Source organism: Pongo abelii, chromosome 9 (genome assembly GCF_028885655.2).
Source record: "Pongo abelii isolate AG06213 chromosome 9, NHGRI_mPonAbe1-v2.0_pri, whole genome shotgun sequence".
Classification (NCBI taxonomy): Eukaryota; Metazoa; Chordata; class Mammalia; order Primates; family Hominidae; genus Pongo; species Pongo abelii.
Window position 1 is genome coordinate 3,318,131 of NC_071994.2, and position 137,093 is coordinate 3,455,223.

General features: G+C 45.6%; 3 protein-coding genes, 1 long non-coding RNA gene and 5 pseudogenes across 9 annotated transcripts; 6 read left to right on the forward strand and 3 right to left on the reverse strand.

Moving 5' to 3' along the window:
* Positions 1-5,039: 5,039 nt before the first annotated feature.
* ZNF195 (zinc finger protein 195) lies at positions 5,040-30,862 on the reverse strand. 6 transcript variants are annotated; one of them, XM_024255789.3, is made up of 6 exons: positions 30,682-30,847; positions 21,803-21,882; positions 18,839-18,965; positions 18,242-18,337; positions 9,072-9,218; positions 5,040-7,732 (listed from the first exon to the last, which is right to left on the reverse strand). In XM_024255789.3, the coding sequence occupies exons 2-6, from the start codon at positions 21,815-21,817 to the stop codon at positions 6,285-6,287; spliced, it is 1,833 nt and encodes a 610-aa protein (XP_024111557.2). In that variant the 5' UTR covers positions 21,818-21,882; positions 30,682-30,847; the 3' UTR covers positions 5,040-6,284. The 6 variants fall into 6 exon arrangements, with proteins under 6 accessions (XP_024111557.2, XP_024111558.2, XP_024111560.2 ...); XM_024255790.3 differs by lacking the exon at positions 21,803-21,882 and having other exon boundaries at positions 30,682-30,862; XM_024255792.3 differs by lacking the exon at positions 9,072-9,218.
* Positions 30,863-40,393: 9,531 nt separating this feature from the next.
* Positions 40,394-45,556, forward strand: LOC129048563 (uncharacterized). The gene is made up of 3 exons (XR_008510989.2): positions 40,394-40,481; positions 40,653-40,836; positions 41,591-45,556. It is a non-coding gene; the product is annotated as an uncharacterized LOC129048563 (long non-coding RNA).
* A 1,225-nt stretch (positions 45,557-46,781) lies between these two features.
* On the reverse strand, positions 46,782-47,884 carry LOC100433542 (CLK4-associating serine/arginine rich protein-like). Its single transcript, XM_054524477.1, has 3 exons — positions 47,784-47,884; positions 47,383-47,719; positions 46,782-47,298 (listed from the first exon to the last, which is right to left on the reverse strand). Exons 1-3 carry the CDS (start codon positions 47,882-47,884, stop codon positions 46,828-46,830), a joined length of 909 nt encoding a protein of 302 aa, XP_054380452.1. The 3' UTR covers positions 46,782-46,827.
* An 825-nt stretch (positions 47,885-48,709) lies between these two features.
* On the forward strand, positions 48,710-57,042 carry LOC112135554 (uncharacterized; annotated as a pseudogene).
* A 960-nt stretch (positions 57,043-58,002) lies between these two features.
* On the reverse strand, positions 58,003-65,643 carry LOC112135555 (uncharacterized transmembrane protein DDB_G0289901-like; annotated as a pseudogene).
* Positions 65,644-66,427: 784 nt separating this feature from the next.
* LOC112135556 (uncharacterized transmembrane protein DDB_G0289901-like) lies at positions 66,428-67,367 on the forward strand (annotated as a pseudogene).
* A 1,693-nt stretch (positions 67,368-69,060) lies between these two features.
* Positions 69,061-84,284, forward strand: LOC100940192 (CLK4-associating serine/arginine rich protein-like). The gene is made up of 3 exons (XM_054524480.1): positions 69,061-69,177; positions 83,565-83,659; positions 83,744-84,284. The coding sequence occupies exons 1-3, from the start codon at positions 69,061-69,063 to the stop codon at positions 84,282-84,284; spliced, it is 753 nt and encodes a 250-aa protein (XP_054380455.1).
* A 19,369-nt stretch (positions 84,285-103,653) lies between these two features.
* LOC100434566 (uncharacterized) lies at positions 103,654-107,483 on the forward strand (annotated as a pseudogene).
* Positions 107,484-109,696: 2,213 nt separating this feature from the next.
* Positions 109,697-116,709, forward strand: LOC112135558 (uncharacterized; annotated as a pseudogene).
* The last annotated feature ends 20,384 nt before the right edge of the window (positions 116,710-137,093 follow it).

The window sequence follows — 137,093 nt, forward strand, 5'->3', positions numbered from 1 at the left end:
CCAAGGGGGCCAAGAGGGCCAGGCAGAGGAGGTGATTTTTCTTTTCTTTTTTGTGAGTTGCGGGGGACGGGCTTGGTCTTTTAGTTTTTTGACTGCATCCTGAACCAGGCCTGACTGATTGAAATAGAAGCAGCATTCCTCATCTAGGAAGATCCAGAGACTTCCTTTTTCTGCAGTAAGTAAATCAAGGCCTTTGCGGTTTTGTAGGGTAACTGCTGTTAGGGAGTCTAGTTGGTTTTGGAGGTGGGTAATAGTCTACAATATATATATATTTTTTTCCAGGAAAGCCTGTAAGTCTGTAGAGGGTGCCTGGAAATACAATAATGAGGTTCCTCTTAACTGGTGTGTAGGAATAGGTGGAGAGCAGAGGGTCCCTTGGGAGGAAGTGACAGAGCATATATGACAGTTTGAGTTATGTTTTTTAATAAGGTAAGTAGGTCGGGGGAAGAGAAATACAGGCAAAGGAGAAGGTACAGGGGGTGCATACCAACATGGAAAGATTGGTGAAGGGATGTTAGAATTTCTTTTTTTTGGTTTGTTTTTGGTGGAGGATGAGTTTTTTGATTATCTAGTTCCTTTGGAAGGAGGTTCCTTGTTGTAGCAGTGAGGCTTTTTTTTAGTGGGGGAATTCTGGTGTTGGATTGCAGGGGCAATGAGGAGGAGAGAGCCGGGGTAGAAGAAAGGGAGACCTTTTTTGCTGCCTTATCAGCTTTTGTTTCTTTTTGAGATTTTATTTGATCCTGTTTGATGTCCTGCTTTGGTTGGAAGGTGTGCAGCCTGAAGTAGCTGGTAAATAAGGGGGGCTGTTAGTGATGAGGGTTCCTTTGGCAGTAAGGAATCCTCTTTTGCCAGATGGCAGCGTGGGAATGAAGGATGTGATAGGCATATTTGGAGTTTGTATAAATGTTGACTTGTTTGCCTTTGGAAAGGGTTAAGGCTCTGGTGAGAGCTGTAAGTTCTGCTTTTTTGGAGGAGGTTCCTGAAGGTAGGGGCCTGGCTTTAATTACTTGGTCAAGAGAAACAACTGCATATCCAGCAATTCTGGGGGAGCCAGTGGGCCTGGAAGAGGAGCCATCAACAGCTGGTCATTGGGGTTGGTGAGAGGCTTGGAGGAAATGTTTGGGAAGTGTGGCTGCAGGTGGTCTAGGATGTCAGTGCAAGAATGAGTAGGAAGGAAAGAGGGTATGAGGAGTAAGGATGCTGGGTTGAGGGGAGCACTTTCGGCAAGGCAGAATTTGGCATTTTTGATAAAGAGGGCGTGGAGTAATTGAATCTGGGAAGGAGGAGGAGAGCTTAATGCTTGGGAGGAGAGATCTCGTAGATTATGAGGACTGTAGATGGTGGTATTTGGGCTGAATGTTAGCTTCTTGCTTTCTAGAGCTAAAACAGCTGCTGCTGCTAGTACTCTAAGACAGGTTGGCCACCCTTTGACTGTGTTGTTGAGTTGTTTAGAGAGGCAGGCTACAGGAGCAAAGGAAGGAAGATTTTATTTTTGTTGTCTTAAGATACCAAGGGCTATTCCTTGGTTTTTGGCAGTAGAGAGAGTGAAAGGTTGGGAGATATTAGGTAAGGACAGAGCTGGTGCAGTGATAAGAGTGGTTTGGAGTTTGCAGAAGTTGGGGAGTATGTTATGTGAGGAGTTCAGGAGTTTATTGAGGGGGCCTTTGGCTGCTTTATAAAGGGGGTGAGCTAGGAGGGCAAAGTTGGGAATCCATATTTTTAAAAAGCCTGCTAGCCCTAGGAAGGAAAGGATTTAGTTTTCTGAGGAAGGTGGAGATAGGCTGTCTATTAAGGCTGCCCGTGACGGGGTAATGGCTCGAGACCCCGGGGAAGGTTGAACTCCTAAGTAGGTCCCGGTAGGGGTGGAAAGCTGTTCTTTGGAGGGGGAGACCCTATAGCCTTTATTAGTAAGGAAATTGAGAAGGGTGGCAGTGTGAGTTTGGGAGTTTTTAGGGAGGGGCTACAGAGAAGGAGGTCATCTACATATTGAAGAAGGCGGCTGGGGGAAAGATCCAAGGAGGCAAGGTCTTGGGTTAGGGCTTGCCCGAAGAAAAGAAGGCTATCCTGGAAGCCCTGAAGGAGGACAGTCCACGTGAGTTGCTGTGACTGGAGGGTGTCGGGGTCAGTCTGGGTGAAAGCAAAGAGGTTTTGGGAATCAGGGTGTAGAGGAATGGTGAAGAAGGCATCTTTCAGGTCAATTGTGGTGTAGTGGGTGGTGTTGGAAGGGATGAGATAGAGAAGTATACAGGGGTTAGGGACTACAGGATGAATAGGGAGGACAGCCTGATTGATAACTCGGAGGTCCTGAACAAGTTGGTATGAGCTGTCAGATTTTTTAATAGGGAGGATGGGGTTGTTATATAGAGAGTGTGTTGGTCTAAGAAGACTGCGTGAGCAGAGCTTGTTTATGATGGGTTGTAAGCCCTTTGGTGTGTTAGGGAAATGGGGTATTAGGGAATGTTGGGAAATTTAGAGGGGTCTTTTAACTGGATTTTGATGGGGTCCTGGTGAGCAGCTATGGAAGGGGTGATGGTGTCCCACACTACTGGGTTAATGAGGGAGGCGGGTAGTGGATGCTGGGGAGTGGGGGTCAGGGGTCAGACTAGCAGAGAGGAGCAGGAGGGACTCTGGTTGAGGCGGACAGGAAAACGTGATAGAAACTTTGAATTTGGTTAAAATGTCTTGGCCTAGGATTGGGGTGGGGCAATGAGGCATGATAAGGAAGAAGTGTGAAAAAACAGTATTAAACAGGGAAAAAATAAATAATTCAGTAGCACGTGGACATGAGACCAGTCTGTCAACCCCCACAACAGAGACCTTGGAAGGGTAAGTGGGTCCTAAAAATTCACGTAAAATTCGAGTAGGTGGCTCTATTATCAATTAAGAAAGAGATTGGCTTACCTGCCATTAGCAGAGTTACCCTGGGCTCCGATGCAGTGATGGCAGATGGGGCCGGGGGCCCTGGGCTCTGTCAATCTTCAGTGGCCAGGACGAGGAGCTGTGGGAGTGAGTGACTCTTCACTCTTCGTTTTGCCAGGGCCTTGAGGAACCAGCCTGTTAGTCTGCTTGTTAAGAGGACAATCAGATTTCCAGTGACCAGTTTGTTGGCAGGCTGGGCAAGGAGTTTTTGGCACTCGCGGGTTAGGGCATACTCGGGCCCAATGGCCTTCTTTGCAGCACTTAAAACAGGGCCTGGGAGGGTCACTGCTATGGGGTCTTTTGTGCCCCCGGGCAGCCTGAGTAGGCTGACGAATAGCTGCTGCTAGGAGCTGGTATGTGGCACAATCTCCTTGAGCTTTATCTAATTTGTTTTGCTCATCTCTGTTGCTGAAGACCTTAAAGGCCAGGTTAAGGAGCTCTCGTTGAGGGGTTTGAGGGCCATCTTCTACCTTTTTGAGCTTGCGCCGTATGTCAGGAGCAGACTGAGAAGTGGGTATTAAGGACAATAGTTCCTTCCCAGGAGGTGGGGTTAACATGGGTGTATTTTTGGAGGGCCTCTGTAAGGCGGGAAAGAAATTTGGTGGGATTTTTGTTGGCCATTTGGGAGATTTTTTTGAGTTTTTCAAAGTTACAGCCTTATGGGCAGCTTTATTAAGACCTGAGATAAGGCAAGTGATCATGTGGTTACGAGATGCCTGGCTGGGGTCTGTGGGTTGGTACTCCCAGGAGGGTTTTTCCCAGGGAACTGCAGCAGCCCCTATGGGCTTAGTACGGTCTTGCGGATGAAGATCATTGGCATGCCTGAGCTGCAAGCCACTCTTTTCTTTTTCTTTTTTTTTCTGGGAGGAGAGTATAAGAGAGGATAATAGAGAGATCATGCCAAGTGAGTTTGTAAGATTGGGTGAGGTATTTGAGCTTTTTGATATAAGTGTCAGGATTGGAGGAAAAGGACCTGAGACGTTTCTTAATTTGGGAAAGGTTAGAGAGGGAGAAGGGAATGTGGACGCGAACGACTCCTTCAGCCCCAGCCACCTCTCAGAGGGGAAGTAAGGGGGCTGAGTGTTGGGCATGCTGAGTCTGAGAGTGGGTATGAGGTGGAGATGGGGAGGAATCAGAATCAGAAGCTGGGTGGCTGGAGAGAGGAAGAGAACGAAGGCAGGAGCAGGATTGTATGGTGGAGGACTGTGATGATTTGGGGGAGGATTACGGTGCTGTTGGGGAAAAGTTGGCAGGATCAAAGGAGGAAGAATCGTTGGGAGGAGCGGTGATGGGGGTGGGGGGTCTGAGTATGGGTCAGGTTTGGAGCAGGCGAGGATTTGGAAAGTAGAGCAGGACTGACAGAGGGAGGGACGGCTATGGAGGGCAAATGAAAGCCGGAACATAAGGCATCTCTGACCACTTTCCATTGCGATGGCAGAAGTTGTCTAGGTACCTGAGAATGTTGAAATTTAAAGTGCCGTTTTCAGGCCATTGGGAGCCATTGTTTAGTTTATATTGTGGCCAGGCAGTGTTACAATAAAAGATGAGGTTTTTTTTTGGCTGAATTTTGGAATGGAGGCTAAGGGCGTTAAGGTTATGGAGGAGACACCCGAAGCGGGGATGTCTTTGAGGGAGGGGATTGGGAGGCTCCCATAGTGGAATGAGAAAGGGAGGGGTAGAGATGGGAGACTTGGCCAGAGACTAGAATGGTGGGAGAAGGTGTCCCTTGTCCCACAGTTCAAGTCGAGAAGTGTGATAATCCCTGGTTCAGGCATCTTTGATAGGGAGATATCGAGGGCCTCCTGGAGGCCAGGAGGAGGAAACCCTTGGCCCAGTGCTGGGTCTTTTGGGAAGGAAAGAGCAGACAAGGGTTCCAGACACAAGGCAAAAGTCTTCTTTACTCACCCCTGAGGTGGCCCTGGTGTTGGATGTGTTCGCCAGCAATGGAAAGTATGTATGAGATCCTTGGGTCTCCAGCAGGTTCTGGAAGGGGGAGTTCAGCCAGGGGAAGGAGGGAGCGAAAGAGAAAGGGAGAAAGGGAGGCCGAACTCTACCACCTTTCCGGGTTTTGGCACCAGAAATATAAGGTCAGCCGAGAGAAAGAATGAGGAGACCCAAAGTCAGGCAAGCAAGCTTTATTGAGCTGCTTGGCTGCTCCGCCACAGTTAGAGGAGGCAGCCCCACTTACAGACTATAGCAGGTTTTTATAGGGCCAGAACTAGGTTGGGGTGGGGGAGCTGAGTTGGGGGTGCAGGAGAACTGGGTCAGGGTGGGGGAGCTGAGTTGGGGGTGCAGGTGTCTTTTCTGCATCCTGGAGATGTTTTTTGCCAGCTTTGTTATGCGAGGTGAACAGACATGTTAACCGCATCCTGTAACTGGATAGTTACTGGAGGGGTCAGTGAATGGGGGGTTTGTTTTTTGCCCTGGGGTAGCTGTGCGGAGAGCGCAAGGGACTGTATTGTAAGGCCTGTGGAAGGGGAAGTGAACGGTCTGATCAGGGTGACCCTAACAGAAGAGTATTATTCTAAACACCTATCTCATAAATCACTTACAAGTATATAAAACAACCACAAAGAGCCTCTCTACCAAGATTTTACTCACGCATCTTACATTTCAGTGTCTTTCACCTTTCATGGACAAGTATATCAGTGATGCACAGCTAAGAGAAAAGAATTTCTCGTATCTGATGCAGCAACAATTAACCATGTATTTTCACATCAGCACTAGAAATGAAGACACAGCATCAACTGATTTGAGAACTAAATGACATCAATATTTGCTTTTCAAAAATTTAACATTTTTTCAATGCAAAAAAAGTATATTTTGAATGTAATTATAACTCTACAAAAACTCAGTCTCATCCTCCTTTTAAACTTAAATGTAAATGATCTATTTTAAGTCGAGATGTCTCTGTAGACTCAACACAGGGATTCAGTGTCATTTCTGAATGTGTCCATGCTCTATTCCTTTCTCCTTCAAATCCTCCAATGTTTACTTAAATTGGATTTTGCTTTTTTTCCCCATTTACTGTATTTGCAAAATATCTTTTAGTAAGAACTCTAGTGTTTTCTAAGCTATCATTTTTGAACAAATGTTATTTCACATTTATGACATTTGTTGGGTTTCTCTACAAATTTTCTGAAAGTTTAAGCAACTGATGCAAGTCTTCCATCTAGTATAAAATATAATTATAACTTTTTTTCAGAAGAAATACTCTTGTGTGCTCTGGAGACTTATATTTCATGAAAGGTCTTTCAACGGTAATTACATTTATAATAATTTTATTAAGTCTGAACTTTGATGTAAAGTAGGATGCGAGTGGATACTAATGGCTTTGCCTATTTTTATATTTGTTTATTTTTTTCTCAAGTATGAATGCTTTCATGTACAGTTAGGTGTGAGAACTGGGTGAAGGCTTTGCCACACTTTTCACACTTGTAGGGTTTCTCTCCAGTATGAATTCTCTTATGTACGATAAGGTTTGAGGACTGGGTAAAGTTCTTTCCACATTCTTCACATTTGTAGGGTTTCTCTCCAGTATGGGTTTTCTTATGTTTGGTAATGTCTGAGAACCACATAAAGACTCTGCCACATTCTTCACACTTGTAGGGTTTCTCTCCAGTATGAATTCTCTTATGTACAATAAGGTTGGAGGACTGGGTAAAGTTTTTTCCACATTCGTCACATTTGTAGGGTTTCTCTCCAGTATGGGTTTTCTTATGCTTAGTGAGGTCTGATAACTGCTTAAAGATGTTGCCACATTCTTCACACGTGTAGGGTTTTTCTTCAGAATGAGTTCTCTTATGGTTAGAAAGGCTTGAGCAAGTTCTGAAGACTTTCCCACATTCTTCACATTGGTAGGGTTTCTCTCCAGTGTGAATCCTCCTGTGTTCACTGAGGTGTGAGGACTGCGTATAGGCTTTCCCACATTCGTCACATTTGTATGGTTTCTCACCAGTGTGAATTCTCTTATGTTTAGTAAGGTCTGAGAACCACTTGAAGATGCTGTCACATTCCTCACATTTGAAAGGTTTCCCTCCAATCTCATTTCTCTGGTGTTTGGAAGGATTTGGGCCGTGGTTAAAACCTTTGTACCATGTTTCACATTTGGAGAGTTTCTCTCCAGCAAGAATCATCTGTTGATTAGAAAGTCTTGAGCAAGAGATAAAGACACTGCTGCACTCTTCATATTTGCAGGGTTTTTCCTCAGTACCATGCTCATGTTCAGTAAGGTGGGAGCACTGGTTAAATACTCTGCCAAATTCTTCACATCTGTAATGTTCCCCTCCAGTGTAAATTCTATTTTTAGTAAGGACTGAGCAAGTTTTAATGACGTTGTCACATTCTTGACACTTGTAAGGTTTCTCTCCAGTGTCAATGTTCTCATGTTCAGTAAAGTGTGAGCACTGGATAAAGGTTTTGCCACATTCTCCACATTTTTGGAATTTTTTTCCAGTGTGAATTTTCTGATGTTCAGTTAGGAATGAGAACATTTGAAAGGATTTGCCACATTCTTGACATTTGAAAGGTTTCTCTCCAATATTACTTATATTACGTTTATGTAAATTTGAAAAGTTATCAAAGATTTTAACATATTTATTACATTGAAAGATTTTGCTATGGGTAGTTGATGAACATTGGTTAAGTCCATTATAATCTTTTTGCAACTTACACTCATCTAAACTTTCCCAGTCTTTCCTTAAATATAAATTATCAAGGCCACAATTTCCATATCCTCTCAGTATTGTTTTTGGGAATGCATCTTGTATGCCCTGCTCTGGCAGAAGGTCTTGGGTAAAATGAGAAGACACCGCTGAAAAAAAAAAAAATAAAAGTTATCCGACTTACTAGACACAGATGAATACACTTTATGAATCTAATCTATAAAATAATACTGAGTACATTAGCAAAATGGCATAAAAATTACCACAGGCCCTAATTTTTGTATAAACATATAAATATAACAATACCTAGTGAGAAAATGCATCTGAACTCTAAAAACCACTTCAGAGTTTGCAGCACCCCAGGTGAGCACAATGCTAAGAGCCACATAAGAAAAAAAGTTTGTTACATTGACCCACTACAGCCCCTGCTCCTCCGCAGTATAGCATAATGCCTTTAAGAGTACACCCTCAACTTCTGGCTTCTCCTTCAAAAGAGAACGCAAATACTGGCACAAGTGTTTTTACTTTTGGCCTTTTGAAGCTTTGGCAAAGACTGGTTTCTGCCCCCCATGACACGGAGTGCTGAGAGAAATGGTGGTACTCTGAGTGACAGGTTGGGTCTGCTGAGACTGAAAGGAAATACCCGTGACAGCAGTAGGAAGGCTGCAGCAGCAGCACCAGGCAACAAGTGTATTGTGTGATTCCAGGGCACTACAAAGAAAGCTGAGAAACCCTCTTTAACTGAAAAATACACACATAATTCCACACAAGACACATCCCAGAACAGGCTTAAGAGGCCTCTAGAATCTGGGCCAATTTGCTACAAGAATCAAGTAAAAAAAATACAATGGCTAAAGTACATCTTTTCATTTCAGTAAATTGCTTATTTAGGAACTAAACTACTCAATCAAAAGGCATATGCTAAATAATTTAAAACCAAACCAAGATCAAACTATAGCTGACCTACAAGAGATTCACTTGAGATCTTAGACGACTCCAGGAGAAAGCCACATTATAAAGGTTGTGGCAGGAGGCTTTTTGTTAATGCCTGAATCTCAGTCAAAGATGACATGTACAAAGTATTAGGGTCACATGGCGCAATCAAAGAAATGAAAAAAGTTCAGAAATCAACCCTAAAATGATGGAGACCATAAATTGACTGAAAAAAAAAAATAACCATTTGAATAATGCTCAATAAGTAAAAATGGCAAAACAGCAAACTAAGTAAAATTAGGAAAATAAGGATACCAATAAAAAGACATAAAGTATGAAAAACAGACTGAGAAACTGAGGTATGAAAGGAAATAATTACTGAGAAATTCTCAAAAGAAAGAAAAAAATATAAAAAAATTAAGAAGCTCAACACATCAACTAGTATAAACAAAAAGGGACATAAGACACATTATAACCACAGTTTCCAAAGTCAAAGGAGAAAAGAATCCTGAAAGCAGCAAGTGAAAAGCAAGGTACATGCTCTTAGGAGATTACCAGTGAATTTGTCCACAGAAACATTGAGGCCAGGCTGGGCACGGTGGTTCACACCTGTAATCCCAGCACTTTGGGAGGCTGAGGCAGGCAGATCGCTTGAGCCCAGGAGTTCGAGACAAGCCTGAGTGGTATGGTGAAATCCCATCTCTACAAAAAATACAAAAAAATTAGCTGTGTATGCTGTTGCGCACTTGTAGTCCCAACTACTCAGAAGGCTGGGGTGGGAGAATCACCTGAGCCTGGGAAGTTGAGGCTGCAGTGAGCCATGATCACACCACTGCACTCCAGCCTGAGTGACAGAGTAAATCCCTGTCTCAAAAAAAGTACAGCCTGAAGCAAGAAGGGAATTGGATGAGATAGTCTAATTGCTGAACACAAAACTTCCAAGCAAGAATAATATAATCAGTGTCCTACAAAATGATAAAAAATAAAGACTTTCTAACATAACCAAGGGCTACATTACCACTACACATGTCAAACAAGAAATGGTAAAAGGAGTCCTTTCCATTGAAAATAATGCGATGCTAGAAAATAATATATAATCATATCAAAATAAATATGTGGAAAAGATATGCATATACAGAAAAATAAAATTCTGTGGTACTATAATGATGGTGTGGAAATCACTTTTAATTATTATCTAAAATTTGAAAGATGAAAGTAGAAAAATAATCATAAATATCTGTTAATGGATATACAACATTAAATGATTTAGTGATATCAGTAACAAAGTTGAGGGCAGATTTAATAAGAAAGAATTTCTGTATACAACTAAAGTTAAGTATTTACCAGTGTAAAATATCTTGTAACTTTAAGATGTTTTATATAATTTCCATGGTAACCACAGAGAAAATATCTATAAGACACACAAAAGAAAATTAAAAAAGAGTCAAACCTTATTATACAAAGTACAAGACACAAAAGAGAAAGAGAGAAAGAAAAAGCTACAAGAATCAAGTAAAAAAAATACAATGGCTAAAGTACATCTTTTCATTTCAGTAAATTGCTTATTTAGGAACTAAACTACTCAATCAAAAGGCATATGCTAAATAATTTAAAACCAAACCAAGATCAAACTATAGCTGACCTACAAGAGAGTCACTTGAGATCTAATGACAAAAATAGACTGAAAGTGGCAAGATGGAAATAGACATTTCATGCAAATGTTAATGAAATGAGAGCAGAAGAGGTTACAATTATATGATGCAAAATACATCTTAAGTCAAAAAATGTCATACTTCATAAAACATACTTTAAGTCAGAGCTCACAAAAAACAAGAACATAAAACACTAACAGAAGGGAGAACGAACTGGGAACCTATGACAAGCGTGGGTGCACATTCGTATATATATTTAGGTATTGAAGTAACTTCCTATTATATTGCTATTTTTTGCTTCAATTTTGCAAGTTCTTTATAAACAAATAATTACAGCATCAAAGCAAGAAACAGACAGCAATATAATATTGGCATACTTCTACAACCCACTTTCAGTAATGAATAATAAAGCAAGACTTAATAATTGTAGAGAGGACTTGAAAGCACTACAAAACAATTTCACCTCACAGATATAGAGAGAACACTCCACACAACACAGCAGGAGACACACTCTTCCCAAGAGCTCAGAAAACATTCTCTAGGATAGGCCACCTGTTAAACAAATAAATAAGTCTTAACAAATTTCAAAAAACTGAAGTCTTCTGCATTACTATATATGACCAAAATGAAATGAAACTGGAAATAACAAAGAAAAACAAAAAAAATCACAAATATATGGAAATTAAACAACACATTTGAGCATGCTCTTGTTCAAAGGTTGAAATACTTAATATTGCAAAGATGTTCATGCTGTCCAATGCAATCTACAAACTCCATGCAATCTCTTTCAGATTTTGAATCCTCTTTTTGCAGAAATAAAGGCAACAACCTAAAAATCCTAAGACATTTCAAGGGACTGTAAAGCACCCAACAATTTTCAAACAGAAGAACAATGTTGGAGGTATCACACTGTCTGATTTCAAAACACATTACAAGGTGACCGTAATTAAAACAGTTTGGTGCTGGTATAAAGGCAGACAAATAGACCAATAAAACAGAATGTAGCACAGATTTAAAAATAAAACACAGAAAAAACTAAAACAAATATAATAGCTAAAATATGGGATTTATTGAACACCATGATCTAAACTAACATATTCATGAAAGAAGTCTTACAAAAAATACATAGCAGAAAAGCAGTAGAGGCATTATTTGAAGAAGAAAAGTTGTTAACTTTCCAAATTTCAGTATGATAAAAATGTTACTAACCAAGAACACTTGATCTAGAATAATTTCACTTCAAAAGAACACGGGGAAAATAAAGACTTTCCAAAATAAATAAAAAGATGAGGGTGTTCACCACCACTAGTACAGTTCTACAAGAAATGCTAAAGGTTGGGTAGGCATGGTGGCTGATGCCCATAATGCCAGCTTTGGGTGGGCCAAGGCAGGAGGATTGCTTGAGGTCAGGAGTTAGGAATTAGCCTGGTCAACATAGCAAGACCCAATCTCTACAAAATACAGAAAAAATACTCAAAAGACTTCATTGCATTAAAAAAGACAATGATGCTAGACAGCATTATAAAACCACATGAAAATATAAAACTCTCTGTTAAAGGTATATAAGCAGATATATAATACTTTGCTATCATAATGATGGTGTAAAAAATTCAAAATTCTGCTATAATATCTGAAAAAATATCTGCATAAATCTTTGCTACCAGACACAAAATATATAATAATTTGTTACATTAACAGCACACTGGAGGGTGTTACAGTTTTTGTATTCAATGAAGTTGTGAGATTAAAATCTATATTTATAACTTTAAGGTGTTTTATGTACTCTCCATTTTTCAAGGTGATCACAAAGAAAATACCTATACAAGGTCTGCAAATCACAATGAGAAAAGAATGAAAGCATGTCCACACAAAATCAACAAAACCAATGATGAAGACAGTCAAAGAGGAAATGAGGGATAACATATCTACAAGAAACACAGAAAACTGTAACAATCAAGATGGTAATAGTAACTTCATTTCCTTCAGAAATTATTTTAAATATAAATTAATGTACTTATTGAACAGAAATAAAATAGGTGAATTGATTAAGAACAATATGCTAGCTACAAAAGACTCTAGCCTTAAATAGTAAAATAGGCTGAAAGTAAGAATAAAAAAAATTCCATGCAATTAGTAACCACAATCAGGTGGGGTGGTTATCCTTATATTAGACACAATACACTGTAGGTCAAAACTGTCACAGGAGATAAAGATTAATAGCATGTAATGACAAAATGTGTCCACTAACCAGGAACCTGTAACTGTTTATCCATCTATATTTATATCTAACATCAGGACTCCCAGATATATAAAGCAAATATGGAGAGAAGTGAAGCAAGACGTACACAGCAATACAATAATTATTGACTCTGAGACCCCATTTTCAATACAGAATAGAAAATTACACAGAAGATCAATAAGAAAGCTTGGGCAACATTACAGACCAAATCAACTTAACAGACATGTACAGAACTCTCCAGTCCAAAGAAGCAGAATATACAATATTCTCAAATACACATAGTGCATTCTGTTACAACAAATAACAACTCTTAAAGACGAAAGTCTCATGACATGTTTTCTAACCAAAATGTAATAAAACTAGAAATCAAAAGCAAAAGTAAAACTGGCAATGCCAAAAATGTATGGAAATTAAAACCCTTGAACATACACATTCTTGCTCAATGGTCAGATAATTTAGTTTTTTAAAGATGTCAATACTGCCCACACTAATGTACACGTTCAATGTAATCTCTATCAAATTCCCAAAGCTACTTTTTGATTTTTTAATCCTAAAATTAGTTTAAGAACAATAACTAGTCAAAATTCTTTAAAAAGAACAAAGAGCCATTACACTTTCTGATTTTAAAACATATAAAAAGCTATGAAAATAAAAACAATGTGGTACCGACACAAAGACAGATAACTAAATGATGAAACAAAGCAGAGAGCCCAGAAATAAACCCTTGTGGATAAAATCAAGTAATTTTCCACAAGGTATCCATGACCACACAATGGAGAAAAGAGTCCTTTCAACAAATGATGTTAAAAACTATATATCTACACGGAAAAATGAAGTGATATCTTTTCCTTGCACCATATACAAAAATATTTTAAATGAAAAACATAAAAATAGAATAGGCTGGGCGTAAACATAAAAATAGAATAGGCTGGGCGTGGTGGCTCATGCCTGTAATCCCAGCACTTTGGGAGGCCGAGGCAGGTGGATCATGAGGTCAGGAGATCGAGACCATCCTGGCCAACATGGTGAAACCCCGTCTCTACTAAAAAAAAATACAAAAAATGAGCTAGGCGTGGTGGCAGGCGCCTGTAGTCCCAGCTACTCAGGAGGTTGAGGCAGGAGAATGGCGTGAACCTGGGAGGCGGAGCTCGCAGTGAGCAGAGATTGCACCACTGCACTGCAGCCTGGGCGACAGAGCGAGACTCCATCTCAAAACAAAAAAAGAATAAAACTCTTAGAAGAAAATATAGGAGATCAAATGCATAAGCAACAAAAGAACAGAAAAACTGAACTACATCAAACTTCAAACTTTCTGCAAATCAAAGAAAACAATGAGTGAAGTGAAAATACCACCTAAGAAATGGGTAAAAATCACACATTTGATAGGACTTAATATTCAGAGTATATAAGGAACTTTTACAACTAAACAACAAAAACTAAATAATTTGATTTAAAAATAGATGAAGGACTAACTGAAATCTCTCCGAAAAAGATATGGAAACGCCCAACAAGGCTTGAATGAATGCTCAAATTACTAATCTGCAGAGAAATGCAAAACAAAATCACAATTAAGATATTTCCTCACACCTATTAGAATGGCCACTGTAAAAAAGAAATCCAGATCTGTCAAGGATGTGAAGACATTGAAAACCACATAACCTGCTGGTAGGAAAGAAAGGATGCAGCCACGATGAAAGATAGCATAGGCCGGGCACACTGGTTCACACCGGCTCACACCTGGAAACCCAGCACTTTGGGAGACCGAGGCGGGTGGATCACTTGAGCCCAGGAGTCCGAGACCAGCCTGGGCAACATGGCAAAACCCTGTCTCTATTAAAAATACAAAAGTTAGCTGGGTGTGGTGGTGTGCACCTGTAGTTCCAGGTCCTCAGGAGGCTGAAGTGGGAGGAAGGCTCGAGCCCAGGAGGCAGAGGTTGCAGTGAGCTGAGATGGCGCCACTGCACTATAGCCTGGGTGACAGAGTGAAACTCTGTTTAAAAAAAAAAAAAAATAGCATAAATGTTCTTCAAAAAATTAAAAATGGAATTATATGATCCAGCAATCCCATTTCTGGATCTATATCAAAAGTATACAAAGCAACTCAGGACTTAGAAGAGATATTTGCACACCCATGTTTATTGTACCACTATTCAGAAAAGTCAAATGGGGGAAGCCTCAAGTGATGAACACACAGAAAAAATGTGGTATATACATACAAGGAATATTATTCAACCATAAAAACAGTAATATGGAATTACAAAACACTAAGAGATGTTAGTCATAAAATCTGCTATGAAACACTGATGTACCATTAAAAAAGAATTTGCCTAGATAACTACAATATTCAACTGTGACCGTGTAGTCATGAAAAATAGGTATTTTGAATCACTGGCATGCAGTGGACAGCAGGAAAATTTCACAGAAAATGCACTACAATCATTAATAAAAGACTCTACTGAGAACATTTTAATGACTAAGAGATACTAAAGATAATTTTTATTATATGTTTACTATACTGATGCTATTCTTACGCAAAATTAAAATGCTGCTATCCAACTTTTAGAAGCAAGGAATAGCCTTATATTTCTAAATAAAGAGAAAAATATAAATTATGTAAACTATGGTGAGAGTCACTGATATATAAAATAAACACCTGGGAATAAATCACATTACTATTTATATACAGGTTGAAGAAATAGGATAATTTAATAAATATGGAGTGCTTGCCGGATGTGCTGGTTCACATGTGTAATCCTAACACTTTGGGAGGCCAAGGCAGGCAGATCACCTGAGGTCGGGAGTCCGAGGCCAGCCTGACCAACATGGACAAGCCCCATCTCTACTAAAAATACAAAAAATTAGCCAGGCATGGTGGTGCATGCCTGTGTGTAAATCCTAGCTACTCAGGAGGCTGAGGCAGAAGAATTGCTTGAACCTGGGAGGTGGAGGTTGCAGTGAGCCGAGATCGCGTCATTGCACTCCAGCCTGGGTAACGAGCAAAACTCTATCTCAAAATAAATAAACAAACAAACAGTGCTTACTAAATAATTTAGACATAACACGTTAATTGTAGCATATTGTTCTGCATATTAGAATTTGAAATTAGAGATAAATTTGAAATGGAACAAAAGAGAAAGTGAAAATGTACAGGACAGTAACATAGAAAAATGGTGAAATAGGTGGACCCTGGGTTATATATTCCCCGACAGCAACAAAAATGTGTCAGTCTTCTGTGTACAGAAATGCCTTTCCAAGAGAATCAGGCACCACAGCTCATGCCTATAATCCCAACTATTCAGGACCTCAGGGTGAGAGGCTCACTTCAGGCCAGAAGTTCAGAACCAGCCTGGGTGACACAGAGACCTCATCTCATAAAAATGCCTTTAAGAGAGCTTAGTAATCCAGGGAGGGGCTTGTAAAATTCTGCTAAAGACCAAGACTATAGATTCAATAAGCTTCTTATCAAATTCCAGTGGCCCTTTTCACAGTAATGAAAATAGAATTCTAAAATTTATATGGAATTACAATAGACTTGGCATAGCCAAAGCAACCTATAGGAAAAAGAACAAGGCAAGAGGCATAATATTTTCTGTTTTCAAGCGACATTTTAGGACTACAGTAGTAAGAACACGATGGTATGTGAACAGAGAGGAAAACTGCCACAGAGACCAATGGGACAGAACGGAGAGCCCAGAATTAAACTCATGCATATCCACTTAACTAATCTTTCACAAGTGCACAAAGAAGATACAATACAGACAGTATAGTCTCTTCAACACTTGGTCCTAGAGAAACAGAATACCAGCAACCAAAATAATGAAATAGCCCATTTTTCTTAGACCATACTCAAAAATTAACTTGAAATCAAGTCTTAAATGTAAAACATGTATCCTTAAAAACTCTGAGAGAAAACCTCTTTGAATTTGGTCTTGGCAATCATTTTTTAGATGCGACACCAAAAGTATAGCAACAAAAGTAAATATCAACAAGCTGGAGGACATTAAGCTAAAAAGCTTGTGACGCCAAAGACAATTTACAGTCAAACTTTTGGATACTAGGATGGCTAATATCAAAAATATGTAATATATTAGGGCTGTGCAGAAGTAATTGTGGTTTTTGCCTTCTAAATAGTAAGAAATACTCTTACTTTTGCGCCAATCTACTAACAATGTTGATAAGGATGTAAAGAAAAAACAATTCTGAACGCTCAGAGTTCTCAACTGGTAGAGTCATTATGAAAACCAGGGTGGGGGGGCGTTATTTAAAAGTTAAAAAAAGATAAGCCTACCCTGCAACGCAGCAATCCCACTTCTGTGTATATAATAACTGAAGGGAATAAAAGCTGTCAAGATATAAAGACAAGCTAAACGTTTGTGGATGCTGAATGGATAAAGAAAATGTGATATAAATAGACAATAGAATACTACTCAGCCATAAAAAAGGAATGAAATCCTGTCATTCAACAACATGGATGACCCTGAAGGACATGATGCTAAATAAACTCAGCCAGGCCCAAAAGACAGAGACTGCACGTTCCCCCCTCAGATGTGGAATCTGTCATGGCTGAACTCACAGGAGCAGAGGACAATGGCAGTTGCCAGGGGCTGGAGTTGGGGAAAATGAGCTGTTGTTCAAAAGGTACAAACTTTCAGTTGTAAGATGAGTAAGTTTGGGGAATCTAATGAGTAGCTTCATGAATACTATTAATAATCTTTTGTATGCTTAAAGTTTGCCAACAGTAGACATTAACTGTTCTCACTACAAGAAAAGGTAATTATGTGAAGTGATAGATTTGTTCCTTGATGTGATTGCACTAATTATTTCACAATGTATACGCATATCAAATTATTACATTGTACACAATATATACATAATTTTTATTTCTAAAATAATCTGTTACACATATGCCCATATAGACACACTGTATATATGTGTGTGTATATATATGAATGGATAAAGAAAATATGATTTAAATAGACAACAGAATATTACTCCAGCATAAAAAAGAATGAAATCCTATCATTTCAAAAGGATATGTTGATATATGATATATACACACATATATATGATATACACACACACATATATACATACGCACACACACACACATACATATGAATGACACAGTCCTGATAAGCCTCATACTAAAAAAGAAGAAATTATAAAATGATAATATTATAACTATTACGGTTGGGAGTTAGGGACTATAAAGTTTAAATGACCAACCTCTCAGCTCATACTAAAAAAAAAAAATAAAATTTTGAAGTAAAATAACATTAGATTATCTCATATTTGGGCAGATGCCTAGTGTTCAGAGAAAATTGCTGAGTATATATTTCTGTAGACTCCCATTTGAAACCTCTGTAGGATACGAAATCATAAAGCAGAAAGCATACAACATCTGTTTACGGGACTTCTGGGATTTCTGAACCAAACACCATCACCACGCCTCTCGCACACTTCAGACATGATGCAAAGGAAATCAAAAAACATTTAACAGAGTTCCTCAAAAATAGGCAGGTACAGGCATGTTCCCAAAAGCAGTGGCGGAGCAAGCCATGAGACCACACAGGCCCTTACTCCCCAGGAGGAGGACTCTGATTTTTACTGTAACCTTTATAAAGGAAGATCACTAAACAGGAAGCAGAGTCTATAGAAAATTTAAGAGAATGAGACAGAAGATGCTCCTAGGGGACAGCAAGAGAAAGACACCCAGGCTCTCAGAAACCATCTCCACTAGAGCAGAGCTTCCCAAACCACATTTTAAGGTTTGGCTTCCTTCTCGACCTCTGGACCTCTCACCTGGGTTACCTGCTTCGTTCACTCCCACCCACCTGGATGTCCGTCTACTGCCTCCTGTCTCTTCACATTCCAGGGCTCTTTTCTTTGCTCCAGGCAGGTGATCAGGCCTGGCTTAGAGACAGTGAGACCTGTTTTATTAGAAAAAAGTGACATTACTCTTGCTGAAATTCTCCAATTACCAACCTTGTAGTTTGCTCAGTAGAGTGAACATTATAGAAGATTCTAGAAAATTAATCCCAAAATTATGCTTCCTGACATCACGTTTAGAATATTCAGTAAGTATTTTAAATCTGTGGGTTCTTAGTTTCACCACCCAGTACTGCTGAAATAAAAAATTGGCGGTGGAAATTTGACTTTAAGTTGTGGGCAACAATATTTCATGCCACTGAATTTCCGGAATTGTCACTAGAGTGAAAGATACAGATCAGCTGAAAAAAAAGGAAGGTTTATGTCAAGATGAACCACATTTTGAAGATTTTTTTTTTTACATCAACAATTCCCCATGTTTTTCTTAAAAGCAGGGATCTGGAACTCATTTATGCAACGTAGAAACTCCCAAAAAACATTCTGCAAAGGAATGAAAGGAACTCTTTAGGGCATATGAGGAATTGTATTGAAGTTATCCTCACCAATGGAGAACAAGTTTCTGTAGTTCTCCAACATCACATCCCTGTACAAATTCTGCTGAGCAAGATCCAGGCATTTCCACTCCTCCAGGGAGAATTCTATGGCCACATCCCTGAACGTCAACAGTGTCTGAAGAAGAAACAACAACAATAACAAATAGTTACCAAGTGGCTTTGGGCAGAGTTCTTAACTTGATTCAAGGTGAAATGAGCGAGTGAAAAGAACTGGTTCTGACTTATACAAGTGACTGGAATTATACAATAAGGCAATTTTTAGCACAAGAATATTCTCTAACTCTGAGGAAAGAGAATTGCCTAAGATCCACATAAGCAGTGTACATACAATACTTTTCTGGATGATAAAGTATAAAATTAAGGGTATCAACAAAGGCATGTCCATTTTTGAGTGCTACATTTACATCACATGAATAAGGTATGTATATTTCTCAGGCGGAAAAGTCATAGTGAGTTAGAAGCTGCCTCTCCAATTTTCATGTGTCCAATAAACTAGAGCTCTTGTGCAGATTTTGCTTCAGGAAATCGGAGGTCAAGCCTGAGTTTTCGAATTTCTAACGTGCTCACCAGTGATGCCAGTCCTTTGGGCCCAAGGATGATATTTTGTCAAAAATCCTATAAGTGGCAGAGCCTGGGTTCATCCCAGTTTTTCTAAACCATAAACAGAGATGAGATTCTTCATCTTCTAAAGCAAGGCATATGCAAAAAGAATCTAAGAAGCAAAGACCTTTCAGATTAAATGTGATTATTTATGCACATTAATTAGTAAAGCTCCTCAAGGTACTTAAAGAGAAAAAAATAAACTCTACAATGGAAAATCTGTCAGAGAGCTCTTTAAACAACTGAATAAAACTAATATCAATGGTAATAGGACAGATTTTTATCATGTGCCAATGCACAGAGAAGGACATATTACTGGTGTGATATTGGCTAAAAGGTCAATTATAATCTGAATTGAATCATACTGAAACCTTAGTGTTATGCAAAGTTCAAAAGACAAACAAATATCTCCCAGGTTCTGACAAATATCTCCCAGGTATTGCGGGATCTGGCCAGCAGCCCACAATGCAATGGGGCTCTTTCTTTGTTCCCAGGCAGATCAGCAGGTCGAGAAATAATAGACACACACAAGATAGTGAAAGCTGGGTCCAGGGGGGTCATTGCCTTCTGGTCCTGTGATGCCGCCAATGCACTGGATATACCAGCATTTATTATTAAGTTTAGTGAGGGCGGGGGTAGGTTAGTGAGGGATTTAGTGTTGTTTGATTATGAGGTGAGATGGTCACATGGGAATGAAGTAATTCTTTAACATAACATCAGTATGTAGAAGTACAGTATACAGAGATAAGAATTTACAATATAGTGTGTGCATCAGCAATTTCTAACAGAGCCTTAAAACAGAAACACAGTCTATCCATAACCTATGATTAGCAAGATATTAATCAGCAGTAATAATTGCAGCAGAAGCTGGTTGCAAACAATCAATGGAAGCAGGACATGAAACTAGACAACTGGTTAGACCAGAAATTCTCAGAAGGGAGTATGTCTTAACCCTAAAGAGATCTAGAACAGCCATGGCAAGATAAGGGCGTTTATAGCCCTATCTTATCCATATGAACAGGCACCCCTCATGCGTCCGTTTATAGGCTCTCCACAAGGGTCACATTCCATTCCCAGAGCTATGAACATCTGCTTTTCTGGGATAGGAATCTTGGTGATGTGAAACCTCCCTGACTGCACATCCATTCATACGCTCTCTGCAAGGGGAGGCACATAATGTGCTGTTGGCTCATTCTGGCAGCCCAACCTGGCATTGTCTTTACACAATCCTGCATGCAATTTTGCATTTACAATAATTAGGAGCATTTCATCTTTTATTCCATAGCAATAGTTTCAGGGGGTCTCCCTACACCCAGGTTCTGACAAATATCTCTCAGGTTCTGACAAATATCTCCCAGGTTCTGACAAATACCTCCCAGGTTCTGACAAATAAATATCTCCCAGGTTCTGACAAATACCTACCAGGTTCTGACAAATATCTCCCAGGCTCTGACAAATACTTCCCAGTTTCTGATAAATATCTCCCAGGTTCTGTAATCTCTTTTCTTTTGTCTTGAGACAGAGTCTCACTCTGTAGCCCAGGCTGGAGTGCAGTGGCACGATCTCGGCTCACTGCCACCTCTGCCTCTCTGGTTCAGGCAATTCTCGTCCCTCAGCCTCCAGAGTAGCTGGAACTACCCACATGTGCCACCACGCTTGGCTAATTTTTGTATTTTTTTAGTAGAGATGGGGTTTCACCATGTTGGCCAGGGGGGTCTCGAACTCCTGGCCCCAAGTGATCTGCCCGCCTAGGCCTCCCAAAGTGTTGGGATTATAGGCGTGAGCCATCACGCCTGGCAGTAATCTCTAATAGTGTATTAAAAGAGTCTTCTTTAGCATTCTAAAAAGCAAGTGTCTTTTCATTTTTCTCTTTTCCAGAATGCTCTGAGTTATTCTGGGCAATAAATGTCATCTGGTTTAAATGTTTATTTTCTTAGTCCTGTTCTGCATGCAGCTTATGGAGCATCCAGATGAAACCTAAATAGTGCACGTTTCCCTTCTTCACTGATATCCAAAAACCGCACTCCATCCTCAAGAGGAATCCTGGGTATCCACACGTTCAGTGCCATGAAGTGAACATTTTTAATACTGCAGGTCATAAAGTCATGGTGAGAATTCTTCATGGCATATAAGAAGTCAAGATGAGGATAACAGAGAGACGGTTTTGGTATATAGAAAACAAATATTTTCAGAGACCCTTCATTATTATAAGAAAAAAAAAGTAGTTGAAACAAACTTAATATGCAGAAACACCACAAGTAGAGAAGTAAAGGTTTCCAAATTCTAAACACATGACATTTCAGGAGCAAAAGTGCAAAAGTGGACGCAACCCCTGACCTGAGATGCATTTACCTGAGCACCAGCCATTTCTTTCTCTTTCTCCTGCTTCTCTGGGATTTCCTCTTAGGAAAGATTCTCTGGACAAATCACACCTGCATCGTGAGAATATGCCTTTAAAGGTGCCAGCACAACCCCTTCACCTGCTACCACCACACCCATCAACAGAAAGACCTAGAAATACAGAAAAAGTCCACGCTTTTCTGTTCTTTGTAAAAGAGATTCAGGAAAAGTAAACTTCTACATAGAGATCAAAATGTGTTCTCTCTTCCTGCTCTCAGGTTCCCTCCCCTGCTAAACAACAGCAATTCTGCTTCGGCAATTGGAGTAAGCTGCACTGAGCTGGCCTCTGAAACCTAGGCAACGAAGGCCCTGTGACCTCCCTTTGGAACCAAGGCTGAGTTCAACTCGTACAAATGCATCTGAAACCCCCCATCACTGATTCTGGCCACATCTTAGAATTCCATGAGGCCTGTGATTTAAACAGCACTGGTGCTTCCACCCAAACCAATAGGCAGAATCTGTGAGGGCAAAGGTGAGGGCCTTTTTTTGAGTTGTCCATGTGATTTAATTAGAAGCCAGGCTGAGAACCATTTAGCTAAACCTTGCTTCTCGAGCTTCAATGTGCATGTGAATCTTTTGGTAATTTTGGCCTCACTCTGAGTCATGATATTCTGAAGATTTCAAAGGGGTTCATGGGTTGGATTTTTTAACAGTTCTGCCATTAATGGTGATGCTGCTCCCCCAAGACTTGTGATCATTAACACTCAGCTAAAGAAAGCAGCCCCAGCACAGTCCCTTACACCCAACCCTCTGACCACAACACATATGTTCTTCTTGTGCAAATGGAGACAGCCAATCTCCATTCCGAAAGATTTCATTATTTTCTGGCTCTTTAAAGTTTTCCAGGGCTGGAGAAGGAAGCAATGGCTGAGTCTGTCTGCATTTGGAAAACAATGTGTACACATGTATGATTGCAGTGTTTATTAAGCAGGCACTGTGTGCTCGGACATATGTGACAGCACTGTGCTGGGCACCTCACGTCATGTGAGTTAATCCTCATCACACCCTGGGTGATGGAACCAAGTGTCCTGCAACTCTCAAGATATAGATGGAGGGACCAGGCTTTGTAGTTCTTCTATTTTCCTATCATCAACTTTTTAAAAGTGTAGTGATAAAAGCTCCATATAGACCAATGGAAGGGATACAGGGAGGATGAAGTATAGTACAGAGGCACTTTCCATTGTTGTGTTTATCTTCACTTTCTTGTGGCTTGTGAAGCAACTATTAGACCCGCAGGACTGAGAAACAGGTTGCTGGATGCGACGTCTCTAAAAGCACTGGTGTTAGTAAAAAGAAAAAAAATAAGGTTCCAAAATAGAGAGTTCTTTGATCCCATTTATCCGCTTTCAGGTTTCCAAAAATTCTGTGTATCAGTTCCGGAGAGGCAGCAGGAGTCAAACTCTGATTTAACTCTGTAGTTAAACCCAAAACTCTGATTTAACTCTGTAGTTAAACCCGAAACTCTGATTTAACTCTGTAGTTAAACCCAAAACTCTGATTTAACTCTGTAGTGAACTCTCTCGGAGGAGAGTCCAGGGTGAGGCCAGACCTGGATGAGGCTCAGAGGAGGGGAGTCTGGGTATGTCTGGGCAGGGAGAGGGCCCTACACAGGATTCTGCTCTCTATGCTACTAGAGTATTTACAATTCTGTTTTTCCTAAAACTGCCCCCCCAGAAATTTAAATCCCAGGGTTGGTATAATTTTAATCTATGTTAGCCACTTCCCTGTCTATTTTATAATATAAAATAACAAGCAATTTAACCAAAACCTTTAGGGTTTTCTAGGACATATATGGTAGAAGCTAAATATTTATTTTTAGCCAGGCAAAAGCAACAGAAATAATACCACCACCACCTTTTCTGTCTGAATATCCCTTCAATGTGACATCAGAACTCACAACAACCACATCAGGAAAATGGCCCAAATGAAGCTGAAGTCCCTTTGACCACTCCCTTCTTCATGCTGACCCCAAGATGCTGAATTCAATGATTTATCCAGTTATTGGAAATGGAAAGTTTCTGGCTTGTAGGGACATGGCTGCCTTCTCTGTTTTCCTAATGGCTACAAAAGATGGAATCAATTAGTTTATCAGTTTGAATCTCCAGATCTCATTTTTGTTTTTTTACTCAAGTACCATAAAACTGGAGTAATTCCCATGTGGATACCAAGGAGGTTTCTTCTCTGAGGGGAGGAACAAACCCTGGATGACTCATTTCTCTCATTCTACGATAGAAGCACAGATACACCGTTTTGTCAGCCTGAGCTCCGTCTGCACAGTGCACTCCCAAATGTCCGAAAGACGCCAGGCGCTGGTTAGAGAGTTCCTGGTGACCCTGCACGGATGCCCTCTATGGCCACCCAGGCAGGAGAGACAGGCTGATTGTGAGTAGAAAATGGAAAAATTTGGGAGTGAATTTTCTTTGGCTATTAAATATAAATATGTCAGTATAAATAACTTTAATGTATTAGTCATGATGTATGTGGTATTTAAAAATTCTCTGTAATTTTAATTCAGTTAAAACACATATTTCAAAAGAATGAATAACATTGGTATTAAAATTACTGTTTAAGAGATTTTTCTAAAGTAAATACTGTGCCTTTATATTCACATTATTGTAGAAAATACTGTTCAATGTAAATGGATGCAAGTTGTCTACTAAAAACGACACAAAACTATGCTAGTTGTTCCTAAGCAAGAAATAGAAAGCAAGGTATAGCCGCAAACCCCACGGTCTAGCTGACACACTGAGCTGTCCTTGCTTTGGCAGTGTGCGTCCTTCAGCCTCTAGACCGGAAGCAATCACCCTGGATGACCGGCTTTCTGTCAAAGGCACTTGACATCCTTTACCCTCCATCCCTCTGTATCGCTGAGCTTAATCCTATGCTGTGTACTTTTAAAATGAGCTTCATTCTAAGCAAATCTGTCTACTTTAAAAGACTGAAAATGGAAAAAAATAAATATTTGCCAAATTAAAAACAAAAACTAAGCAATGGTTCTCAGGTCCTAAATGAAGACAATCCTGAATTAAAAAGAATGACAAAAGACTTATTTAGCTGTTTAAATGACTTACATGTATTTCAAAAAAGCAAAGAAAACATTTGCATGTTAAAGTGTCCTAAAGTAAATTCTTTCAGAAATGGGAGAAGAAAAAAATCTTTTTCCTTATTTTCAAGTCAGAGAATTAAGCCTCTTATTTCTAATTTGTATTTGTTCCTGCAAGAGCCAGGTCTAGGGCCATGGATCTGAAATTCTGAACATCTAAATTCCAGCAGGCAGTGGATTCAAGCACCGAAGAGGTGGCCTTGGGCATACCATGTGCACATAAAAGGGGTTTGTGGGCAAAAAAATTCAAGACAGAAAGGTGCTCTCAAGGATCCACAGGTGACAGAGTGCAAAGTTGGCGGCAAAACTGGGTGTGCTACAGACAGCGGCCCCGATGGGGCTGTGATCCGACTGACAGCGGCCCCGGTGGGGCTGTGATCCGACTGACAGCGGCCCCGGTGGGGCTGTGATCTGACTGATCCCTGTGTGCTGCAGGCGGAAGAGATTATAACTGGGTGATCCAGGGGCATGGGTTGGTGGCAGAAGCTGCTGCTGCAGATTCCATTTCTGGGGGTGAGGATACACCAGGAGTCCTGAAGGCACTTGTGTTGGTTTTGGGAGAGGAATTCTAAAACCAAAGGTGCTGTAGTGAATTCCTGAAGGGGACGCCTAGTCTTTGAAGGGACGCGGGCAAGTCAATGTTCCTAAGTGGGTGGGAATCACGTGCTGACAGCTGGGGAGGAGGGTGTCTGTTCTAAGAACTTTTCCCTCTAAGTTCTCAGTTTCCTCTCACCCTCAGGGACCTGGAATCACAGGACAATGTGCCATGTGACGGCCTGTGTGCAGAACACAGCCTTGCTTCCCCAGACATCCAGAGTCTCCCTCCAGCCCAGGCCCCTGTGATGTCTTTCTTTGGACTCCAAATGTGTGGTGTTTGCTAAACACCAAGCAATTCTTCAACACCAACTGGGTGTCTAACTTTTTTTTTTTTCTTTTCTTTTCTTTTTTGAGACAGAGTCTTATTCTGTCGCCCAGGCTGGAGTGCAGTGTTGCAATCTTGGCTTACTGCAACCTCCGCCTCCTAGGCTCAAGCGATTCTCATGTCTCAGCCTCCCGGGTAGCTGGGATTACAGATGTGAGTAGCTGGGATTACAGATATGTGCCACCACGCCCAGTGGTATATTTTCAGTAGAGACAGGGTTTCACCATGTTGGCCAGGCTGGTCTCCAACTCCTGGCCTCAAGTGATCCACCTGCCTCGGCCTCCCAAAGTGCTAGGATTATAGGTATGAGCCACTGTGCCCAGCCAAGTGTCTAATATTTTAATTCTGACACCACTTAGAGCCAGCCCAGACCCCACAAGTTCAGGGCTCAGTCCCACAACACTGCTCCACTACAGATGCCAGTCACAAGGCTTGGGCACCCATTTATACTTCTGATATTTATATTTCTGATATCTACTGCCTATGAACTGGGTACTGCCATAACCTCCTGTCAAGTTCAGTAATTTGATAAAACTACTCAAAGAACTCAGCAAAACACTGTACTTATATTTACTGGTTTCCTATAAAAGATACACATCAGCAACGGCCGAACTAAACGGAAGAGCCTCACAGAGCCAGGCAAAGGGTGTGGAAGGAGGAGTGCCTAAGGGATTCTGGTCAAAACCCCGAGCAGCAGAACTGCTCCCTCTTTGTGTTCTCCAGGAGCAGCTGAATGAAGAGAAACCCCTTTCTATTATGACTGGGATGATTCTCCCTTTGTTACCTACCACAGAGCCAGACACAGATTCTTGAAAATCCCCGTTTTTTCCTCACAAACAGCTGAACAATTCTGTGTTCAGTGGTCAGAACAAAATACTTCTCTATCGACATTTGCTAAACTCTCTCTCCTTGCCCCAAGTCCCTGAATTCTGAACTACCCTCAGTCTGAGCCAGCATACAACCCCTCTTCTTGCTCCTCCTAAGAACACACTGATTTCAGAGTAAAATATCCTGGGATCTAGAATCCGGTTTTCCCACCTTCTACCCTGTCTTCCCTCCTCCCTGTAAAAACACAAAAAAGCCCATGTCTGCCTAACTTTCGAGATCCTCAAAGGTATGATAGTTGCTACCTTCTCCCTGTTGCAATCCTCCTTTAGAGTTCAAGAACTTCCTACCTAAAGCTAAATTTATTTTATTTGACGAAGTCTACAAACAGCCCCAGGATAATAACGATTCCATACCCAGGAAGTCCTCCCCAAGTGCCTTCCATCCCAACTCTAATTGCATCTGCCTGTGGGTCCCCAGTGTTCCCGGGCTCTGTAGCTTCTCTCCGTAGAAAGGCTCCTTCCATGGTTGCTGTGAGCAGGCAGGGGCACCCGCAAAGGAGGCTCCTCCGGAAGCACTAGCTAGGCCGGGGGTGTCCGATCTTGGCTTCCCTGGGCCACACTGGAAGAACTGTCTTGGGCCACACATAAAATACACTAACACTAACGATAGCTGATGAACTGGAAAAAAAAAAATCACAAAAAAAATCATAATGTTTTAATAAAGTTTATGAATTTGTGTTGGACCACATTCAAAGCCCAAGACAGCATGTGGCCCAGGCCTGTGGGTTGGACAAGCTTGAGCCAGGCCTTTGATTGCTTTCTTTTGCAGGCTCAATATTGGCCTTAGCTTGGAATGACTGTTCTTGGGCTTCAACTTCCCAATCAGGGTTATCCACTTAGTTTTAAATAAGAAAATGCCCAGTGTTGGAAACATCCAACAAAATCACTCAAACAGTTTACAGAAGAAAAGGAAACTGTAAGGCACTTACACTTTTACCTCCACAGAAAAAGCAAAATTATTTATTGCTTTCAGACAATGAACTTGTCATTTAACTATTTCCATAACAAATCATATAGTAAACAATCATATGTGAACACTTTTAGAAGTGCTAAGTTCCATCTCCTACAACTTAGCATTAAGCTCAGACATCTAGAGAACAGGATATAAAACAGAGATATTCACGACAACAAATTCATCCTGCGAAAAGAGCTCATGTTCTGATGAATCTATGTAATTTACCAAGTAATCTACCATAGTTTTTTTTTGTAGAAAATGTAAACATTCTCCACAGCCATCCAAGAAGCATTTTATTTTTCCTGGTAGCATTCCCAAAGCTAAGCCCTGGGATTCTGTTGGAAATCATCTTCCACAAAAGAATAGACCTAAGTAACTTTCTACCCTTAATCACTCTGGAGAAGAAAAAGGTATGTATGACTAGATATTTAACTTTTTTCCTGAAATAGACCTATTTCATGTCCTTTGTAAGTATTTTCTTACCTTTCAAGCTCTACTGATAAAATGTAAATTTACAATTAAAAAACCAAAGTTGCAGTAAGTGAATAAATCATTTCAAGGAGACACAGAGAGTGGCAGTCCAACTGGAACACAGACACAGCTAATGACTTGTGTCAAGTCAGGCTATTCTATTCCTTGGGAGATTCTCCCACCTCCACCCTGTTCACTGAAGTGCTCACTGGCCACCCCACATGATACACTGCACTGTGCCCCACTGAGTGTCCCAGGTGAATTTTGCTTTACAGGTTTTTGCACCATCTCATGGGGGAGGGTTTTTCTTGCCCTTTGAAACACTCTGTCTCCCTTCACAAATCTGAAAGAGTCCAAAGAGCAGAAATGATTTCGGTCTTTTCCCTCTGACAGCGGCATCTGACTGGCTAATCAGCCATGTGTCTCCAAGGATTGAAAGTTGGGTTGGGTGAAGACAATCTTAATGTCCTAACTGGTTACCTCTTTAGAGGAAGAGTAAACCAGGAGATTTTTCTCAGCCCAGGGCATCCAGCTGCTCCCTAGAGAGGCCACACTTCATACCTCAGGCTGTCCTCTGAGAAATAACCAGGGCCTGAAATTCACTAGATGCTCCAGCAGACATGGCCATGGTGGGCATCCTGTGTTATCCCTAGACAATACTGAAACTGAGGAAAAAGTCCAGACGGTGGCTGAGAGCAAATCACCCTGTCAAGTTTCCAAAGTGGAACCTCAAACCAAAGACATTCTGGTAAGGTGTCTGTGCCTAGGGAAAATAAAAAGGAGGAGAGGCACAAAGATTTTTTACAATAGCGTCAGGGGATGATTCTCTGCTTTCCTGTCGTGTGGAATGATTACAAACAGAAAACAAATCTCTTAAAAAGTGCCATCCAGGCTAGGCACGGTGGTTCATGACTGTAATCCCAGCACTTTGGGAGGCCGAGGCGGGCGGATCACATGAGGTCAGGAGTTCAAGACCAGCCTGGCCAACATGGCGAAACCCTGTCTCTACTAAAAATACAAAAATTAGCCGGGTGTGGTGGTGCAGGACTGTAATCCCAGCTACTCAGGAGGCTGAGGCAGGAGAATTGCTTGAACCCGGGAAGCAGAGGTTGCAGTGAGTGGAGAACACACCACTGCACTCCAGCCTGGGCGATAGAGCAAGACTCCATCTCAAAAAAAAAAAAAAAAAAAAAAAAAAAAAAAGAAAAGAAAAAAAAATGCCATCCAATGCATTGTGAAAAAATGATTCATTAAAATACTGTGTCTAAAATTACAGCCAAGGACGAATAGTTAATAGTGTTGTGAATCAGAAAGGGGAAGTTAGCATTTGGCAAAGTCTGGAAGGTACAGGAAATTTAGTATTTTACTGCAGGCTAGAGTTAGGCCTGAAGAACATGGTGGTGGTTTTGAGACCCTGCTTGAAATGCATTTGGAAAATGCAGGGGGAAAACCAGTTTTCTCTGGAGTGTTAAAATAATTAAATACGCCAGCGGAGTGGCTCACACCTGTAATCCCAGCCCTCTGGGAGGCCGAGGCGGGTGGATCACCTGAGGTCAAGGGTTCGGGACCAGCCTGACCAACATGGTGAAACCCTGTCTCTACTAAAAATACAAAAATTAGCCGGGCGTGGTGGCGCACTTCTGTAATCCCAGCTACTCCGGAGGCTGAGGCAGGAGAATCGCTTGAACCCGGAGGCGGAGGTTGCACTGAGCCGAGATCGCGCCACTGCACTCCAGCCTGGGTGACAGAGCGAGACTCCATCTCAAAAATAATACTAATAACTAAATAGCAGGCAATCCGACTGAGGTGGCTCTAGTGCCCTGGGTTCTTACGTTAAAAAAAAATCTAACTCAAATGCGTTTCTTGCAAATGACTATCTTGCAGAAACAAAATTCAGGCTTCGTCAACCACAAACCTCTACTTAACCTCTGATTACAGGACCAGAAAATTTAGCCTAGATAGCTCAAATCAGGAGATGACGTAACTGTACCGAACTAATTAATGAATGTGGTTTGCTTCCTCATGCACCTGATAAAAAGCCTTTCCTTCAAGGCCGGCTGTTGGGACCGCCAAACCCAAAAAACATGGTTGGGTCCTCTGCCATTCATGAGTCGCTGTTTGCTCAAATAAAACTCTTTCACATTTTTGCAAGGACTCCCTCGAGAAAAAGGAGGAACTGGGGCCCCCACGGGCTACAGATCATCCTCTTATGCACAAGCCACCCACGGAGTCGGGCTTCTCCCTTCCTGACTCGCGGAGAAGCGGGTCTGCGGGCGAAGAGCTGCCGGAGGGAGATGGCTCTGCGCTTGGGCCAAAGCCGCTCTGCAGGGATGCGCCGGGGCGCGCGGGGCCCGGCCGCCATGGTGCAGCTGGAGGGGCCTCGGGTCCGCGGAGCCCGGAACCCACCCGGGCAGCCCGGTTCCTCCCCAGCCGGTACCGCGGGTTCCAGTCCGCCCCTCCCTGTCTCTCAGGAGGCCTGGCCCCTACACTCACCATCTCCTGGCCTCCAGAGAGCCTGACGTTTCACTTCTGGATCTCCCGGTGCCTGCGGGTCACACGGCCAAAGGCTAGCAGGGGACACAGAGCCGCGGGGACAGGAAGTGGAGGTCTGTCCGGACAAAGGCCCCGCCAGATCCCGGAAGCCGTCCTCTCCTCTCCAGACTTGTGCCTGATTGGACAGTCCCCGCCCCTACTCCTCTGATTGGATAGGGCCTCACGCCCCGCCCCCTCAGGCCCTGAGTGACAGGAGCCGTAATCAGACAAAGGGCCGAATGAGAGAGCAAGGACAGGTGCTGGCCGCGGTCTTTTGGAGCAGGGCTTCCTGCCTGCGCTATCGGGCCCCACCTAGAGGATATTTACATTTCATCTTGTGACTGCGGTTATGTTCATTTATAAATAATAAATATATGTTACTCACCAATGGAAAGAAAATAAGGACAATCATTTTGAATGTTTATATTTTACGGCCTTCCAGGCTTTTGGTCCTTTGAACAGACAGCCTGAAATTTCAAAAAGGAGTCAAGCCTCTAAGAATTAAAATGTGAGCCATGTGTGAATCTTAAATTTTCTAGTAGTCACATTTTAAAATGTACTAAGAAACAGGTGAAGTTGATTGTAATAATTTAACCCAGTATGTAACCATTTTCCTATATGGTCAATATATAATTGGTAAGGAAGTATATATTTTGGGGTACTAAATCTTCGAAGCTCGCTGTGTATTTTACCTTTTCAGCACATTTCAGTTCAGACCAGCTGTATTCCTGATATTCAATAGCCACACATGATCAATAGCTGCCACACTAAAGTGCAGCTCTGAGGTCTAACCTCCCTTACGTCAGGAAGTGGAGGGTCTGAATGTCCCTTTTCAGCCAGAGGTGAGGGAACAGCCTCTTGCTACAAACATCTCTCCTCCGGTCGAAGGGTGGACAAGATGGTGATCCTAGAGAGCATAGAGGACAGCAAAAGAAAATATCCACGGGTAGAGGACTGCTGCCCATCAATAATGGGGCCCCAACAGGAGAGAACACATCTTCAGATCTGTCCACAGCCTTGACCTCCAACATTTAGATATGGAGGAAATAGACTAGAGGCAGACTTATCTTGCTATTTGGCCTTAGCCCTAATGATCAAGCTGTGATTGTCTGTTTCTTCCTGTGATTGGGGGGCTGTGTGAGTAAAAGCACCAATCACATATATACATGTGTACATGTATTCCTGTATGACAAAACATTATCTTACAAAAGATCCAACATTAAATAAGGGGGGAAAATTAGTACCTATAAAGTGCTTTCTTCTTGCAGGTAACTAGGAATCAATCTTTCATTGAATCCTGGCACCCTATCTTCCCTGGGTGCATGTATTAGTTAACTATTGCATAACAAATCACTGAAAACTTAATAGCTCATGATTGAGTTCATCAGCCATTTAGGCTGAACTCAACTGAGCTATTCTTGTCACAACTGGACTCCTTCATGTATGTATGGCCAGCTGCTGGTTGAGTAGGTGGCTCTGCTTCTGGGGATGAGATGGCTATCAACAGTGGCACCTTCCTTCTCCCCGCCATGGTATGTCACCCTCCAGCTGGCTAATCTCATAAAGATAGGAAGGTTCTGATAGCTTGATCTCATAAAGATAGCAAGGTTCTGAGAAAAACAGAAGCATTTAAGACCTTTTGAGCCTAGGCCCAAAACTAGCACAAAAGCTGTCATGTTCACAGTTGATACGGTCTGGCTGTGTCCCCAGCCAAATCTCAACTTGAATTGTATCTCCCAGAATTCCCATGCGTTGTGGGAGGGACCCGGGGAAGGGGGTAATTGAATCATGTGGGCGGGTCTTTCTCATGCTATTCTCATGTTATGAATAAGTCTCACGAGATCTGATGGGTTTATCAGGGGTTTCCACTTTTGCTTCCTCCTCATTTTTCTCTTGCCGCCACAATGGAAAAAGTGCTTTTTGCCTCCCGTCATGATTCTGAGGCCTCCCCAGCCATGTGGAACTGTAAGTCCAATTAAACCTCTTTTTGTTCGCATGTTCAGGAATGTCTTTATCAGCAGTGTGAAAACAAACTAATGCAACAGTTTTCTATAGCCAGAGCAAATAGTGCCAGCTTGATGCAAGGTTTGGGAAACACATTCCGCCTCTTGATGGGAGGAGCTGTAAGAGCACACAACAAAGAGCACAGGTACAGAGAGGAATGAAGAATTGCTGCTGTTTCTGCAATCAGTATTATTCTGCCCTTTCTTGCAGAAGAGGTTTATATTCCTGCTCCAAGTCGAGAACCTTGCCCAAAGCCCCACAGCTACTAAGCAGCTGCGCTGGTACTTAGAATCAACTCTGCCTGGCTCTGCAGCCCTTACTCCTGCATAGACCACACTGCTCATGCAGCTTCCCAAGGCCTGCGAGGTTCTGGAGAGTGACTCTTCTGCAACAGAGGCAGAATTCCTTTTAGATTTGGGCCCATATGGTGCTGTTTACCGTTGGGAATAATCAATCATCTCAAGAAATTGCAGAAGCTTCTTGGAAGGACATGGAATAATTTGGGGGAAATGGCTGATAGATGACTTCAGGAAATCAGAGCCCAGCAACAGAGGAGCAATTTTAAAACACAATGTATCCTATATGTCTGTAAATGCTTTCATTCCTTTTTGGTATTTGTAGGCTGTTTATAATTTTCAACACTGACTAAAAGTACTGTGACTGAAACAAGCTCTTACTCTGAAATCAAGTGACTTAAAGATACATCTGCTGAGAAGACTTTTTTTTTCTGCAGCAATTTATCCAAACAGCTAAGTACATCTTGGAGGTGTCCTTTGATTTTTAACAGAGAAGAGCTATTTTTCAAGCCCCTATGTGGCAAATCTCATCAGTATGCATGGAAAACAGCTACAGTGAATGCGTTCTTTACCCTGAATCAGGTGTTCTCACCCCTCCTGCATGTAAAATCACCTGGGGGGATGGCATTTAGAATTTCCCAAACCCAAGTTGCCACTGACCAGTTAAATGAGAATCCCTGGAGTGGGGCCTGGGCAACATTGTGACTTAAAGGACTCCGGGGGATTAGAGTGTGGCCCAGACCCCAAACCACTGCTGTATTTTTTTTTAACTTTTAAGTTCACGGACACAGTTGTAGGTTTGTTATATTGGTAAACTCACCTCATGGGGGTTTGTTGTACAGATTATTTCATACCCAGGTATTTGTTTTCTGCTATATCCCCAAGACCATGAATCATGTCTGGCAGATAATAAGCATTTCCTAATATTTGTTCAAAAAGGATTTGGCAGTCTTGGGGGGCAGAAGGAGGGGGTGGGGAAAATTTTTAAATAACAATTTTTTTAAAAGGCACAATGTTCTACAACGTCAAATTCTCTTGTATATTCAGGAAAATTGAGGGTTTTTCCTAAAACACGTTGACGTAATAGGAAATAAGATGCAAAATTTGCATGAATGTTTAAGACAAAATCTGAGGTTTCGAAGAGATGTTGTGCTGGGGAGGCTGCGTGCTACAAGCTCCCAAAGCTCTGGGAGGACAAAGCATTCATCCTCCCTCAGCAGAGGCCGTGAGGTGAGAAGCTCTGGGTTGCCCCCAAGCCTTGGACTTTTAATATAGAGTGTTCAGGTCCTTATAGTTTGGGCTCATGGCACAAGCAGGTCACAGGTCTCTGGCTCCCTCTGACCTCTACCCTCCTTACCAAGGGAAAATGTGACCCTCCAAAGCAAGGAACTTGAGGGTGTGGTTCATCCCAGCCCTGGCATCTGCCCAGAGCCTGAGGAGGAAGGAACAATGATCCTCCAGCTACCTCATAGGGCTGGCACAGGGGGTCACTGCCCTGTGGACTGCCCAGCTGTGTTGGGCAACCTGGACCCTATCTGTGGGGATATAAAGAGGAAATACAAAAGTCTCCATGAGGGCACTGAGAAGGTAGAGGCAGGAGAAACCTCCAGGCCTTCACTACCCAGCCTTGGACCCATGGTGGAAAGAGAACATAGTTGGTGATCTTGTGTGCTTACACTCCAGGTGGCACTGTGGCCTCGTTGTGGCTCTGAAAATGAAGATTTGGAAGGAGATCATCACAGCGAATGTTTAACAAGTCCCTACTATATGTCAAATAACTCACCCCTTGCAACAACTTAATAAGCTAGGGATTCATATTAGATATATTTTACAAAAAGGAAACAGAGACATAAAGAGGTGAATTAACTTGCCCAGATCGCACAGCCAATAAGTGGTGGAGGCAGAACAGAATCTACACAGCGTGGCTCTGGAGCCCACATTCATTGATTCAGCAAGTGTTTATTGAGCACCTGCCATGTACAAGGTCTGTGCAATTAAATAGGGCTATAATTAATAATATAAGCATTATAAACCACTAGCACTTTTTAGAGTTAACATTTTCTTTTTTTTTGTAGGTTTGAGGGACAGAACTGTATATACAATAATAGTGAAATTGATCCCACTGCTAATTATGACAGAAATGATCATCCATGTAAACAAGTTGGATGTTTTCTGGGTATTATCTCATGAAATCTTGACAGAAACTGAATGAGGAGGGGGCCAGGCACGGTGGCTCACGCCTGTAATCCCAGCACTTTGGGAGGCCGAGGCAGGTGGATCACTTGAGGTCAGAAGTTTGAAACCAGCCTGGCCAACATGGAGAAACCCTGTCTCTACTAAAACTACAAAAATTAGCCAGATGTGGTGGCAGGCACCTGTTATCCCAGCTACTCAGGAGGCTGAGGCAGGAGAATCACTTGAACCTGGGAGGCAGAGGTTGCAGTGAGCCAAGATCATACCATTGCACTTCAGCCTGGGCAACAGAGCAAGACTCCAACTCAAAAAAAAAAAAAAGAAAAAAAAAAAAAAAAAGGCCACGCGCGGTGGCTCACACCTGTAATCTCAGCACTTTGGGAGGCTGAGGCAGGTGGATCACGAGGTCAGGAGATCGAGACCATCCTGGCCAACATGGTGAAACCCCGTCTGTACTAAAAATACAAAAAAAATTAGCCGGGCGTGGTGGCGGGCGTCTGTAGTCCCAGCTACTCGGGAGGCTGAGGCAGGAGAATGGCGTGAACCCAGGAGGCGGAGCTTGCAGTGAGCCGAGATCACGCCACTGCACTCCAGCCTGGGCGAGAGAGCAAGACTCCGTCTCGAAAAAAAGAAAGAAACTGAATGAGGAGGGAAAGTTGATTGTTCCCATTTCACACAGAAGGAAATTGAGGTTAGGAGGGGTAAAGTAATTTTGCATGGCATGAAGTAGAAATTCGAAGTGTAGGGATTTGAACTTGGTCCTGCCCTTTTCTGAAGCCCCCATGCTCTTGACCACTGTGGACTCAAACCTCATCACCTTGTTTCTCCACTCATTCAACCAATAGATTGGTTTAAATTATCAAATAGGTTGCCACTCATCATGAGCCTCTGTTCCCATTCTACAGGTGGTGAAGCTGCTTGTGGTCCTGATCCTACAGTTCCTGTCCCATGACCAGGGCCAGATCACCAAGGAGCTGCAGTAGCTCGTAGTCAGTGGCAGCCCCATGCGAGCACCCGAGGAAGGTGAGTGAGTGCAGACAGATGGGGCCTGGTGCCCTGTAGCAGTTCCCGGGTCTCGGCTGCCCCACGTCTCATAGGGTGGCCATGCTGGGGGAAGCTTAAGTAGTCACAATACTGGCCTTTTCCTCCTTTTTCCTTCCATCAGAGGGGCTGAGGGATGGGGTGCAGTAGTTGACTTATTTGGATGAAAACCAGTATCTTGTTTCAGAAACCCAAAAGGAATCATTGCTGGCATGTTACCCTAAAGAAAAACAGCCAGACAAGTGCCCAGCGATACTTAGAAAGGTTATTTATAATCCTGCAAAACTTGAAAAGGAAATCCAAATCAGCAGCTTATCAACTATTTTTTTAACATGACTTATAATAAGAAATACATTCTATATTACATATATGTTCTTTATATATGAACAAAAGAATCAACAAAATAATATTTATTTTACAATGTGTAATAAAATCTTATTCTTCATTCGTTTTAAATGCTGTGTGCAATCTAGAAAAGTCCAATAGCAATAATTAAATTATTCATGAAATTGAACATTATCTTGTAATTTAAAATGATCTCAAAATGATCTCTTTGTTTTTGAGATAAAAACATTTTAACAATATACTATTAGAAAAACACTGGCTATGAAAGAAGATACACAGTTGTATCCTATCTGTTTGAAAATAGAGTTTGAAGGAATACATACGCAGAAAAATTAACGTTTCCTTCTTTGTAGTACTTTGCTGCATTGTCTGAATATTGACAGTCAATACACATTCTGAAGCTACATGGCTAACATTGATTGAGGACTCACTGTGTGTGCCAGGCCCTGGGCTCAATGTTCTACATGCATTTTTGTTTCATTTAATCCTCTCCACAACCCAAGATAATAGAGCCAACTCTCATTTTACAGAGATGAAACTGAGGCTCACAGACTGAAAGTTTAGTGCCTGAGGTTGCAGTTAGTAAGAGGCAGAGCTAGAACTGAAACCTACATGTGTTTGACACCCAGTTCATGTTCTGATAGTGGCTTGTCTGCTTCACAGAGCTTGGAGTAGATGGTGCGTGCCTGCTGGGATGGGCTAGATGCCACTGTAGGCAACAAACAGCCCCAGACAATGGAAAAGTACAACACCAAAGACTCCTTTCCTGCTCATGCTGCACATCCACCAAGGCTCTCCTGGGCCCTGTGCTCCACACCCCCTCATCCTGTCACCAGGATAAAGGAGCAGCCTCCATGTGGAATCTGTCAGCTGCTCTAAGAGATGGGGGAGAGGGTGGCCAGTCTCAATGGCTCCCAACTCTTCTGCCTCGAGGCAACACACTTCACTTCCACTCACATCTCCTGGGTCAAAGCAAATCCCGTGGCTACATCCACCTTCAAGGAGTCGGGGGAGAACATGAATTCCTTGCTGGGCTCCATTAAGGCCACCATGTGGTGTCAGCCTGTGCAGGAGACTGTGGGGGGACAGAGGAGGAGAGTGGGGACTTGGTAAGAAATGAAAGCAGGACTAAGTCACCATGATTTGCTTTATCCTCAACCAGGTGGAGTTTGTCCCAGAGCTGCACAAAATCATCACCAGCAAGATTAAACGTCATAAACTTCGGAAAAAGGAGTTTGGTCAGATGTAATCAGCAGTGAACTCAGAACTGACTGAGTGACACTGAACAAGTCAATCCCTGGCTCCCTCAGTTACCCCCTGTGATAGCGGTGAGGATGGGAGCATTGGAAGAGTTGATCTGGAAAGATATCAGGAGTGTGCAAATTCCAACATTGTAGTTCCTTTAAGTTAAATCCAGGCACTATCTTTCCTGCAAGTCCCCTGTTCCTTTTTGATTGCATAGGTGAGAGTACTCAGATTACGGCTGGAGGTCGTCAAATATTGGCTCCCACACAAACAGGGCCCCTGTGTCATGCATGTGTTCTGTGCATTTGCCTGTGCTAAACACTTTCCCAAAACATCCTGGGGCCTGATTCTTCCTCCTTGTTCCAACGGCCCTAGGTGACTCAAGTGCCCATTCAATGACCAGGACACAGAGGTGTCAGAGGGATGCTCCATGAGGCCCCAGGTGCCAGCCTCTGCCCTGCTGGAGCGTGAGGCAAGGGACAGGCTATCGTCTGTCGGGGGCATTGGTCAGCCAGAGTTGGTGACTCTACTTGCTCACCAGACCATCCCAAACCTGCCACCTCTGATGGATCCACTGCCTCTGTGCCTGCTTGTGCTGCTGAGGCTCCAGTGGCTGCCTCAGCATCCCAGCCTAGGCCCAATAACCCTGAACAGGGACCTGCCCCTGGGGACCCACACGTCCTACAGGACTTACTCAGCTGTCCCAGAAGTGCCCAGACCCTCATTCCTATCCACTACCTAGAAGCCCTACCCTCCTGGCCTGCCCTCAGCAGCAGTAAATCATGATTTACTGCTGTCGTCATCATCACTGTCTTTAGTGGCCAAGGACCTTCCAAGGTGCCAGCTCTGGAAGGAAAGATGCCTTTGGGAGGTGATGACACTCAGGTACACAGGTGCTTAACGGATCGCTTCCTCCTATCCTCAGACAGTCTTTGCATGCAGCCATTGGCATTCCCATTGTGTGGAAGGAGAGCAGCCCAGGGTCACACAGCAGGTCAGCAGCACAGCTGGTCTCAAATCCAAGGTGCCTGGCCCTGCCTCCACGAGGGACCTGCCTGCCAGGGAGGTTGACCCTGGCTTTGGGGAGCCTTTCCTGGGCTGCAGGAATCACCTCCCCTGTTTCAGGCCCCAAACTCTGCTCATGTCTCCTTCCGTTCCCTGTCTCTGTTTGGGCTATAACCAAGGTGACCCCAGGAACCCTTCATGGACATCATGGTCCTCTCTGCCATTCACTTGGAAGGTAATCTGACTTCAACCACCCCTTACTTGGTCTCTCCTTTTACAATGAAGACAACCCAAATCTGGAGCTCTGTGTGTAGGCGACAGCATACAAATAGAATTCAATTCCATTGTTTTGTGGTCCCTGTTTTGTTTTTCTTTTGCTTGTTTCTTAGGGTTTCTTCCTATTTATGGTAAAGGTATTGGCATTCCATTGGTAGCATCAATAGAATATTTCCTGTTTACAGTAACTCTGTATCATAATAAATGGTAAAGGGATTTAAAGTAGTGGTTTTAAGCTGCCAGAGGCCTGAGTGAGTTTGAGCACAGTCTGTGTGATCAGGCAGAAGAAGGCCTTTGGGAAGTTCAGCTGAGGACAGGCCCAGGAAAGGTGATGGCCAGTGGCGGTCGGTCCTGTTCACTGGGCCACCGGGTCCTGCCCACCTGCTTGGCACTCCCCACCCATCACTCCTGGTGCTGCCAAGCCCTCTGGGTATTATGGCCCATCCCCCAGGAGAGAAGTGATGAACCTTGTCTCTGGAAATGCACAGATTTCTTGGACATCCCTGGGAGGTCAACCATGAGAGTCAACTTGGTTTCCTTCCCCTCATAAGGGTTCAAAATTTAAAGTCCACTCTCACAGGCAGTAAGATGACATAGATAAGTGACATCATCAGCCCATTTCAGATGTTAAAATGTCTAGTTGAGTTACGGCTGATTTGAGACCACACAACCTTGTGCTACAAAATAGAATTCCCAGGCCAGAGGGAGACATTTTATTGCCATATTATGATCCTATCAATGAGTGCAAAGGCAGTCATGTTTCATTTGGGATTCTTTCTGAGGTTTATATCTTACTTGGAAGGGCACTTTGAATTTCCAAGCATATAAGAATTTTTGGTTAGCTTTTTATCATTCACTTTTGGCACAACTATATGATCAGAAACATGCTACGTGATTTGAGTCCTATGAAATATATTGAGATGTGCTTGATGCACAAAATAAGTAGGGTTAATTTTTGTAAGTGTACCATGCGTGCTTAAAATGAATGTCTCTCCAACAGTTGTTCCCGAGATACAAGGATGATGGACAGATGGCTAGGTGGATGTGATGGGGACGGTTTACTGTTGGGACCTTCAGTATCCTACTGGTGTTTTGTCACTTAGGATATGAATGGCTGAGAGGGGGCGCTGTGGAGCCTCCCACTCTGCTTGTGTACGAGCTTCTTCCGCCATCCTGCCGTCATCTGTTTTTTATGTTAAGCAGCCAGGACTGACCATGAGGAACTCTGGGAGCTCAGGAAGGAAGGAGAGGCCCAGAAGCAGGGACAGGGAGCTGGGTTGGGGAGGACCAGAAATCAGAAGGTCTGCAGACTTTCCAGAGAGGACCTGTCCTTGGGATGGCACGAGGGGGGCCAAGGTGGGGGAGGGGCGCTGGAAGAACATGGGCACCTCGTGGACTGTCCACTATGAGGCACAACCCACCGGGGCCCGGGATTGGTGGAGAGGGAGGACCAAGCCCCGGGGTTGCTGATGGAGCGCCCAGACAGGGGCAGGTTTGGTGGAAACCAGAGCCCTGGTCTCCCTCCAGCTGCTCCGGAGCCTCCCGCTGCCCTTCCCCGCACATCCTGCTGCTCCGCGGATGGACTTTCCCACTGCCCTGTAGCTGAACCTCCCACCAGCGCTTGAGGACTTAGTTTGAACCGCATCCTTTCCCAGACACCTTTCTCCTCCTCCTCCTCCTCCTCCTGCTGCTGCTGCTGCTGCTCCTCCAGGTGCCCAACAGCCCCTCTTCCCTCGCCTTCCCTCGCCTTCCCTCGCCTCCTCTCCCTTCCCTTCCCCAAGTGCGATCCCGCCACCGTCCCCATCCCCATCCCCTTCCCCCCCCAGCCCTAAACCACCCCAACCTCTGTCCTGGCCGCCTCGGGGCGCCCTGAGAGGACCAGGACATGCGGCTGCCGTGGCTGCTCTTTTGGCTCCTCGTGCTGGGGTTTCCCAGCCATCAGTCCAGCCACATGAGTACACTATGGACCCGCGGGTTTCCCTCCTTTCCGTTGGGCTGTCACGGGGCATGAAATGACACAGCTCACGCCCGTAATCCCAGCACTTTGGGGGACCAAGGTGGGCAGATCGCTTGAGTCCAGGAATTCGAGACCAGCCTGGGCATCATAGTGAAAACCCAGCTCTACAAAAAATTCAAGCAATTAGATATGGTGGTGAGTGCCTGTAGTCCCAGCTACTGGAGAGGCTGAGGTGGGACGATCGCTTGGGCTGACTATAATTGCAGTGTATTATGGGCTGCAGCAAAATGCAGTAAATGCAGCGAGATAATCCTAAAGAAAACACCTAAAGCCCCAACCCAACAACCAGTAGGCAACCTCCGGGAAGATTGTGACCCCACAGTACTCAGCCTATGGGTTCAGGGGGAGGGACTGGCGCACTGGGTTCTTTTCTTTTCTTTTCCTATCTTTTTTTTTTCTTTTGCTGTTATCCATCTCCCTTCAACATGTCTCAATCACTTTGTTTTAGGTGAGTTTCTGGGAAAACACATACCACTGAGTTTTGCATTCCACAGCTTCCGTCTTTACCAGAATCCAGTCTCCTTTTGAGGACTCCGAATTCTCTGTTTTCTTGTTAGACCATCTCCTCAAGGATTTCTGCAGGTGAGCACATTGGTGACATATTGCTGTGTGCTTGGGTGAGTACACTGGTGACATGTTGCTGTATTCTTGGGTGAGTACACTAGTGACATGATGCCGTATTCTTGGGTGAGTACACTGGTGACACGTTGCTGTATGCTTGGGTGAGTACACTGGTGACATGTTGCTGTATTCTTGGGTGAGTACACTGGTGATGTGTTGCTGTATTCTTGGGTGAGTACACTGGTGACATGTTGCTGTATGCTGGGGCACGTACACTGGCGACATGTCACTGTATTCTTGGGTGAGTACACTGGTGATGTGTTGCTGTATTCTTGGGTGAGTACACTGGTGACATGATGCTGTATTCTTGGGCGAGTACACTGGTGACACATGGCTGTATGCTTGGGTGAGTATGCTGGTGACATGATGCTGTATTCTTGGATGAGTACGCTGGTGACATGTTGCTCTATGCTTGGGTGACTACGCTGGTGACATGTTGCTGTATTCTTGGGTGAGTACGCTGGTGACACGTTGCTGTATGCTTGGGCACGTACACTGGTGACATGTTGCTGTATTCTTGGGTGAGTACGCTGGTGACATATTGCTGTATTCTTGGGTGAGTACGCTGGTGACATTTTGCTGTATGCTTGCGTGAATACACTGGTGACGTGTTGCTGTATTCTTGGGCGTGTACACTGGTGACATGTTGCTGTATCCTTGCGTGAATACACTGGTGACATGTTGCTGTATTCTTGGGCATGTACACTGGTGACATATTGCTGTGTTCTTAGACAAGTACATTGTTGACATGTTGCTGCATTCTTAGGCAAGTACATGGGTGATACATTCCTGTATTCTTGGACAAGTACACTGGTGACATGTTGCTGTATTCAGAGGTGAGTACACTGGTGATATATTGCTGTATTCTAGGGTGAGTACACTGTTGAAATGTTGCTGTATTCTTAGGTGAGTACACTGGTGACATATTGCTATATTCTTGTTCTTCATGTCTAGCAACTCATACATGTTTACCAGAATATTCCTAAAGGTTCATTTTCACCATTAATTCTACCCAAAACTCGGTTAGCCCTTTTAACAAGCAGATTCAGCTTTTCCTTGTTTCAGGAAATTTTCTTTTTTTGTGCTTAATCACGGCCTCTCCTCCATCTGCCTCTTTTCCTCCCCCTGAAACTCCTGTGTTATTTGCACCTGATGTCCTGGGTCTGTTTTCAAATCTTTTCTCTCATGTTTTCAATTTCTTTGTATTCCTGTCAATTCAAGATTTTTCTTCTTAATCTTCGAGGCCATTAATTTGAATCTTAATGATCACCTTCAATTCATTTGCAACCCTTTTTCAGTAGGCTTTATTTTTTGGAACAATTTCCGCTTCACAGCAAAATTAAGCAGAAAGTGCAAAGAGCTCCCATAACCACCTGACCCCACACATGCACAGCCTCCCCTACTATCAACATGCCACACCTACTATCAACATGCCACACCAGAGCGGTACGTTGCTTACAATCAATGAGCCCATGTGGACACATCATAATCACCCCAAGTCCATTGTCCACATTGGAGTTCACATTCCATGTTGTACATTTTTTGGATTTTGATAAGTATAATGGGAAGAGGACAGGCACTAATCCCCACTCTGTTCTGTGGCTCTTTGTGGTCCAAGTTTTTCTCCAGACCCATCACATTCCAATCTTCTCCCAGACCATGGTCTCCAATGCTGTTACCCAAGTTCTATCCCACCCAGAGTTTCAAGTGAAACCTAAAACCTTATCCACAACCTCACGACCTCTCTGCCCACTGTGCTGCAGAGCAAAGGCTGAAATGGGTTGGAGTGAAAGTCAGCAGGAGAGGTACTATTTACTCAAGCTACCATCTTCCAAGAACATCCTTCAAATTTTAATTCTGAAAGGACATGCAAAATTTATAAATGTTAGTCAACAGAATTCAACAGGGAATCAAAATACATATACACTATAACCAGCTGGATTCATTGCAGGCATGCAAGGATGGTTTAATAGAAGGAAAGCTAGTCCAATAGACAGAAGCAGAGACAACTACGTGGCCATTCTAGGGAGGCCCGGAGATGAATGAGTAACCCAAACACAGATGCTGCTGACTGAGCTGTTAAATTCACCATTTAATCAGGTAAAAGGCTGCCTTTATGAGAAGCAAGGTGCATCTCTGCAGAGATTAGCATATAATTTGCCAATCTGGAGGATACCTCATTGGGACTGGGATCAAAAGTAGGGACTGATGGAGAAACAGAAGAAAAGGAGGGAAATTTTCATGCAAAAGGGAGGAGTTCCAGACAATGGCAGCTGGGCCAGGGGCCTGAGGAAGAAGGCAGCCAATGGGAACCAATGCCCAAGAGCATGGCCAGGAGAATTGGGGAGCAGGGACATCTAGTAAGCAGACTTCAGTTTTCTTTTCAGCAATGTGCTCCTCTTATGCTCTTCTCAAGGTTTAATGTGCATCCCTTAAACAAAGTAGCCTTGTATTAGCAATGATTTGGTGATTACAGAGTGTCTTAGTCCATTATTGCTGTTATAACAGAATATCTGAACTGGGTAATTGATAAAGAGCAGAAAGTTACTCTCTCACAGCCCTGGAAGCTGGGAAGTTCAAGATCAAGGTGCTGTTGTCTTGTGTGGGCCTTCTTACTGTGTCCTCACATGTTGGGAGGCAGAAGAGCAAGAGAGCATGAATATGGTGTCCTCACATGGAAGAAAAGCAGAAGAGGGTGAATGCCTGCCCTCAAGTCCTTATAGTATACTCATCCATTACAAGCACTTCCCCTTAGGACCCACCTCACAACACTCTTGCATTGGGGATGATGTTTTCAACACATGAATGTTGGGGGACACATGCAGACCATGGCAGAGAGAAATCTCTCTTTCCCACCTGGAGTAAAACTGAGCAGGGAACCAAAGTGGGCAACTGGAAGAAGCAGCCTAAGAGGAGTGTACACTCTGAATGGGGAAGAGAGAAAATAACAGCAGAGAGATTTGTGGGATTTTCAGAAATGCTTGAGTAGAGGAAGAGATTCCCTGCAAACACCAGAATGAGATTATATTATTGTTATTTGGATGGTAAAGGAAAAAAAATATTGGCTGAACGTGGTGGTTTATGCCTGTAATCCCAACACTTTGGAAGACCAAGGCAGGAAGATCATTGCAGACAAGGAGTTTGAGACCAGCCAGGGCAACTTGGCAAGACCCCATCTCTACAAAAAATTTAAAAATTAGCTGGGTATGGTGACACACATCTATAGGCCCAGCTACTCAGGAGGCTGAGGTAGGAGAATTCTTTAAGCCCAGGAGTTAGAGGCTGCAGTGAGCTACGATCATGCCACTGCACCCCAGGCTGGGTGTCAGAGCAAGACCTTGTCTTAAAAAAAAAAAAAAGGATCTCATGCCTGTAATCCCAGCACTTTGGCAGGCCGAGGCAGACAGATCATGAGGTCAGGAGTTTGAGACCAGCCTGGCCAGCATGGTGAAACCCCGTCTCTACTAAAAATACAAAAAATTAGCCAGACATGGTGGCATGCACCTGTAATCCCAGCCACTCGGGAGGCTGAGTCAGGAGAATTGCTTGAACGGGGGAAGCAGAGGTTGCAGTGAGCTGAGATTACACCACTGCACTCCAGCCTGGGTGACAGAGCAAGACTCTGTCTCAAAAACAAAAACAACAACAAAAAAATGAATGGCTGTCCTGCTGGATTCAGACATGCATGGCATCTGTAACCTCTTCCTTTTGGCTGATTTCTCCCTTTTGGAAAGGGAATGTTTACCCAATGCCTCTACCATCATTGTATCTTTTTCTTTCTTTCTTTTTTTTTTTTTTTGAGATGGAGATTCGCTTTTCTCACCCGGGCTGGAAGGCAGTGGCACAATCTCACTTCACTGCAACCTCTGCCACCGGGGTTCAAGTGATTCTCCTGCCTCAGCCACTCGAGTAGCTGGGATTACAGGCATGCACAACCACACCTGGCTAATTTTGTATTTTTAGTAGAGACGGGGTTTCTCCATGTTGGCCAGGATGGACTCGAATACTGGACTCAGGGAATTCACATGCCTTGGCCTCCCAAAGTTCTGGGATCACAGGCGTGAGCCACTGCGCCCCACCCCTCACTGTATCTTGGAAGTAAATACCATGTTATGATTTTTACAGGTTCGTAAGTGGAAGGAACTTGGACTTGAAACTTTGGGCTTGATGTTGGAATGAGTCAAGAATTTGGGGGACTGTTGGGGAGACAGGATTGTATTTTACCATGTGAGTAGGACATGAGATTTGAGGGGTCGGGGGATAATGATATAGTTGAGATGTCCCCTCCAAATCTCTTGGCGAAATGTAATCCCCAGTGTTGAAGGAGGGGTCTGTGGGGAGGTGTTTGGGTCATGGGGGTGGATCCCTCATGACTGGCTTAGCACCATCCCCTTGGTGATGAGTGTGTTCACTCAGATCTGGTTGTTCACAAGTGTGTGGCCCCTCCTCACCCCTTGCTCCCACTCTCACCATGTGGTGTGCCAGCTCCTGCTTCACCTTCCACCATGAGGAAAAGCTCCCTGAGGGCCTGCCCAGAAGCCAAGCAGAGATGGGTGCCATGCTTGTGCAGCCTGCAGAACCATGAGCCAATCTAACCTCTTTCCTTTATAAATTATCCAGCCTCAAGTATTTCTTTACACAATACAAAGAACAGTCTAACACACCCGGAAAACTGAGACTGGCATGAGTAAAATATTACTTAATATAATATACATGAATATTTATATTAATATTATGCTTGCAGAAATCCACCAAATCCATCTCCAGGATACATGATAATAAAGAATTTGTTTTCTTCTTTACTTATGTTTCCTATAAAGACCATGGATGAATTTTGAAATCTAAAAACGTAAAATTAATATTATCTGGAGGGATAGACAGGAAAGATGAGAGCACGTGGGCAGAGGCTGTTGCCCATCGGTCACATGTGGTCAGCAAAGAGCAGGTGACCAGCACCCTTGAACTTTGTGAGAAGCACCAGACAGCCTGGAGCTGAGGTTTTAATTGTAGGGGCCAAAACAAACAGGGAAGAAGACAAATTTAGCAAACAAAGAAAGTAGATGCTCAACTGGGCCAGGAGGAAGTCACTAGCAAAGAGGAAAAAAATAGAGCTCTGGAAAAATAGTGTAAACAGTCACAAGGAAAGGACCCTCTGTCCTCCCTGACCTCTGGACAGGTATATAAAGAGCCCAGGCTCAGGGAGCTCCACACCTGTACCTCCCTGTCACCTGCTCCTCTACCTGCTCCACCCTCAATCCACCAGAACCATGGGCTGCTGTGGCTGCTCCGGAGGCTGTGACTCCGGCTGTGGGGGCTGTGGTTCCGGCTGTGGGGGCTGTGACTCCGGCTGTAGGGGCTGTGGTTCCGGCTGTGGGGGCTGTGGCTCCAGCTGTGGGGGCTGTGGCTCCGGCTGTGGGGGCTGTGACTCCGGCTGTGGAAGCTGTGGCTCTGGCTGTGGGGTTTGTGGCTCCAGCTGCTGTGTGCCCGTCTGCTGCTGCAAGCCCGTGTGCTGCTGTGTGCCATCCTGTTCCTGCATCAGCTGTGGCTCTTATGGGGGCTCCAAGCGGGGCTGTGGCTCTTGTGGGAGCTCGAAAGGGGGCTGTGGCTCTTGTGGGAGCTCCAAGGGGGGCTGTGGCTCTTGTGGGGGCTCCAAGGGGGGCTGTGGCTCTTGTGGGGGCTCCAAGGGGGGCTGTGGCTCCTGTGGGGGCTCCAAGGGGGGCTGTGGTTCTTGTGGCTGCTCCCAGTACAGTTGCTATAAGCCCTGCTGCTCCTTCTCAGGCTGTGGTTCATCCTGCTGCCAGTCCAGCTGCTGCAAGCCCTGCTGTTCCCAGTCCAGCTGCTGCAAACCCTGCTGTTGTTCGTCAGGCTGTGGGTCATCCTGCTCCCAGTCCAGCTGCTGCAAACCTTGCTGCTCCCAGTCCAGCTGCTGTGTCCCCAGATGCTGCCAGTCCAGCTGCTGCATCCCCATATGCTGCCAGTCCAGCTGCTGCAAACCGTGCTGCTCCCAGTCCAGCTGCTGCCAGTCCAGCTGCTGCCAGTCCAGCTGCTGTGTCCCCAGATGCTGCCAGTCCAGCTGCTGCAAGCCCTCCTGTTGCTCCCAGTCCAGCTGCTGAGTCCCCATGTGCTGCCATTGCAGAATCTGAGGCCTGACTGCAGACCCCATGTGGCTCCAGCAGATCCAGGATGCCTTGAAAGTGATTAGTGCCTAATATCTGAGCCACAGACTGCAGATCTGAGCCGAGGCCCAGCCCCAGGAGCTGCATGTCCCTCCCCTCCCATCACCTGGCCCAGCCCCGGGGCCTTCCCTGGACCTTGCCTGTGCTGGTCTCACTGCCAGCCCTACACTGGCCCTGCTGCCAGCTCTCAATAAACTGGTTTCTGACCCTGGCTCTGTCCCCACGATGCTTTCTGCACACACTCCAATGGGAAATCCCACGTGGGGTGCAAGTGATGGGGGTAGGAGTGGGTGAAATCTCCTATTCTGAAGGTAAATTTGACAATATTCACTAAAATTTCATAGGTGTCGCTGTTATTTTCCTTGCTTTGGTGACATTATTCAATACAGTTATGAAAGAGAATGAAAAAGAATGTACAACAACCCAAAAGATAAGGCCAAATTATCATTATTTCTGATGGTTCCATTGGACACCTAGAAAGAAAAACACAAAAAGTCAAATGAAAAATACTCCAAAAGTAAGTGAATTCAGTGAGAGGGCTGGGTACATAATTAATATGTAAAATCAGTAATCTCTTTCCACACACAACAAACACACAAAACCCCTTGAACACAAACTTTGTAAGAAAGTTTAAAAAATCTATATGAAGAAGCTGCACTTCTAATACTAAAAAGTAGAAACTGCCCAAAAGCCCATTAATAGTAGGAAAAAAAGTCAGTATGGTAAATTCACTGAGTAAAATACTACATGGCAATGAGAATCTCACAAACATGATATTGAATGAAAGAAGACAGACAAAGGTGCACCTGTTCAACTCCAACCAGAAGCACGAAGAAGACCACCTGATGGATGCCACAGGGTGGGGATGGGCTCCTTGGGAGGAGAGAATGGAAGGGGACTCAGAGAGAGCTCGGGAGTCTGGCGATGTCTGTTGCTAAATCTGGGTGCTGCTGATGTGTGGCTGAGTTTGCAAAACTTCATCAATCTGTCATTTTATGTGCATTTTCTCCATGAAATTCTACTTCAATAAAAGTTTTAACAAAAATGTCTTTGAACATCTATGTGGAGAGAACTTTAAAATGCTGACAGAAAAAAATGTTGGAAATAAATGAATAGAAAATATTTATTTGATAGGAATTTTAATATTACTATAATTAAGTCAATTCTTTCTAAATCAATTTATACATTTAATGGGATCCAAACAAAAATGTTGAGAAGATTTTACAAACTAGATATACTAATTAAAACATTCATACAGAGAAAACAGGCAGGATGGGTATGCACAGTGGCTCACCCCTGTAACCCCAGGGCTTTGGGAAGCTGAGGTGGGAGATTTGCTTGAAGCCAGGAGTTCAAGACCAGCGAAGGAAACATGGTGAGACCTCATCTCTACAAAAGAAATTCTTAAACATTTACCGGTCATGGTAGTGTGCACCTGTAGTCCCAGCAACTTGGGAGGTTTACGCAGAAGGATCGCTTCAGCCCAGGAGTTTGAGGTTACAGTGAGCTAGGATCCTGCCACTGCACTGCAGCCTGGACAACAGAGGAAGACCCTGTCTATACAGAAAAAGAACCCAAACAAACAAGCAAAAAAGCATGAGTAAACAGCCAGGAAAATCCTAAAGTGAAAGGGGACCAAATATAAAAACATATTTTACAGTTATGGTAATTCAACCACCTTCACACAATCACATGAAAATCCAACAGATAACTGCAAAAGAATAGAAACACCAGGCAGAAAACCAAATAGGAGAATTTTCACATGCTAATGACAGGATTTAAATTTGTTAAGAAAAAAAATTATCACCTAAATGAGGTTAAAACAATCATATAAGAGCTAATAAGATTAAAATTAGATCCATACCCTACCCTTACTATAGAACTGTGTTACAAGCCGAATAAAGACTTAATCAAAAAATAAAAATATTAAATAATGAAAACAAAAGAGAAATTTTTAAATAATATTGCAGTTGACTAGTTCTTTCTTCGCATGACACAAAACCCAGCAGCCCACAAAAGAAAAGACTAGTGAATATGTTAAAAAGAGAAAATCTCTGGATGCTGCATGGTAGAAAATATATATATATACATGAAAAGACAAATCTCATTAATATTTGAAGCATTGTTTGGAATAAATTTTTAAAACCTAACAGAAAGGTGCCAGCAAAATGGCAGACGAGGGAACTCCAGGCCCTCATTCTCCCGCAGAGTCACCGTTATCAACAATATACACAGCAGAATACCATTGTGAGATGCCAGCTGAGAAGCTACAACATCAAGACCAACCGAAAACCATGTTCTACAGAAAGGGGTGAGAAAGCTTGTGGAATTTTGTATGTCCATCCTTTCTCCTCCCCCATCCAACCTGGTGTTGTGCAACTGAGAGGAATTCGGAGACCCTGCCTCAAGACGGGAACAAAAGAGTCAGCTGAGCATCCAGGGTTCTGGCAGCCCGGGGTCTGCCTGAGGAACTGGTATGTGTCTCACCTGACTCCAAGCACTGCTAGGCTGGTGGCCTTTCTCGGAAGCTCCTGAAAAAAGATACAACCATCACAGCATATTAAAGCTCAGCTCCTAAGACAGTTGCCAGAGGGGAGAAAGATTATGGGCTTCTGAGAAGAGGCATGGGAAAGCAGCTTAGGGAATTCGAGATAAATAAAAAGCACACATACACAAGCCCAAAGAAGACACATACTCAGAAAAAGCTTGACAGGTCCTGGAGTCTCTAGCTGTGCTGACTGGTGAAGGGCTTCCTCTGCATGAAGCCAGTACAGAAAGATAGGGAGACGTGTTTGGTTTTTTTTTTTTACTCAAGTCTCAACAATAACAATAACAACAAAAATCACGAGGCATACAAAAACAAAAACAAACCAAAACAAACAGGAAAACCAGACCCTATCAAAGGAACAACAACAAAAAACCTCCAGAAACCGATCTTAAAGACATGCAGATCTATGAGCTGCCTGATAAAAAATTCAAAATAACAGTCAGAAGATGATCAATGAGCAAACACAGATGAACAATTAGACGCAATCAGGAAAACAATGCACGAACATAATGAGAATAACAGCAAAGACACAGATATTATCAGCAAGAACCAAACATAAATTCTGGAACTATAAAATACGATAGCCAAACTGAAAAATGTACTAGAGAAGTTCAACAGCAGACTTGATGAGGCAGAAGGGTGCAGCAAACTGAAAGACGGACCATTAAAATCATCATGTCAGAGCAGCCAACATTTAAAAAGAATGAAAGAAAGTGAAGAGAGCCCAAGGGACTTATGGGAGGCTAGGAAGTGGAATAACATACACATTATGGGATTCCGAGAGAGAGAAGAGTGAGAAAAGGGAAAGAGAGCTTATTGGATAAAACAATAACCAAAGACTTCCCAAATATTAGGGAAAACATGGACATACACATTCAAGAAGCCCAAAAAACTTCAACCAGAATAAATCTAAGGAGACCCACACTGACTCACTTTATAAGTAGAGTGCCAGAATTCTAAGAAAAATAATCTATAAAGCAGCAAGGGAAAGCAACTCATCACACACAAGGAAGCTTTCAGGCAACTGTCTGCAGATGTCTCAGCAGAAACCTTGCAGTCCAGAAGGGAGTAGGGTGATATATTCAAAACGCTGACAGAAAAAAAGCTATCAACCAAGAATATTGTCCATCAAAATTGAAGCGGAAATTAAGGTTTTCCCCGTAAATAAAAGCTGAGGAAGTTCACTATTACTTGACCTACTCTGCAAGAAGTGCTGAAGGGAGTCCTTCAAGGTGAAAGAAAGAATACTAGACAGGAATATAACAATATAAATTCCTCCAATAAAGGTAAATACATAGAAAAATATAGTAACATGCATTAATGTAATTTTGGTACATAAATTCACTTTTAATGTATGACATTTAAATGAAGAAACACAAAAATTAAGTAGAAAGCCACTTAGTGGATATATAACATGTAAACAAATATGTATTTTGTAACATCAATAACATGAAGTAGAGAGGGTGCAGCTATGTAGTAATATGGTTTTGCGTATGGTTGAAGTTAAATAGCTCTGAGTTTGAAAAAGAATGTCATTACTTTATTACATCTTATGTGATTACAATGGTGACTACAAAGAAAAATGATCTCTGGATATTTTTCATATAGATATACAGAGCCACAGAGAGAAGACAAATAAGGAAATAAAAGACTTGAACAGCACTATAGTGAAACTAGACCTAAAAGACATATACAGATGACTCCACCCAACAGCAGCAGAGTATACCTTTCTTTCAGGTGCACATGGAACTTTCTCTAGGATAGACCATATGTCCAGTCACAAAATAAATTTCAACATATTTTAAATGTTGGAATTACATGGTGTTTTCTCCAAGCACAATGGAATAAAACTAGAAATCCATAGGAGAAGGAAAAACGGAAAATCCACAAAGATGTGGAAATTAAACAGCACACTCTTAACCAATGAGGCAAAGAAGTCAGAAGAGAAATACCTAGAGACAAACGAAAGTGAAAACACAACATACCAAAACTTACGGATGCAGTACAAGCAGTGCTGAGGCAGAAGTTTATAAGTATAAACACACACATTTAAAAAGAAGACAGATCTCAAGTTAAGACCTGTGGATGCAAAAAGGCAAACTCTGTCAAATATCTGTGGAGGTTTATTCTGAGCCAAATATGAGTGACCGTGACCCAGGACACAGCCTCCAGAAGTCCTGAGATCGCCACAAGGTGGTTGGGTTACAACGTGGTTTCGTATGTCTTGGGGAACAGAAGTTACAGGCCAAAACATATATCAGTGATGAGCCCCTTTTCACCTGCTTATTAGCCATTTGTGTCTCTTCTTCGGAAAATGCCTATCTAAATCCTCTGCTAAGTTTTTAATAGGATTATGTGTTTGAGTACTAAGAATTCTTTATGTCTGGATGCAAGTTCATTATCAAATATACAATTCAGAAGTAGTTTCTCCTAGTCTGTTGATGTCTTTTTATTTTCTTGATAGTGCTCTGAGAAGCATAAGAACTAGGCCGGGCACAGTGGCTCACACCTGTAATCCCAGCACTCTGGGAGGTGGAGATGAGCAGATCACGAGGTCAGGAGATCAAGACCATCCTGGCTACATGGTGAAAACCTGTCTCTACTAAAAATACAAAAACATTAGCCGGGCAGGGTGGCGGGTGCCTGTAGTCCCAGCTACTCAGGAGGCTGAGGGAGGAGAATGGCGTGAACCCGGGAGGCAGAGCTTGCAGTGAGCCAAGATCGAGCCACTGAACTCCAGCCTGGGCAACAAAGCAAGACTCCATCTCAAAAAAAAAAAAAAAAAAAAAAAAAAAAGAAGCATAAAAACCATTAGTTTTGATGTAGTTAGTTAATCTAGTTTTTCTTTTTTCTCCTTGTGCTTTTGGTGTCATTCTCTAAGAGCCATTGCATAATCCAAGGTCATAAAGACTTAATCTGTTTTTATTTTAACAGTCCTCTAGTTTTGGCTTTTACAATTAGGTCATTGAGCTAATTTTTTATGTTTTTGTCTTGTTCGTTTGTTTGGTATATGGTAAGAGGTAAAGGTCCAAATTCACTCTTTTGCATGTGGACATCCAGTTGTCTCAGTGGCATTGTTTGTTGAAAAGGTTCCTTTTTTCCCATGGAATTATTTTGTACTCTTGTTGAAAATGCATAGACCACAACTGTGAGGCTTTATCTCAAGGGTCTCAAACCTACTCCAGTAATGCATCTTTCTATCTTTAGACAAGCGCCATGCTGCCTTGATTACTGTTTGCTTTGTAACCCATTTAGAAATTGGAAAACATGAGCCCCCAACTTTGTTTCTTTTTTTCAAGGTTGTTTTAGCTATTTAGGGTTCCTTGAATGTTTACATAAATTTTAGAATCAGCTTGTCAATTTCTGCAGAAAGGAAACCTGGGATGTAATTGCATTGAATTGGTAGGTCAAGTTTATTAGAGTATTTCAATCTTCACAATATTAGGTTTTCCAATACATGAACATGGGATTTTCCCCCCATTTGCTTTGGTCCTCTTTAACTTCTTCCCGTGATGTCTTGTGGTGTTAAGTGTCCAAGTCTTGCACTTTTTGGTTGCTTGTATAACTAGGAATTTTTTTCTTTTTGATAGAATTATTCCTTTACATGCTGCTTCTATTGCTCATTGATGGTTGTAGAAACACAGCTGACTTTTGTGTATAGGACTTGTGCCCTGAACTCTGTTGAGCTCATTTATTGGGCATAATAGTTGTGTGTGTGTGTGTGTGTGTGTGTCCCTTAGGATTTTCTACATACAACATGAGGTTTTCTGAAAGTAGAGATACTTTTGCTTAGTTTTTTCCTGCATGGATGCTTTTTATTTTGTTTTCCTGTCATAGTACTCTGGCTATAGCTTCAGTGAAATATTGCATAGAAGTGGTGAGTGTGGACATTCTTTTCTTGTCCCTGATCTCAGGGGGAAATATCCAGGTTTTCACAGTTAAGTATGGTGTTCACTGTGGGTAGATGCCCTTTCTCAGGCTGAGAAAAGTCCCTTCTGTTTCCTCCCTGTGCCAGACCAAAGCTGGGAAGCCTGTGAGTTGTCAGAGAACACTTGGATTCCTCCTCACTCTGAGCCCAGAAATGGAGGGCACACATGAGCCTGTGCTCAGCTACATTGTCTCGGGTCCCTGAAGCAGCAGAGTTTCCAGTGTTATCCTAGAGAGCATCTCAGAGACACAGCTCATTCTAGACTCACTTACCCCTCTCCTAGCTTGACCCCCACTCTGAGGCCTGGCTGGGCATAGAGACCATCCATTATACCCCTTCCTAGGTACTGAGGGCAAAGATCTACTTCTCCCCCAAGCATATCCTCCCATGGGGAAGAAGTAGGAGTCTACAATTCCAACGAAGACAGACTGAATCCCAGTGAGACACAGCTGGGACTCCCTGTGTACTAATGAGAAATCCTCACTCATTCACTCATTCATTCACTCGACTTCATTCATTCATACATACTGCTAGTGATTCCTTCATTAACCAGTTCAACAACTGTTTCTGGAATGGGAGCTGGGCCTGGTACACAGTTACAGCACTGAGAGCAATAAGCTATCAGGGAGGGAGGGAAAAGACATATGGCCAGTTTGCCAATGAGACAGAGGCTGTAAGAAAAGTCAGTGAGACCAAGGCTGAGGGGTGGAGAATTTATTTAGTGCTGCACCCAGATGCATTTTAGATTTCCATAGATACATGTGATCATTTGGGTTGTAGGACATCCATCTGTAAATGCCTTGGAGCTCCTGGCAGGCACAGGAAAGAAAGGTTTGCTATCTCGCATGGAATTATTAAGAAGGGGAATTCCAGGCTCCTCCTTGGCGTGAGGGCTGCCTCCAGGGTAGTCTGGCTCAGACATATGGAGGCATGTGGGAAGGAGGGGCAAAAGTGCCTGGGTGTTGTGATATCCTTATAGGGAATGGGCAGGGAGTGGTTCATTCCATTTCCTCGGGGGCTGGAAAAAGAGGCCCTGAGCCAAGGGAGTCATTGTTCAAATCTGGAAGAGGATGTGCTTCACTGGTAGTCACTTGTTGGGAAGCACAGATTTTCAATAGCACCTGAGGTTTCCCACTACAGCCTCAGATCTTGCACTGGCAGCATACGGGGACACAGCAGCTAGACTGGGAGCAGCAGGGCTTGCAGTAGCTAGACTGGCAGCAGGATGACCCACAGCCTGAGGAGGAGGAGCAGGGCTTGCAGTAGCTGGACTGGCAGCAGGATGACCCATAGCCTGAGGAAGAGCAGCATGGATTATAGCAGCTGGACTGGCAGCAGCCACAAGAACCGCAGCCCCCCTTAGAACCCCCACAGGAGCCACAGCCCCCCTTGGAGCTCCCACAGGAGCCACAGCCCCCTTTGGATCCTCCACAGGAGCCGCAGCTGGAGTAGGAACAGGCTGGCACGCAGCAGCACACGGGCTTGCAGCAACAGACAGGCACACAGCAGCTGGAGCCACGGCTCCCACAGCCAGAGCCACAGCCCCCACAGCCGGAGCCACAGCCCCCACAGCCGGAGCCACAGCCCCCACAGCCGGAGCCACAGCCCCCACAGCTGGAACCACAGCCTCCAGAGCAGCCACAGCAGCCCATGGTTCTGGTGGGTTGAGGGTGGAGCAGGTAGAGGAGCAGGTGAGAGGGAGGTGCAGGTGTGGAGTCCCCTGAGTCTGGGCTCTTTATATACCTGTCTAGGGTCAGGTGGGTCACAGGGGCCCTTCCTGGTTCCTCCTAAAGTTCTTTCCCCAGGAAACTTGTGTGTCATTTAAAATAACAAAAATACTGTGTTGCCTTGTGACACATTTCCTCCTCCTACATAGTTTTCCTCTCTAAACCCTCAGGGCCCAAGTCCTCCCCTCCGCAGACCCCCACAAATGAGTGGAGCCTGGTCTGTTTCTGCCCCGCCCTGAGACCCCAGCCTTCTGCCCCTCTTTTCTCTTCCCCTCGGGCCATTGCTCTCACCGCCTGTGCTCCCCAGGGCTCTGTCCCCACTAGGTAATGGGGCGCTGTGAGTTCCCTTTTCTCTCCTTCACTTTTCTGCCCCTGCTTCCTGCAGTGTTGATCTTTCTCTCAATGCTCTCTAAAGGACTGGAATGCCTGGGGCTCCTCCCAGGTCTCCTTCCTGTCCAGCTTTCCTGGTTGAGCAACTGGATGCCTTGCGGGGAGGTCCTCAGCTCTCCTGCCCTGCTCATTTCCAGAGGGCAGCACCTGGCTCCGTACCCGGCAGGAGACTCACGACCTCCCGGGTCTCAGATCCACTGTCCTCCCTGCCGGGGCCTTAGGGAGTTCCCGCCCAAACCCTCCAAAGAGAGTCATGGGAGGAGGTGGCGGGTGGTCGTGGACCTGGACTCTGGGAATCCAGGATTCTTGTCTGACGCACCAGCCCTCGGGCATGGCTTCGCATTTCCTCCAATGTCCAGCAGGCCTCTCCCTGCCATGGTGCAGTCTGTGCCTCCCCATCCCGCAGGCCTGGCAGCAGCCAGGGCCTCGTCTCTTCCAGGAAGGGCTCAGCACTACCCGGAGCTCAGTTCCTTGGAGTATCTCTGTGTCCTCGCCTCTGGTGGGCTGTAAAACTATCTGTGCCCTCGTGGATGTTTTTCGGTTTATCTGGCTCATTTTAATTGATGTGATGAGAGCAATGGTCTCTGGTGACTTTCTGTGTTTGAGTCAGAGCAGAATCTCCATTGTCTCACACACACACGCACACACACACTCACATAGACACGCACAGGCACAGACACACATTCACATAGACACACACATTCACCGACACACACTCACACAAATTGGAAATTGTATTACAGAAGAGAAAAGGGATGCACTATTGTGAAGGAAGCCATGCCTCTCAAAATCAAGATGTGTCATGAACACAGCAGGTCGCCAACCTGCGGCAGACACAGAGTGTGGGGGCTCCAAAGGAGGCTGTGACTCCTGCAATGGCTCTAAGGGGGGCTGTGGTCCTTGTGGCTGCTCCCAATGCAGTTCCTGTAAGCCCTGTTGCTGCTCCCCAGGTTGTGGGTCATCCTGCTGCCAGTCCAGCTGCTTCAAGCCCTGTTGCTCCCAGTCCAGCTGCTGAGTCCCCAAAGGGAAGAAGAAGCCAGAACAGTCAGGGAGCTGACAGGCAGACTGGAGCCTGGGGAAGCTGGGCTCTCTAGAATGGCAGGAAGGACAGAGACACTGTCCAGTAGCCTCCTGCAGCCAGACCCGGTGGAGAACAAAACCTTAACCATGCTGAATTTCACTTCTGAACCAGAAGAGCCCAGAGTGTACGCATGGATAGAAACACTGAGACAAAGAAACCATTGAAAACACTCATAAGGCGAATCCTTCTGGAACAGCAATAGAAGGCTGGGGTCTGAGGGCAGAGGCAGGAACAGAGGAGGCTCCACTCATTCCTCAGGGTCCTGAGAGGGGAGGACTTGAGCCCAGAGGGTGCAGAGAAGAAAACAATGCAGGAGGAGGAAGTGGGTCACAAGGCAACTCTCAATATTTTTATTTCAAATGACCCACAGATTCCCTAAGGAGAGAACATCAGTAAGAACCAGGAAGGGACCATGTGCACCCCATGACCCCTAGACAGATATATAGGGAGCCCGGGCTCAGGGGCTCCACACCTGCACCTCTCTCTCACCTCCTCCTCTGCCTGCTCCACCCTCAACCCACCAAAACCATGGGCTGCTGTGGCTGCTCCGGAGGCTGTGTCTCCAGCTGTGGGGGCTGTGGCTCTAGCTGTGGGGGCTGTGGCTCCAGCTGTGGGGGCTGTGTCTCCAGCTGTGGGGGCTGTGGCTCCAGCTGCTGTTTGCCCATCTCTAGCTGCTGCAAGCCTGGGTGCTGCTGTGTGCCAGCCTGTTCCTACTCCAGCTGCGGCTCCTGTGGAGGCTCCAAAGGGGGCTGTGGGTCCTGTGGGGGCTCCAAGGGGGGCTGTGGCTCTTCTGGGGGCTCCAAGGGAGGCTGTGGCTGTGGCTCTTGTGGTGGCTCTAAGGGGGGCTGTGGTTCTTGTGGCTGCTCCCAGTGCAGTTGCTGCAAGCCCTGCTCTTGCTCTTCAGGCTGTGGGTCATCCTGCTGCCAGTCCAGCTGCTGCAATCCCTGCTGCTCCTCAGGCTGCAGGTCATCCAGTTGCCAATCCAGCTGCTGTAAGCCCTGTTGCTGCCAGTCCACATGCTGTAAACCCTGGTGCTGCTCTTCAGGCTGTGGGTCATCCTGCTGCCAGTCCAGCTGCTGTAAGCCCTGCTGCTGTTCCTCAGGCTGTGGGTCACCCTGCTGCCAGTCCAGCTGCTACAAGCCCTGCTGCTCCCAGTCCAGATGCTGTGTCCCCGTGTGCTGCCAGTGCAAGATCTGAGGCTCTAGTGGGAAACCTCAGGTAGCTCCTGAAGATCTGTGCTTCCCAACAAGTGACTACCCCTCAAGCACATCCTGTTCTGGACCAGAAGAATGAGTCCCCTCGCTCAGGGCTTCTTTTTCCAGCTCTTGAGGAAGTGAAATGAACCACTCCCTGCCCATTCCCTATAAGGATATCCATGCTCCAGGTACTTTTGCCCCTCCTTCCCACATGCCCCCATATGTCGCAGCCAGACTGCAACTGGGGGTGGCCCTCATGCCAAGGAGGTGCCTACAATTCCCCTTCTTGACAATTCCATGGGAGACAGCAAACTTTTGTTTCCTGTGTCTGCCAGGAGCTCCATGGCATTTGCAGATGGATGTCCTGCAACCCAAATAATCACATGTATCTATGGAAATCCAAAATGCATCTGGGTGCAGCACTAAATAAATTCTCCACCCGTCAGCCTTGGTTTCACTGACTCTTTTCTTCCAGCCCCTGTCTCATTGGCAAACTGGCCAGATGTCCTTCCCCTCCCTCCCTGATACCTTATTGCTCCCACTGCTGTAACTGTGTGCCAGGCCCAGCTCTCATTCCAGAAACAGTTGTTGAACTGATTAATGAAGGAATCACTAGCAGTGTGTATGAATGAATGAAGACGAGTGAATGAATGAGTGAATGAGTGAGGATCACTGATTAGTACACAGCGAGCCCCAGCTGCGTCTCAGTGGGATTCAGTCTGTCTTGGTTAGAATTTGGACAACTACTTCTTTCCCCATGGAGGATATGTTTGGGGAAGAAGGAGATCTTTGCCCTCAGTGCCTAAGAAGGCTATAATGGGTAGTGTCTGTGTGCATCTAGGCCCCAGAGTGGGGGTCAATCTGGGAGAGGGGGAAGCAAGTCTAGAATGAGCTGTGTCCCTGAGATGCTCTGTAGGACAACACTGGAAACTGTGCTGCTACAGGGACCCGAGACAATGTGGCTGAGCACAGGCTGAGGTGCACCCTCCACCTCTGGGCTCAGAGGACGAAGAATCCAAGTGTTCTCCGACCACTCACAGGCTTCCCAGTTTTGGTCTGGCACAGGGAGGAACAGAAGGGACTTTTCTCAGCCTGATAAAGGACATATACCCACAGCGAACACCATACTTAACTGTGAAAACCTGGATATTTCCCCCTGAGTCAGGAACAAGAAAAGAATGTCCACACTCACCACTTCTATACAACACTTCACTGAAGCTATAGCCAGAGTAACATGACAGGAAAACAAAATAAAAGGCATCCATGCAGGAAAAAACTAAGTAAAATATCTCTACTTTCAGAAAACCACATGTTGTATGTAGAAAATCCTAAGGGACACACACACTCACACACACAACTATTATGCCCAATAAATGAGCTCAACATGAGTTCAGGGCACAAGTCCTATACACAAAAGTCATCTGTGTTTCTACAACCATCAATGAGCAATGGAAACAGGATGTAAGGGAATAATTCTATCAAAAAGAAAAAAATTCCTAGTAATACAAGCAACCAAAAAGTGCAAGACTTGGACACTTAACACCACAAGACATCACGGGAAGAAGTTAAAGAAGACCAAAGTAAATGGGAGAAAAATCCCATGTTCATGTATTGGAAGACCTAATATTATGAAGATTGAAATACTCTAAAAAAATTGATCTACCAATTAAACGCAATCACATTCTTGGTGTCTTTTCTGCAGAAATTGACAAGCTGATTCTAAAATTTATGTAAACATTCAAGGGACCCTAAATAGCTAAAACAATCTCAAAAAAGAAAAACAAAGTTGAGAACTCATGTTTTCCAATTTCTAAATGGGTTACAAAGCAAACAGTAATCAAGGCAGCATGGTGCTTGTCTAAAGATAGAAAGATGCGTTACTGGAGTAGATTTGAGACCCTTGAGATAAAGCCTCACAGTTGTGGTCTATGCATTTTCAACAAGAGTACAAAACAATTCCATGGGAAAAAAGGAACCTTTTCATCAAACAATGTTGCTGCGACAACTGGATGTCCACGTGCAAAAGAATGAATTTGGACCTTTACCTCTTACCATATACCAAACAAACGAATAAAACAGAAACAGAAAAAAATAGCTCAATGACCTAATTGTAAAAGCTAAAACTAGAGGACTGTTAAAAGAAAAACAGATTAAGTCTTTATGACCTTTGAGTGTGCAATGGCTCTAAGAGAATGACACCAAAAGCACAAGGAGAAAAAGGAAAAACTAGATTAACTAACTACGTAAAAACTAATAGTTTTTATGCTTTTTTTTTTCTTTTTTTGTTTTTTTGAGATGGAGTCTCGGTTTGTCGCCCAGGCTGGAGTGCAGTGGAGCAATCTGGGCTCGCTGCAAGCTCCGCCTCCTGGGTTCACGCCATTCTCCTGCCTCAGCCTCCTGAGAAGCTGAGACTACAGGCACCCACCACCACACCCGGCTGATTTTTTTGGATTTTTAGTAGAGACAGGGTTTCACAGTATTAGCTAGGTTGGTCTCAATCTCCTGACCTCATGATCTGCTCATCTTGGCTTCCCAAAATGCTGGGATTACAGGCTTGAGCCACCGCACCCGGCTTAGCTCTTATGCTTCTCAGAGCACTATCAAGAAAATGAAAAGACACCAACAGAATGGGAAAAACTACTTTCGAATCATATATTTGATAATGAACTTTCATCCAGGCATAAAGAATTCTTAGTACTCAAACACATAATCCTATTAAAAACTTAGCAGAGGATTTAGATAGGCATTTTCCGAAGAAGAGACACACATGGCTAATAAGCAGGTGAAAAGGGGCTCATCACTGATGTATGTTTTGGCCTATAACTTCTGTTCCCCAAGACATACGAAACCACGTTGTAACCCAACCACCTTGTGGCGATCTCAGGACTTCTGGAGGCTGTGTCCTGGGTCACGGTCACTCATATTTGGCTCAGAATAAACCTCCACAGATATTTGACAGAGTTTGCCTTTTTTCATCCACACGTCGTTAACTTGAGATCTGTCTTCTTTTTAAATGTGTGTGTTTATACTTATAAACTTCTGCCTCAGCACTGCTTGTGCTGCATCCATAAGTTTTGGTATGTTGTGTTTTCACTTTCATTTGTCTCTAGGTATTTCTCTTGTGACTTCTTTGCCTCATTGGTTAAGAGTGTGCTGTTTAATTTCCACATCTTTGTGGATTTTCCGTTTTTCCTTCTCCTATGGATTTCTAGTTTTATTCCATTGTGCTTGGAGAAAACACGATGTAATTTCAACATTTAAAATATCTTGAAATTTATTTTGTGGCTGGACATATGGTCTATCCTGGAGAAAGTTCCATGTGCACCTGAGAGAAAGGTATACTCTGCAGCTGTTGGGTGGAGTCATCTGTATATGTCTTTTAGGTCTAGTTTCACTATAGTGCTGTTCAAGTCTTTTATTTCCTTATTTGTCTTCTCTCTGTGGCTCTGTATATCTATATGAAAAATATCCAGAGATCATTTTTCTTTGTACTCACCATTGTAATCACATAAGATGTAATAAAGTAATGACATTCTTTTTCAAACTCAGAGCTATTTAACTTCAACCATACGCAAAACCATATTACTACATAGCTGCACCCTCTCTACTTCATGTTATTGATGTTACAAAATACATATTTGTTTACATGTTATATATCCACTAAGTGGCTTTCTACTTAATTTTTGTGTTTTTTCATTTAAATGTCATACATTAAAAGTGAATTTATGTACCAAAATTACATTAATGCATGTTACTATATTTTTCTATGTATTTACCTTTATTGGAGGAATTTATATTGTTATATTCCTGTCTAGTATTCTTTCTTTCACCTTGAAGGACTCCCTTCAGCACTTCTTGCAGAGTATGTCAAGTAATAGTGAACTTCCTCAGCTTTTATTTACGGGGAAAACCTTAATTTCCGCTTCAATTTTGATGGACAATATTCTTGGTTGATAGCTTTTTTTTCTGTCAGCGTTTTGAATATATCACCCTACTCCCTTCTGGACTGCAAGGTTTCTGCTGAGACATCTGCAGACAGTTGCTTGAAAGCTCCCTTGTGTGTGATGAGTTGCTTTCCCTTGCTGCTTTATACATTCTTTTTCTCAGAATTCTGGCACTCTAATTATAAATGAGTCAGTGTGGGTCTCCTTAGATTTATTCTGGTTGAAGTTCTTTGGGCTTCTGGAATGTGTATGTCCATGTTTTTCCTAATATTTGGGAAGTCTTTGGTTACTGTTTTATCCAATAAGCTCTCTTTCCTTCTTCTCACTCTTCTCTCTCTCGGAATCCCATAATGTGTATGTTATTCCACTTCCTAGCCTCCCATAAGTCCCTTGGGCTCTCTTCACTTTCTTTCATTCTTTTTAAATGTCGGCTGCTCTGACATGATGATTTTAATGGTCCGTCTTTCAGTTTGCTGCACCCTTCTGCCTCATCAAGTCTGCTGTTGAACTTCTCTAGTGCATTTTTCAGTTTGTATTGTATTTTATAGTTCTAGAATTTATGTTTGGTTGTTGTTGATCGTTTCTGTATCTTTGCTGTTATTCTCATTATGTTCGTGCACTGTTTTCCTGATTGCGTCTAGTTGTTCATCTGTGTTTGCTCATTGATCATCTTCTGACTGTTATTTTGAATTTTTTATCAGGCAGCTCATAGATCTGCATGTCTTTAAGGTTGGTTTCTGGAGGTTTTTTTGTTGTTCCTTTGACAGGGTCTGGTTTTCCTGTTTGTTGTGGTTTGTTTTTGTTTTTGTATGCCTTGTGATTTTTGTTGTTATTGTTATTGTTGAGACTTGAGTAAAAAAAAAAACCAAACAGGTCTCCCTATCTTTCTGTACTGGCTTCATGCAGAGGAAGCCCTTCACCAGTCAGCACAGCTAGAGACTCCAGGACCTGTCAAGCTTTTTCTGAGTATGTGTCTTCTTTGGGCTTGTGTATGTGTGCTTTTTAGTTATCTCGAATTCCCTAAGCTGCTTTCCCATGCCTCTTCTCAGAAGCCCATAATCTTTCTCCCCTCTGGCAACTGTCTTAGGAGCTGAGCTTTAATATGCTGTGATGGTTGTATCTTTTTTCAGGAGCTTCCGAGAAAGGCCACCAGCCTAGAAGTGCTTGGAGTCAGGTGAGACACATACCAGTTCCTCAGGCAGTCCTCGGGCTGCCAGAACCCTGGATGCTCAGCTGACTCTTTTGCTCCCGTCTTGAAGCAGTGTTTCCGAATTCCTCTCAGTTGCACAACACCAGGTTGGATGGGAGGAGAAAGGATGGACATGCAAAATTCCACAAGCTTTCTCACCCCTTTCCGTAGAACATGGTTTTCGGTTGGTCTTGATGCTGTAGCTTCTCAGCTGGCATCTCACAATGGTATTCTGCTGTGTATATTGTTGATAACTTGGTGACTCTGCGGGAGAATGAGGGCCTGGAGTTCCCTCGTCTGCCATTTTGCTGGCACCTTTCTATTAGGTTTTAAACATTTATTCCAAACAATGCTTCAAATATTAATGAGATTTGTCTTTTCATGTATATACATATTTTTTTTACCATGCAGCATGTAGAGATTTTCTCTTTTTAACATGTTTACTAGTCTTTTCTTTAGTGGGCTGCTGGGTTTTGTGTCATGCGAAGAAAGAACTAGTCAACTGCAAGATTATTTAAAAATTTCTCTTTCGTTTTCAGTTATTTTTATTTTTATTTTTTGATTAAGTCTTTATTCTACTTGTAACACAGTTTTATAGTAAGGGTAGGGTATGGATCTAATTTTAATCTTATTAGATCTTATATAATTGTTTTAACCTCATTTAGCTGATAACTTTTTTTCTTAACAAATTTAAATCCTGTCATTAGCGTGTGAAAATTCTCCTATTTGGTTTCCTGTCTGCTGTTTCTATTCTTTTGCATTTATCTGTTGGATCTTCATGTGATTGTGTGAAGGTGGCTGAATTAACATAATTGTAAAAAATGTTTTTATATTTGGTCCCCTTTCACTTTAGGATTTTCCTGACTGTTTACTTATGCTTTTTTGCTTATTTGTTTGGGTTCCTTTTCTGTATAGACAGGGTCTTCCTCTGTTGTCCAGGCTGCAGTGCAGTGATAGGATCCTAGCTCATTGTAACCTCAAACTCCTGGGCTCAAGCGATCCTCCTACCTAAACCTCCCAAGTTGCTGGGACTACAGGTGCACAGTACCAGGCCCACAAATGTTTAAAAATTTCTTTTGTAGAGATGAGGTCTCACCATGTTTCCTTCGCTGGTCTTGAACTCCTGGCTTCAAGCAAATCTCCCACCTCAGCTTCCCAAAGCCCTGGGGTTACAGGGGTGAGCCACTGTGCATACCCATCCTGCCTGTTTTCTCCGTATGAATGTTTTAATTAGTATATCTAGTTTGTAAAATCTTCTCAACATTTTTGTTTGGATCCCATTAAATGTATAAATTGATTTAGAAAGAATTCACTTAATTTTAGTAATATTAAAAATCCTGTCAAATAAACATTTCCTATTCACTTATTCCCAACTTTTTTTTCTGTCAGCATTTTAAAGTTCTCTCTACATAGATGTTCAAAGACATTTTTGTTAAAACTTTTATTGAAGTAGAATTTCATGGAGAAAATGCACATAAGATGACAGATTGATGAAGTTTTGCAAACTCAGCCACTCGTCAGCAGCACCCAGATTTAGCAACAGACATCGCCAGACTCCCGAGCTCTCTCTGAGTCCCCTTCCATTCTCTCCTCCCAAGGAGCCCATCCCGACCCTGTGGCATCCATCAGGTGGTCTTCTTCGTGCTTCTGGTTGGAGTTGAACAGGTGCACCTTTGTCTGTCTTCTTTCATTCAATATCATGTTTGTGAGATTCTCATTGCCGTGTAGTATTTTACTCAGTGAATTTACCATACTGACTTTTTTTCCTACTATTAATGGGCTTTTGGGCAGTTTCTACTTTTTAGTATTAGAAGTGCGGCTTCTTCATATAGATTTTTAAAACTCTTTCTCATGAAGTTCCTGTTCAAGGGGTTTTGTGTGTTTGTTGTGTGTGGAAAGAGATTACTGATTTTACATATTAATTATGTACTTAGCCCTCTCACTGAATTCACTTACTTTTGGAGTATTTTTCATTTGACTTTTTGTGTTTTTCTTTCTAGGTGTCCAATGGAACAATCAGAAATAATGATAATTTGGCCTTATCTTTCTGGTTGTTGTACATTCTTTTTCATTCTCTTTCATAGCTGTATTGAATAATGTCACCAAAGCAAGGAAAATAACAGCGACACCTGTGAAATTTTAGTGAATATTGTCAAATTTACCTTCAGAATAGGAGATTTCACCCACTCCTACCCCCAACACTTGCACCCCAAGTGGGATTTCCCATTGGAGTGTGTGCAGAAAGCATCGTGGGGACAGAGCCAGGGTCAGAAACCAGTTTATTGAGAGCTGGCAGCAGGGCCAGTGTAGGGCTGGCAGTGAGACCAGCACAGGCAAGGTCCAGGGAAGGCCCCGGGGCTGGGCCAGGTGATGGGGGGGAGGGATGTGCGGCTCCTGAAGCTGGGCCTCAGCTCAGATCTGCAGTCTGTGGCTCAGATATTAGGCACTAATCACTTTCAAGGCATCCTGGATCTGCTGGAGCCACATGGGGTCTGCAGTCAGGCCTCAGATCCTGCAATGGCAGCACATGGGGACTCAGCAGCTAGTCTGGGAGCAGCAGGAGGGCTTGCAGCAGCTGGACTGGCAGCATCTGGGGACACAGCAGCTGGACTGGCAGCAGCTGGACTGGGAGCAACAGGGTTTGCAGCAGCTGGACTGGCAGCATATGGGGATGCAGCAGCTGGACTGGCAGCATCTGGGGACACAGCAGCTGAACTGGGAGTAGCAAGGTTTGCAGCAGCTGGACTGGGAGCAGGATGACCCACAGCCTGACGAACAACAGCAGGGTTTGCAGCAGCTGGACTGGGAGCAGCAGGGCTTGCAGCAGCTGGACTGGCAGCAGGATGAACCACAGCCTGAGAAGGAGCAGCAGGGCTTATAGCAACTGTACTGGGAGCAGCCACAAGAACCACAGCCCCTCTTGGAGCCCCCACAGGAGCCACAGCCCCCCTTGGAGCCCCAACAAGAGCCACAGCCCCCTTTGGAACCTCCATGGGAGCCACAGCCACAGCCTCCCTTGGAGCCCCCACAAGAGCCACAGCCCCCTTTCGAGCTCCCACAAGAGCCACAGCCCCGCTTGGAGCCCCTACAGGAGCCACAGCTGATGCAGGAACAGGCTGGCACACAGCAGCACACGGGCTTGCAGCAGCAGACAGGCACACAGCAGCTGGAGCCACAGCCCCCACAGCTGGAGTCACAGCCTCCAGAGCAGCCACAGCAGCCCATGGTTCTGGTGGATTGAGGGTGGAGCAGGTAGAGGAGCAGGTGAGAGGGAGGTGCAGGTGTGGAGCTCCCTGAGCCTGGGCCCTTTATATACCTGTCCAGATTTCAGGCAGGACGCAGGGTCCCTTTCTTGTGACTGTTTACATTATTTTTCCAGAGCTGTTTTTTCCTTTTTGCTAGCGACTTCCTCCTGGCTCAGTTGAGCATCTACTTTCTTTGTTTGCTAAATTTGTCTTTTTCCCCGTTTGTTTTGGCTACTGCAATTAAAACCTCAGCTCCAGGCTGTCTGGTGCTTCCCACAAAGCTCCAGGGTGCTGGTCACCTGCTCTCTGCTGGCCACATGTGACCAATGGGCAGCAGCCTCTGCCCACGTGCTCTCATCTTTCCTGTGTTGACTCCCCCAGTAATATTAATTTTACATTTTTAGATTTCAAAAGTTATCCATGGTCTTCATATTTTACTCATGCCAGTCTCAGCTTTCCAGGTGTATTAGCTGAGCATTGCTCTAAAGAAATACTTGAGGCTGGGTAATTTATAAAGGAAAGAGGTTAGAATGGCTCATGGTTCTGCAGGCTGCACAAGCATGGCACCAGCCTCTGCTCAGCTTCTGGAGAGGCCCTCAGGGAGCTTTTCCTCATGGTGGAAGGTGAAGCAGGAGCAGGCACGCTACATGGTGAGAATGGGAGCAAGGGGTGAGGAGGGGCCACACACTTGTGAACAACCAGATCTGAGTGAACACACTCATCACCAAGGGGATGGCGCTAAGCCAGTCATGAGGGATCCACCCCCATGACCCAAACACCTCCCCGCAGGCCCCTCCTTCAACACTGGGGATTACATTTTGCCAAGAGATTTGGAGGGGACATCCCAACTATATCATTATCCCCCTGAACCCTCAAATCTCATGTTTTTACATCACAAAATAGGATCATCTCTTCCCAACAGTCCTCTCAATGTCTTGACTCACTCCAACATCAAGTCCGAAGTCCCAAGTCCAAGTTCCTTCCACCAATGAACCTGTGAAAATCAAAACACATTATTTACTTTGAGGATACAATGAGGGTGGAGGCATTGGGTAAACATTCCCATTCCAAAAGGGAGAAATCAGCAAAAAGGAAGGGGCTACAGACCTGCATGTCTGAAATCCAGCAGGGCAGCCATTAAATCTTAAAGCTCCAAAATAATGTCCTTGGACTCCCAGTCCCACATCCAGGGTACACTGGGGTGAGGGGTGGGCTCCTAAGGCCTTGGGGAACTCCACCCTCATGACTTTACGTGGTTCACCCCCCGCAGCTGCCCTCATGGGTTGGAGTTGGGTGGCTGCAGCTTCTCCATGCTCAAGATGCAAGCTGCCAGTGGCTCTACCATTCTGGGTACTGGAAGATGGTGTCCTCCTTCCCACTGCTCAGTTAAGCAGTGCCCCTGTGGGGATCATTTACACAAGTAAATGATCCTTCCCCACCCCTCACCCCTGTGGTGATATCTGTGACCTTGTTCTTCACAGGGCACCCCACTGGGGTCTGTCCCATGCACCCGCTTCCAGCCACCCTCCTCTTTCCAGCTCACTTTCTCCAGTGCTTTCATTCCACCAGAACTCTCGGTCCATTGATACAACCACGGCTTCACTGATCCCCAACCTCTCTGATACCTCTTCTTGTTTTGTTAACAGCTTTATTGACATATCATTCATATACCACACACTTCACCCATTTAAGTTACACAATTCAATGCTTTTAGTATATTCACAGAGCTTTGTACCCATTGCCATAATCAGTTATAGAACATTTCATAACTTCACACTGTTTAGTACCCCCCACTCACTACCCCACAGGACAGTTCTCCAGGCTGCTTCAGACCAGTGCAATTCTCCCCATGTCTCATTTGTGGTTCTCAGGCATGAATGCAGAGGGAGCTGAACTGACATTTCTGAAAGAATATGTACAAATGACCAACGAGAGCTTGAAGAAATGCTCAGCATCATTCATCATCAGGGACACGCAAGTCAAAACCACAGTGAGGTGTCCTCTCATCCCACAGAATGGCCATTATCAAAAAGGCAAAAATAAATCCTGCAGAGGAAGTGAAGAAAGGGAACTCGTATGCTGTTAGTGGAAAGTTGTACAACCACTAAGGAAAACGGCATGGAGTTTCCTCAAAAAGCTAAAAATAGAGCTAACCCAGCAATCCCACTATGGGGTGTGTATCCAAAGGAAAAGAAATCAGTGTGTTGAAGAGATATCTGCACCCCATGTTTATCGCAGCACTGCTCACAATAGCCACGATATGAAAGCACCTAAGTGCTTGTCAACAGATGAATGGAAAACATGGAAAAGTAATGAAAAAGAAAAGGTGGTGTATACACACAATGGAATTCTATTTAACCCTAGAGCAGAACAAAATTCTGCCCCATGTGACAGTACAGGTGAGCTTGAAGGGCATTATGTTAAATGCAATAAGCCAGGCACAGAAAGATTAACCGCATGATCTCACTCACAGGTGCAAGCTAAAGAAGTTCATCTCAGGAGCAGAGGGTAGAACGGTGGTTACCAGAGGCTGGGAATGGGCGGGGAGGAGGGAAAGGGGAGACGCTGGTTCACAGACACAAAACTACAGCCACACAGCGGGAATAAGCCCTAGTGTTCTGTAGCACTTCATGATAACTGGGGTTAACGATAATTTATTGCACGTTTGCAGATAGCTAGAGGAGAAGATTTTGAGTGTTCCCAACACAAAGAAATGGTAAATGTTTGAGGAGATGATATACTATTCACCCTGAATGATCTCTACACATTGTATACATGTATCAAAATATCTCACTGGACCCCATAAACATGTACAATGATCATGCTTCAATTAAAATATTAATAAAAGAAGAAAAAGAATATAGAATACGCTGGGAATGCAACATCCTGAGATAGGGAGGGACTGGCCAGAAGAGCCTGGGCTTTGTCCTGGTTCCTCGAAACAGGACGTTCTTTGGTGCTTTAGTGCAATGAATCCTGCAGCCCTGGGACATAAGACCCAGGGCAGGTGGCTTTCTGGGATCCCTCAGCTGTGGTGTGAGTGGGGCACACATGGATGAGACTCAGCTCACCTGGGAAGTTTTGCTGAGGCTAGAGGGCTCCCAATGAATCCAAGGCTCCTGTTCTCCCTTGCTGCCTGTCTGTAACTAGTATACCCACTTCCTGAGACATATGTGAGTGTCTCACCTGAGTCTGATAAATGGGTAACATTAGTAGTAGCCAGAGGCTACTACTAATTTACTTTTTGTCTCTCTATTTTTCTATTCTTAAAATTTCATACCTGTGAAATTATATGATATGTGGTCTTTTATAATTTCCTTCTTTCACTAGTGTAATGTTTTGAGGTTCATCCATGTTGCAGCCTGAAACAGTACTTCATTACGTTCTATGATAAATTATTTATACTAATCTTCCTTCGTATGAATACACCATTCATTCCTCAGTTGGCAGACATTGGACTGTTTCCACCTTTTGGCTGTTGTGAGTAATGCTGCTGTGAACATGGGTGTGCCAGTTTTTGCATGGAATGTGTTTTCATTTCCCTTGGGAACATCCCTAGGAGCAGAATTGCTGGGCCCTATGGTAACTCTCTGTTTAACTTTTTGAGGAACTGCAGACTGTTTTCCACAGTGGCTGAGCAATTTACATTCCCACAGCAATGCATGGAGGTTCCAATGTTTCTGCATCCTTGTCAACGTTTGTTATTTTATTTTATTTTTATTTGCTTATTTATTTTTTAGAGACAAGGTTTTACTGTGTTGCCCAAGCTGAAGTGCAGTGTCATGATCATAGCTCACTGCAGCCTCAACCTCCTGGACTCAAGCAATCCTTGTCTCAAACTCCCCAGTAGCTGGGACTATAGTTGTGCCTCATCACACCCAGCTAAATTTTTAATTTTTTATAGAGACAAGGTCTCGCCATGATACCCATACTAGACTCAAACTCCTGGCCCCAAGGGATCCTCCCTTCCAGCCTCCTGAGTCACTGGGATTACAGGTACAAGCACACCCTGTCCCAATACTTGTTATTGTCTGACCTTTTACATTATATTCATCCTAGTGTTTGTGAAATGGTATCTCATTGTGATTTCAATTTGCATCTCCCTGTTGAATCATGATGCTCAGAGTCTTTCATATGCTTGTTGTCATTTGGGTATCTTTTTCAGAAAATGTCTAATTAAGATTCTTTGCCCACTTTTTAATTGGGTTGTCTTTTTATTACTGAGTTCCACATCCAGAAGAATAAAACTGGGCCGCTAACCAGATCACCATATACAAACATTAATTCAAGATGGATTAAAGATCGAAATGTAAGACCTCAAACTATAAAAATCCTAGAAGAAAACCTAGGAAATCACCTTCTTGATATCAGCCTTGGTAAAAAAGAATTACGGCTAAGTCCTCACAAGCAATTGCTACAAAAACAAAAATTGACAAGCGGGACCTAATTAAACCGAAGAGTTTCTGCACAGCAAGAGAAACTATCTGGGAGTCAACCCTCAACCTACAAAATGGGTGAAAATATTCACACACTGGGCATCTGACAAAAGTCTAATATCTGCAATCTACAAGGAACTTAAATCAACAAGCCAAAAACAAATAACTTCATTAAGAAGTGAGTAAAGGATATGAACAGACACTTCTCAAAAGAAGACATGCACATGGCCAACAACTATATGAAAAAATGCTCCACATCACTAACTATTAGGGGAATGTAAATCAAAACCACCATGAGATACCATCTCATATCAGTCAGAAAGGCTTTTGATAAAAACTAAAAAATGAAAGAAAACAAAACAAAACAAACCTAAAAACAGATGCTGGCAAAGCTTGAGAGAAAAGGGAACACTTGTACACTGTTGGTAGGAATGTAAATGATTTCAGCCACCATGGAGAGCAGTTTGGAGATTTCTTAAAGAGCTAAGAATTGAACTACTATTTGACCCAGCAATCTCACTATTGGGTATATACCCAAAGGAAAATAAATCATTCTACCAAAAAGACACATACATCCATATGTTCATTGCAGTGCTATTCACAGAAGCACAGACATGGAATCAACCCATGTGCCCATCAATGGTGGATTGGATAAAGAAAATGTGGTACATACACACCATGGAATACTACTGAGCCATAAAAAAGAATGAAGTAATATCTTTTGCAGCAATATGCAGCTGGAGGCCATGATCCTAAGAGAACTAACGCAGAAGCAGAAAACCAAATCCCACATATTCTCACTTATAGGTGAGAACTAAACATTGAGTACACATGGACATAAAGATGAAAACCATAGACACTGGGGAACAAGAGGAGGGAGGAAAGGAGGGAGGGGGCAAGGGCTGAAAAACTATTGGGTACTACAGTCACTATTTTGGTGATGGATTCATTCATACTCCAAACCTTAGCATCCCACAATATACCCATGTGACAAATCTGCACATGTACCGCTTGATTCTAAAATAAAAGTTGAAGAAAAAGTTCTTTGTATACTCTAGATACTAGACACTTATCAGATATCTGATTTGTAAATCTTTTCTTCCTTTATGTAGATCGTTCTTTCACTTTGTTGATAGTATCCTTTGATGCAAAAACATTTAACTTTTGATGACATCCAGTGTATTTGTATTTTTCTTTTGTTGCTGGCGCTTTTGGTGTCCTATCTATGAATCCATGCCCAATCCAGGTCATGTTTTCTTTAAATAGTTTTATAGATTTGACTCTTACATGTAGGCCTTTGAACCGATTTTGAATTAATTATTGTATGTGGTGTGAGGTAGGGGTTCAGCTCATTCCTGTGCATGTGGATGTCTAGTTTCCCAGCACCATTTGTTGAAGTACTGCTCTTCCTCCATTGAATAATCTGGCACCCTGTCAAAAGTCAGTTGGTCATCTACACGAGGGTTTATTTCTGGCTCTCAATTCTATTCCACTGGTTTAATATATCTATTCTAACGCCAGTACTAAACTGCCTTGATGATTGCAGCTTTGTAGTAAGTTTTCAAATTGTCAAGTGTGAGCCCTCCAACATTGTTCTTCTGTGTTTTTTTTTTTTTTCTTTTTTTTGACGAAGTCTCACTCTGTAGCCCAGGCTGGAGTGCAGTGGCACAACCTTGGCTCACTGCAAGCTCCACCTCCTGGGTTCACACCGTTCTCCTGCCTCAGCCTCCCAAGTAGCTGGGACTACAGGTACCTGCCAATACGCCTGGCTAATTTTGTTATTTTTAGTAGAGACAGGGTTTCACTGTATTAGCCAGGATGGTTTCCATCTCCTGACCTCATGATCCTCCTGCCTTGGCCTCCCAAAGTTCTGGGATTACAGGCATGAGCCACCACGCCTGGCCTGTTCTTCTTTTTAACATTGTTTTAGCTATTCAGGGTCCCTTGAGATTCCACACGAACTTTAGAATCAGCCTGTGAATATCTGCAAAGAAGCCAGCTGCTTTCCTGATGGAGATTATAGACTCTGTAGATCAATTTTGGGGATATTGCCATCGGAAAAATGTTAAGTCTTCTGATACATGAACATCAGTCTGCTTGGGCTGCCATAACAAAATACCACAGATTTGGTGGCTCAAACAACAGGCGTTTATTTTCTCACAGTGAATTCTGGAGATCAGAAGTCCAAGATCAGGTGCCAGCAAATTTAGTTTCTGGTGAGGGCTCTCTCCTTGGGTTGCAGATGGCTGCTTTCCCACTCTTTGCTCACATGGCCTTTCCTTTGTGTGTGGAGAGAGAAAGAGATGGAGGGAGGAAGAGAGAGAGAGAGAGAAAGAGAGAAAGAGAGAGAGAGACAGAGGCACATGCTCCCTGGTGTCTCTTCTTATGAAGATGCAAATCCTATGGAAGCCCTTATGACCTTATGTAACCTTAATTTCTTCCTTAGAGAACTCGTCTTCATATACAACCACAGTGGGAGTGATGGATTCAATATATGAATTTGAAAGAACATAAATATTCAGTCCACAACAAATCTGGGATGTTTTAGATCTTCTTTAGTTTCTTTCAACAGTGTTTTGTCACTTTCAGAGTTGCAAGTGAGTAGAAATACAATTAATTTTTATATATTGGTCCTGTATTCTGAAAACTTGCTGGATTCATTTGTTAGTTCTATAATCTATAAAACATTGGCCGAGCATGATGGCTCATGCCTATAATCCCAGTGCTTTGGGAGTTCGAACCAGGCAGACCACATGAGGCCAGGAGTTTGAGACCAGCTGGGCCAACATGGTGAAACCTCATCTCTACTAAGAATACGAAAACTAGCTGGGCATGGTGGTAGGGCATGCCTGTAATCACAGCTACTTGGGAGGCTGAGACTGGAGAATTGCTTGAACCCAGGAGGCAGATGTTGCAGTGAGCTGACATTGTGCCACTGCACTCCAGCAACAGAGTGAGAACCTGTCTCAAAATAAAAAATCTATAAAACATTAGTAGCTCTGACAAATTGACAAGTAGAAGACAAAAAACCAAGCTGTTAAGAAGGTGATTCTCTGATAAACAAATGGAAATGTGCAATTAAAAATATAAAAAGTAAATCAGACTCACTGGTAGTCAGATACATGGGATATTTTCTGTGGAGTCCTAATTATGGAAAAGGAGCCAGGGTGGTGGGACCAAGGGAAAGCAAAAAGAGAAGGCAGATAAGCTACAAGTCTGCCTTTCTCCATGGTGCAGGACTTAGCCCTTCTGCGCAAATAACTCACATAAGTCACAATCTTCTTGCACTCAACTTATGACCTCAGTTGATAGAAAAATGCAAATTAGCTCACTGAAACCTTGGCATTATCAGCACTGCACGTAACCCTCTCCAGCACAAGCACCATCCTATAAAATCCCCAGCAAGCCTTTGTCTTCTGGCAGCCAGCTCCTCCCTTGCTGACCTGCCCTTCCCATTCTTGCAACATGTTTTCCTACATTCTCAAATAAATCTGCCTTTCCTTACCTACAACTGTCTTGGTAAATTCCTTTACTGCCCACGCCAGTGGCCCCAGTTAGTGGCTACCTGCAACATTTTATATCTACTAGACTGGCAAACATTAACAAGAATAATAACACCTATTGCTAGTGAAATTGCAGGGAAAAGGTACTCTTATACATTGTTCTGGGGATATAATTTATTATAGTATTTTTTGAAAACAATATCTAATAAAATTAGGTAATATCAATACTATTAGTCTTGAAATTACTGAAAACAAGATTAAATGTAAACATATTCATGTATACACATATGTGTATGATACATTGTTTGCAGTGTCAGAAAAAGAATCCTAGCAAATTGAAAATGAATACTAAAAGTAATACCCAGTACAATATTAGATTGCAGATGTACCAGTGGACTTGGAGAAATTTCCTCAAGGCTCTGGCTAATGTGAAATGTAGATGCAGGGAAATGAGCACAGTAGGATCTTATTTTAGTAGCAAACAATAAAAGTGTCTTTTACACATATGTTGAGTGTGTGCCTGGGGTACATAGGACAGTGGCTGGGTGGAGTGGGGAAGGTGTGTAGGAATCAACAAAAAGAAAATGACAATGAAAAGTGAGTCCAGTATGTGTGATCCGACTTACAGAAAAATTTCATATATATGAATATGCATGTGCATAAAGAAACATAGACTTATACCCAGATCTACTTCCTAGGAGAGGCAACCATGATGCAGGTTTTAGTGAAAAAAAATAAGTTGCAAAGAAATATGGATAATAAAATTCTAATTGGTAACAATACCCAATCATGTATGTGCATCTATTCTTTTGTACATTGTATGTGCAAGGAGGAGGGTTGGGTGGGGGTGCCTGTGGGGCCTGCCACTGAGGGTTGTTTTTATTATTTTTTATTGTGTGTAATGTAAGACATAAAATTCAATGATCTCACATACGTCTACGTTGTGAAATAATCACCACAGTCAAGATAATTAAGATATCCACCACTTCGCATGGCTCTCTCTCTCTCTCTCTCTTTTCTTGGTGGTGAGAACATTTAGTATCTACCCTCTCAGTACATTTTAAGTACATAATAAACACCATGTTGTTAGCTGTGGTCACGTTGCTATGCATTGGGTCTCCAAGCCTTATTCATCTTGCAGAACTGAAGCTTTGGACCCCTGGGCCAGCACCTCCTCATTTCCCCTTTCCCTGCCTCTGGTTCCCATGCTTGCACTCTGTGCTTCTGTGAGTTTCACTCCTGTAGACTCCATGTGTGAGGAAGAGCGTGTGGTGTCTGTCTTTCTGTGTCTGCCTCTTTTCACCCGTGTAATGTCCTCCAGATTCGTCCATGTTGTTGTGAGTAACCAGATCTCCTTCTTTTGAAAGCTGAAGAATGTTCCATATAGACATATATAGATGTATGTATATATTCCACATTTTGAAAAAGTCAAATACATAGAAACACAGAATAGAACAGTGGTTACTAGGGTCTGGAGGAAGAAGGAAACGGGGAGGAGGAGGTCAAGGGCTTGCAGTTGTGTGGGAGAGGGAGCCGAGCAGTCCAGTGCACAGTGCAAGAACCACAGGTGACAGGTGCTGTATGCTGCAAGTGTGCTGAGAGAAGACTCCAGGTGCTCTTACCACACACACATACACACACACATCATACACACACTCACACTCATATGCACACATAAATACACACACTCAGTCTCACACACATGCAATTAAAACACACCTTACACACACTCATACACACATAACCATACAAACACACACACTCATACATGTGCATACACACTTATACACACACTTATACAAACACACTCATGCACACACACTCATACACACACATACAAAAGGGAACCATGGAAAGTTCTGGAGATATTAATTGTAGCCATCATTTCAGTAGTGTACATGTTTACCACAACACCATGGTGTCCACCATGAATATATACAATAAAAATAAATGTAAAAAATATGTGTCTTGGGAGAATCTTTCATAATAACACCTGAGAGGCGTCACCTTTCTTGACTTTTTCTGACCGTGAAATGCATCTGCCAACGTTGGCAGACGTAGGGACCTGACCTCCTGGGCCCTCACATGCCCAGTTATCTTTGGCCCTCTGGACTGGAGCAGTTTGTAGACCCTGGAAGCTGAGCCCCAGCACTGACTGCTCGACCTCAGGCCTCTGCCCCATCGGTGGTCAGGTGGCGGCCACGAGGGCGTGGGAGCTCGGCCATCCCTGCCTCCTGGAGCGGACGAGGTTGGCGGCTGGTCAGCCTGCTCCTGCCCCACCCTTGCCTCATGGACCCTGGTAGCATCACTGGCTCGGCCTTGCTGGGCACGCACAGGCACAGCATCCACTCTGTCCCAGGTGGCTTGCCCTGCTTTTGGCCAAGTTCTCGGTCTGGCCACTGCCACAGAAGGCTCAGTCCCCTGCGTGATCATCCTGGCTGCTGCTGGGTGCCCCTCCCTTTACAGAGTTTGGGTGACCACCAGGCCAGGACCCTCTGGAACTGGGACTTGTGCCCTGTCTGGGGTCCCTGTCCCACAGGTTGGGCCAGAGGCCACATGGTATGCTGCTGGCTAGCCATGGCTGCGGGAACGTGACACTCATCCTTCCCTCTGGCAGCCTCCAAGTGACCAGTTTCTCCGTGGATATTAATTTCCTGAGGCCAGGAGGGGCATCTGGGGGCTGCAGGGCAGCCTGCCGGCTGCCATCCTGGCCCCTTCCACACCGCGCTGGCCACTGCCTGTCATGGGGGTCCGGATGCAGGCAATCCCGTGCAGGAGATGTCTCTGGACCTGCCTCTGCTCTTGCTCATCACAAGGCCAGGCCAAGCCTGGTGTCAGGGCCCTGGTGGGGTTGCAGGGCCAGGCCTGTCCCATGGGCCTGGGGTGTCCAGGGTACACGTAGAGGAAACAGAGGCCCTGCATCCCAGCTCCTCAATGTACTGTGGAAATCATGGGCCGTCAACATCTAGGTGCGTGGGAGGCATCCACAGGGAGTTCCAATGAAGGAACCACTGGACAACTCCTGGTTTCTCCTGAGTTGGGGACAGGCCAGCCACACCCTGAGCCCCTGGGGACCCCCAGAGAGTGGCCCACTGCCTTGGGCTCTGAAAAAGCGCTCTCATTGTAGAGCACAGGGGATGTTGTGGCCCACTCCTCTCAGTTTTGCTGTGAACCTAAAACTGCTCTGAAAAAAAAGTCCATTAAAGGAACTAGCATGGGCTGATGGGGAGGGGCTCATTCACCCCTCAGTTGGACACTGTGTGGCTACGAATCCACCCTCAGACAACAGAGTGGGTTTTGGCAGCAACACCACACCCTAGCCTCATCCTGAGGTCAAATTTAACTCAAATAAACCAGGCCCTTTTTCTATTGTTCTTAGCCACTGTTAAAACAGGTCATTCGTTCTGTGTTTTTGCAATTGGCTTTTAAACAGAAGAGCTGGGTTTGGTGTATATTTCCTTGTCAAGTGTTTTTTCTGCAATTCTGTAAAAAAACAGACAAACAAATGAATTTTCATGAGGACATGGAATATAAGAACTTGATGCTTTAGAGTAAAGGGATTATGGGAAAGTTTCCCTTATTTTCAGAATTATTTTGTTTATGGCTGTCACGATGTTATTGTGCAAGAAATAAAAACTGGTAGAGTGAAAAATTTTTTGAAAAACCATTACAATCAGAGCACCCTGGGTTATTGGCATCTTTTATTGTGAGCAGCCCCGGCTGGGGATCACACCCACGCCTGACTGTGGGGGCTGCAAAGCTGGAACGGCAATTAAAATGCACAGCCTTGCAATCAGGTGCTAATTATAAGGTAGGGACACAACTGGCGAGGAGCAGGCATTTGCTGAAACTCTTGGGATGAAATCATCTGGGTGGTCACAGGTGAGCCAAACACTTGGAATCCTCAAATTTCCCTGAACTCTAAGCAGCCTGTCCTGGCCCATCCTAGTCACCCCCTCACACCCACCCACCCCCAGCTAAGGTAGTCCCAACTCCATTAGAAAGACCCCCTTTCAGGGACTTCATCTGAAGCAGTCACCACTCAAGGACCCACCATCATCCCCAGTTCCACAAGAGAGGTGGCTCCCAGAACAGCATAAGCAGAAACAGGCGAGCTTGTCCGGGAGGAGACAGACTACACGCCAGCACAGGCACAGGGTGCCGCCCGTCTCATTGTCCAGAGTGTGGGAAGTTGAAACGGGGAAGGATAAGAAATGACAGAAAGTCAAGCTAAGTGTATCTATCCAAGTGCACGTACCAGGGTTAGGGTTTTAGCCCAACGCAGGCTTTGTGTAAAGTAATATTCCTGGGGCATTAGCCATTTTGGGGCTGGTTCAGTGGGATACATTTATGAATTCAGAGTCCTTTCCAACTATATTCCAATAATTTCTTATCCTTTAGAGGATGAATAACTTCCAGGACTACTCCTATCATCCACTGTGACAATTTGCCCCAGTATGGTGACACAAAGATGAATGGCCGGAGATTGTAGATTGTGTCGTGATACCACGCATCCTTCAGTGGCTGCCTGTGGGCAGCGGAGGAGAAACAAGTTTTGAAAGGTACAGAGGCAGCCGGGTGTGGTGGCTTACGCCTGTAATCCCAGAACTTTGGGAGGCCAAGGCGGGCGGATCACAAGGTCAGGAGATCGAGACCATACTGGCTAACACGGTGAAACCCCGTATCTACTAAAAATACAAAAAAAATTAGGCGGGCGTGGTGGGGGGCATCTGTAGTCCCAGCTACTAAGGAGGCTGAGGCCGGAGAATCGCTTCAACCCGGGAGGCGGAGTTTGCAGTGAGCTGAGATTTCGCCACTGCACTCCAGCCTGGGAGACAGAGTGAGACTCCATCTCAAAAAATAAAAAAGAAAAGTACGGAGGCAGAGCTAGTTTTCAGAAATGTCTTCCAAATACTATAGCTCATATAGGAAAGCAATTCGATGACATCTCCCCAAATTTGATAATCCTAAAAATTAACATAGTTATTGATAGTGATCTATGAAACTAAAAACAACCTTTCTAAACTATTGATAATACAAATTTTTAAGAGAGCAGTGCTAGAAGAAATAATGAATTCTCCCCACTGTGCCCCCAACCATTAGCATTCATAGGAACCTCTAGCTGATGCCAAGAAGGAAGGAAGAGCTTGGCTGCCCTAAAGCTTCTCTTGGCACCATCCATGGGAATGGCAGGAGGCAGGGAAGGGGCTGCAGACACACCCTGGGGGAGAAGCAGGGGCCGCTCCGCCAAGGCATGGGGAACACTCAAGGCCCTGGGGATTCCCACGTAGACTGAGGTGGGAAATGCAACCCTCTGCCTACAATGGGGGCTCGGGTGATTGTTGTGGGGCCAGTGAAGAGCCTGTGCCTTGGCAGGCAGAACACCATGATGACCTTGGGCAACAGAGAGGTCATGAGATGCCCGAATACACAAATTACATGGGAGCAAACAAAATGTTAGCACTCTAGAGATCGGGGTTATGAGTAATTTGTTGTCTTCTATAATTGTCTATCATTTTTAACATTAAAACACTAAAATTTAAAAATGAGATGGGGATAACATCCAGAATGTGAAAATGTCCACGTATGAATATACCACATTTTGTTTACCCACTCATCAGTTCATGCACATTTACATGGTTCCACTTGTTGGCAAATAAGAATAAGGCTGCTATGAATATCATCATACAAGTTTTTATGTGATATATATTTTCAGTTCCCTTCGGTAGTTACCTAAGAGTGGAATTGCTGAGTCATATGATAACTTTACATGGAACATTTGAGGAACTATTTTTCAAAGTAGTGGCATGATTTTTTATTTTCATCCAATGCACAAGGGCTCCCATTTCTCCACATTCTCATCAGTGCTTCTTATTGTCTTTTTGGTAATAGCCATCTCAGAGGATGTGAACTGCTATCTTATTGTGGTTTTGATTTGCATTTCCCTGATTTTCCCTGACTAACAATGTTGAGCTCCTTTTCATGTGCTTATTATCCATTTGCATATCTTCTTTGGAAAATGCCTATTTAAATCTTCTGCTGAGTCTTTAATTGGATTGCGTATTTGAGTAGTAAGAATTCTTTATACGTATAGATGCAAGTTCTTATCAAATATATGATTTCAAAGTAGTTTCTTCCACTCTGTTGGTGTCTCTTCATTTTCTTCATAGTGCCCTTAGAAGCACAGAAACTATTCGTTTTGATGGAGTTAGTTAATCTAGTTTTTCCCTGTGGTTTTGATGTCATTATCTAAGAACAATTTCATACTCCAAGGTCATGAAAACGTAACCTGTTTTGCTTCTAGTAATCCTCTAGTTTTGGCTTTTACAATTAGGTAATTGATCTATTTTTTCTATTTTTTTTTTTTGGTTTGTTTGGTATATGGTATGAGGTCAAGATTCAAATTCATTCTTTTGCATATGGACATCCACTTGTCTTAGCAGCATTGTTAGTTGAAAAGATTCCTCCTTTCCCATGGAATTGTATAGTACCCGTGAAAATCCATTAACCACAATTGTGAAGCTTTATTTCAAGAGCCTCAAACCTACTCCATTGATCCATCTTTCTATTCTTATGCAAGAACCATGCTGCCTTGATGACTGTAGCTTTGCAGCCCATTTAGAAATTGGAAAACGCGAGTCCTCAAATTTTGCTTTTCTTTTTCAAGATTGTTTTAGCTATTTAGGGTCCCTTGAATGTCCACATAAATTTTAGGATCAACTTGTCAATTTTTGAAAAAAGAAATCTGAGATGTTGATCGGAATTGCATTAAATTGGTAGAACAATTTTTTTTTTCAGAGTGTTTCAATCTTCACAATATTAGGTCTTCCAATACATGAACATGGGATTTTTCCCCCCATTACTTTGGTCCTCCTTAACTTCTTCCAATGGTGTTTTGTAGTGTTAAGTGTCCAAGTCTTGTACTTTTTTGGTTGCATTTGTTCCTAGGAATTTAATTGTTTCCTTACATCCTTTTTGCATTGCTTTTTGCTGTTGTAAAGAAACACAGCTGACTATTGTGTATAGTCCTTGTGTTCTGCACTCTGCTGAGCTCGGTTATTGGCCCTAATAGTTGTGTGTGTGTGTTTGTGTGTGTGTGTGTGTGTGTGTCCCTCAGCATCTTCTGTAAACAAGATGAGGTTTTCTGTGAATAGAGATAGTTTTGCTTCCTTTTTTCTTACCGGGATGGCTTTATTTTCTTTTCCTGTCATGTTACTCTGGCTATAGCATCAGTGAAATGTTGCATAGAAGTGGTGGGTGTGGACATTCTTTTTTTGTTCCTGATCCTAGGGGAAAACATCCAGGTTTTCACAGTTAAGTACCGTGTTCACTGTGGGTAGATGGCCTTTATCAGGCTGAGAAAAGTCCCTTCTGTTCCTCCCTGTGCCAAACCAAAGCTGGGAAGCCTGTGGACACTTGGATTCCTCCTCACTCTGAGCCCAGAGATGGAGGGTGCACTTCAGCCTGTGTTCAACCACACCGTCTTAGATCCCTGAAGCAGCACAGTTTCCAGTGTTGTCCTACAGAGCATCTCAGGGACACAGCTCATTCTAGTCTCGCTTCCCCCTCTCCTGGCTTGACCCACAAACTGGGGACTGGCTGGACCCAGAGAGCACCCATTACATCCCTTCCTAGGCACTGAGGGCAAAGTTCTCCTTCTCTCCCAAACATATCCTCCCATGGGGAAGAAGTAGGAGTCCAAATTCCAACCAAGACAGACTGAATCCCACTGAGATACAGCTGGGACTCCCTGTGTACTAATGAGAGATCCTCATTCATTCACTCATTCATTCCTTGTCTTCATTCATTCATACATACTGCCAGAGGTTCCTTCATTAATCAGTTCAACAACTGTTTCTGGAATCAGAGCTGGGCCTGGCACGCTGTTATAGCAGTGGGAGCAATAAGCTATCAGGGAGGAGGGGAAGGACATGTGGCCAGTTTGCCAATGAGACAGAGGCTGGAAGAAAAGAGTCAGTGAGAGCAAGGCTGAGGGGTGGAGAATTTATTTAGTGCTGCACCCAGATGCATTTTGGATTTCCATAGATACATGTGATCATTTGGGTTGCAGGACATCCATCTGTAAATGCTGTGGCGCTTTTGGCAGGCAAAGGCAAACCCTTCTGAAGGGTTTGCTATCTCCCATGGAATTATCAAGAAGGGGAATTCCAGGCTCTTGCTTGGCATGAGGGCAGCCCCCAGTGCAGTTTGGCTCAGACCTATGGGGGCATGTGGGAAAGAGAGGCAAAATTGCCTGGGTCTTGGGATATCCTTATAGGGAATGGGCAAGGAGTGGTTCATTCCATTTCCTCAGGGGCTGGAAAAAGAGGCCCTGAGCCAAGGGAGTCATTGTTCAGATCCAGAAGGGGATGTGCTTCAGGGGTAGTCACTTGTTGGAAAGCACAGATCTTCAGGAGCTACCTGAGGTTTCCCACTAGAGCCTCAGATCTTGTACTGGTAGCACACAGGGACACAGCATCTGGACTGGGAGCAGCAGGGCTTGCAGCAGCTGGACTGGCAGCAGGATGACCCACAGCCTGAGGATGAGCAGCAGGGCTTACAGCAGCTGGATTGGCAGCAGGATGACCCACAACCTGAGGAGGAGCAGCAGGGCTTGCAGCAGCTGGACTGGGAGAAGCAGGGTTTGCAGCAGCTGGACTGGCAGCAGGATGACCCACAGCCTGAGGATGAGCAGCAGGGCTTACAGCAGCTGGATTGGCAGCAGGATGACCCACAACCTGAGGAGGAGCAGCAGGGCTTGTAGCAACTGCACTGGGAGCAGCCACAAGAAACACAGCCTCCCTTGGAGCCCCCACAGGAGCCACAGCCCCCTTTGGAGCCCCCACAGGAGCCACAGCCCCCCTTGGAGCCCCCACAAGAGCCACAGCTGGAGCAGGAACAGACTGGCACACAGTAGCACACGGGCTTGCAGCAGCAGATGGGCACACAGCAGCTGGAGCCACAGCCCCCAGAGCCGGAGCCACACCCCCCACAGCCGGAGCCACAGCCCCCACAGCTGGAGCCACAGCCTCCAGAGCAGGCACAGCAGCCCATGGTTCTGGTGGATTGAGGGTGGAGCAGGTAGAGGAGCAGGTGAGAGGGAGGTGCAGGTGTGGAGCCCCCTGAGCCTGGGCTCTTTATATCCCTGCCCAGGCTGAGGTGTGAAGCTGGGCACATGGTCACTTCCTTGTTCCTGTTTGTGCCATTTTCCCAGGGAGATTTTGTTTGCTTTCTTGAAAATAGAAACAATCACGTTCTGTTTGCTCTGTTTTGCAGTTTTAATTCTGGCTGTGCGTCTCTACTCTGACTGGCGCCTGCCACACCCGTGTATCATGGAAGAGACTGACTGGGGCCCCCAGGTGCCCACTGGACCTTCCACACATCCCCTTCCCCAGTGATTGTCCTCACACGACTCCTGGCCATCAGGGAAATGCCTCTGAACAGCCACCAAGAGACCCGGAGAGCTTGGCCAGGAGGGGCGTGCAGGACCTCGTAGCTTTCTCCTTTTTTCTTTTTTCTTTTTTTTTTTTTTTGAGACGGAGTCTCGCTCTGTCACCCAGGCTGGAGTGCAGTGGCACGATCTCTGCTCACTGCAAGCTCTACCTCCCAGGTTCACACCATTCTCCTGCCTCAGCCTCCTGAGTAGCTGGGACTACAGGCACCTGCCACCATGCCCGGCTAATTTTTTGTATTTTTAGTAGAGATGGAGTTTCACCATGTTAGCCAGGATGGTCTCGATCTCCTGGCCTTGTGATCTGCCCACCTCGTAGCTTTCGCAGCTCTTAGGGCAGGAGGCTGGGATCAACTCCTCCCTCCTGTGGGGCTCCCCAGCTGGGCAGCTGCCAGGAGCTGCTTGCAAGGCCTCACGCCTGAGGCTGCATCAAACCTGAGGTCACGCATGTGCAGGGTGATGGGGCTGGGAGGGGCCCAACACACTCGTTCAGAAAGGCAGAGCTGGCTGGGTTACTCTTCCGACACTGTCGAGAGAGACCTTTGCAGGATGTCAGAAAAGGAGGGAGCCAGAGGCAGGGGTGAAGCCTGTGTCCCTGTCCTGGCGCTCCCGTGACAAATGACCACAAACTGGGGGCTCAGACAAGAGGAATTAGTTCTCTCACAATTACAGAGGACAGACACCTGGGTGTCTGCAGGCTGAGCTCCTGCCAAAGGCTCTCGGGAGGCTTCTTCCTGCCTCTTTCAGCTTCTGGGCTCCGGGTGTTCCCTGGCTGTTCCTTGGCTGTGGCCGCATGGCCCAGCCTCTGCCTCCGCAGCCACAGGGCCGTCTCCTGCACTCCAGGCCTCTCTTCTCCTTCAGTCAGTTTCCTCCGGCCTCCCTCTTACCAGGACGCTGAGGTCACACTCAGGCCCCGTCCTGGAGTCTGGGATATCTTTCCCATCTCAGGATCCTAGACACAATCACGTTTGCCAAGGCCCCTTACATCCACAGGACCCAGGAGCCTGGATATGGGGCCAGGAGGGCATCGGTCAGCCAAGCACAAGATGCCCTGGAGTCACCCTTGGTGCCCATCCCTGTATGACAAGGTGGGTCCCTTGTGAACAGAGCTTTGGGTCCCAGGTGGCCTCCCTGCAGGAGCCACTGCCCCTTGGGGGTGGTGGGCAAGGGGGGGCAGGCCCTGGTCAGGTGGCAGAAACTTTGGGCGTTTTGTGGGTCTGCTGGTGCCCCGCGGTCTGTGAGAGTCAGGCGATGTTCTGTGCAAGCTCTGCGGGGAGAGGGGAGTTACAGTGCAGGCTCCACATTCTGTCAGCACTACAACCTCTCCTCCTGCATGCAACCCTGCTCCGGTCCCATGAGAGCCCCTGTTTTCCAAAGTGAGGCCTCAGGGGATGGGTCCCTCAGCTTCTCTCACATTGATGGTCCTGATGTTAGCATTAGGATCCACACTGGGCTTCTGGGAGCCCAGAAACAAAAGGGAGTTTGTTTTCTAGATCAGGTTCCAGCAGGAGGCCATAAACCCCCAGCTGAGTGGAGACAAAGCAGTGAGTGGCGGTGTTTTCCCGACTGTCCAGGGCAGGGACTGACTTACTCTTTCTCGGTTTTTGTTTGTTTGTTTTTGTTTGAGATGGAGTCTCGTTCTGTCGCCCAGGCTGGAGTGCAGTGGCGAGAACTCACTGCACCCTCTGCCTCCCGGGTTCAAGCGATTCTCCTACCTCAGCCTTCTGAGTAGCTGGGATTACAGGCACGTGCCACCACACCCAGCTAATTTTTGTATTTTTAGTAGAGGTGGGGTTTCACCGTGCTGCCCAGGCTGGTCTCAAACTCCTGACCTCATGGGATCTGCCCACCTTGGCCTCCCACAGTGCTGCCCTTACAGGTGTGAGGCACCATGCCCAGCCCAACTAACTCTTTCTGTTCAAGGCTGGGGGTTAATATTTTGGGCCACATGGTCACTGTGACGACTGCTTGACTCTGTCCCAGTGGCCAAGGCAGCCACAGATGCAGAAACGCCCACCGCAGCTGCGCTCCAGGGAAGCTTAAGGGACCAAAGCAGGGGGAGCTGGACCCGGCCCACGGGCTGTAGCTGCCCAGGTGGGTGATGCAGGTGTTCATATGTGGGGATGGCACTGGGGCAGGTCCGCCACAGCCACCCAGCACTCTCTAAATTGCAAGACTCTTCCTGACCCGAGAACACACCTGTAGAACTAAAGCAGAGAGGTTTCCTCGGAAGAACATGAGAAGTGGGGGCTTTCCTGGGATGTCCACAGAGGTCCACCCAGTGAGGTCCCGTTGCCTGTGTGACAGGGCCGGCTCTCCCCTCCCACTCGCTTGGGTCCTGGGTGGACGAGCTCCAGGCAGAGATGCCGCCATGGGGCTGATTTTGTGCACCGCAAGGGCAGGAAGACCCCAGCCGAGCTGTAGGTGGCGCCACAATGCATCTGCCTCTTCCCCTCCTGTTCATCCTCCCCAACCCTGGCCTTTGAAGCTCCTGTTCGCACAGACACAAACTTGCACTTAATTGCTCCGAAGCATCAACTAGTGGCCTGACAGGATCCCATTATTGAAAATTCCATTTCGGGGGCATAGCCAATGCCACGGCAGTCTCCACTCCACAACGCTGCCCCCGGATAGACCAGCCCTGGACCCAGAATCCAAGAGGACCAGCCTGTTCGCTCTTCTCCACTGGAGCCTTCTCAGAGGAGAGCTTTCACCCTGACTTGGATAACTCGGGAAGTGCAGGCTTAGCTGGCCTGGAGATGGCCTCCCAGCCACCCCACGGGCAACAGAGAGCATTTGTGGAGATTGCCGGCGGCACTTTCTTGGGTCTCTGCATCTGGTTCAAGCTCAGTCAGGGTAGCTGCCTCCCTGTGAGGACCGCCGTGACATCCAGCAGTGACAGTTGTTGCAGACTGAGGCAGGCAGTGCATGCCAGGGTCCCTCACCCTTCACACTCCCACAGGCCTGAGAGGTGGGAACACCCATTTTTCAAGGGCAGGCAGCGCGGCCTGCAGGCTGTGTCCTACCCACACCCAGGGCAGCCGCTCAGGTGTCTAGGCAGGAGCCGTGCAGGTGTCTACATGAGTCAGCAGAGACCAGGGGGTTTGGGTCAGCAGCTGCCCAAGCACAGGGATGTTGTCAGTTTCACATATGAAACAGTCACCCTAGATTCATCCAGAATCTTGAGCCACACTGAAGGTGTTCCTGCCAGCAGCTCCCAGAGTGCTCTGGTCTCTCTCAGACAATGAACATTCTGCAGCCAGTACATTCCCCTCTTTGCCCTGACAGCCACGAAGCTCAAGATGTTGTAGTGAAGAAAACAATGAGCCTCGAACCATTCAACTGTGGTTTTTCAATCCTGGCCTCTCCTGCCTGACAACCCCCTCCTAGCTGGGCAGGGTCAGACTCTGGTGCTGTCAGATGGGGCAGCCTGGAGGCAGAGTCAGGAGACACTCAGGGCTGCCTCTTGCAGGGCTGCGGGCCAGACAGGAGCCCGGAAGTGGGTGCGAAGCCACGATCTTTCCTCCCAGGGCCCCAGGACCCCTCTTGTGGATCGGGGCTGAGATGAAGTCAGCCGGGCAGTGGGAGCCTGGCCCTTGAGAGTCCCCAGGGGGTTGCTGGTTCTGCAGATCTCCAGGTGACAGGTCATTGGTCAGACAGGGCCCGTGGGGTAGGGCTGCAGCAAGCACGGGCCTTTGGGAGAGGTGTTTACTAGCGAGGTCTTGAGAGGACAGAGAATAGAAGTGCCTGAGTGAGGGGCCAGAGCAGCCTGGGGCAAGGAGGGCAGGACCTCTCTGAGCAGGGCCCTTGGGGCTGTCTCAGGGCCTCTGTGCCCTGATCCCAGGTGCATCCTGGCCTGGAAGCACTGGGGAGGAGGAGGTGTGGGAAGGAAGGGTCTGGCGAGAGGAAGCCAGCTCCTGCTCAGGAGGGCTCAGCTCTGTCCAGCAGGCAGCAGTGAGGAAGTGGTTTTGGGCCGGAGCAAGGTGTGGGGTGAGGGTAGTTCTGAAAGGGCGAGGGGGGCTCAGGCTGAGACTGGATAGGGAACCTCAGGAGAGGGAACCCCAGGAGAGGGCAGAAGGAACGGGCTTCTCCCTCCTCCCACCCTCGGAAGATGGAAAGTTCATTCCTGGGTCCCAAAACTCGGCTGCCTCTTTCCAGGATCTAACACGCCGCTCACTCCCTGGATAGGCGGCTGCTGTGCTGGCACACAGGGAAGGGTTGTGAGGGGTCCCAGTGCCAGCCCCCGCTGCTTCTGGTTGTTGCATGTTCCTTCTGGGCTCTGGACCCGCACCTCTTGTTCTTCCGTCTTAGAGAACACTGGTTTGCTAATGATGACGCCCGTGTGCGGGGGAACACGTATGTGTCATTCAATGTGTTCCTTGTAGCATGATCAGTTCACAACGTGGAAATGAAGGGAGGCTCCCTGAACAGGAACACGCGGAGGCTGTTTACCCAGAGCTTGCTCTGGCAAGGGCTCAGCCACACCATCTGCATCAGGCACTGTCGGTTGATATATTCAGTCTCTCAACATTTTATTCGCATATAATTTAAACAAATTTCACCAAATGTTGTGTGTATATATTTAAAAAGTCAAATAATGCCAAGCGGCTTATAATTGCTTCACCTTGCTCAGCTCAGCCTCATGCAGGGGATAGGCGTGTCTATAACCTGGCGCCTTCTGCGGTTACTGGCCAGGCTTTCTGTAGGTGCCGGTCCTGCAGGCTCTTGGCGTATCATTTCGAGAGCATAGGTCTTTACTTTCTGTTGTGATGTATGCGGGCTCACCTCTCCTACACACGTCTTTCGTGTCCTCCAAATACGCTCCCTGTGTGTGTTTTGTAAAACCACCGTTCCCACCATTGGAATGTTTGTGTGAACATTGTTCTCTGTGGAGCCAAGCTGCCCATGCGGGTGATAGTTCCTTCTTAGCTGCCTTCTTCGGAAGCTTAGGTTGGCTTTGTTTTTTCACTTTTATCATTTGTTCTCCCTGAGCCTTGATTCTCCCAGGGTTTCACTGTTCTCTGCCAGGAGAGTCGCCAGGCACCAAGGCTCCTGTCTGGCCCCATGCACAGTGATCACAGGGCTCAGGTGGGAGGTGGCTTTGGGGGGGAGCGATTTTAGCCAATCTGCTTCTTCAGGAGATTCTGGGTGATGAATCTGTCCCTGAACACCCTGTTTACTTGGGACCTCTTTTTCCTAGAGCCCCTGTCTTCCTGATCCAAACTGGGCAGATCTGATTGGACCCACACACAGCTGTCAACCCAGGTCTCGGTCTTCGCCTCTCCTGGGCTGAGCCCTCTCCTTCTTGGAGCTTGGGACTTCTTCCTTCTTGGTTTACGCCTTTAGTTGACTGAGCAACTCCCCGCCCCGGACCCCATCCCAGACCCCACCCCATGTAGCTTCCTAAGTGAGCCTGGGAAGGAACAGCCAAGCTCTTTCATGCATTACTCTATCCTTTCTGCCTTTGTAGTGACTTGAAATTGGAGGCTGAAACCATTTCCAGTTCCAACAACCAGCGCTGCTGTTGTGAAATCCAACAGAAATTCTTCCCAGCCTCCTGTTGTGTGGGGCCTGTTTTCTCTGTCTGGAAGCTTGGGGCCCTCTCTTTGCTCCTGATGTGTAGACATTTCATGACGGAGGCCCATTCCGTTCACTTTCATTGATTGCGCTGCAGCCCCTCTCGTGTGGAGGCTCGCAACCTTTGCCATTGGGGCTTTTTTCTTACATAATTTCTTTGATACTCTCCTGTCTTTCATTTTCCACTTTTTATCCTTCTGTAATTCCCATTAATCTGAAGCTGAGCCTCCTTGATCAGGCCCAAGAACTCCCTTTCATAAGTATGAGTATTTTGTAATTATTTTTTTTGAGATAGGGTCTTGCTGTGTTACCCAAGGCTAGAGTGCAGTGGTGTGATCATAGTTCATGGCAGCCTCAACCCCCTGGGTTCAAACAATCCTGCTGCCTCAGCCTCCCAAGTAGCTTGGACTACAGGAGTGCACCACCACACCTGGCTAATTCTAAAAATTTTTAGTGGACACCAGTCTCTTACTCTGTTTCTCACACTGGTCCTAAACTCTTGAGCTCAAGTGATCCTCCTGCCTCAGCCTCCTGAAGTGCTGGGATTACAGGCGTGAGCCACTACACTCTGCCAGCGTAAGTATTTTGTAACACCTTTTTAATGCATTGAAATAAAACTTGTAAATAATGTAAACAACCTACACATGTAAATTTAACAAAATCTATCCAAAGCCCCAACTGTTACATAAAGAGGAAGTAAAAGGAAACCAATTAGTACTAAAACTTTGTGCATTTCTCAAGATGAAAACTAGGCACAGCTACACTGGAAGACGGAATGCTGGCTATGACACACATCCAAAATGAGTAAGTTTGCATGTAAAGAAATACAGAGGCGGCTGGGCACGGTGGCTCACGCCTGTAATCCCAGCACTTTGGAAGCCGAGGAGGGCGGATCACCTGAGGTTAGGAGTTCGAGACCAGCCTGGCCAACATAGTGAAACCCCTTCTCTACTAAAAACACAAAAAATTAGCCAAATGTGGTGGCACGTGCCTGTAATCCCAGTACTTTTGGAGGCTGAGGCAGCCGGATCACTTGAGGTCAGGAGTTCAAAACCAGCCTGGTCAACATGGTGAAACCCTGTCTCTACTAAAAATACAAAAATTAGCTGGGCATGATGATGCTCGCCTGTAATCCAAGCTACTCAGGAGACTGAGGCAGGAGAATCACTGGAACCTGGGAGGTGGAGGTTGCAGTGAGCCAAGATCATGCCATCGCACTCCAGCCTGGGCGACAGAGCGAAACTCCCTCTCAAAAAATAAAAACAATTAAAAAAAAACTAAAGAAAGGAAGAAGCAGCAGCAGCAGAAGCAGAAAAGAAAAGGAGGGAGGAAGGGAGAGAGGGGAAGGAAGGAAAGACGGAAGGAAGGAGAGAGGGGAGGGAGGGAGGGAAAGAGAAATGCGTTGGCAGACACAATTCTGCATGAGCACCACGGAGACGTGGAGGAGTAGCAGTGCGGGGACACAGGACCCATGGTCCGGCCTGGACTCACTGTCCATGATGAGCAGTCATCCACATGGACACACAGGGCTGATTGATGACCACTTGCAAGCTGGGCCATGCTTCCCGTACAGCCTGCAGAATGGTGAGCCAGATAAACCTCTTTTCTTATAAGCTACTCAGCCATGGGTATTTCTTTATAGCAACACAAATGGACTAAGACAATCTGTGAGGAACAGGCCCTCCCCAGACACCAAATCTCCTGGTACCTTGATCTTGAGTTTCCGGCCTCCAGAACTGTGAGCAATCAGTTCTGTTGTTTAGAAATTACCTGGCCTGGCCAGATGCAGTGGCTCACGCCTATAATCCCAGCAATTTGGGAGGCTGAGATGGGGAGATCACTTGAGGTGAGGAGTTCCAGACCAGCCTGGCCAACATGGTGAAACCCCGTCTCTACTAAAAACACAAAAATTAGCCAGGCATGGTGGCACACGCCTGTAGTCCCAGCTACTCGGGAGGCTGAGGCAGGAGAATCGCTTGAACCTGGGAGGCAGAGGTTGCAGTGAGCAGAAATCATGCCACAGCATTCCAGCCGGGGCGACAGTGAGACTTGTTCTCAAAAAAAAAAAAAAAAAAATTACCGGCCACAGGTATTTGTTATAGCAGGAGGAATGGACCCTGCCATCCTCCCTTTTTTTGCCCACCTGTTTTCAGGCAACTCCTCAGCTTCACCTCCCAGTGGTAGTGGTGTCACTTGGTCCGAGAGGTGTGGATCTGAGGCCAGGCATCCTTGCTTCCCATCCCATCCCTGCTGGGTGACCTCAGGGAAACCACTTAACCTCTCTGTGCCGTGGTTTCCTCAGCTGCCAAGGGCTTCGTCCCAGGCCCACATCTTGCTATGTATGCAATTACAGGGAATTAAAGGGAAAATGGGCTGGACTCCAGGGATGCGAGAAGCCGTAAGGGCACAACTGCAGGAGACGAGATGCTGAGACAGAGAAAGCTGCTGAATCCCAGATCCAGAAAGTGGGGCAGGCAGTGGCCATTGCAGCCCCTTGCAGTTCTGGAGGAGGAGTTGGGACCTCCTGGGAGGGCATCTTGGGTGCCCCCTGAATCACATCACCTGTGCCCCCCTCTTCCAGTTGGCAAAGTGGTTTTACCTGTGGCAAGGATGTGTGGGGACCCCAAGTCCCTCCAGCCGCCTTCCAAAGGGGCTGCTTCACTGCAGCTCTCTGCATGCGCCATGCCAGCTTGCACTGGTATCAGTCTACTAGTGTCGTGTCTGTGACTAGTACCGTTGGCCGCAACAAGCGACCCCCCAGCTCCCGCATCAGTCCCCTTGGGGATGGGCTAGTTCACTTCCTCCCGCTGACCTCACTGTCTTCCACCTCTTGTGCACTCTGGGACCAGGACAGAATCTGTCTGACAAAGAACCTGCCCACACTGGATTCCTCTTCCTCTGTGTCCCTCCCTCCCCATTCGACCCCCACCCAGCAGGATAAGAAGGCCACACCGGGAGGCAGCTCCCAGCGGTACAGGAGGTTCTTGGCAATGGGGCTCTGCGCCCGGAAGGGGGCGGCCACTGTTGAATGGCTTTGTGTGATTCTGAGAGTCTACACTGGACTCCACAATATCCCTAAATAAACATACTCCCAGCTCACTTTCACTCTCTGCTGTGATTTTTTCCCTCCAACTTCAGTCCCAAGGGATGTCCTGCCTACAATGTGTAGCGCTGGTTACCCAGGCCCTGTCCCTCCATGCACCATGCGTGCTCCCACAGGGCGTTCTTGGCCTCAGGTCTGGTTGAGCTGGGCCTCTAGGCTGCAGCAGAAGCTGTCGGTGCAGCGGGCGCACTTCCTGATGCAGATTCTCCTACCTGGGAGACCAGGCAGGTGTCCGAGCTCACTCCCTGCTGGGAGCTGGGTACTGCAACCGGGGCAGCTTCAGCAACAGGAATCTATTGTCTCCCAGTCCTGGAGGCGGGAAGTCCAAGATTGAGGTGTGGGCGGGGCTGGTTCCTGCTGAGGCCTCTCTCCTTGGCTCCTAGACGTTGCTTTCTCCCTGTGTCCACGCGGTTGTGCCTCTGTGTGTGTCTGTGTCCCCATCTCCTTTTATTAAAAACATAGTCATGTGGGATCGGAGCCCATGCTAGTGACTTCATTTTACTTCTATTCCCTCTTTAAAGGCTGTGCCTGCAAACACAGTCGCATTCTGAGGTACAGGAGGTTAGGATGTCAGCCTGTAAATGGGGCGAGACACAGCTTAGCCCCAGCAGCACTTCTAAGCTTTGCACCCATGCATCCCTCTTCTTACGAGTCCTGGGCATTTCCTGTCCCCGGAGGTGGGGGGTGGGGAGGGGGCGGGTGCCCAGAAAGCCACAGCAGCTCCTGCAATGAAGGGTTCCAGGTCCCACTTCGTGTGCAGAAACCAATGCCCTGCCTTGTTCACTCCCTCACCAGGAAAGCTTCAGAGAAGAGTCCGGGGCAGGGCTGATGAAGTCAGAGACATATTCAGCGGCAGCCCCTGTGTGGAGCAGGCTACCTGCATCACACATGTCATTTCTCACAACCTCCCATGAACAGCGATTATCCCCAGCTCCCAGCAGGGAGTGAGCTCGGAGTCACAGCCTCCGGAGCAGCCACAGCAGCCCATGGTTCTGGTGGGTTGAGGAGCGGATAGGTAGAGGAGCAGGTGAGAGGGAGGTGCAGGTGTGGAGCCCCCTGAGCCCGGGCCCTTTATATCCCACATAGGAACACACCATTGTTTCTCTTACCGGTTGCTGTTACACAGCTCCTGGAGGTATGTCTTGATTGTTTTTCTTTGGCTATGTTGATATTTTCTGGATCCAAGTATGAGCTCTTCCTCCTGAGATGATTTCCTTGTGGAATTCATACTGAAAGGAAAAACAGCTCCAATGCTGGTTCACCTCAGGAGGAAGTGCAGCCTCCTCAAGGTTTGTCCCAGTTCCTGACTCTTACTCTTCCTGGGCCTTTGAGCAGATCCAGTCAGCCCCCGAGCCCCAGCTTCCTCTCCTACAGAGGGGTGCTAGCAACACCAGCCTCCGGGGGTTGCATGAGAATTATATGAGATCACTCATGTATTGCTTCTTTCGCCAACACCCCAACTCCCCATCCCCCACGCTCATGCAGGGTTCCATCTTGGCAGGACTGAGTCGATGTTGTGGGTTTCTGACGTTTGATGCTGTGAGATGCCTTCCCTCCCCAGAGCAGTGCCGCTCTCTACCTTATTCCTGCTGATGCCCCCAAGGATGTGGTATCTTCTCTGTGGCAACTGCGGCTGAGGATGGCAGGGTTCTCAGCAGTGGGGAAGGAAGCTTCCTCTGTTTACCTCCTCCCTATTCCTGGACCAGTCCCTGTGGCCAGGACGATGGGCTCTGTGATTACAGAAGGGAAGTTCACACAGCATGGTCCTTGGGAACATGTGAGCAGAGCTTCCCGCTGCTTTGAAACTATTGTCTGGACAAGTTCTTCTCTTGGAGGAAAAGAAAGCTTGGAGCAGAACTTGGAGGGTGGTGGGGGGACCATGATGGATACAAAGAGCATCCAAGTGATAGGAAGGATACTCCAGCCAGGAGGTAGGGCACCAGCGATGGTGTGGAGGCTGCAGATGCAGGAACCCACCGGTATGGTCCACACTCAGATGCAGCTCAAATGTGTGATGAGTGAATGTGCAGGCTTACAACTTTCCAGCGTGCCTCAGCCGACTTGAGTTGACATCAGAACCACTGACACTGGCCCCATCCACCTCTCCAGCTGGATTTGACCGTGGCCTTGGCCACCCATCGTTGCAGAACCAATCAGCCCAAAGCTCAGTGGATCAGGAGTTCAGATCTGGCACTGGATGGTGGCACAGGCTGCATGATGTGTGGGGTCTCAGTTAGGAAAGTACCAATGGCTAATGATGGCAACGTGGCTTGGCTGGGCTGTATTTTGGGACCTCAGTTCCGGCTGTCTGCAGGGTTCCTTGGTTTTTCTGTAAATTATGTCAGCTGGGGCTGGCTTGTCCAAGATGCTGTGTTCACACACCTGTGGGATGGCTACAACAGGTGAGCCTGGACAGATCTCCCTCCCCTCCCCCACCTCACGGCTTCTTCCCACGGCTGGCTGGGGCTTCCTCACAGCATGGTGGGCTCAGGGCAGCTGTACTTGGTGGGCTCAGGGCAGCTGTACTTCCTAGGAGGTCACTCAAGCAGAGGCTGGAAGGTTCCTTATGACCCAGCCTAGGAATCCTAGAGTATTTCTCTCTCTTCAAGTCACTAAGGCCAGCCCAGATTGCAGAGAGAAGAGAAAGTCCACCTCTCCACGGGAGGAGAATGACTTGGCATCATCTTCAGACTGCCTCAATCATTCTTCATCCAGCCCTGGATCAGTGCTGGGGCCAAACCGAACTCCTCCTTACATCCTGTGTGCTGGCAGTTCCTTACATGGAACAGACTCACCCAGGACCGCCCTGGACTGCGTCCCTCCTGTCTACCCAGCTCAGATCCACCTCTGACACCCTGTCCCGAGATAGCTGCCCCTGCCACCTTGCATTCTCCGCTTCATTTATTGATTCCCACGATGCCAAGCTGGCTCTGCTCTCACCCTTGTTTGTTCTTAGAGGTATGTGTCCCACCTCAGGGGAGTGTGAGTTCCGAAGGAGCAGCAACTTTATCCCACATGCAGCCATGCAGCTGTGTCACCAACACCTGGACAAGCTCCATCATCGTCATTGAGAGAGGGAGGTGCCAACTGAAGAAGGATGAGGTCATCAATTTGGAAAGGAGCGCTTTACTTCTCATAAAGTGCTGTGGGCTGAGTGTGGCTGTTCTGACCGTCTGGGAGGCACAGCCTCTGGTAGGAAGCTGGAAACAGACACTTAGAGGGAGGGAAGAATAAAGCAGAGATCTACACTGAGTGGGGGTGGCTGAATATGCATATTCAATAAGCTGTGGGAGGGGCATGAATACTGATAAGAGGAGAAACTGAGACATGAGGCCAGCTGGACTTCTTGGGTCCAGTGGGGACTTGGGGAACTTTTCTGTCTTACAAGAGGATTGTAAAATGCACCAATCAGGAACTTCCTGTCTTACGACAGGATTGTAAAACACACCAATCCACACTCTGTAAAACACACCAATCTGTGCAGGATTCTGAAAGTAGCCAATCATGGGGAGGATTGAAAAAAAGGCACTCTGATAGGACAGAAATGGAACATGGGCGGGGCCAATAAGGGAATAAAAGCTGGCCACACAGCCAGCAGCGGCAACCCGATGGGGTCCCCTTCCACGCTGTGGAAGCTTTGCCCTTTCGCGAATAAATAAACAATAAACCTTGCTGCCGCTGACTCTTTGGATCCATGCCATCTTTAAGAGCTGTAACAGGCACCGCGAAGGTCTGTGAAAGACCATGGCTTGATTCTTGGTCAGCGAGACCATGAACCCACCAGCAGGAACCAACTGTAGACCCCAAACCAGGCATATGCGCAATCCAGCTTCACCCCCTCTCCACGTGCAAAGACCAGAGGTGTTAGCCTGATCTGAGGGTGGAGTTTTTGGCCCTCTGATGTCAAAAGTGAAGCAGCAGACTCAGAAGCCTTCCTTGCGCCTCTTCCCTAGAATGGCCTGGGCCTCTCCGTCCGTGGTGGAGCTCCTATCAAGAAGGAGGGGACAATGTCAGGGGTTCACTGATCTCAGCAATGCGGTCTCCACAGAATTGGTTTCTGTTTTACCTGAGGAGAGGGAGCTGGGTCATGGCTGGCCAGGGAGTGGGAGAAGGGGGCAAGTCCAGCCACCCATCCTCAGAGCCAGGAACTCAGCTTCCAAGGTTTCCCTGTAAACCAGACATAACATTCTAAGGCCCCCTCCCCCGCCATCTGAATGGACTTCCTCCTCAGCCAGGGCTGTTTTAAAATTTAACCTGAGACACTATGAAGAGCAGTGGGGGTCAGACATGCTTCACTCTACCTCTCCGTCCTTAACATTCGCACAGACTTGAAGTCCGATAAGAAACGTCTCACAACCTCTCCTCTCTGAAGCCTGCTACCTAAAGGCTTCCTCTGCAAATAACAACCTGGGTCTCCATGATCCTTTATCCTAACCCAGACATTCCTTTCTGTTGATCCTAGGTCTTTAGACAAACTCAATCGATTGTCAACTGGAAAATTTTTACATCTACCTATAGCCTGGAAGTGCTCCCCACCCTTCAAGTTGTCCCACATTTCTGGACCAAACCAATGTATTGTCAACAAAAAGAGTCAAACTCCGCAAAACATTTGAAGACAGATTTATTCTGGGCCAAATATGAGTGACCATGGCCCATGACACAGCCCTCAGGAGGTCCGTCCTGAGAACATGGGCCCAAGGTGGTTGGGGTGCAGCTTGGTTTTACACATTTTAGGGAGGCAGGAGGCATCCATCAAATACATTTCAAAAATACATTGGTTTGGTCCAGAAAGGTGGGACCAACTCAAAGCGGGTGGTGGGGGGTGGGGGGTGAGGGGGTTCCAGGCTATAGGTAAATTTAAACATTTTCTGGTTGACGGTTGGTTGAGTTTGTCTAAAGACCTGAGATGGATAGAAAGGGAAAGTTCAAGTTAAGATAAAGATTGTGGAGACCAAAGTTCTTTTGAAGTCTGATAGTGGCGGCCCTTAGAGACAACAGATGACAAATGTTTCCTATTCAGACCTTAGTTAATCTCTTTAGGACTGGGAGGGTCTAGAAGAGAAAGATCTAGCTATGTTAATAGAGATTCTTTGTAGATGCAAATTATCCCCCACAAAGGACGCTTTGCAGGGCCGGTTCAAAATACGGCAAAGAAACATGTTTGGGGTGAAGTATTTTGATTTTCTTCCTTGTCTAGCAATGTTATGCCAGAGTCAGGTTGGAAAGTAAGTCGCAATATTTCGGGCTAAATAAAACCTTTCTGATGAGAGTTTATGATTTGTAGGGCACACCCAGACCCCTTAGATAGGAATTTGAGCAAGATAAAAAAAAAACAGAGTTTAGGCCTTAGTATTTCTTAAATGTATTTGACTGAAGTCTCATGTCTCCCTAAAATATGTAAAACCAAGCTGCACGCTGACCACCTTGGGCCCCTGTTCTCAGGACCTCCTGAGGGCTGTGTCACAGGCCATTGGTCACTCAGGTTCGGCTCAGAATCTTTTCAAATATTTTACAGAGTTTGACACTTTTTGTCGACACCCCCTTGGCCAAGAGGAGTCCCGTTCAATCAGTGGTTGGTGGGGGCGTGGCTAGGATTTCCTTCTGATTTCTTGGGGGAAGACTCTTGCTTCTGCCTGCTGCTCATGTGTTGAGTGAGTTCCTCTGGTTGGCAGCTGGGCTTGAAACTGCCTTTGCAAAATTATGACTGAGACAGTGAGAGATCTAACTTAACCCACTCCACCTTGCTTCTAACCTCCAAGCTGTCCTTGTTCATTCCTGGGCGTTGGCTGAACCAACTTTGGGAGAAATGTAGTTTGTAGTTTATCGTTTAAACAAAGACAGTAACAACCCTTTCCCAAAGCAGACCGCCTTCTTGCCTGGGGACTAGACTAACACTAGCCACAAGACTAGAAATTACGGTTTAGGAGTCACGTAGCCGGAGGTCATTTACAAGATTCTGACCCTCCCTGCACTTGATGGATCAGGTGACACCACCCAGATCAATGAACTGGCTCATCTGATCTTGTGGCCCCCACCCAGGAACTGACTCAGTGCAAGAAGATGGCTTTGACTCCCTGTGATTTCATCCCTGACCAATCAGCACTCCTGGCTCACTGGCTTCTCCCCACCCACCAAGTTGTCCTTAAAAACTCTGCTCCCCAAATGCTCAGGGAGACTGATCTGAGTAATAATAAAACTCCGGTCTCACACACAGCCGTCTCTGAGTGAATGACTCTCTCTATTGCAGTTCCCCCGTCTCGATGAATCCGCTCCATCCAGGCAGGGGGCAAGGTGAACCCCTTGGGCGGTTCCAGGCTCTTGGCTTCGTTAGTTAGATTCAGTGCTATGGGCTCAAGTGCTAGAGGTCAGGAAGGGACCCTTCTCTGGAGCAGATCTGGGATCTTGCTTGCAGGGCGTCTGTCCATTCTCCTGCCTTCCTCAGAAGTCAGCAGCCCCTGTGTCTGTCCTCCAGACGACCCTGGGCTCCCTGGCCCTCCTCCACCTGCAGCTGCTGCGGCCTGGCTCTCAGGGTGGCCTGGCTCTCCTCTCTGACGCACTCCTGCAGTGGCCCTGATGCCTCTCTTACCCTCTGTGTACAGTCTTTCTCAGGAGCTGTGGGGAAACAGAGCTGGCAGGCTGGTAGTGACTCAACGAGGCAGGGACACCTGGGGGTTTAAATGCTTGTACCCATCCACATCGGGCCTGTCAAAGCCTTTTTTTTATTTTTTTGAGATGGAGTCTCACTCTGTTGCCCAGGCTGGAGTGCAATGTGCCATCTCAGCTCACTGCAACCTCCGCCTCCTGGTTCAAGTGATCCTCCTGCCTCAGCCTCCTGAGTAGATGGGATTACAGGCACGTGCCACCATGCCTGACTAATTTTTGTATTTTTAGTAGACACGGGGTTTCACCATGTTGGCCAGGCTGTTCTCGAACTCCTGACCTTGTGACCCACCCACCTCAGCCTCCCAAAGTGCTGGGATTACAGGCGTGAACCACCGCGCCCGGCCTCAAAGCCTTTTTAAAAGCTCAGCTGTTTTCTTCCCTGATTCGTGATAGCTTCCTCCTACAGCAGTTGCCTGGAATCAAATGATGGAAAGTACCCATGGACATGTGCAAAGCACACTGACCTGGAGCTTTCACTGTGTAAGAAGAGATGGTCTTGAAATTACTCCCTTGCTCCTGGCACAGAGCTCCTCAAACCCTTGCAATTTCTCTGAGGGATATTGTTTTCTTGGTTTTTTGTTTGTTTTTTGTTATTCCTAATAAGCTCCCTTAGATCACACTTGTGTTTATGTTAATGAGGTGACTTAGGGTGGGGCCCCTAGATGGCATCAGGATGGGACCGGTGGCCGGAAAGACCCAGTGAGAAGAGCCTGGGAACTCAGCTCCAGGACGGGGAGGGCTGCAGGTGAGAGCTATACAAAACCGAACAGTGAGATCCCATGAGCTTCTAGTTGGTGCACACATCACCCTGCCAGGAGAGCGACGCCTCTGGCTCCATGGGACAAAGCTCCCACACTCAGGACCATCCTGGACCTCACCTGTGGTGCCTCTTCACCTCACATCCCCCCACCGGGACAGCGACGCCCCCAGCTCCACGGGACAAAGCTCCCACACTCAGGACCATCCTGGACCTCACCTGTGGTGCCTCTTCACCTCACATCCCCCCACTGGGACAGCGATGCCCCTGGCTCCATGGGACAAAGCTCCCACATTCAGGACTGTCCTGGACCTCACCCGTGGTGCCTCTTCACCTCACATCCCCCTGCTGGGACAGCGATGCCCCCGGCTCCATGGGACAAAGCTCCCACATTCAGGACTGTCCTGGACCTCACCCGTGGTGCCTCTTCACCTCACATCCCCCTGCTGGGACAGCGATGCCCCCAGCTCCATGGGACAAAGCTCCCACATTCAGGACTGTCCTGGACCTCACCCGTGGTGCCTCTTCACCTGGGCGTTCATCTGTGTCCTTGATCTCATCCTCTATAAAAAACCAGTAAACATAAGCAAGTGCTTCCCTGAGTTCTGGGTGCTGTTCTAACAGATTATCGAACCCAAGGAGGGTGGTGTTGAGTAAAGGAAAATAAAAATCTCAGGACCCCCCAAGCTCCTTAGGCCAAAGGGAAAGTTAAGCCCGGAGGCTGAGTCACACCTCCCTCTCGTAAAAGCAGCGCTGTTCCTCCACAGCCTGTGTCAGTGTGTTTCCCTCGCCAGGCCCAGGAAACGGCAAAGGCTTCAGGCATCTCAGGACACTACCTCTGCAAATCACTCATTAATACGTGCTGTGCTGGTTGCAAAACCTCTTAAGATGTGTGTCCTGCCATCAACAAGGATGTGCCTGTTATGACTTCAGGCCTGCAATCCAATTCCAGCTCCTAAAATGAGTCTTCCATTCTACACTGATCATATAGATTATGAGTTTATCTTCCCAGGAGCAGAACAAAAACAAGATGACACCAGTCCCTCCTCCACCTACCCAGAGAGGTCTGCATAACTGACTCTTCCTTTAGTCCCTTTTTCTCCTTAAACATTCACCTTACCTTATGTAAAATGCAGATTTACTGGGGACTAACTAAAGTCTCACAGGAATGCCATCATTTGCCTAACGCTTACTTGCCTCTTCCTACTTGCCTGCCCCCCTTTAAGGAAATGTATAAATACCAAACTTCCCAAAAACCTCTTTGGGAAAACAGCCACAGATGTGCCTGCATCTTGCATTTTTCCCAGATGTGCCTTAAAGCAGGCTTAGTAAGCCTTGATGGATGGAGAGCTTTGCTTCACCCACTCATTTCAGGTATCAGTGTGAACCCCGATTTATAGCCCATTGGTTAGAAGCTTGGGAGGCCTGGACTTGTGATTGGCATCTGTATTAGTCCATTTTCATGCTGCTGATAAAGACATACCTGAGACTGGGCAATTTACAAAATGAAGAGGTTTAATGGACTCACAGTTCTACTTGGCTGAGGAGGCCGCACAATCATGGTGGAAGGTGAAAGGCACATCTTACATGGCAGCAGACAAGAGAAGAGAACTTGTGCAGGGAAACTCCCATTCATAAAATCATCAGATCTCATGAGACTTATTCACTATCACGAGAACGGCACAGGAAACACCCACCCCCGTGATTCAATTACCTCCCATTGGGTCCCTCCCACAACACAGGGGAATTGTGGGAGCTACAGTTCAAGATGAGATTTGGGTGGGGACACAGGAAAACCATGTCAGCTTCTCAGGTGGGGACAGTCTTGTGGGACTGAGCCCTTTGCCTGTGGGATCTGAAATGAACTCTGTTTCAGGATGGGAGTGAATTGCAAGACACCCAGCTAGTGTCAGAGAATTGGTCAGTGTGGAAAGAGGCAGAAAATTGAGTGGTGTGGGGAAAACCTGCACATCAGGAATGAGAGTGTTCTGTGTGAGAGTGTAGACAAACTACACTCTCAGATTCATGCTAACAACAGAAGTGATACCACAGGTGGAAGAAAACAGAGAGGGCCTCTTTCTGGTCCAGCCATGGGGTGGAGGCCGTTTTTGACTTTCACCTTCCACTGTGGGTTCAGCTCTCTCTTGCTTGTTGGTTCTGAGAATTATTTATTTTTTGAACAGCTCAGTGACTTAAAAAAATACATATTTTAAATACAGCACTTTAAAGCTTTATTTATTTATTTATTTAGAGATGGAATCTCATTCTGTTGCCCAGCCTGGAGTGCAGTGGCGCAATCTGGGCTCACTGCAGCCTCCTGCCTCAGCCTCCTGAGTAGCTGGGATACAGGCACCCACCACCATGCCCAGCTCATTTTTGTACTTTTAGTGGAGATGGGGTTTCACCATGTCCTCTTAGGAGTTCCAGGGTTGTGAATAGTGTCTAGTCAACCTTACTACCAAAACAGAAACTCAGAAGCAATTTCTAAAAATTCCGTGGTGTTGGGTTTTCACTTTCTTGTCACAGTTCCGTCAGGCACTCACTGCCTGCCATCCTATGAGATGGTGGCTTCCCGAGCAGCCTCCAGTGCTCTGCTGTTACAGATGCCTGGGTCTGGGGGCTCCAGCCTTGCAGCCCACCTCCTCCTCTGCCAGCTCCTGCCTTCCCTCCCCATGAGTCAAACCTGCTGGACTTTGGCCTGGGCCCTCCAGCCTCCAGAACTGGGAGACATGATATCTGTTGTTCAGTCCTCCAGGCTTACTCTGTGGGTTTCGTTCTGGCAGCCCGAGCTGACAGAGGCAGCAGGGAAGGGACAGTTGGGGGCCTGAAGCAGAGGTCTACGTAGGGAGGTGTCACAAGGAGGCAGGAAGGAGGTGTCTGTAGGAAGCCTTCCAGGAGATGCTGTGGGATTTGGCGACTTGTAGGGGAGAGAAGCCCAAGGGGCCTCCCGATTCTGTGTCCTGGAAGATGGGAAAGATGGCGATGCCCCAAGCCAAGTGGATGCCACGGCTGAGTTGTGCCCCCTGGTACATATGTTGGAGTCCTCACTGCAGTATCTCAGAACGGGACCTTATTTGGAGATAGATCTTTACAGGGGTGATTAGTTAAAACATGGACCTAATGGAGTAGGGTGGGCCGTAATCTAATCTGTGTCCTTATGCAAAGAATGAGGACGCAGACACACACAGAGGGATGAGCACGTGAGGATATAGGGTTGGAGGCATCAGTAAGCCACGGAGGGAGGCCTCAGGAGGACCCGGCCCTGAGGCACCTCGATGGCGGATTCTGGCCTCCAGACTGTGAGACAATCCACTTCTGTTGATTAAGCCACATGGTTTGTGGGGCAGCCCTAGCAAACTCACACAGCAGGGAACGGGGGGTTCCCAAATGCCTGGGAGTGCAACTCTGTGAAAAGTGTACATTTCTCTAATCACACAGAAGTTGAAACAAAAGAATCACAATGCAAACTCGTGGGAGGTGCAGATCGTATTTATTTAGAAGATCCAGCCTGGGCACTTACAAGGCAAAACCCTGGGGAAAGAAACCAGGAGGTAGAAGAGGAGACTGGGCACCCCTCCTCCTCAGGAGAGGATCCTGGGGACTCTAATAATTCTGAGTCCTCTAGGTCAACTCCAAAAGCAATCAGAGCTCTGGCAGCTCAGGCAGGATGAAGATGAAGGGTGGAGGAGCCAGGACCGGGGAGAGGCGGCAGCAGGTCAGAGGATTCCAGTTTCAGCGTGTTTCCAGCAGGCTCACAGGAGGGGCCCAGGGATGTGGGATCTTGAAGCCCTGAGAAGGTTGAAGTGGTGAGGTCAGGAAAGGAAGAGGGGATTCCGGGAGGGTTGATGGGCAGGACCCAGCAGGCCAGAAGCCCTCATGACCTCAGAGGCTGAGCAGCTGAGTACTGAGCTCTGGACACTAGGCTGCCTTAGTCCAGAGGAGGACAGACTCAGAGATGTGCTTCAGGAATTCAGGACACAGCTCCAGTCATTCCTGGAGAGCCCAGATCTGTAGGACCAGCTGAGGTTTGTAGGCAGAGCCTCAGATCTTGCACTGGCAGCAAATCGGGACACAGCAGCTAGACTGGGAACAGCAGGGCTTGCAGCAGCTGGACTGGCAGCAGGATGACCCACAGCCTGAGGAGCAGCAGCAGGGCTTACAGCAGCTGGACTGGGAACAGCAGGGCTTACAGCAGCTGGACGGGCAGCAGGATGACCCATAGCAGCAGGGCTTACAGCAACTGCACTGGGAGCAGCCACAAGAACCGCAGCCCCCCTTGGAGCCCCCACAGGAACCACAGCCCCCCTTGGAGCCCCCATAGGAACCACAGCCCCCCTTGGAGCCCCCACAGGAGCCACAGCCCCCCTTGGAGCCCCCACAGGAGCCACAGCCCCCCTTGCAGCCCCCACAGGAACCACAGCTGGAGCAGGAACAGGCTGGCACACAGCAGCACACGGGCTTGCAGCAGCAGACGGGCACACAGCAGCTAGAGCCACATCCCCCGCAGCCGGAGCCGCAGCCCCCACAGCTGGAACCACACCCCCCACAGCCGGAGCCACAGCCCCCACAGCCGGAGCCACACCCCCCACAGCCGGAGCCACAGCCCCCACAGCCGGAGCCGCAGCCTCCAGAGCAGCCACAGCAGCCCATGGTTCTGGTGGGTTGAGGGTGGAGCAGGTAGAGGAGCAGGTGAGAGGGAGGTGTGCAGGTGTGGAGCTCCCTGAGCCTGGGCTCTTTATATTCCTGCCCAGGTGTTTATACTGAACACATGAATACTTCTGTTGTTGTTTCTGCTATTTCGCATGCACAAGTGTTATTTTTAATCTCTTCACAATCCCATGAGCCGCCATCAGCTCAAGCCAAGCTCTCCTTTCTTTGATTTCTAAATTTGGCCTCTTCCTCGTAGGTGTTTCCCTTTGTTAGAAGACATTGGGCTCCCTCTCCAGTGGGTGTCCCAGGAGCCTGGGAGGCGGTGGTGGCTTGGCCGGCGGGTGGACCATTGTCCTTGGCGCTCAGGGCTCTCCTCAGCGATGCAGACCCTCCACCCCCTGGCATTGGTGTTTGTATCAGCGGTGGTCATTTTGTAAAAAAAATTAAATTAAATTAAATTAAAACTAAGAAAAATAAGCTGAAAGAAAAGCCTGTCTATAGGTTCCGCCGCTTAAAAACTTCCAATATAAATATTTTGTCAAATTTGTAAAACAAAGTTTTGAAAAAGGTGGATTTGAGTGTGGCCCTGTTCTTTGTCTTTCTTAACTCTTCTTCCTGTGGTTCGGCTCACTCCTCCAGACACGGATTAGACCCGCGTTCCCTTCAGGCAAGCTGGGCTCACAGAGGGAACAGGAACAGGACCCTTTCTAATGCTTTCAAGTTTTCCTCAATTAAGTCTTTGTAAAAATTCCACAAATCAACAGATATGCTTCAAATTTATTCTCCTTGAAGACTACAAAAATTTTGATTGGCCACCCTCTCTAATGCACTTTTGTTTTCCAAAAGATTAATTTTAATTTTGTATTGAGGTAAAATTTACATGCAGTGAAATGCTTTTTTTTTTTTTTTTTTTTTTTTTTTTTAAGAGACTGAATCTCACTGTGTTGCCCAGGCTGGAGTGCAGTGGCACGATCTCGGCTCACTACAACCTCTGCCTCCCGAGTTCAAGTGATTCTCCTGCCTCAGCCCCCTGAGTAGCTGGGATTACAGGCGTGTGCCACCATGCCTAGCTAATTTTTGTATTTTTAGTAGACAGGGGGTTTCACCATGTTGGCCAGTCTGGTCTCGAACTCCTGACCTCAAGTGATCCACCTGCCTCGGCCTCCCAAACTGTTGGGATTACAGGCGTGAGCCACCACACCTGGACTGCATTTTTTTTTTTTTTTTTTTTTTTTGAGGCAGTGTCTCATTCTGTCGCCCAGGCTGGAGGGCAGTGGTGCGATCCTAGCTCACTGCAGCCTTGGCCTCCCAGGCTCTGCACATACTTTGAGGGTACAATTCCATGAGTTCCGCTAAACATGTACTCGTGTGCCCATCACCCCAACCATGACCAACTGCTTCACCCCCAGAAGGTTCCCTTTCACAGCCTTGCCTTCCTGCCCATGACTACAGGCACAGCTTTTGCTGACCAGGTTTGCCTGCTATTGAATGTCGCAGAAATGAAATCATTAAAAATGTACTCTGGTTTCTTTCCCTCATGAAGTTATTCTGTGTGTCAATGATTTGCCCTTCTTCTTCTTCTTTTTTTTTTTTTTTTGAGACAGGGTCTTGCTCTGTCACCCAGGCTGGAGTGCAGAGTGGTGCACTCATGGCTCACTGCAGCCTCCACCTCCTGGGCTCAGGCAATCCACCCGCCTCAGCCTCCCAACATGCCGGGATTACGGCCATAAGCCACCACACCTGGACTTCTTCTTCTTTTTTAATCACCGCGTAGTGTTTCATGTAAAAATACTCTCCACTGTGTTCCTCCATTCTCACGTTCATAGATATTTGAATTGTTTGCAGTTTGGGGCTATGATGAATAACACATAAACATGCCTTCCAGTCCTTCCATACTCATGTTTTTAGTTTTAATTTTTTGGTTAAATATTGAGGACTGGCCTGGCTAGACCATAGAGTAGTGTATGCTTAACTTGCTAAGAAACAGACAGCTTTCCAAACGCTTATGCTGCTTTCCCGTCTCCTCAGCAATGCCTGAGACTGTCAGCTGCCCCAGGCCTGTCAGTACCGCCCGTCGGCTTTTCAAATGTGAGGCATCGGATGGGTGTAAAATCGCCTCTCGTGTGGATTTTGATCTGCGTTTCTGTGACGACTAATGTTCGCGAGGATCCTTTCTTGCACTTACTGGTCATTTTCACATCTTTCTTGTTAAAAGGTTTTGTTAAAATTGTTTGCCCGCTTTATCATAGGGTTTTTTTTTTTGTCTTTTCATTATTGAGTTGTTGGAACTCTTCATAAATTCGATATCAGGAATATATGAATGAAATGCTTTGCCATATGTATATATATTTACACATGTATTTTATATACATGTGTATATGTGTGAAGGGGGCCAGCCCCTCCACACCTGTGGGTATTTCTCATCAGGTGGGATGAGAGACTGAGAAAAGAAATAAGACACAGAGACAAAGTATAGAGAAAGAACAGTGGGCCCAGGGGACTGGTGCTCAGCATATGGAGGACCTGCACTGGCATCGGCCTCTGAGTTCCTTCAGTATTTATTGATCACTATTTTCACTATCTCAGCGAGAGGAATGCGGCAGGAGAGCAGGGTGATAGTGGGGAGAAGTTCAGCAAGAAAACATGTGAGCAAAGGAATCTGTGTCACAACTAAGTTCAAGGGGAGGTACTATGCCTGGATGTGCACGCAGGCCAGATTTATGCTTCTCTCCACCCAAACATCTCAGTGGAGTAAAGAATAACAGAGCAGCATTGCTGCCGACATGTCTCGCCTCCCGCCACAGAGGGGTTTTTCTCCTATCTCAGAATAGAACAAATGTACAATCGGGTTTTATACTGAGACATTCAGTTCCCAGGGACAGGCAGGAGACAGAGGCCTCCCTCTTTTACTAATCCTCCTCAGCACAGACCCTTCATGGGTGTCGGGCTGGGGGACGGTCTTTCCCATACCACGAGGCCATATCTCAGGCTATCACATAGCGGGAAACCTTGGACAATACCCGGCTTTCCAGGGCAGAGGTCCCTGCGGCTTTCCGCAGTGCATTGTGCCCCTGGTTACTCGAGAATGGAGAATGGTGATGACTTTTACCCAGCATACTGCCTGTAAACATTTTGTTAACAAGGAACATCCTGCACAGCCCTAGATCTCTTAAACCTTGATTCCATACAACACGTGTTTTTGTGAGCTCAAGGTTGGGGCAAAGTTACAGATTAACAGGATCTCAGGGCAAAGCAATTGTTCAGGGTACAGGTCAAAATGGAGTTTCTTATGTCTTCCTTTGCTACATAGATACAGTAACCGTCTGATCTCTCTTTCTTTTCCCTACATATGTGTATATATAATATACAACTATGTATAATATATAATATATAATTTTCCAGTATTTGATTTGCCTTATTATTATCTGAACTTCTTTTTATGGGGAAACGTTTTTGATTTTGAAGTGCAATTTAACATTTTTTTCTTTGACAGCTTGTGCTTTCTTGTGACCTTTTTGAAAACTCTCTTTCCTAGCTTTTCCTCTAGAAGCATTAGAGTTTTAGTTTCTATGTTTAGTTCTATGATGGATCTCAAGCTAATTTTTGTGTGTAATGTGAGGTAGGAGTTGAGATCCATTTTTTCACATTTTCATCCAATTGTTTCAGCAGCATTTGATAAAAAGACCATCCTGGCCAGGCGCAGTGGCTCACGCCTGGAATCCAGGCACTTTGGGAGGCCCAGGAGGGAAGATAACCTGAGGTAAGGAGTTCAAGACCAGCCTGGCCAACATGGCGAAACCCCATCTCTACTAAAAATACAAAAATTAGCTGGGCATGGTGGTGGGTGCCTGTAATCGTACTACTCAGGAGGCTGAGGCAGGAGAATCGCTTGAACCCAGGAGGCGGAGGTTGCAGTGAGCCAAGATTGTGGCACTGCGCTCCAGCCTGGGTGACAAAGCGAGACTCCATCTCAAAACAAACAAACAAACAAACAAAGGTGGTTTGCCTGTAATCCTAGCACTTTGGGAGGCCTATATGGGCAGATCACCTGAGGTCGTGAGTTCGAGACCAGCCTGACCAACATAGAGAAACCCTGTCTCTACTAAAAATGCAAAATTAGGTGGGCGTGGTGGCACATGCCTGTAATCCCAGCTACTCGGGAAGCTGAGGCAGGAGAATCGCTTGGACCCGGGAAGTGGAGGTTGCGGTGAGCCAAGATCATCCCATTGCACTCCAGCCTGGGCAACAAGAGCAAAACTCTATTTGAAAAATAAATAAATAAATAAATAAATAAATAAATATATAAATAAACCAACCATCCTTATCCCACTGAAATCGCTGGTGTTTTTAATGAGAATCAGCCGACACTATGGCAAGTTTGTTCCTGTGTCCTGCTCCGCAGGTCTGTATGCCACTTCCTAATGCAAACACAACGTCACTGTGACATTATGGGAGATTTTGAAGTCAAGTATTGTGAGGCTTCAACTTCATTCTTCTTTTTAAAGATTGTTTTCATTTTTTCAATTCCTTTGCTTTTCCAATGAAAGTTTAGAACCAACTTGATCATCTTAACAACAAAAACATAAATGGATATGGAGGTACATAGATGATAGATGGATGGATAGATAGATAGACACATACATAGATGATTCTGAAGAATTGAACTATGTAATTATGGAGGCTGAGCCGCTCCACAATCTGCTGTCTGTAAGCTGAAGGTGTCCCCTGCTTGTTTCCAGACTGAGCCTGGTTCCCCAATCACTCTGACCAAGATTCATGCTAAGATGGTCCCTCAGTGACCACTCCACACACAGCCAGCTTCTCCAGGCTCCATACAGGGTCTCCCTTCACTCATTATCCAAGATTCCTTGGGTGGGAGGGACCATCTGGTCTTGAAAATATTCACTAGCAGCAGTGGTGCATGCCTGTAGTACCAGCTACTCGAGAGACTGAGGCAGGAGGATCCTTTGAGCCTAGGAGTTGAAGACCAGCCTGGGCAACACAGTGAGATTCTACCTCTATTGAAAAAAAAAAAAAAAGAAAGGAAGAAGAAGGAAAAAAAGAAAATAATCACAAACAAGTAAACAAGCTGACCATGTCTTTTATTTATTTATTTATTTAAGACAGGGTCTCACTCTGTTACCCAGGCTGGAGTGTAGTGGCGCAATCATAACTCACTGTAGCCTCAACTTCCCAGGCTCAAGAGATTCTTCCACCTCAGCCTCCCCATTAGCTGGGATTGCAGGTGTGCACCACCATGCCCGGCTAATTTTTTAATTTTTCTGTAGAGACGGGGTCTTGCTATGTCACCCAGGCTGGTCTTGAACTCCTGAGCTAAAGTGTTCCTTCTTCCTTAACCTCCCAAAGTACTGGGATTACAGGAGTGAGCCAAGCTCAAGCAGACCGCTTCTTTTTTTTTTGAGACGGAGTCTCACTCTGTCACCCAGGCTGGAGTGCAGTGTCACGATCTCGGCTCACTGCAAGCTCCACCTCCCGGGTTCACGCCATTCTCCTGCCTCAGCCTCCCGAGTAGCTGGGAATACAGGCGCCCACCACCACACCCGGCTAATTTTTTCTTTTTTGTATTTTTAGCATAGATGGGGCCAAGCTGACCACTACTAAAAGTGTTCTCCACTCAAGCAGCTCATTCACTTAACAATATCACTTATTCCCACACACCCTCTCCCAAATCTCTTCCCTGTCTTTGCAGAACCAGCTCTCTTAAGTATATTTTCCACAGTCGTATTTACAGTGCAAATTTTAAGAAAATTGCAACGCTTGCAAAAAAAAGAAATGTAGGATTCTGTGATGTCGGTGAAAGTGGCATTGGAGAACCTCTGCTGGGGGCCAGGCAAGGCCACCGCAGTGACATTGGAGAACCTCTGCTGGGGGCCAGGCAAGGCCACCGCAGTGACATTGGAGAACCTCTGCTGGGGGCCAGGCAAGGCCACCGCAGTGACATTGGAGAACCTCTGCTGGGGGCCAGGCAAGGCCACCGCAGTGACATTGGAGAACCTCTGCTGGGGGCCAGGCAAGGCCACCGCAGTGAAGATCAGGCAGTTCACCCCGAAAGAGAAGCTGGCCAAGGAGACAAGATAGGGGCTTCCCAACGGGGTGAGTTGACCTCGAAGAGAGGCCTTTGTGAAGGATGAGAAGGAGCTCAGTTGCTTTTGCAACGTGACTCCCTTCAGCGTCATTCTGTAACAGGCAACTGTGAAATGAAGGATGTTGCAGCAGGCAATCCTATGATTTTATCAAAAAATTATGCATAAAATATCCAACATGTGATTTTCTCTTTGTTGATTTCATGGAGAGTTACAACTATGTCCTATATCTTGCTAACAATCATGTGACATCTGTTCATTTTTAAGGAAGGTTTTGTTTTTTTGTTGCTGTTTGTTTGTTTGTTTGTTTGACAGAGTCTCGCTGTGTCGCCAGGCTGGAGTTCAGTGGCAGGATCTTGGCTCAATGCAACCACTGCCTTCCGGGTTCAAGCAATTCTCCTGCCTCAGCCTCCCAAGTAGCTGGGACTACAGGCGCGTGCTACCCCGCCCGGCTAGTTTTTGTATTTTCAGTATAGATGAGGTTTCACCATGTTGGCCGGGATGGTCTTAATCTTTTGACCTCATGATCCACCCACCCCAGCCTCCCGAAGTGCTGGGATTACAGGCATGAGCCACCGTGCCCGGCTGGTTTTGGGTTTCTTTTGATTTCTCTTCTAGCCCCGACACGACAAGCACAGACAGCATTGGTTCTGTTGGGCCTATTTCCAATGAATGGCCAGCAGCAGGCCTTTCTTTGGTGCCTGTTACTGTGATAGTGAGACTATCTTTAATCTGAAGGTCACTGGGTCCAGCCTGGACCAAAGACTTCCCCCTCTTCCCTGGAGAAACCTCTTTATTATACAGCAAGACACGAATTTACCCACAGGAGCCACAGGCCAAGCAAAGAGAACTCCCAGTGAGCCACGGGGGGTGGTGGGGGGGGAGTTTCTGGTGTCTTCTTCTGGCTCCACTGATCCCACAGCAGCCCCTCCCGCCCCACTGGCCAGGCTGGATGCAGCCACCAACTCCCTACCTGTGGTGTGTTCTGCCCTCATGGAATCTCATCAGAGTGTACCCTTAAAGAGGGTTCCTTTTGTTTCTGCTTTAATTGTCCTTTGCTGCTCAAAGGCCTTCTAAGTCTTATCATTTACCAGGTAGAACTGAGACCTCTGTAGCTCCCCAGGTTTCTCCAGGCTTTCTAGAACTTTCCTCCTGGCTGGCAAACCAACCGGTTCTTTTGAGCTCACCCTGTTCTTGTAATGCTTTGATAAATGCAGCCACAACGACCCACGCGGGAGTGGCATTGTGTTTTCTGAACTCTTCCCTCAGGGATACACGATTTGGGACAGTCTTACCAAATACATAATAACTACCTTTCTCGCCTCCGATAACTTTCCTTTGCACCCACCCCCTGACCAATAAACCAGGGCCACAATGCTATGTTTTTGTTCTGGTAGGTTTCTGGGTCAACCAGGATAGACCAATTACGCTGCCCACACAAGCCACCCCCACGTTTCAGTGACTTCACACGACACAGGCTTACTTCCTGTTCCCATCGCAGGCCACTGCACATCAGCTGGTGACTCTGCTCTGTGCTTCGTCACTCTGGGACTCAGTCGGAAGCAGCAGCCACTGCTTGGAACGTTAGTGCTCATGGTGGCAGAAGAAACAGAGAATGTAGAAAACTGCAGCAGGTGCTTCAAACTTCTTCCCACTAACTCAAGCAAATCACATGGCCACACCTGACTCAGAGAGGGCTCGTGGAAGGGCCACCCTACCACCTGCCATCCAACCTGTTCCCAGGAGGAGAGGAGAACCAGGATGCCTACAAATAGCTCTAATTACCACCCCATTCTGGGCTCTGCGTGGCAATGCTGCCAGTTCTATAGATAGGTTTTTGGCTAAATGAGCTTAAGCTTTTCATTTTTACTCTAACATATGCATTTAAGGCTATAAATTTTCCACTGATTTGGCTGCATGCAGTAAATTTGATAGCCCCATTATTTCATTAGGGGTTACAAAATGGTGAGTTTCTAATTCTATGATTTCTTCTTTATTTAGAAACTGGAATACTTCCTCTAATTTTGTTACCATAAGATAGAATTTGTCTATCAGAGATAGAATAAGTGCCTGATTATTTTCCTTTACTTAGTCATCTTCAAAATAATGAATTGATTCCTAGAATCCTCTAAAGGCAACTAAGTTTTACATTTTGCATAGTATCTGTATTATTATTTTTTGTGTATGATTACTCACTCCTAGTTTAAACATATTTGATGTGTATCAGTCCATTTAAGAAATTGGTGTTCAGATTGTCCCAAGTCTGTCTACAGAGAGTTTCTCCAGGTTTGCCTCTTACTTTTTTTTTTTTTTTTCTGAGACAGAGTTTTGCTCTTGCTGCTCAGGCTGGAGTGCAATGGTGCCATCTCAGCTCACTGCAATCTTTGCCTCCCAGGTTCAAAGGGTTCTCCTGCCTCAGCCTCCCAAGTAGCTGGGATTACAGGCATGTACCACCATACCCGGCTAATTTTTTGTATTTGGTAGAGACAGGGTTTCACCATATTGGTCAGGCTGGTCTCGAACTTCTGACCTCAAGTGATCCACTCACCTCAGCAGGCATGAACCACCACACCCGGCTAATTTTTTTGTATTTAGTAGAAACAGGGTTTCACCATGTTGGTCAGGCTGGTCTCGAACTCCTGACCTCAAGTGATCCACTTGCCTCAGCCTCCCAAAGTGCTGGGATTACAGGCATGAGCTACCTTGCCCAGCCGACTCTTTGGTTCTTTTGATGTGACTGCATTAGTCTTAGTTATCATCTCTGCTTTCTGGGATAACAAGATGTTCTAGATTTGTCTTGTTCATTTCCAGCCCATTCACCAGAGAAGCCAGGTTCCAGGTAGATACAATAAATAGCATTTGAAGACAACAGTCTTGGTGCTAGGAGTGTTCACTGCTCCAGGATGGTTCATTATTTCTAAGTCTTCCAATGGAGGAGGAAACTATTTTTATTTGGATAAAATACATCATGATTTCATATCGATATTTCTAATTCAAATTCAGGATGACAAGGTTTTTACTTAACCTCATCTGTCCCACACCAAAAATTCTAGTTCTGATACCACCCTAATTATGCATTTGCTTTTTCCATACAGCATTCACAGCGGAAAAACAACCACACTATCACCGCCACCACCACGACTACTAAAAACAGCTTAGGAATTTTATTTTTGTGTTCTTTCTATGGACATATCCCACCAATAAATTGCTGTGTTTCCAAATAACTTGAAATAATTCAACTCTATTAATATTGCCTTTTTAATTTTTTTTGACGGAGTCTTGCTCTGTCTCCCAGGATGGAGGGCAGTGGCGCAATCTCAACTCATCGCAACCTCCACCTCCCAGGTTGAAGCCATTCTCCTCCCTCAGCCTCCCAAGTAGCTGGGATTACAGACACGTGCCACCACACTCAGCTGATTTTTATATTTTTAGTAGAGACAGGGTTTCACCATGTTGGCCAGGCAGGTCTCGAACTCCTAACCTCAAATGATCCGCCTGCCTCGGCCTCCCAAAGTGCTGGGATTATAGGCGTGAGCCACCACGCCCGGCCCTTTCAAAATTCTTAAAAGGCAATATTGGCTTGGTACTAGGAGTGTTTATTTACAGAGGTAACAGGCTGTGTAACAACAAAGACAATCAGAGTAAGTTGGTTACAAAAACTTCCCAAAGGAAGATGGCGGAGGCCTGGACCAGGGAAAGGAGGCAAGTCTGAACTCCCCAGAGTTTTCAGCAGCCTCTTCTGCGTCTGTCGCCCTGCCCTGAGGAACAGTCCTGTCTGCATCAGATCAATAGCTGGAAAGACCTAGGAAGAGAGGGGTTCTGAGAAAAGAGGGGTCAGCCAGGAAGGAGACGAGAGGCACAGGAGACAGCCAGCCCCATCCTAGCACCTTCCACCAACATCACCATCCGAAATACAACAAGAACAAGAAAACAATAGCCATAGCCATACTAATGACCCCGAAACAACAGAGAAATCAGCAAGATACGTGTTTCAGTTTGTCGGCATGGTATTTTTATTAGTTTGCAACTTTTCATTTAAGATAAAGCAGAGTGTTGGACATGCAAAGCCACTCCAAGAAGCCTCTTAAACGTCCACCTTGTTGCAGGTGGGACACTCATGCCCAGCTGCTCCAGCTGCAAAAGACAGGAATTCAAGTGGGTTCAGGAGCTCAGGCCTCTGAATAGACAAGCAAAGGCGAGGCTAGCGGGTGAGGGGTGATTCAGCCGCAGTTGCAGTTGACTTGGGAAGAGAATTTGTTAGGAGAGACAATGGACATTAATTAGGGTGGACTCTCCTTAGGAAAAGGCAGCCAGATATGGCTTCATCTTATAGTGAGGAATGGACCCTGAGCAGTGGTTTGGGACTCAACGATGAAGGACAGGTCATAGCTTTGGAAGATGAGGTTAGCAGGACTCACATGAGGCCTGAGTCCAGAGCCTCAGATCTTGCACTGGCAGCACACGGGGACACAGCAGCTAGACTGGGAGCAGCAGGGCTTGCAGTAGCTGGACTGGCAGCAGGATGACCCATAGCCTGAGGAACAGCAGCAGGGCTTACAGCAGCTGGACTGGCAGCAGGATGACCCACAGCCTGAGGAGCAGCAGCAGGGCTTACAGCAGCTGCACTGGGAGCAGCCACAAGAACCACAGCACCCCTTAGAACCCCCACAAGAGCCACAGCCCCCCTTGGAGCCCCCACAAGAGCCACAGCCCCCCTTGGAGCCCCCACAGGAGCCACAGCCTCCCTTGGAACCCCCACAGGAGCCACAGCTGGAGCAGGAACAGGCTGGCACACAGCAGCACATGGGCTTGCAGCAGCAGACGGGCACACAGCAGCTGGAGCCACAGCCCCCACAGCCGGAGTCACAGCCTCCGGAGCAGCCACAGCAGCCCATGGTTCTGGTGGATTGAGGGTGGAGCAGGTAGAGGAGCAGGTGACAGGGAGGTGCAGGTGTGGAGCTCCCTGAGCCTGGGCTCTTTATATACCTGCCCAGAGGTCAGGCACAATACAGGGTCGCTTCCTTGTGACTGTTTACACTATTTTTCCAGAGCTCTATTTTTTTCCTCTTTGCTAGTGACTTCCTCCTGGCTCAGTTGAGCATCTACTTTCTTTGTTTGCTAAATTTGTCTTTTTCCCCATTTGTTTTGGCCCCTGCAATTAAAACCTCAGCTCCAGGCTGTCTGGTGCTTCCTGCAAAGCTCCAGGGTGCTGGTCACCTGCTCTCTGCTGACCACATGTGACCAATGGGCAGCAGCCTCTGCCCACGTGCTCTCATCTTTCCTGTGTTGACTCTACCAGTAATATTAATTTTACATTTTAGATTTCAAAAGTTATCCATGGTCTTTATATTTTACTCATGCCAGTCTCAGCTTTCCAGGTGTATTAGACCATTCTTTGCATTGCTCTAAAGAAATACTTGAGGCTGGGTAATTTATAAAGGAAAGAGGTTAGAATGGCTCATGGTTCTGCAGGCTGCACAAGCATGGCACCCGCCTCTGCTCAGCTTCTGGAGAGGCCCTCAGGGAGCTCTTCCTCATGGTGGAAGGTGAAGCAGGAGCAGGCACGCTACATGGTGAGAATGGGAGCAAGGGGTGAGGAGGGGCCACACACTTGTGAACAACCAGATCTGAGTGAACGCACTCATCACCAAGGGGATGGCGCTAAGCCAGTCGTGAGGGATCCACCCCCATGACCCAAACACCTCCCCGCAGGCCCCTCCTTCAACACTGGGGATTACATTTCAACAAGAGATTTGGAGGGGACATCCCAACTATATCATTATCCCCCTGAACCCTCAAATCTCATGTCCTCACATCACAAAATAGGATCATCTGTTCCCAACAGTCCTCTCAATGTCTTGACTCATTCCAACATCAAGTCCGAAGTCCCAAGTCCAAGTTCCTTCCACCAATGAACCTGTGAAAATCAAAACACATTATTTACTTAGAAGATACAATGAGGGTGGAGGCATTGGGTAAACATTCCCATTCCAAAATGGAGAAGTCAGCCCAAAGGAAGGGGCTACAGACCCCATGCATGTCTGAAATCCAGCAGGGCAGCCATTAAATCTTAAAGCTCCCAAATAATGTCCTTGGACTCCCAATCCCACATCCAGGGTACACTGGGGTGAGGGGTGGGCTCCTAAGGCCTTAGGGAACTCCACCTTTGTGGCTTTGCAAGGTTCACCCCCCGCAGCTGCTCTCATGGGTTGGAGTTGGGTGCCTGCAGCTTCTCCATGCTCAAGGTGTAAGCTGCCAGTGGCTCTACCATTTGGGGCCTGGAGGATGGTGTTCTCCTTCCCACAGCTCAATTAAGCAGTGCCCCAGTGGGGACTCTGTGTGGGCCTCCTACCTCACATTTCCCCTCTACACTGCTCTGGTATATATCCTCTGTGCAGGCTCTGTCCCTGCAGCAGGCTTATGCCTGAGTGCCCAGGCTTTCTCGTAAATCCTCTGTAATCTAGGTAGAGGGTCCCAAGACTCCTTCACTCTTGTACTCTACACACCTACAGGCTTAACACCACATGGGAGCTACCAAGGCTTATGGCTTGCACCCTCTGAAGCCAGAGTTACATTTGGGGTCTTTTGAGCTGAGGCTGGAGCTGGAGCCGGCTATGTGTGGGGAGCAGTGCTCCAATGCTATGCAGGGCAGCGACGGCCTGGGGTGAGCCCCTGAAACCATGCAGTCCTCCTAGGCCTCTAGGTCAGTGATGAGAGGGGCTGTCTCAAACACCTTTGAAATGCATTAGAAGTATTTTCCCATTGTGTTGGCTATTAGCACTTGAGATTTTTTGTTTGTTAGTTTTTTGAGTCATGCTAATATCTCTAGCAGGTGGTTGCTCTATAGCCTGCTTGGATTCCTCTCCTGATAATGCTTTTTCATTCTCTGCCACATGGCCATGCTGCAAACTTTCCAAACTTTTACACTTTGATTCCCTTTTAAATATAAATTCCAATTTTAATTCATTTATGTGCTCTTGCATGTGAGAATACGATGTTAGATTCAGTCAGGCCACAGCTTGAATGTTTTGCTGCTTAGAAATTTCTTCCACCAGATATCCTAAATCATCACTCCTAAGAGCCCCCTAGGGCATGAAACACAATATGGTCAAGCTCTCTGCCAAGGCGTAACACATGTGATCTTTGTTTTAGTTTTCAGTAAGTTCCTCATTTCCATCTGAGACCTCATCAGGCTGGACTTCATTGTTCTTATCACTGTAATTATTTTGGACACAACTATTTAACCAGTCTCAAAGGAGTTCCAACCTTTTCCTCCTCTTTCTGTCTTCTTCTGAGCCCTCCAAAATCTTCTAATCTCTGGCCATTACCCAGTTCCAAAGTCACCTCCACATTTTCAGGTGTCTTTATAGCAACATCTCACTCCTGGTACAATTTTCTGTATTTTTTGTGTTGCCATAAAGAGATACCTGAGGCTGGGTAATTTATAAATAAAAAAGGTTTAATTGGCTCATGGTTCTGCAAGTTGTACAAGCATGGCATCAACATCTGCTCAGCTTCTGGTGAGGCCCTCAGGGAGCTTTTACTCATGGTGGAAGGCAAAGCGGGAGCAGGCATGCCACATGGTGACAACTGAGAAAGAGAGAGCTGGTGGAGGGACAGATGCCACACTTTTTTTTTTTTTTTTGAGACAGAGTTTTGCTCTTGTTGTCCAGGCTGGAGTACAATGGCATGATCTCAGCTCACCGCAAACTCCGCTTCCCAGGTTCAAGTGATTCTCCTGCCTCAGTCTCCAGAATAGCTGGGATTACAGGCATGCGCCACCACACCTGGCTAATTTTGTATTTTTAGTAGAGACGGGGTTTCTCCCTGTTGGTCAGGCTGGTCTCAAACTCCTGACCTCAGGTGATCTGCCCACCTCAGCCTCCTAAAGTGTTGAGATTACAGGCATGAGCCACCATGCCCGGTCAGTGCCACACATTTTTAAACAACCAGATCTTGCTTGAACTTACTCACCACCAAGGAGATGGTGCTAAACCATTCATGAAAAATCTACACCCATGATCCAAACACCTTCCAGCAGGCCTCACCAACATAAGATTTGGAGGTGGCATCCAAACTATATTACTGGGGATCACTTTTTTTTTTTAGATGAAGTCTTCCTCTGTCACCTGGGCTGGATTGCAGTGATGTGATCATAGCTTACTGCAGCTTCAAACTTCTGGGCTTAAGGAATCTTCCCACCTCAGCCTCCTAGGTAGCTGGGAATATAGGCATGTGTCACCATACCCAGCTAACTTTTAAACTTTTTGTAGAGATGGGGTCTTGCCATGTTGCTCTGGCTGGTCTTGAACTCCTGGCCTCCAGTGTTCCTCCTGCCTTGGCCTCCCAAAGTGCTGGGATTGCAGGTGTGAGCCACTGCACCCAGACAATATCCCTTCCTTTCCTATCCAAATAAGAATAATCTATCCTCATCTTGATGTTTGTGGGGAATCTTTTCCCCTACTCAATTATTTCTGAAAATCTCACAAGTCTCTCTGCTGTTGTTTTCTCTCTTCCCCAGGCAGAGTGTTCACTTCTCTTAGGCTGCTTCTTCCAGCTGCTCAGTTGGGTTCCTTGCTCAGTTGTACTCCATGCAGGGAAAGAGGTTCCTTTATGCCATGGTCTGCATGTGTCCCCCAAAATTCATGTATTGGAAACTTCACCCCCAATGCAAGAGTGTTGGGAGGTGGGGCCTAACAAAAGGTACTTGGAATGAATTAGTGCTGCTCGAAGAGGGACTTGAGGGAGGGCATTCACCCTTTTCTGCTCTTCTGCTATGTGAGGACAGCATATTCATGCTCTCATACCCTTCTGCCTTCCAATATGTGAAGACACAGTAAGAAGACCCACACCAGACACCAGCACCTTGATCTTGGACTTCCCAGCCTTCAGGACTATGAGAAAGTACATTTCTGTTCTTTATCAATTACCCAGGTCAAGTATTCTCTTATAGCAGCAATAATGGACTGAAGCACTCTAGTCACCAAACCATTGCTTATATGACGCTACTTTCTTTGTTTAAGGGATGCATGCTAAACCCTGAGAAGAGCATAAGAGGGGCACGTTACTGAAAAGAAACTGAAGTCTGCTTACCAGATGTCCCTGCTCCTCAAATCTCCTGGCCATGCTCTTGGGCATTGTTTCACCAGTGTACTCACCTAAGAACACAGCAGCATGTCCCCAGCGTACTCACCCAAGAATACAGCAGTATGTCCCCAGCGTACTCGCCCAAGAACACACCAACATGTCACCAGCATACTCACCCAAGAATACAACATGTCAACAGAGTACTCACCCAAGAATACAACATGTCACCAATGTACTCACCCAAGAATACAGCAACATGTCACCAATGTACTCACCCAAGAATACAGCAACATGTCACCAGAGTACTCACCCAAGAATACAGCAACATGTCACTAGTGTACTTGCCCAAGAATACAGCATCATGTCACCAGCATACTTGCCTAAGAATATAGCAACATGTCACCAGTGTACTCACCCAAGCATACAGCAACATGTCACCAGTGTACTCACCCAAGAATACAGCAACATGTCACCAGAGTACTCACCCAAGAATACAGCAACATGTCACTAGTGTACTCGCCCAAGAATACAGCATCATGTCACCAGCGTACTCGCCTAAGAATACAGCAACATGTCACCAGTGTACTCACCCAAGAATACAGCAACATGTCACCAATGTACTCATCCAAGAATACAGCAACATGTCACCAGTGTACTCACCCAAGCATACAGCAATATGTCACCAGTGTACTCGCCCAAGAATACAGCATCATGTCACCCACGTACTCGCTCAAGAATACAGCATCATGTCACCAGCGTACTCAAGAATATAGCAACATGTCACCAGTGTACTCACCCAAGCATATAGCAACATGTCACCAGTGTACTCACCCAAGAATACAGGAACATGTCACCAATGTACTCATCCAAGAATACAGCAACATGTCACCAGTGTACTCGCCCAAGCATACAGCAATATGTCACCAGTGTACTCGCTCAAGAATACAGCATCATGTCACACCGTACTCGTCTAAGAATACAGCAACATGTCACCAGTCTACTCACCCAAGAATACAGCAACATGTCACCAATGTACTCACCCAAGAATACAGCATCATGTCATCAGTGTACTCACCTGCAGAAATCCTTGAGGAGATGCCCTACCAAGATAAGAATCAGAAGAGCCCTGAAGAGGTGACTGAACTCTGTTGAAAACAGAGGCTGTGGTGTGCAGTTTCCAAGCAATTCACCTAAGAGAAAGTGATAGAGACATGTTGAACATAAAAAGGGAAATGGAGAACAGCAAAAAATAAATGAAATGAAATGAAATAAAAAAAAAGGAAAAGAAAAGAACAGACAGCAGCAAGTTGGCAGTTGGGATTTAGGGTCAAAGCACCAAACACAAAACAGGCCGAGGGCAGTGGCTCATGCCTGCAATCTCAGAGTGTCTGTAATCCAGGGAGGCCAAGGCAGGAGGATCACTCGAGCCCAGGCGTTCAAGACCAGCTTTGGCAATATAGGAAGACATCGTCTCTAGAAAAAAAAATTGTTTTAAATTAGCCAAGCATACTGGTGCACACCGGTAGTTCCAGCTACTCAGGAGGCTTAGGTGGGAAAATCATTGAGCCTGGGAAATCGAGTCTGCAGTGAGCCATGAAACAAAAATTAAAACATATCATAAAAATAAAATAATATGGAGGGAGAGTTAAAGATCTCACTTTCAGAACTGGGGACATCTTTAGCCACAAAAAATGTAAGGATAGAAAGGAATCGAGTAAGAAAACTGACAAGCCCAAGCATTTAGTTTGGGAACTGGTCCCAGAGGATGGGTAATGTCTTCCCCTCACTGCCAGCCCATCCCACTCTGTCTTCTCCAGAGCCTTCATCTCTTTTTCCGTTATGTGTGGGCTGGTATGCCTTGCCAACTTCTTCCCAATTTCTTCATGATTTTAGCTTCTGGCTCTTGACTACTTTTTCCAACACAATTGCTAGGTTAATTCTTAGTGATTTCCATACACAAGTAAACGATTCTTTCCCACCCCTCTTCCCTGTGGTGATATCTGTGACCTTGTTCTCAGCAGGGCACCCCACTGGGGTCTATCCCATGCACCCCGCTTACAGCCACCCTCCTTTTTCTAGCTCTGTTTGTCCAGTGCTTCCATCTCACCGGAACTCTCTGTCCATCAGTACAACCACGGCTTCACTGCTCTCCAACCTCTCTGACACCTCTTCTTTTTTTGGTAACAGCTTTATTGAAATACAATTCATATGCCGCACAATTTGCCCACTTAAGGTATACAATTCAGTGCTTTTAGTATATTCACAGCGCTGTGCACCCATCACCATAATCAGTTATAGAACGTTTCATCGCCCCAGAAGGAAAGCTCACACCCTTTAGTACCCCCAATTCACTCCACCACAGGACGGTTCTCCAGGTGGCGTCAGACCTCCGCAGTTCTCCCAGTGTCTCACTTAGGGTTCTCAGGCCAAGGTCAAGACCCCTGACTTAGTTCCTTCTCCTTGGCTAATCTGATGCCTGCACTGCGAGCTGTGCCATTCCGGGCAAGTTATTCATACTTAACTCCTCGGTGCCTGTGACATGAAAAACACGCAGCTCCCTTGAGGATTAAATGAGTTACAATCAATATCAAGAAGTGCCGGAAACGTCTCCAGCAGGGACCCCGCGAAACAGACACAACCCCCTGCTCTGCCACAGCCAGTTCCAGAGCCACCCTGGCTGCAGTACTTAGGGGCCCAGGGAATCCTGTGTGACAGGCTGAAGTGTGTGCCCCACACTGCGTGGAAGGCCTGGTCCCCAATCCCTCAGGACAGGGCCTGATTTGAAGGTGGGGCCATTGAGCAGGTCATTCAGTTTAAATGAAGTCCCCGGGGTGGGCCTGTCCCGACTCACTGGGGTCTGCATGGGGACAGGAGACACAGACCCGCAGAGGGCGGCCCGAGGGGGCGCAGGAGACACCCGCCCCCAGCCCAGCAGGGGCCTGGGAAGGAACCAAACCCTGAGACTCCCTGACCTCGGGCCTCCGCGCCCCCAACCGCGCCCCCAACGTCTGTGGCTGAAGCCTTGGAGCCGCCCCGTCTGTGCAGCCCTGAGACTGCGGCCCCGAAAACTCCTCTCCCCGGCGACAGAGCTGAGGGTCCCGCAGCGGCCCCAGGAGCCCCCCAGAGCCGCGACCCCACCGTGAGGGGAGGGGAGGGAGTCGGGTCCCGCCGTCCGCCCGGTCCCTGCCCCGCAGCTTCCCCGGGAGGAAGGAGACGAGGCCCCGAGGAGGCTGCAGGCCGGGGCTCCAGGGCGGTGCCGGGTGGGTTTCTCACGCCCGGGGGGTTCCCAGAACGGACGTGGGGGGCGGGCGGACAGGAGGAACCTTCGTGGGTTACCCCCTAAAAACCAGCCCACGCTCCGCTTCTCGGGGACCCTCCCCACAGGAAGCAGCCCTGAGATGGGGGGCCCTGCCCTGGGCCACCCCCACGGGAAGCCCCCAGGAGTGGCGCGGACGAGCAGGACCCATCAGGGGACGCCCTCCACCCCGTCCCCAGACAGACACTGAGACCCAGATGGCCACCCGGTTCCTCATTCATTCATTCACTCACTCATTCATTCATTCCCCGCCAGCGGACCCCAGGTGCCGCGCAGTCAGTCCCTGGAGATGCAGAAGAATAGGAGAAACCCAGGCTGCCCGGGGGCTCCAGGCTGGCGCGGGGAGGGGAGGACGCGGGCCCTGCACAGGGGGATGCTCCGAGGAACCGGCCGCAGGAGGGGCCGCGAAGCAGGTGAAGCAGGGCAGGGGCAGGGGCGCTTCTGAGAGCCTGGGGGTCTTTCTCTGGCTGCCCCCAGGAGCGTCTTCTGTCTCATTCTCTTAAACCTTCTACAGACTCCGCTTCCTGTTCAGTCATCTTCCTTCATAAAGGTCACTGTGAAAATCAGAGTCCTCCTCCTGGCGAGTAAAGGCCTGTATTGTTCTCACTGCTTGCTGGGCCGCTGCTTTTGGGAACATGCGTGCACCTGCCTATGTTTGAGGAACTCTATGCGAAATATTTTCTAATTTCCTTTTTTGCATCGTGTCTGAAATGTGCCAGAGGCGTGGTGATGGTGTTTGGTTCAGAAATTCCAGAAGTCCTGTAGACAGATATTGTGTGTTCTGCTTTATGATTTCGTATCCTACAGAGGTTTCAAATGGGAGTCTACAGAAATTTATACTCAGTAATTTTCTCCGAACGCTAAGCATCTGCTCAAATATAAGATAATCTAGTTATTTTACTTCAAAATTTTATTTTTTTTTAGTGTGAACTGAGGTTGGTCATTTAAACGCTATATTCCCCAGTGCCCAACTGTAATACAGTTATATTATCATTTTATAATTTTCTCTTTTTTAGTATGAAGCTTACCTGGAATGTGTCATTTATATGTATGTATGTATGTATGTGTGCGTATGTATATATGTGTGTGTATATCATATGTCATATGAATATATATGTGTGTGTATCATATATCAACATATCCTGTTGAAATCACAGGATTTCACTTTTTTTTTTTTAAAGACAGAGTCTCGCTCTGTTGCCCAGGCTGGAGTGCAGTGGCACGATCTCAGCTCACTGCAACCTCCGCCTCCTGGGTTCAAACAATTCTCCCGCCTCAGCCTCCCGAGTAGCTGGGATTACAGGCACACGCTACTACGCCTGGCTAATTTTTGTATTTTTGGTGGAGATGGGGTTTCACCATATTGGCCAGGCTGGTCTCGAACTCCTGACCTCAGGTGATCTGCCTGTCTCAGCCTCCCAAAGTGCTGGGATTACAGGCATGAGCCACCACACCTGGCCGATTTCATTCTTTTTTATGGCTGAGTAATATTTTATTGTCTATTTATATTATATTTTCTTTATCCATTCAGCATCCACAAACATTTAGCTTGTCTTTATACCCTGGCAATTGTGAATATTGTTTCAGTGACCATGGCGTGGGGTGGGGGGTGCAGATAATTCTTCAAGACGCTGCTTTTATTCCCTTCAGTTGTACACACAGAAGTGGGATTGCTGCATTGTAGGGTAGGTTTTTTGTTTTAAATTTTTAAATAACCTCCCTCCCAGTTTTCATAATGACTCTACCAATCTTGAACTCTCTGACTGTTCAAAATTGTTTTTTCTTAACATCTTTGTCAACATTGTTATATTACTTTATTTTATTATTATTATTATACTTTTTAGGGTACATGTGCACAATGTGCAGGTTAGTTACATATGTACACATGTGCCATGCTGGTGTGCTGCACCCATTAACTCGTCATTTAGCATTAGGTATATCTCCTAATGCTATCCCTCCCCCCTCCCCCCACCCCACAACAGTCCCCGGAGTGTGATGTTCCCCTTCCTGTGTCCATGTGCTCTCATTGTTCAATTCCCACCTATGAGTGAGAACATGCGGTGTTTGGTTTTTTGTCCTTGGGATAGTTTGCTGAGAATGATGGTTTCCAGTTTCATCCATGTCCCTACAAAGGACATGAACTCTTCGTTTTTTATGGCTGCATAGTATTCCATGGTGTATATGTGCCACATTTTCCTAATTCAGTCTATCATTGTTGGACATTTGGGTTGGTTCCAAGTCTTTGCTATTGTGAATAGTCCCGCAATAAACACACGTGTGCATGTGTCTTTATAGCAGCATGATTTATAGTCCTTTGGGTATATACCCAGTAATGGGATGGCTGGATCAAATGGTATTTCTAGTTCTAGATCCCTGAGGAATCGCCACACTGACTTCCACAAGGGTTGAACTAGTTTACAGTCCCACCAACAGTGTAAAAGTGTTCCTATTTCTCCACATCCTCTCCAGCACCTGTTGTTTCCTGACTTTTTAATGATTGCCATTCTAACTGGTGTGAGATGGTATCTCATTGTGGTTTTTATTTGCATTTCTCTGATGGCCAGTGATGATGAGCATTTTTTCATGTGTTTTTTGGCTGCATAAATGTCTTCTTTTGAGAAGAGTCTGTTCATATCCTTTGCCCACTTTTTGATGGGGTTGTTTGTTTTTTTCTTGTAAATTTGTTTGAGTTCATTGTAGATTCTGGATATTAGCCCTTTGTCAGATGAGTAGGTTGTGAAAATTTTCTCCCATTTTGTAGGTTGCCTGTTCACTCTGATGGTAGTTTCTTTTGCTGTGCAGAAGCTCTTTAGTTTAATTAGATCCCATTTGTCAATTTCGGCTTTTGTTGCCATTGCTTTTGGTGTTTTAGACATGAAGTACTTGCCCATGCCTATGTCCTGAATGGTAATGCCTAGGTTTTCTTCTAGGGTTATTATGGTTTTAGGTCTAACACTTAAGTCTTTAATCCATCTTGAATTAATTTTTGTATAAGGTGTAAGGAAGGGATCCAGTTTCAGCTTTCTACATATGGCTAGCCAGTTTTCCCAGCACCATTTATTAAATAGGGAATCCTTTCCCCATTCCTTGTTTTTCTCAGGTTTGTCAAAGATCAGATGGTTGTAGATATGTGGCATTATTTCTGAGGGCTCTGTTCTGTTCCATTGATCTATATCTCTGTTTTGGTACCAGTACCATGCTGTTTTGGTTACTGTAGCCTTGTAGTATAGTTTGAAGTCAGGCACCGTGATGCCTCCGGCTTTGTTCTTTTGGCTTAGGATTGACTTGGTGATGCAGGCTCTGTTTTGGTTCCATATGAACTTTAAAGTAGTTTTTTCCAATTCTGTGAAGAAAGTCATTGGTAGCTTGATGGGGATGGCATTGAATCTATAAATTACCTTGGGCAGTGTGGCCATTTTCATGATATTGATTCTTCCTACCCATGAGCATGGAATGTTCTTCCATTTGTTTGTATCCTCTTTTATTTCATTGAGCAGTGGTTTGTTGTTCTCCTTGAAGAGGTCCTTCACATCCCTTGTAAGTTGGATTCCTAGGTATTTTATTCTCTTTGAAGCAATTGTGAATGGGAGTTCACTCATGATTTGGCTCTCTGTTTGTCTGTTATTGGTGTATAACAATGCTTGTGATTTTTGTACATTGATTTTGTATCCTGAGACTTTGCTGAAGTGCTTATCAGCTTAAGGAGATTTTGGGCTGAGACAATGGGGTTTTCTAGATATACAATCATGTCATCTGCAAACAGGGACAATTTGACTTCCTCTTTTCCTAATTGAATACCCTTTATTTCCTTCTCCTGCCTAATTGCCCTGGCCAGAACTTCCAAAACTATGTTGAATAGGAGTGGTGAGAGAGGGCATCCCTATCTTGTGCCAGTTTTCAAAGGGAATGCTTCCAGTTTTTGCCCATTCAGTATGATATTGGCTGTGGGTTTGTCATAAATAGCTCCTATTATTTTGAGATACGTCCCATCAATACCTAATTTATTGAGAGTTTTTAGCATGAAGGGTTGTTGAATTTTGTCAAAGGCCTTTTCTGCATCTATTGAGATAATCATGTGGTTTTTGTCTTTGGTTCTGTTTATATGCTGGATTATATCTATTGATTTGCGTATGTTGAACCAGCCTTGCATCTCAGGGATGAAGCCCACTTGATCATTGTGGATAAGCTTTTTGATGTGCTGCTGGATTCTGTTTGCCAGTATTTTATTGAGGATTTTTGCATCAATGTTCATCAAGGATATTGGTCTAAAATTCTCTTTTTTGGTTGTGTCTCTGCCAGGCTTTGGTATCAGGATGATGCTGGCCTCATAAAATGAGTTAGGGAGGATTCCCTCTTTTTCTATTGATTGGAATAGTTTCAGAAGGAATGGTACCAGCTCCTCCTTGTACCTCTGGTAGAATTTGGCTGTGAATCCATCTGGTCCTGGACTCTTTTTGGTTGGTAAGCTATTGATTATTGCCACAATTTCAGAGCCTGTTATTGGTCTATTCAGAGATTCAACTTCTCACTGGTTTAGTCTTGGGAGGGTGTATGTGTTGAGGAATTTATCCATTTCTTCTAGATTTTCTAGTTTATTTGCGTAGAGGTGTTTGTAGTATTCTCTGATGGTAGCTTGTATTTCTGTGGGATCAGTGGTGATATCCCCTTTATCATTTTTTATTGCGTCTATTTGATTCTTCTCACTTTTCTTCTTTATTAATCTTGCTAGCGGTCTATCGATTTTGTTGATCTTTTCAAAAAACCAGCTCCTGGATTCATTAATTTTTTGAAGGGTTTTTTGTGTCTCTATTTCCTTCAGTTCTGCTCTGATTTTAGTTATTTCTCGCCTTCTGCTAGCTTTTGAATGTGTTTGCTCTTGCTTTTCTAGTTCTTTTAATTGTGACGTTAGGGTGTCAATTTTGGATACTTCCTGCTTTCTCTTGTGGGCATTTAGTGTTATAAATTTCCCTCTACACACTGCTTTGAATGTGTCCTAGAGATTCTAGTATGTTGTGTCTTTGTTCTCGTAGGTTTCAAAGAACATCTTTATTTCTGCCTTCATTTCGTTATCTACCCAGTAGTCATTCAGGAGCAGGTTGTTCAGTTTCCATATAGTTGAGCGGTTTTGAGTGAGTTTCTTAGTCCCGAGTTCTAGTTTGATTGCACTGTGGTCTGAGAGACAGTTTGCTATAATTTCTGTTCTTTTACATTTACTGAGGAGTGCTTTACTTCCAACTATGTGGTCAATTTTGGAATAGGTGTGGTGTGGTGCTGAAAAAAATGTATATTCTGTTGATTTGGGGTGGAGAGTTCTGTAGATATCTGTTAGGTCTGCTTGGTGCAGAGCTGAGTTCAATTCCTGGGTATCCTTGTTAACTTTCTGTCTCGTTGATCTGTCTAATGTTGACAGTGGGGTGTTAAAGTCTCCCATTATTATTGTGTGGGAGTCTAAGTCTCTTTGTAGGTCACTAAGGACTTGCTTTATGAATCTGGGTGCTCCTGTATTGGGTGCATTTATATTTAGGATAGTTAGCTCTTCTTGTTGAATTGATCCCTTTACCATTATGTAATGGGCTTCTTTGTCTCTTTTGATCTTTGTTGGTTTAAAGTCTGTTTTATCAGAGACTAGGATTGCAACCCCTGCCTTTTTTTGTTTTCCATTTGCTTGGTAGATCTTCCTCCATCCCTTTATTTTGAGCCTATGTGTGTCTCTGCACGTGAGATGGGTTTCCTGAATACAGCAACTGATGGGTCTTGACTCTTTATCCAATTTGCCAGTCTGTGTCTTTTATTTGGAGCATTTAGCCCATTTACATTTAAAGTTAATATTGTTATGTGTGTATTTGGTCCTGTCATTATGATGTTAGCTGGTTATTTTGCTCGTTAGTTGATGCAGTTTCTTCCTAGCCTTGATGGTCTTTATATTTTGGCATGTTTTTGCAGTGGCTGGTACTGGTTGTTCCTTTTCCATGTTTAGTGCTTCCTTCAGTAGCTCTTTTAGGGCAGGCCTGGTGGTGACAAAATCTCTCAGCATTTGCTTGTCTGTAAAGTATTTTATTTCTCCTTCACTTATGAAGCTTAGTTTGGCTGGATATGAAATTCTGGGGTGAAAATTCTTTTCTTTAAGAATGTTGAATATTGGCCCCCCCCTCTTCTGGCTTGTAGAGTTTCTGCCGAGAGATCTGCTGTTAGTCTGATGGGCTTCCCTTTGTGGGTAACCTAACCTTTCTCTTTGGCTGCCCTTAACATTTTTTCCTTCATTTAAACTTTGGTGAATCTGACAATTATGTGTCTTGGAGTTACTCTTCTTGAGGAGTATCTTTGTGGTGTTCTCTGTATTTCCTGAATCTGAATGTTGGCCTGCCTTGCTAGATTGTGGAAGTTCTCCTGGATAATATCCTGCAGAGTGTTTTCCAACTTGATTCCATTTTCCCCGTCACTTTCAGGTACACCAATCAGATGTAGATTTGGTCTTTTCACATAGTCCCATATTTCTTGGAGGCTTTGTTCATTTCTTTTTATTCCTTTTTCTCTAAACTTCCCTTCTCACTTCATTTCATTCATTTCGTCTTCCATCACTGATACCCTTTCTTCCAGTTGATCGCATCGGCTCCTGAGGCTTCTGCATTCTTCACGTAGTTCTCGAGCCTTGGCTTTCAGCTCCATCAGCTCCTTTAAGGACTTCTCTGCATTGGTTATTCTAGTTATCCATTCGTCTAATTTTTTTTTCAAAGTTTTTAACTTCTTTGCTATTGGTTTGAATTTCCTCCTGTAGCTCAGAGTAGTTTGATCATCTGAAGCCTTCTTCTCTCAGCTCATCAAAGTCATTCTCCATCCAGCTTTGTTCCATTGCTGGTGAGGAGCTGCGTTCCTTTGGAGGAGGAGAGGTGCTCTGCTTTGTAGAGTTTCCAGTTTTTCTGCTCTGTTTTTTCCCCATCTTTGTGGTTTTGTCTTTTGTCTACTTTTGGTCTTTGATGATGGTGACGTACAGAAGGGTTTTTGGTGTGGATGTCCTTTTTGTTTGTTAGTTTTCCTTCTAACAGACAGGACCCTCAGCTGCAGGTCTGTTGGAGTTTGCTAGAGGTCCACTCCAGACCCTGTTTGCCTGGGTATCAGCAGCGGTGGCTGCAGAACAGCAGTGGCTGTAGAACAGTGGCTCTTGGTGAACCGCAAATGCTGCTGCCTGATCGTTCCTCTGGAAGTTTTGTCTCAGACGAGTACCCGGCCGTGTGAGGTGTCAGTCCGCCCCTACTGGGGGGTGCCTCCCAGTTAGGCTGCTCGGGGGTCAAGGACCCACTTGAGGAGGCAGTCTGCCTGTTCTCAGATCTCCAGCTGCGTGCTGGGAGAACCACTACTCTCTTCAAAGCTGTCAGACAGGGACATTTAAGTCTGCAGAGGTTACTGCTGTCTTTTTGTTTGTCTGTGCCCTGCCCCCAGAGGTGGAGCCTACAGAGGCAGGCAGGCCTCCTTGAGCTGTGGCGGGCTCCACCCAGTTCGAGCTTCCCGGCTGCTTTATTTACCTAAGCAAGCCTGGGCAATGGCAGGCGCCCCTTCCCCAGCCTCGCTGCCACCTTGCAGTTTGATCTCAGACTGCTGTAATAGCAATCAGTGAGACTCCATGGGCGTAGGACCCTCTGAGCCAGGTGCGAGATATAATCTCCTGGTGTGCCGTTTTTTAAGCCCGTTGAAAAAGCACAGTATTAGGGTGGGAGTGACCCGATTTTCCAGGTGCCGTCCATCACCCCTTTCTTTGACTAGGAAAGGGAACTCCCTGACCCCTTGTGCTTCTCGAGTGAGGCAATGCCTCGCCCTGCTTCGGCTCGCCCACGGTGCACTGCACCCACTGTCCTGCACACACTGTCTGGCACTCCCTAGTGAGATGAACCCGGTACCTCAGATGGAAATGCAGAAATCACCCGTCTTCTGCGTCGCTCGCGCTGGGAGCTGTAGACCGGAGCTATTCCTATTCGGCCATCTTGGTTCCACTCAAGTATTTTCTGGGTCTGGAGGGTCCTGGTTCTCTTATGGACTCAGCAATGTGAAGTCATAGAATGCTGAGGTGTGGTTAAACTTTGGTTTGATCTCATCCTCAGCCTTAACACCTTCCCCTCTCCCAAGGCAGCAGTGAAGGGATGGTTCATGGATACGACCTAGGGGAAGGAACAGGGACCCTGACAGTGTGTGCTTCCGGATTTCTGTCTCCAGAACTTGACTGCTCCTCACAACACAGAAGGCAAAAGCTGTCATACATGTAAGGAAAGAATTTGCCACTGGAGGCTAGGGACTTCAGGCTGCCATGTTTTGAAGCCTCCTGAAAACTCTAAGGTGGACATCCACTTCTGGAAAAACAGTAAACCAGGTATGTTTAAAACACTTCTGGCTATAATGATTGAAAATTCTTGGTAAAAACAGACATCTGTTTAAGTGCATGGCTGTGTTTCCTGTAGCATTAGAGAAATTCCATGAGATTAGGAAGCATGAAGCCAGGGTGAATGCTCTGAGGGATCTGGTAGTTCTAGGAACTTTGGGGCCTTGGATTTAAGGACTTCATGGTGAAGACTAAATCAATTAAATCTCAGCATAAAGCTGAGACATCGAATGGCTTCCTACTCAGTGAAAGAGTTGCCTCAAGAGGTTCTGTATGTTGGTAACAGCAGAGGGCATTAAAATGAGTCTCTCTCAGTCTGGGAGCTGGATGGGAAAAAAAATCATGCCTGAAATTTCGCACCCACGTGCCACTGTCACCTGGGTGAGGAGTTTAGATTTTAATTCTCACAATCCCCAGGACACCCCTGTGCCTAGAGCCCTCGGGGTAATCCTTTCACTCTGCCTTTCTCCCCTCTATCTCTTTCTTGGGAAAATGTTTGCCTCGTATTGAGTCAACACTGGAAGATCCACATTGGTTCGTCTCTGATTTCCAACTTTTGAATTTGTCCTTATAATAAATTGAAGTTTCAGTGACTTGGTGCTTCAGGGACCCATCCCCACTCTTCCCAAGAACAACAAACCATGGTTACCATGCAGTGCAATAGGTCACTAAAACGTATTCCTCCAGTCTAACTGAAACTTCATGCCCTTCTGTCAACATCTCCCACTTGCCCCATCCCTGCTTCTCCCCACCTACCCATAGCCCCTGGTAACCACCTTTATACTTTTTCTATGAGACCAGCTTTTTAAGATTCCACATATAAGTTAGGTCATACAATATTTGTCTTTCTGTGCCTGTCTTCTTTCACTTAGCATAATGCCCCACTAGTTATATCCACATTGTCATGAATGACAAAAATTTCTTCCTTTTAAAGGCTGTATAGTATTCCATTGTGTATATACACATTTTCTCTATCCATTCATCCATTGATAGACAGTTAGTTTGCTTCCTTATCTTTGCTACTGTGAATAATGCTGAAATAAATGTGGGAGTGAATATATCTCTTCAGCAAATCAATGTCAGTTCCTTTGGATATATACCCAGAAGTGGAATTGCCAGATAATATGATAATTCTATTTTTAGTTTTTGAGGAACCCCCATACTATTTTTTTAATGGCTGTACTAATTTACATTCCCATTAACAGTGTACAAGGGTTCCCTTTTTATCTACATGTTCATCAACACTTGTTATCTTTTGTCTTTTTGATAACAGTGATTTCAACAGGTGTGAGGTTATATCTCATTGTGGCTTTGATTTGCATTTTCCTGATTCTTAGAGATGTTGAGCATTGTTCATATATCTGTTGGCTATTCATATCTCTTCATTTGAGAACTGTTCAGATCCTTTGCTCATTTTTAATTGAATTGTTTTCTTGCTGTTAAGTTGGTTGAATTCCTTATATTTTTTGATATTCACACCTAATCATATGTAAGGTTGAGAAATGATTGATGTTTATGTGTCGATCTAAATCTTCAGAACTTGCTGAACTCACTGTTATTAGTTCTTGGGTTTTTGTTGTAGATTCCTTGAGATTTTATACCTAGACTACTATGGTGTGTGCAAATATTTCTTCACTTCTCATCTGTATATCTTCTAGTTCTCTTGCCTTATTGCCCTGGCTAGAACTTCATTATGTTGAAGAGTGGTGAGAGTGGACACTTATAATTGCTCCTAATGTTAGGGGAAAACATTCAGTTATCACCATTAAGCCTAAAATTGGCTATAGGTTTTTTGTAGATGATGAAGTGACACTCTAATCCTAGTTTGCTGAGTTTTTTTAAAATTATGAATAGGTGGTAAAAATTTCCAAATGCTTTTTTTGTGTCCCAATTGATGCAATTGTGTGAGTTTTCTTCTACAGCCTGTTAGCACAGTGGATTACACTGACTGACTTCCAAATGTGGAGCTAGTCTTACATACTTGGAATAAACTCCACTTGGTCATGGTTTGTAATTCTTTAATATATTGCTGGATTCCATTTGCTTTCTTTTGTGAGGATTTTGTGTCTATGTTCATGAGGGGCATTGGTTATTTCTTTTTTTGTATTGTCTTTGTCTGGGTTTGCTATCAGGGTAATACTGGCCCGTTAAAATGAATTTGGAAGGGTTCTCTTCTCCACTGTTTTCCAGAGATTATGTAGAATTGGTGTTCATTCTTTAAAAATTTGGTAATTCTCTGCATCTGGAAATTTTAAACTCCAAATTTATTTTGACATTTTAAAACTACACATTCAATTCCCTTAATAATTATAGAGCTATCCAAATTATCTATTTTGTCCTGGCTGAATGTTGGTAGTTTGTGCTTTTTGAGGAGTTGGTCTGTTTCACATAAGCTGTTGAATTTCTATGTGTAGAGTTGTTTGCACCATTTGCTCATTATCTGTTTCATGTCTGTGAGGTCTGTAGTGATATCCCCAAACTTGGTATCCATTCCTGAAGCTCGTAGTTTGTATCCTTGTATCCTCTCTTTTTTTTTTCTTTGTCAGTCTAGCAGGAGGTTTGTTAATTTTACTGATTTTTTTAAAGAACTAGATTTTTGTCTCATTTATTTTCTCTATTTTTTTGTCTCTAATATCATTGATTTCTGTTCTTATCTGGATTTTTTTCTTCTTCTGCTTATGTTGGGTTTGATATTTTGAAGATATTTTTATAGATTTGTATGTATTATGATTTATATTGCATTTTAAGTATATTTTTATAGAGTTTCTAGTGATCTTTTATTGAATACCAGATAAAGAGTATAAAAAACTGAGAAAGGTTTTGAGTGATGTTATTTTCCTGCAGAGACCCTTTATTTTCCTTCTGTGGAACAGTTAGACGAGCAGCAGATCACATTGATCCAGTGAGGTATTAAGATAAGAGGCCAGGCTTTATTCTTTGTGAAGGAGTCTCTATTTCTGGCCTGTACTTCTCCCAGGATATAGCCTTGAGGGGTTTCAATAGAAAGCCTTAAGTTTTTACCAAGCCCTTTCTTATTAATCCTAAAATTAAATATTTATTTTCCAGTGCTACAAAACCACCATAAACTCTGTTTTGCTTTAAAGGCTCTTAGTTGATGCTTTTTGCTTAGCTTCTTGTCCTCTTTCCCCAGGCAGTTTCATAATCTTCAAGGGAAGAGGAGCTGCTGCACACTGGACTCACTTCTCTGAGCTCTTCTTTTCCCTGGAAGCTTTGCCCTGTAAGCTCTGGCTGCATTTGTCACCCTAAAGTCTGATTTTAGGAAGGAACTGCAGATGCCTCAGCTGCTTTCTGCTTGTGCTGTTGTTCTCTCTGCCACTAACGAATGGGCAGAGGCCCCAAGGAAGAGAGTAGAGCGCCAGTACCTGATGCATTTCCCTTCTTACCAGGATCCAGGCACCTCCTGTCCTGGATACCTGGGTTTCTCTCTAGTGCTTTCAACTGCTGTTTTGTGTAATTTTTTCTAGCTTTCCTACTTGTTCTCAGTGATTCTGTAGCTCAGATATGAGATGTTCCATCAGAACCAGAAGAGGAGTCACAGTACGTCTTTGAAAAATACATGAATAAATTATCCACAAATTAAAAAAAATCAGCTCTCCAGGAGTAGCTTCTATGGTGGGTGATGGCGACTATCTGAGGCTGGTGTCACAGGGGTAAAAGAGTTTACCAAGACACTTGTAGGTTAAAAAATAGGCAGATTTATTAAAGCAAGGAAGAAAGTACATTGCAAGAAGGCAATGGGCAGGCCAGGAGAAGAGGAGCTGACGGCAAGGAGACAAGGGCCTGCAGGGGATTTTACAGGATGGTTCCTGGGCCAAGTGCTGAATAGGGCTGCATACAATACCTGTAATGCGAAGGTTGCAGTGAGCTAACTTGCGTTTTTCTATCAGCTGAGGGTCTGGTGATACCTGGGCATGGGATGATTGTGAGTTATATGCACAGGAGGGCTGTGTGTGCTGGACTGTGAAGAAATGCAGACTTGTAGCTTACCTGCTTTCTCTTTTTGCTTCCCTTGGTCCTGCCACCCTGGCTCCTTTTCCCTGATTAGGACTCCACAGCTTCCACGTGTTTTGATTTGTTAGATCTGACATGGGCCAGTGAATCTTTTTTTCTTTAACTATATATAATCTTATTTTTCCCCTCATATAAGCCAATCCTAATTGAATAGAATCATCCTTTTCAAAAGCTTTTTACCAGAGCTCTCCATACCACTCCCACGTACAGCCTCCCGTGCCTCACTCAGCTACAACCTGGCAAAAATCTGGAGCCCTGCAGAGACTGAGTGGGGCACTGAGTCCCTGATTGCTGTTTTCCAGAAGGATCCTGGAAAGGATGGTTACAACTGCTCTCTCCAAGATGGAGTTCCTAAGCTTCATGAACACAGAAGAGGCTGCCGTCACAAAGAAGCAGAAGGACCTCAGTGTCTTTGACTGCATGACGAAGAGACTGGCACCCGGCCAGTATCTGATGGTTTTATAAGGAGCTCTTCCACCTCTGCTGGGCACTTCTCCTTCCTGGTACCTTGTGAAGAAGGTGCCTTGCTTCCGTTCACCTTCCACCATGACTGGAAGTTTCCTGAGGCCTCCCCAGGCATACTGAACCGTAAGCCAATTCAACCTCTTTCCTTTACAGACTACCCAGTCTCAGGCAGCTCTTTATAGCAGCGTGAAAATGGACTAAATGGTTTCAGTTTTTTGTTGAAAACTGGGTATTTCAGATAATATATTGCAGGAGCTCTGGATACCGGTCCCCTGTCCTGTGCAGTTCTGAGCATCTGCTTACTTTGCCCAAACATCCCTTATTTATTTCAAGTAAACACTGAAGGTGTCTCTTCCCACGTCATTAACTACTCTGCTTAATTCAACTCCTTACT

Bases quoted from the DNA above. Each gene is read 5' to 3' on its own strand.
- LOC100433542 (XM_054524477.1), bottom strand. From the start codon at position 47,884: ATGGGGACTCAGCAGCTGGACTGGGAGCAACAGGAGGGCTTGCAGCAG. The intron at 47,720-47,783 runs GCAGCAGCTGGA...ATGGGGATGCAG, and splicing joins GACTGGCAGCAGCTGGACTG to CAGCTGGACTGGCAGCATCT. The intron at 47,299-47,382 runs AGCTCCCACAAG...AGCCACAGCTGA, and splicing joins AGAGCCACAGCCCCCCTTGG to TGCAGGAACAGGATGGCACA.
- ZNF195 (XM_024255789.3), bottom strand. The intron at 18,338-18,838 runs GTGAGGATAACT...CTAATAAAACAG, and splicing joins CAGAAACTTGTTCTCCATTG to GTCTCACTGTCTCTAAGCCA. The intron at 9,219-18,241 runs GTGGGTGGGAGT...TATTTTTTGTAG, and splicing joins GGCAGTAGACGGACATCCAG to AGATGGGATTTCACCATACC.
- LOC100940192 (XM_054524480.1), top strand. From the start codon at position 69,061: ATGAATGCAGAGGGAGCTGAACTGACATTTCTGAAAGAATATGTACAA. The intron at 69,178-83,564 runs GTGAGGTGTCCT...GTTTCCCACTAG, and splicing joins ACACGCAAGTCAAAACCACA to AGCCTCAGATCTTGTACTGG. The intron at 83,660-83,743 runs CAGCCTGAGGAT...CAGCAGGGCTTG, and splicing joins ACTGGCAGCAGGATGACCCA to CAGCAGCTGGACTGGGAGAA.